Raw genomic sequence first — 106,640 nt, 5'->3', positions numbered from 1 at the left:
AAAAGCAATTCAAATGTTTAAATAATTTTTAAAAAAATATTTTTACAAGAAACAAGCTACTTCAATGGTGTCATAGTGGCCATTTACTAGATCTTCTTTTGTACATATGGGTGGGGCATCAATTGCTTACATATCAATGCTGCATTGATTAAATTTCTCCACAATCACAGAAAATTTGTCCTGTATCCAAGTAGCCCTATTTTATTTCACTATTCTTTTATTTTCCTACTTCACTTTAAGTCTGTAAAGTGATTTCCAAATGGTTCAGCCAGGTCCTGGTGTGTTGTTTTTGTTCTCTATAGATTTAGCCTGGTTTAATATTTAGAGCTTGAAATGTGTTCAGATTTCCCCCCTCAATGTTGTTTGGTGTATTATCTTATTTTATTCATTATTTATTAGCACTTCTTGATGTACTTCTGGAGGGACGATGACAATCAAACAATAGACTTTTTTAGTAGGGGTAGGTTTAAGGCAGCCAGGAATAATCCTACATGATTCATTAAGAGCTACATGCACTGATTTGTTTGGCATGTGCTGATTTATACCATACAGCACCAGCATATTCTGCTGTATATCATAGGGACAAAGCTGTTGTTCTTATTGTTTGTGGATTTATTACCCCCAGTCTGTTCAAGCCAGTTGCTTAAGTATGTGATTTCTTTTTAAAAAATTTAAAACTTTCAAAGCATCACTGATACATTAGCAACTATTTAAAAATGCAAAACGTGTCCCCTGCTCTGAGGTGAGCTCAGTAGAAGTTTCCAATTAAGCAACTTCTCCAAAGGACAATGTTAACAACCTTGAGAAGTCTTTCCTATTAAAGGGAAACAATTTCAGTGAAAGATATTGATCATGCTAAACAGGGTCACTTGAAGTGTGTTACGATTTCCTGATCCGTAAAAATCCAATTTTTGCATATGGGTGCAAGGAGCACACCATACACATCTCTGTCCAATCTTAACCAAAATAAATCGTCCTTATTTAGCTCAATCCTGCTTGCTCCAATTTGCTGGCTAGTGAAGCCGCGAGTAAGATATTTAAGACGTATTTTTTCCCAGTGCTGCCACTCTCCCATGAGTTTCCATGACTGAGTGGAGATTCAGACTAGTTCTAGCCCATCACTCAATCTACTATACCCATGAGGTAGTGAATAAGAGAAATTCTTGAGAAAGATGGAAGAGGAGGGAAAGAGTATGAAGGGTGGAGGAATTATAAAATTAAGGGAGGACTGTCACTCTGTTGATGAATGGGATACCAGATGAGATAAGGAATGTAAATGCAGAATCTGCTTACAGAGAAATGAAAAGAATTGGAAGGATTCAAGTAATTAAAAGAAGGCAAGTAAGGTAGAGAGAGAGGAAACACATGGGGAAATCAACCAATAAATAGTTAAAATATGAAATAATTAATTAATTGAATATCATTCAGGAAGGCTATGTACAGTAATTAAAGGTATGTGGTGAGTGAGCTGAATATTATTGACATGTATTGTCAGGAAAAATAGAAAATCACATTTATTTAATTGAAATAAGGAGTTGGGAAGGAGGACTACATAAAATTGGGAGCAGTGAACTACTTGGAATTTTTTATCAGCAAAAAGTAGAAAAATAAATTTAATTAATTGAAAAGGGAGTTGTGAAGGAGGACTTTGGAAAGGGATGGGAATTGATTATTTTATTAGGAGAGTTTTTATCACAGTTGCTCACCATGGAAAGAAAACGCAGTCTACATGCAAGAAGGCAGCATCCAGAAGAAACTGATTTAAATTGTTTTTTTAATTGTTTATGACATTCCTATTGTAAGCCGCCCAGAGTAAACGTGATCTAAATGGCAGGGATATAAATTTAATAAATTAACAAATAAATAAATAAGAAGAAACAATTTTTAAAAAGCAGCAACTCAGTGTCATAAGTTCTATTTAAATACAACATAGCTAATTGAAGTCGATGTATTTAGAAGCAAGTAAGGGCTTTTGTGTTGCCAGGAATACATACTGCTAATATGAGACAGTGGGATCCTGCAAGAGTGTTTCTTCCCTGGAGATCCCATACTGTCCAGGATGAAACAGTCCCCCTCCCCACATTCCCCATCAGCTCCTCTTCTCTGGTAGGATGCCAGGGGCATGCATATTTTTTTCAGGAGTACAAGGAGATATCCTTCAATATTCCCGTCTCCATGCCTATTTTTAGCTGCCTAGACTCTCTAGTGTTGGCTTCAAACTGTACCGTTGAGTTATGGGCTGTTGAGTTATTGGCAGTTTTAAAGATAGGCATCACAAGGATTTCTTCCCGTTCCTTGATTGTAATATCAAATGCGCTGCTTAGTATTCCTTCATTTGCAGGACAAAGGACACTCATTTGATGACCAAGATGTACTCATTTTGGACAGAGAAGACAGGTGGTTTGAGAGAGGGGTCAGAGAGGCCATACATGTGGATATAGAAAATCCCTCACTCAACAAAGGTGAAGACTTTAGATACAATCTGTTTCCTATTTATGATGCTGCCTTTTCATCCTTTCCCAGAAAGATCAGGGCAGCACCCACCAGAAAGGCCATTGTTAACAACCCATGACAATGGGTGTTGAAAAACTGCAGAAGTGGAATTTTCATTCAGACCAGAGGGCAGTGAAACCAACAGTGAAGGATATATCAGAAGCCTCCTACCAATTCTCCTCAGGCTAAAGAAGCTATGTACTTGGATTAGTAGCGAAACGTTTCAACCTAGTAAGAAAGAAGTCCAAGTTGCCATGACTCATCTTCCAGATAACCCCACCTGGATGACTGAGAATCTTCACAGAAATAGAGATGACCTGTTTATTTTATAATTCTGGGAACTTTTGTTTCTTGTTTACACAGATTCATAATAAGCACACTTTTTGTTTTTACTGATCTAATTTAGATTAGAAACTGATTTAGTTTATATGTATTATAATACAAACCAGGATAGAGGTCAGGAAGAAAGATTACAGACAAAAGGTGTAATTGCTTATATAAAAGATAGAATTAATACAGAAAATAGCATTTTATCAAGTTGAATTTTCACCATATTGTGAAATAATGACTGTATTTTCCTGTAACAGGCAAGAGAGGCAGTAATGAGAGCAAAGCGGTTATATTTTAGAGAGGAGAAGTTGTTGCTGTTGTTATTCTGTATGTGTTTAAATAAAACTTGAACATAACACACCAGACATAGTAGTAATAGAATGAAGAAATGTTCGGATCATTGACATTGCAATTCCAGGGGATGTCAGAGTTGAAAATAAAGAATAAGAAAAACTAACAAAGTATAGAGACCTGGCAATAGAAACATCTCGCCTCTGGAAGAAACACACTTCAGTGGTCCCCATATTCATTGGGGCTTTGGGAACAATATCAAGAAATTTCACACAGTACTATAAGCAGTTGCAGATCTCAAAAATCACACCATCAGAGCTACAAAAACCAGCAATCTTAGGAACAGCATACGTACTGTGTTGATATTTAATAAGGTTCTTGGTTAAAATGTGTATCTGTGATTTAATACCAGTCAATGTTTGTATAATTTTGACTGCCTGGAGTTTTTTAATCATCATCATCATCATCACACAGTACTATAAGCAGTTGCAGATCTCAGAAATCACACCATCAGTGCTACAAAACCCGGCAATTTTAGGAACAGCATACATATTGTGCCAATATTTAACAGATACTTAGGTTGGTTGTTGTGCGTTTTTCGGGCTCTTTGGCCGTGTTCTGAAGGTTTTCGGGCCAAAGAGCCCGAAAAACCCACAACAACCATTAGATCCCGGCCGTGAAAGCCTTCGGGAATACATAGATACTTAGGTTCTTTAACGTGGTTCTCTATGAATCCACACTGATGGGTTAAACAGCGCCTGCGCTGGTTCCTCTCGGAATTTTCCAGAGCTATGAGGGAAAAGATACAATGTTTGAGTTGCCCTGCACTGCGCAAGTGCAGCCCGCCAAAAATCCCCAGTTCCATTTATCCGCCCGCGGAGTTGGAACCTCTCGGTTAGAGCTCTTGAGATTTCATTCTCCTATCGCAGTTTTCGGATTTTTTGGACTTGACCTGGCTTGTCTTTCGTCTATCCGTCTCTCTGTTGCCCTGAATCCGGACCGGCTGACCTTCCTTTGCCTCTGGCGTGCTCGTTGCAAGTACTTTCGCTTCCCGCTTGATCCTAATTGAGGCCTATTACCTCCCGCTGAGGCGCCACGCGCCAGCAGGATTCTTTCAATTACTGACTTTCTCTGCCGCTTGTTAACTGTTGGCTTATGTCAGCGAAAAAGGGACCTTTTCGCCGCTGTTCTGCTTGCTCCGGGAAGCTCCCCTTCCAGGATCATCATTCCCTCTGTCTTTTCTGTCTGGGCGAGACCCATTCGCCCACCTCTTGCAAGCATTGCAAGGAATTCACCAAGGCGACCCTAAAATCTCGTCAGCAACACCTCAAGTATTTTCTGTGGAATCGCACTCTGTCAGCTTCACAACCGTCAGATATGGAATCTGTCCAGTCGGTCTCCACTGTTCGTTCCGAGGTGACTTTGGTCTCCTCTTCCCCTCCTTCGACATCTAAGGAGGTGTCCAAGAAGCCTTCCAAAGGAAAATCCAAGAAATTGCCTGCCGGAAAAAAGTCTTCGTCTGATGTGCCCTCTTCTTCAGCCTCGGCACCAACGAAGAAGGGACCCTCCAAGGCTGCGCCGAAGGCTAAGGCGAAGACCAAGGAGATTACCCTGGTCGTACCACCTGTTTCGGCGTCGGTGCCTTCTCCATTCCTTGAGGAGTCTTCTCGGGACCGGGATTCGGTTTCCGATTTGGGCGCCCCCATTCCACCTCGCCAACCGCCACCGGTGGATTTGGGCAAGTCGCCTACGGTTAGCCAGCTCGACAAGCTCGTTGCCGGCGCCGAGAGCGTACCGCTCAGCCCGATACTTACCGGGCGAACCACCCGATCTCCTTCACTCCTCTCGGAGTCGGGTCGTTCGATATCTCCTCCCCCTCCATGGGGTCGACCTACCAAGCCAGTCGAAGAACCAGTCCCTCGGCGCCCAGCTTCTCATTCCGCCGACGACGAACCACCGCCGAAGAAGCCCCATCACCGACGCAGGCACCGTCGAGGCCACTGACGCCGAAGGGACTCCTCGCCGTCCGACTCAGACTACAGTCGGGGTCGGAAGAGGTCCCACCGGAGACGGCGAAGAAGGGATTCTTCTACCGAGTCCTCTTCGACCTCAAGGGAAAGGAGACATAGGAGAAAGAGATCTAAGTACTCCTACTCGTCATCCTCTCGGTCACATTCTCCGCGTCGAACCCCATCCCCGAATAGACCATCGGAAACGGGCTCCGGTAAACCTACGGCGCCGAAGGATGCCCCGACTGCACCGCCTGTCTTGCCGCCTCGACAACCTGCAGAGGAGTGTCCTCCGGCCCCGAAAAAGACGCCTTCGGGGCCAAAAGTACCTCGTCCTCCATCCTCCCCATACCATTCGGAGGAGGAGCATCCCGGAGAGGAATCTTCCGATGCGGAAGACGACACCGAGTCGGAGGTGTCCTTAGAAGTCCCAATCCCTGGGGAACCTTTGCCTCCAGAGGCAGCTAACTTAAAACCATCCTCTCCTTCGGAAGATTTCTCTTCCTACACTCAAATGGTTGGCCGTATGGCTCAAGCTTTAAAGCTGGCAATTGAGCAGTCCCCAAGGAGAGAAGAGAATCTCATCTTCGGGGATATCGAGGCTGAACGGACACATCCAGTCAGTTTGTCCTTCATACCTGAACTAATGGACCTTATTAAAGAATTCTAGGAGCATCCTGCCAATGCTACCTCGATTTCGAAAAGAACTGAGAATCTCTATAGAATTCATGGCGACAATACCTCTTTCCTAGTCATGCACCCTGCACCCAACTCTTTAATAGTAGAGTCTAGTTCTACTAAGACCCCTACAAAAGGTCACCCTACCCCAACCAACAAGGAGGGAAGGAAGCTCGAGATTTTGGCACGTCGCATGTACTCTATGACCACGTTCACCTTACGTGCAGTGAATTATCTAGTGGCTATGGGTGCCTACCAAAAACAACTTTGGTCCAGGGTTCTTCCAGCCCTTCAAATGGCTCCAGACGATATTAGACAGCTCTGTCTGGATACTCATGCGGAAGCTCTCACAGTATCTAAATATCAACGACTAGCCGCCCGCCATGTAGCAGAGGCCACGTCCAAGAATTTTGCTTCCCTTATCACTCTGAGAAGGCATGCTTGGCTGCGCTCAGCCAACATTGTTGAGGACATTAAGGCTAGAGTAGAAAACCTGCCTTTTGATGCCACAGGCCTCTTCAGCCAGAATACTGATGAGAACCTGGAAAACTTACATAAAAGTAAGAAAACGGCAAAGTCATATTCCGTGCAACCTCCACCTAGACAATCCAAACCTCAGTGGCGTCCAAAGTACACCACCCAGTCTTACCAACAGCCTTCCACCAGTACTTACCGTCCTTATGGGGGCAATTCTTCCCAACGCCCTCCTCAGGCTTCTTCCTCTTCATCTACTGCTTTCAGATCCCAACCGTCCCGTAAGAGGCAGTCTTTCAAAACACCTGGAAGAAAACAAAAACAGTACCTTTGACTCCCTGACTATTCCACTGCCAACCTCCCACACCACCCGCCTCTCTCCTTACCTTCACAACTGGACTCTCATCACCAACGACATCTGGGTTCTCAACATTATCACCTCCGGTTACCGCCTGGAGTTTATAAGGTTGCCTCCTCTAGGACAGGTCAACCCTACATCATTCGATCCGATCCTAGAGGAGGAAATCCTGACTCTCCTTCAGAAAGGGGCTATCCAGAAGGTGCCATCAGAGGATGTCCTCGACGGTTTTTACTCCCGATACTTTCTGGTACCAAAGAAGGACGGGGGCCTTCGTCCCATCCTCGATCTGAGAAGCCTCAACAAGTTTCTCAAGGCACGCAAGTTCAAGATGGTGACTTTAGAGTCCATCATCCATCTTCTGAGGCAAGGAGACTGGTTTGTGGTCCTGGATCTAAAAGACGCATATTTCCATGTCACCATACACAGGAGCCACAGGAAATATCTGCGTCTACTCTTCAACAACACCATCTATCAATTTGTGGCCTTACCCTTCGGCCTTTCCACAGCACCCAGGACTTTCACCAAGTGCATGGCTCCGGTGGCAGCATACCTGCGCCTTCAAGGGATCCAGGTGTTTCCCTACATCGACGACTGGCTGATTGTCTCGACCTCAAGACATCAGGCCTTAAAGGACACTCAGTATGTTCTCCAGACGTTACAATCACTAGGTCTTACCGTCAATCACGAAAAGTCCAAGCTGAATCCTTCTCAAGTGGTGGACTACATCGGAGCGAGGTTAGACTCAGTGCACGCCCGGATGTTCATGCCCCCAGAACACATCCAGAAGCTAGTAGGGGCCATAAAAAAGTTCAAGCCCAGGGCAAGAGTAAAAGCAAGCCTTGCACAACATCTGCTAGGCCTCATGGCTTCTACAACGGCGACCCTGTCCCATGCTCGCCTCAAGATGCGTTCACTTCAAATTTGGATGCTGTCCCTCTTCAATCCACTCCTCGACAGTCCAAACAAGCTTCTTACTGTCACCCCGGAGTTGGCACAGCAGCTGCAATGGTGGACTTTCCGACCTCACCTCTTGGTGGGACGTCCCTTCCGTCCTCTTCATCTGACAACTCAGGTCACTACAGACGCGAGTCCACTCGGATGGGGCGCCCATTGCGAGGGTCATCAGATCAACGCTCTGTGGTCCCCTCAGGAGAAAAACTTGCACATAAACCATCTGGAACTGCTAGCCATCATAAAGGCTTTAAAGTCCTTCCTACCTCTGGTGAGAGGCAGGGCGATTCAGCTCGTCACAGACAACACCACAGCGATGTTTTACGTGAACAAGCAGGGAGGCCCAAGGTCAAAGTCCCTTCTGTTCCTCTCAATACATCTCTGGGAGTGGTGCTACCAGGAGCACATTTACCCGGTAGCCATCCACATAGCCACCACAGACAACATTGTTGCAGACGAACTCAGTCGTCGCTCCACTCAAAATCACGAATGGGAGCTGGACTCAGAGATCTTTCAAGAACTCTGCCACAGGTGGGGAACTCCGACAACCGACATGTTTGCCAAGCACTCCAACAAGAAGTGTCTCCGCTACGCATCCAGGGCAGGACGGGGCCCGGGATCGTTGGGAGATGCTTTCATGATCCCTTGGCACAAGGGCCTTCTCTACATGTTTCCTCCCATTCCATTGGTTCAGAGGTCAGTAGTCAGAGCCCTCCAGCTGCAAGCAGAAGCAATCTTGATTGCACCTTGGTGGCCCAGACAACCTTGGTTCTCTCTACTTCTGCAGACAGCAATCGACAAGGTCAAGCTTCCCCTCATTCCACACCTAATAACTCAGGACTCGGGGTCGATCTTCCACCCAGACCTGGACTCCCTCCAATTGACAGCGTGGAGGATATCCCATCAATAATGGAAGTTCTTGACAAGGCAAGAAAGCCTTCTACCATGCGGCTCTATCAACACAAGTGGCAAGGCTTTCTCAAATTCACTACAGAGCGGGGTTTACAAGCATCTCCCATCTCTTTATCTACATTGCTACTGTATCTCAGACACCTGTTTGATCTTGGTTTAACCAAGTCTACCTTAAAGGTGTACACCTCAGCCATTGTAACTTTCCAACCCAAGGGGTCTCAATCCTCCAGATGGTTTTCCCATCCGACGGTGAAAGCTTTCTTCAGAGGTCTGTCCAACATGAGACCCCCTGTGAGACGGCCATTACCTCAGTGGTCTTTACAGACAGTACTGCACTCACTGGTTCGTCCCCCCTTTGAGCCAATGGCTACCTGTGACCTGAAGTTTTTATCCCTGAAAACTTTGTTCCTTGTGGCAATCACTTCTGCCCGTAGGGCTAGTGAATTGGCGGCTCTCCGGGCTGATTCCCCTTACCTCCAATTTTTCAAGGACAAGGTGGTGTTATACCCGGACGTCTCTTTTCTTCCCAAGGTGGTGTCGGACTTTCACGTCAACCAACCTCTGTTGCTACCTACTCTTTTTTCTGAACCCTCTTCAGATATTGAGCGCACGCTCCACTGTTTGGACGTTCGTCGTGCATTATCCTTTTATATCTCAAGGACCAAGGACTTCAGGAAAGTCCAGAGACTGTTCTTGTGTTATTATGGCCAACGTAAAGGGACTGCTGCTTCGACGTCGACCCTGTCCAGATGGTTGGTTTCCACCATTTCGTTGGCCTATGAGTTGCAGCACAAACCTCTCCCTGAAAACCTGCGTGCTCATTCTACACGAGCTGTTGCCACATCCACGGCCCTGCTGCGTGGGGTAGACATCCCCGATATATGCAGAGCAGCTACCTGGTCCAGTGTATCGACATTCATCAAACACTACAGACTGGACCTCAGGGCCAAGAATGAGACCAGATTCGGGAGGGCTATCCTTACATCACTGCTGCAGTGACGGCCCACCATCCTGTAAGTAGCTTGGTAGTCACCCATCAGTGTGGATTCATAGAGAACCACGTTAAAGAAGAACAGGTTACTTACCTGTAAACATGGTTCTTTAAGTGGATTCTCTATGAATACACACGACCCGCCCAACCTCCCCACGTGTCCGTCACTGCTGACTGAGTTCCAACTCTCTCTATGTGCGGGCACATGGAACTGGGGATTTTTGGCGGGCTGCACTTGCGCAGTGCAGGGCAACTCAAACATTGTATCTTTTCCCTCATAGCTCTGGAAAATTCCGAGAGGAACCAGCGCAGGCGCTGTTTAACCCATCAGTGTGTATTCATAGAGAATCCACTTAAAGAACCATGTTTACAGGTAAGTAACCTGTTCTTTTTGCTTAAAACTTGTATCTGTTATATAATACCAGTCTACGTTTTTATAAAGGGATGTGGTGGTGCTGTGGGTTAAACTACAGAGGCCTCTGTGCTGCAAGGTCAGAATACCAGCAGTTGTAAGATCGAATCCACGTGGCAGAGTGAGCTCCCGTCGCTTGTCCCAGCTCCTGCCAACCCAGCAGTTTGGAAGCATGCAAAAATGTGAGTAGATAAATAGGTACCAACACAGTGAAAAGATAATGGCATTCCATGTCTAGTCGCGCTGGCCACGTAACCACGTAAACTGTCTACAGACAAATGCTGGCTCCATGGCTTGGAAACGGGGATGAACACTGTGCCCTAGAGTTGGACACGACTAGACTAAATGTCAAGGGAAACCTTTACCTATGTTTTTATAATTTTGATTGACTGTGCCTGGTGTTGTTTTTTTTTTTTTGATGATGATGATGATTATGGTGGTGGTGGTGATGATGATGATGTAGGTCAGTTCTGACTTATGACAGCCCATTTCGTTTTCTCAGTAGACCATACACAGAAGTGGTTTGCCTCTTTTGGGGGCACCCTGGAACTATGCAGCTCGCCCATGAAGTTGGCTATTCTCCCAGGAGGGACAGTGGGGAAATTGAACTCCTAACCTCTGGCTCTGCTTCCAGATACCTAAACCACTGAGCTATCCAGCCAGCTAAAATATGTTTGTGTCCTTTCTGCTGTAATATAATCATGTGCTGTCAAGTCAATTCTGACTTATGGCAACTTGAAATGGAGTATGGAATTTATAGTGGAGTCCTGTGTCTTCTATAATATATAGTTATTATTAAAACAAAGTGCAGCATGTAGGATATTAATGGCCAAATGCTGAAAAAGCATTTGTGAATATAACAGGACATTGGCTGAATACTAGATATAAATGGGACAGGGTTTCCAAAGGGGAAAAGGGATGTGTACGTTGAAGAAAAAGTAACAGAAGCACATATGTGATATGAGTTCAGCAAAGCTCTGCAAAACCCTCAGCCAGGATAATGTATACCGTTTTGATAGGCAGACAGTTTGGAAAGGATTCCAAATAAAGTAGGGACAGCAGCAGAATTTAGATTCAAGTTCCACATGAATGGGTCTTGCAGCCTTAAGAAGAAAAGGAAATGTTCTAAAATTTTGTAAAAATATCTAAACAGCTGGAATGGGAACCAAAGGGAGAATCCAACAAGTGTGTTCCACTGATGTAACTGCTATCATCAGCTGAACTAGAAGCGGGATGATTCTCCCTCCTCTCTGAAGCTTCCATGTACCTTCAAAACGCTATGATAGGTTAAGGTCCCATGGCAAGAAATCCTAACAGAGAAAGGAGTACCTTAAAAAGGAAATTCTAAAGGCACAAACTACAAACAAGGAAATTCTAAAGGCACAACTACAAACAACTACAAACAAGGACAACAAGAACAGAATCATTTATTTATTTATTTATTTATTTATTTATTTATTTATTTATTTATTTATTTATTTATTTATTTATTTATTTATTTATTTATTTATTTATTTATATGTACTTACTCTTACCTTAATTGAGTTTTCTGCTACTGTTAAACTGTTTTGTGCTAGGAATGGAGAGGAAGGCTTGCCTACCAGCAGGGGCTTCAAGAACATACAGGTGATTACAGGTAAGGAAAGATATGGCATTAATACAGCTGCTAGTCATTCCAGAAGAACGGTGAACAGATACTTGAAAGCTGTCCATTGTTCTGGCATTGTTACCACCTGCCAGGCTCCAGGTAGCCAGCTCAGTCCTCCCTCCAATCTAACTTTGATGCTGTTGAATGCCAGGTCTGTACCCAATAAAGCCCAGCTAGTACAATATCTTGTTCTGGAAAAGGATGCAGATCTGGCTTGTATAATCGAGGCGTGGATGGGTAGTGAAGGGGGCGTGCCCCTGTCTCTTGCCTGTCTCCCAGTTATGCTGTCCAGCACCAGGGTAGACCGGAGGGTCGGGGGGTTGCCATTGTTTATAAGGACACCCTTGATGTTGTCAGGTTCTCTGCTGTGGCGATGCTGGGCCTAGAGGCCTTCCACATGTCAATTGGGCCAGGATGGTATTGGGATCTTGCTGGCATACCGTGCTCCCCACCTTCCTACTGACTTCATCTCCACAGATTTTTTGGGATCCCTGAGACTGATTGTCTTGGGTGATTTCAACATCCACATGGAGGCGGAGGTTACCAGTCCAGCTCTTGATCTCTTGGAAATCATGGCTTCCTTGGACATGTCCCAACATGTTAATGGCCCCACACACATGGGTGGCCACCCTTTGGACCTGTTTTTCTCCACTGAGCAGAGAGTGTGGCCTGATGGCGACTGACCTTCGGTTGGTCCCCTTGTTGTGGTCAGACCACCACCTGATAAAGTGCAATCTCATGGTGGCCCTCCCTCCCCGTGGGGAGCAGAGACCTATTTTCATGGTCCGCCCTTGAAGGTACTGGATCCTATTGGATTCCAGCATGCCATGCATGGGATTCTGACTGACCTGGCTGGTGCTCCTGTCGAGGCCCTGGTGGATGGCTGGTATGTTGCCCTTGCCAGGGGCACAATCGTTCCTAAACACTCTCTTCACTGCAGAGTCTAATCAGCACCTTAGTTTAACTAGCAGCTGTGGGCTATGAATCGGAATAGGAGAAGGCTAGAGAGTGTCTGGAGGCAGAACCCGACAGAAAATAACTTAAAAGCTGCCAAGGTTGCATCTGATCTCTACCTTGCTGAGGGAGAGCCTGTAAAAAAAACCCTGCTTTGCTGTCCAGATAAGTGAAGCATCCAATCAGCAGGCAGAACTTTTCTGTATAGTACCCAGCCTATCCAGAATTGGCCACAACAATTGGCCTCCATCTAGCATTTCTTGTGGCCAATTTGCAGCATTTTTAAAATCAAAAGTAGAGGCCATCTGCCAGGATCTCGCACCCTATTTGAAAACAGTGGATCGAGCTGAGACATCCAGCGCAGTGCCTTGTCTGTTAAGAATTATTCCGTTTCGACTTCTGGCTTGACGTCGCGACAAGACAGCAGCAGGAGGGCAGAACTCTGTCCCCTGGGCTGAATTCTGACCCGTTTTGGGACACCGTAGGGTGTCGGAACCACCCTGGAGGGGGGTGAATTGGGGGAGAAAGCCTGTTGATCATGGGGGTCGGCGGCCACCCCGGTTCAATCCAGGAAACTCCCTAATCAGCCAGTGAGCAGAAATAAGCAGCTTCGGCTAGCTTCCAAGTCGCTGGCAGCCGTCTGAGAGAAGCAAGGAACAGCACCTGGCATTGCTGTTTTTCCATCAGGTGAGAATCTTTTTACAACTAATTGCCTACGTACCCCTACATATGGAAAAAAAAGAATTGCTATCTTATCTCAGTAACTTTTTAAAGCGGCAGAAAATTGGTGAGAGGGATAGCTGAAGAAAGTAACTTTTTAAAATTATACTTTAAGAATATTTACAACCTGGCATTATAAGCTTACGAGACCTTCTTGCAAATTAAGTGTGGACATTATTTCGACTATCCAGAGCATTTGGAATGATTCCCAGAAGATGTGACCTTGAATATACTGTTGTTGCTTAAGTCTGAAAAACTGTTTATTTCCTCGTGAGCTTCTGGCTGGAATTAACCCTAAAGTGGACTTTTCAAAAACTGTTCCTTGGGTCGAATTTGGTTCAACTTTACATAGCCAAAGCGGAACTCTTGAAATGACTCTGGAAATTTGGAATATCTGTTTATAAGCATCTAGGCAGCAGAAACAGAATGACACAACAAGGACAATTTTGGAATGAAGTAAAATCTATACTTCAAAAAATATTAACAACCGTGAAATCTCATTATCAAGAGACAAAATTATCTAATCAACATCAGAAGGACTATAGTCCCCAAGCAACAGGAAACAACAAGGAAGGAAATGGGAGTATCACAGATGATGTATGCCAAACCAAGCAGCAGCTTGAGAAAGTTAACCTAAGAGAAACATCAGTCTTGGACCAGAGGAGAGTACCAGGGGAAGACAAAAGGAAAAAAACACCAAAATTAACCAAAAAAAGCCTGGAAGACTCATTGAAGATAGACCAAGTACAAAAGGAGTTACTGGACATAAATCAGAACTAAAAAATGGTTTCAGGGGACATGAAAGATGACAGAATGTTTAGGGACATAGCAGGGAATGAAAAAAGAGGAATCAGAGAGGGAATTACCTAGAAAGATGAAAAAAGGGAAAACAAGGAAGGGCCCCTTAATATTGGAAACATGTTTATATCTGGATCTGTAAAAGGGTATATTCTATATATTAAAAGGAGAACTAAATTGAAATAAGGGAGCCCAAATCAGGGTAAAGATGTAATGTGGTGATTTTTTATTTTAGGCAAACTAGATATAAAGCTGGGTCATGGATCTGGAACCACTTTCAATAAGAATGTTATTAGAAGATCCTGAGAACTTTATATAATATGAGAGTAATATTATGATAGTAGTTATATACTAAAATCTGTATATGAATGGTTTGAAAGATGTTTGGAATTGGGGGGGATAATCGGGAAGACACTGAGATGTAAAAAACAAATAATTGCAAGCAAGTATGTAACATGATGTTTGACAAGCACAAACAATGTAGATAGATTGGAAAATTAATAAAAAATGTTTTTAAAAAAAGAATTATTCCGTTTCAACCTGTGATGTCTGCAGAGGTGGACAAGGTCAAGCCACCACCTCCTCCCTTGACCCTTGCCCAGCCTGGCTAACCAGAGCTGCTAGGTAACTGAATGGGCCACTGAAATAATAAATTGATCTCTTCTTGTGGGCAAGGTTCCTCTTGCCCTTAAGGAAATACTCATTAGCCCCATTAGGAAGAAACCAAGCTTGGTGGCAGACAACATTGGCAATTACAGGCCCGTTGCCAATGTTTCTTTCCTTAGCAAGGTAGTTGAGAGGGTGGTGGCCAACCAGCTTAAGGCTCATTGGATGAAACTGATGCCCAGGATCCATTTCAGTCAGGCTTCAGACCGTGCCACGGCACAGAAACGGCATTGGTTGCCCTGCTGGATGACCTACTTAGGGACCCAAGAGGGGCAAAATGTCCTTGCTCATCCTCCTAGACATCTCAGCTGCCTTTGATACCGTCGACCACGGTATCCTCCTGGAGAGGCTCTACTAGTTGGGGATTGTTGGCCTTGGTCTTGCCTGGCTCCAGTCCTTCTTGGAGGGCCATCCCCAGAGAATTCAGCTTGGGGAGAATGTATTGGCCCAGTGGTCCCTCGGTTGTGGGGTTCCGCAGGGTTCGATCATCTCCCCAATGCTGTTTAACATCTATATGAGGCCATGGGGGGGCCTCATCCGGGGATGTGGAGCTTTGTGTCACCAATATGCTGATGACACCCAGCTCTACATCTCCTTTTTTCCATCTGTAGTGGATGCCATTCTGTCCCTTGGGTGCTGCCTTGAGGCCGTTCTGCAATGGATGTAGTCGAATGGACTAAAGTTGAACCTGGACAAGACAGAGGTCCTGAGGGTGGGTGGCCCCGATGTCAGTGGTTTGGGGAACTCCCTCTCTTTTTGGGGGGGGTGATTATCAACACAAAAATATTTATTCACAGTCTGGGGGTCCATCTTGATCTGGCGCTTACCATGGAGACCCAGGTAGCGTCCATGGTTCGGTCTGCCCATTTAGAGCTTCAGCGGCTCGCCCATCTGCGTCCCTATCTAGACGCGAGGGCGCTCACCATGCTGGTCCTTGCACTCATAGTCTCAAGAATAGACTACTGTAACACTTTCTATGTGGGGCTTCCTTTGAGACTGGTGCAGAAGCTCCAGATGGTCCAGAACACGGCGGCCAGGCTATTAATAGAAGTGAAAAGATTTCACCATATTTCCCCCACCTTGGCTGCCTTACACTGGCCAACTATTCACTTCCTCATCGATTTCAAGGTGCTAACTACTACATACAAAGCCCTTAACGGTTTAGGCCCTTGATACCTGGCAGAGCGCCTTCTTCCACCCAGTTCTACCCATATCACCTGCTCCAGTCAGGCCACGTGGCTGAGGACCTAATGCCAAGAGAGGCCCGGTGGGAAAAACTAGAAATTGGGCCTTCTCAGCAGTGGCCCCTCGCCTGTGGAAAAAAATACCTGTAGAGATCCACCTGTCTCCCTCACTGAGGGCCTTCAAGACTAGCTTGAAGAAATGGCTATATAGGCAGGCCTTCCCTACAGCCATTACCTTGCCTATCTTCCTTTTCCTTTTTTCTCTCTTTCTTCTCTTCTTTTTTTCTTTTCCCATCTTGGATTTTGTGATTGTGATTTATTTGGATTTTAACCCAGTTTATTTTCATGTTACAGTATATGTAAGTCACCCAGAGTAGACATGTTCTAGATGGGTGGCAAATAAATAAATAAATAAATAAATAAATAAATAAATAAATAAATAAATAAATAAATAGCTTCTGTTCATGATATTTTAGTGGTAAACGAAAGACCTTCCTGATCTTTTAGTTGAACTGTTCAGATATAACTCAGAAAGACTGGCTCATAAAGCTACATTCTCTACCTGAACTGTACTAAAAGCTTAAAAATAAAGCTTTAAAGGCTTAAAGAGAAAAGTCACAGGCCTTTTTAGTTATGCAAACATCTTCTAAAATCTTTATTTTCTAAACACTGAGGGAAAAGGGAAGTAATTACAAGTGGCAAAGAGTTTCACATTCTGTGCTTCTCTTCAGTCACTCCACAGCTTCCAGCGGGATTTATTCTTCACTTATAATAGTCTTACGGACTTCTCGAGTCTTCACCCGGAGCTTGTTCACCTGGGACTCAGCAATGTCGGCCCGTTCTTCGGCCTCTTCCAGCTCATGCTGAATCTTGCGGAACTTAGAAAGATTTGTATTGGATAGTTCCTCCTGAAAATGGAAGGGAAAGTGAATTCTGTGGACTGGCAAACGGACTAGCATAGATGAGAGATTCAAACAGTACAAGTAATTTTGAAGGGGAAAAGAGGGACAACAAATCTGCACCTTTAAGAAAACCGAGGAGAGAGAACTTTGTGTCTAAAGCATCTTACTCAAATGGCTGCATCTGTGGGAGATGCTGATAGCACTGGAACCCATCTATATGATGTCCCTCAGGTGTCTCAGGGAAAGCGTACTCTCCCCTTTATAGGCTGGGTTCACATTTTCTTCCACCTCCTCTCCTGAATCGTGAGCAACACGAACAGTATGTTTATTTATTTATTTATTTGATTTATACCCCGCCTATCTGGACCGATGGACCACTCTAGGCGGCTTCCAATATAAAATTAAACAATAAAATACAACAGATACATAGCTAATACAAAATAACTAGAATAAACTAAAAAATAGGAAAATAAGAAGAAGAGAATCAAGAATTGGCTGGAGGGAAGGCCTGAATAAATAACCATGTTTTTAATTGGGTTTTGAAGATGCCCAGTGTAGGGGCCGCGCAAATTCCCGGAAGGAGATTGCTCCAAAGGCAAGGAGCCACTGCCGAGAAGGCCCGGTTTCGTGTCTTCTCCTTCCGGGCCTGTTCTCATCAAGACTCTTCCTTCAGCATCTTTTATGTTTTGTCTGGAATGGGCCATATTCTTGTTACTGGCAGTTAGGAAAGATACTGCATCTTCCTGTTTGAACTATTGGAACTACTATTTAGGATGTAGCAAGTTTAGGAACTATGCAGAAAAGGCTCTTATTTTATTTATCCTTCCATGCAATTTATGACTTTATTCTCCTCTAATACAGAGTTTGAATAAAATTTTACTAAATAGGGTTAGGGTGTCTAGACTTGCTTTGTTTTGGCTAGTCATAGGGTTTCATCTTATAACACCAGCTCTCTCTCCTTCCAACCCTCTGCAGAGGATTCCATTCCTCAATGCCTGGCAGAACGCCGCCTCCTGTCAAGATCTGCCCATCCTATATGATCTTTCCAGGCCAGGCAGTTGAGAGTTTTGACCCTGAGAGAGGCCTGGAAAGAGAGGACTAGAAAACGGGACTTCTTGATGGTCGCTCGTCTACTCTTGAACAACCTCCTGCCTGAAATTCACCTGGCCCCTTCACTAGGAACTTTTAAGGATTGCTAAAAACATGGTTTTTTTAGACAGGCCTTTCCTCTATAGCCTTAATATTTTTATGCAAACACAAACAAACTTATATAAAAAGGCTATATGCCTAATCAGTTGATATTCTTTAGTGCCACACTATTACACTGAACTGTAGTGAGAAGTGTTTTATAAGATACTCTTTTCTCTCCTGTACTCTGGATCTGGATCTGCCCCAAATATTTCAAAGGCAACCTTGAGAAAATGAATATGTTGCTACGCCATATGATATTCAGAGTAGACACATTTGGCTAACACACAGCTTCCCTACTATGCCGGTGACTTTGCTGAATCAAGAATAGAGATGGGCACAAACCTCGGTTCAGAGGTTCATATGCATGGCACCTGTGGTGCCACATGTTCCCTTCCTTCACCTCCCCAGCTGGATCCCCCACTCACCAGCCAGAGCACACTCCTTTCCTCCTCTTCAGCTGTTCAACCAGTCTCCGGCAGGAGCATGGGCTTCCCTGTCCCGCCTCCTTGGCTGATCGCCCATTGAGACAAGGAGGCAAGATAGGCAAAACCACGTTCTTGCCAGGGACTGGTCGAACAGCCAAAGGAGAGGCGGAGGACAGGATCATGCACTGGCTGGTGAGTGGGTTATTGGCCAGGGAGGTGGGGGAAGGGCCAAACTGGCACGAACGTCCAAACCAAGGTTTATGTCCATCTCTAATCAGGAGTCACATCTGAAGGCTATGTGTAGATTAGGATCACCAAATCAACATCATCCCATTTGTTGCAATTTCAGGAGCAAGACCTGGGTGCAGGAGCACTGTGATGATGCAGGGGCAGCTTTCTAATGTCACAAAGACAGGACAGAGAAAAGATAAGGGGTCTTTTTCCACTTAAATCACTACTGCCAGGGCTTGTGCAATAAATATATGATGGGCCCAATGAGAGTCTGTCAAAAAGCCAACAGTGAGGGGAGGTGATTGTGGATGGAACCATTGAATGCATACATGTGGACCTACTATGCCCTTTGAAGGAACACACACACAAACCCGTTCAGGGAGCCTTGATGCCACCTGGAATGAATAAAGAGGGATGCCTAGGCTTTAAATCCACTTCACACACCACATGGTCTCCTCCTCCAGCACTGTTCAACCTGAAGCTTGTTTGCCTTCCAGATCCAGTGACCCACAGCAGGTCACAGAGACTTCTGAAAACCTAGCAGTCCACATTCAGATATATACCTGCACTGTACTTTTGGTTGATTATACAGATGAGAATGCACATTTCTGATTATTTTCTCATGATGTGCAGGTGTTACACACAACCATATCTAGATAACTGTCAACAACCCTAGAACCATAAGCATTAGTTGATTTCTACACATTAGAAAAAGGAATCCCAGTTGAGAAATAAACTCCCTTTAACAGCTACAAATGAGAGCCCCATTTGATGTACTAGTGAGGCTGTCTGCTTACCAGTGGGGAATTAGGTTAAAATTCCACAGACCCATGAAGCACACTGGGCTTCTTCAATTTATGCAGCTTAATTATCTTAGGTCTTATATGGATTAATCTGTTTTGCAATTAAGGGTGCAGATAAACCATTGTTCTTTATATAGAACTGGTCTGCATGATTCTAGTTCAAGGTATGCCATTTTGGGGTTAATACGTACAGCTTCTTCAGATTGCCTCTTGTATGCCTTCACTTTCACTTGCAGTTTGTCAACCAAGTCCTGGAGTCTGAGAACATTCTTCCGATCTTCTTCAGACTGAACAGAGTAGATAACAATACAGAATGGAGTGAGTGCCTCTGATGGTAGTGTTTTCACTGGTTCATTCATGTATATTTAAAGTTCCCAAAGATCCAGAAGAACTGCATCCTCACCTGGTAGGTCAGTTCCTTTACTCTCCTCTCATATTTACGAACACCCTTGATAGCATCAGCACTGCGCTTCTGCTCATTTTCAACTTCAGCTTCCAGCTCACGCACCTGAAAAAACAGGAATTAACAATCAGCACTTGGGTTCTTGATCCACTCCAGCAGAATGAGGATGGCATGAATTTGTGAATAACAGATACACACTCTCTGCTCCAGTTTCTGGAGCTGTTTCTTGCCACCCTTCAATGCCAGCTGCTCTGCCTCATCCAGGCGGTGCTGCAGGTCCTTCACAGTCTGGTCCAGGTTCTTCTTCATCCTCTCTAGGTGAGCACTGGTGTCTTGCTCCTTCTTTAATTCCTCTGCCATCATGGCTGCCTGTTAACAGAGAAAATGCCCCAGGTCAGGAAACCATGCATGCCAACCACAAATGGAATTATCATTTAAAGGAAAGGTCTGCAGATCTGATAAGTCATTTCCTGAGAAAGGAAAGTCTCTCCAACTCACATCAGTGATAGCCTTCTTGGCTTTTTCTTCTGCATTGCGTGCTTCCTGGATAGTCTCCTCCATTTCACCTTGGATTTGAGCAATATCTGTTTCTAGCTTCTTCTTGGTGTTGATCAAGCTGGTATTCTATTTAGAGGGGGAAAATATTGTTCATAACTTAATGCAGGCTAGATTTTTCATTTGTGTTCCTTTTGTTTTGTAAAAGCTAATATTAACACAACTGTAGCTGATTGGAGACTGCAATAGAGAAACTAGCTCCATTTGAGTGTGACTACCTGGTAAAATACCGTGGGATTTCCTATGCTTATAAAACAGGTGAACTTGAAGTATTTTGTACGGACTACATGACACATAGGTTGATTCAAATTGGTCTAGTCCTTTTCTGCTTCCAAAGTGGCTTTTCCCCCTTTGCTGCTGGGGGGCTTCTAATGTATTTTAAGCCGAAATTATTTGAACAGCCTTTTTCTATAAGTTAATTGTGATACATTCCTGTAAAGAATGTCTTCAGGTGGTGTTTCAGTGATGTAGGCTGTTGGAGTGTGATGTTCAGCCTGAAGGAGGTGGGGGAGTGCAACAGTAAAACTTTGTGAATTTAATGTGGAGTATTGGGTTTTAGTCTTGAATCCTGTCAGATCATGTGGGAAGGTGCTTTTGTTGTGAAGCAAAAGCTTAGTGCTGTTAATTATTCAATTAAAAAGTCTGGAAGTATAATAAAAATACCTCCCCCTTCCCATCTGTTAATTTTTCTCCCCTCTTACTTTCAAGTAGCACATGCAGGAATTACCTTGTCTATGTTCACAGTTGGTTTTAAACTATTGGCATGATAAATTGTGACAAGGTAATTTCTGCATGTGTTACTTGAAAGTAGGAGAAAAGAGTAATGGGTGGAAAGAAGAAAGTGATGATTCATTTTATTTATTTTTATTTTATTTATTTATTTATTTATTTGATTTATACCCCGCCCATCTGGTCTAAAAGACCACTCTTATGAAAGCATTCTGATGTGTGATGATATATTTAGCAAAATTATTGGTCAGATTTTTGAAACATTTGGAACAATTCAGCTTTCCAACGCAGTTGCACCCTTAGCTGCCTCATTTCCTAAAGTGTCGCCTGGCAATAGCAGTTTTGTTAAGCTACAGTGGAGTGACAGAAAAGGAGCAAATTCTTCTGAACTAAAACGATTCCTGCACCTGTCTTACATAAATTTACTGTATGCTCACCTGTGTGTGGAGGAGTTGCACACGCTCGCTGGCGTCCAGTAACTCCTGTTCAGCCACTTTCCTGCCCCTCTCTGTCTGTTCCAGAGCTGCCCGGAGCTCCTCTATCTCAGCCTGCATCAGGTTAGCTCTGCGCTCCACCATGGCCACCTGTTCCTTCAGGTCTTCTTGACTCCTCAGAGCATCATCCAAATGCAGCTGAGTATCCTGTGAAAAGAAGGGGGAAAATTGATGAGGTCAAAAACCGAATTACCTGGCTGATTTACTGTTCAGACTTAGTGAGACAAAATTGTGATGCATTTTCTCTATGACATGGTGTTGCCTGAAAACATTCTGTATACCTTGAGAAGCCCTTGTGTGTTCCTGAGGTTCTTAGTGGCCTCAGCAGCTTGGCGGTTGGCATGGCTCAGCTGGATTTCCATTTCATTCAGATCCCCCTCCATCTTCTTCTTGAGCCGCAGAGCCTCATTTCTGCTCCTGATCTCAGCATCCAGTGTGCTCTGCATGGTTTCTACCACCCTCAAGTGATTCCTCTTCAGCTGATCAATCTCTTCATCCTTCTCTGCAATTCTTCTGTCAATATCAGCCTTCACCTGATTGAGTTCCAGCTGGATGCGGAGGATCTTCCCTTCCTCATGTTCTAGTGAGGCCTTGAAAGGAAAGAGTTAATAAGAGGACACATTATGAAGCTGGACAACAGATGTTTATAAAACTATGATTTGTGTGGAGTTTTCAGACAGAGACGTGTCTTCCTCCCATATGCCAGTAGCTGGGATCATTCAGAGAACAGGTTAGCAGAGATTTCAGAACAGGTAAAGGGATATACTACTTCAAGGAATAACCACATGATGTGGCAATTGTCATAATTTTTCATGCCTTCTAAGAAGAATTAGAAGAGAACTGCAATTTATTAGTCACAAAAGGGACAAGCAGTTTTCAAGGCAGGAAGATTGTGATTATCAGTTTTTGGAGAGCAATAATCACAATGAGCTGTTGCCTTCATTGCTCTTTTCACAGACTTTCCAAATGTAAACAGATTGTTGGAATAAGTTGGTTGTTTGCTAAATCCAGCAATGTTGCACTTATCATTATTATTCACTTTTCAATTGTCTGTTGGATTCTTTCAGAGTTGGCTTTCAGAAGCTTTCTTTTTCTTCTAATTAATACTGACAGGATTACCTCAGCTTCTTCTAGGGAAGCCTGCAACTCAGATTTCTCTTGCTCGATTTGCTTCTTCACTTTCTCCAGTTCATGGATGGCCTTTCCTCCCTCAGCAATCTGTTCTGTTAGGTCAGCTATCTCCTCTGTTAGGTCCATAAAAGTAAAGGGAAAAGACAAAAAAAATTAATACTGTTTATATAGATGGCAGTGATCCAAATGAGTACAGCTGTTAAATTCTCTTCATTTACTCCATCCCATCAGTTTGAGACTAAATTCTACTACTATAGAATTATATTGTATAAATATAATAATAATAAAAAAATAATATGTACATGCTGCCAAGTCTGTTCTGACTTATGTCAAACCTTTTAATGTTTGTATAAGTATAAAAGGTAAAGGTTCCCCTCGACAATTTTTGTCCAATCATTTTTGACTCTAGGGGGTGGTGCTCATCCCCATTTCTAAGCCATAGAGCCAGCGTTTGTCCAAAGACAATCTTCCGTGGTCACATGGTCAGTGTGACTTAGACACGGAATGTTGTTACCTTCCCACCGAGGTGGTCCCTATTTATCTACTTGCATTTGCATGCTTTTGAACTGCTAGGTTGGTGGGAGCTGGGACAAGCGATGGGCGCTCACTCTGTCATGTGGATTCGATCTTACAGCTGAAGATCTACAGACCTTACAGCACAGAGGCTTCAGCGGTTTAACTTGCAGCGCCACCACGTCCCTTTGTATAGGTATAGAGTACTCCAAAATTGTTTGTTTTTTCCCCTGAGGGCATTCTATGACTGTACAGATTGCCCAAGGCTGCACTGGCTGGGTCTTCTCCCAGGAAACACCGTAGGCAATCAAACTCCAGATATCTAACAAATTGAGCTATCCATCCAGCAATATAGTAATACTACAGTTCTGATTTTAAGCCTGTGGGCCTGATCTATTTAATTTCTAGTTTGTACAATGTATAATAACCTAACAGCCTTATCAGAGCATATAAAAATAAGAAACAAGAATGAATTTGCTGAAAGTCCTACACATTCCAGGTGTAATCTCTGACGCACCTTCAACCTTGGAAAGAAATGCTATGAGGATATCCCATTCAGACTGGATTGGTTTTACATCTTGGGAAAAGACATCCATCTTTTAACTGTATCTCAGTATAGTGTTGTTGTTTACTCGTTAAGTCGTGTTCACTCTTTGTGACCCCATGGACCAGAGCACGCTAGGCCCTCCTGTCTTCCTCTGCCTCCTGGAGTTTGGTCAAAATCTCAGTGTAGTGTAGTGTAGTGTAGTGTATTATAGTATGTCATCTCATCCTGTCATATGTCATGATATCTCATGCCATGTTGCCATAGAAAGGAAGAGAGCCTTGTAAGGATTTCTGCCTCAGGTGCCAAAATACCTTGAACAATTTCACGTACTGGACAGGACAAGGTGGGGATGATGTTTACTGCTCTTCCTCAAGCAATAACATGTTCTTGGTCACTTCTGATACATATGCTTAGTTGCTTTTCTTCTTCTAAGAAATAGCTCCTCAATTCCAGGAGCTTAGAAAAAAAAATGAGGGAACAGACTTACGCTGCAGATTCTTGTTCTCTCGTTTCAGAGTTTCCAGGTGATCCAGGGACTCCTCATAAGCATTTTTCATCTTAAAGAGTTCTGTGCTGAGAGAACGAGTCTCCTTCTGGGAAGCTTCCAGTTCAGATTGAGCTTCCTCAAATTTCTGCTTCCAGTCTGCCAGAATCTACAAAACATCATCAAATACATCTCAATATATTTCTATAAAAGTAGAAAACCTTTTGCAGCCCATTCAGTATCAATTCTTACAATATCTAGAAATACCTTATCAAAGTTCTTCTGCTTCTTGTCTAGAGCTGCGCAGGCTGCATTGGACCTTTCCACGTCAATCATCAGGTCCTCCACTTCATTCTGCAACCTCTGTTTTGTCTTCTCAAGAGAAGCACATTTGGAATTCACAGCTTCAACATGTTCCTCAGCTTCCTGCAGACGCTGGGCAAGCTTTTTCCTGCAAGGATGTAATTGCAGCAGACAATGATAGTTTATCATCCCTAACCAACATTCCAAGATTTTTGACTCTTTGAAGACATTTGTGGAATCTCAGGAACATATCAATCTGCTCCTTTCCTGTTAATGCATATTGCCGTGCAAATAAATCTGTGTGGTTTCTCTGAGCCCCGAATGAAAGCAGTGTGTGACTTTTTCTGTTCTGATACCACTATTTCCCCCAGTGGACCTTCTAGAAAGATGTTCTGCCATCTTCCTAGGCTCTCCTCCTAGTATACCATTAAAACATACACATGTTTGCCGTTATAATTGCTCACCTGCAAATGAATGCTGGCACTTACTTGGCTTCCTCTAACTCTTCTGTCCGTTGAATGGCATCAGTTTCATATTTGGTCCTCCACTGGGCAACTTCACTGTTGGCCTTGGACATGGCACGTTGCAGCTCAGCCTTAGCTTCCTGCTCCTCTTCATATTGCTCTCGGAGCAGGTCACAATCATGACGAGCAGACTGCAAGCCATGGGCCAGCGCATTCTTTGCCTGAAATAAGGGGAAAGGAAGAAATTTCATTCCGGTAGCATTGTTTGTTGTAAAACACATGTCAGTACACATGTATGTGATTAATCTGTCAATTCCCATTACCTTTACTATATCTGTAAATGTATACTTGTGGCCATTATTGCACAACATTAGCTCCAGTTACATGGACTAGAGGCTGTCCACTCAGATACAGTGTTTGACAGCCTCATTGTGGGGCAAATTGTGGGCAGTTATGTATTTGTTCTTAGTAGAAATAATAAACATGCAAAATGATAGAAGCTTAGGGGATTGAAACAAGTGAGCATAGAGCTTCTTTTGTCCAGTTGAATTACAGATTTGTGAAGTCCTCAGTTAAATGCGCAGAGAACTTTTCTGAATGTCCCATAGCTTGTCAAATAAGAATGAAGGGGATTTGAACCATCTCGGTACATCTTGGAAGAAAGATAAGACGTTTGTTTAAACCCATGATAAAGGATCTGCAGTTGCCATTCTTTACAACCATTCTCCAAGTTTTTATCCTATATCAAGGTGTAAATTGTACAGATATTAATTTTCAAAATAAGGATTTAGGTATATGTGTGCTGGACACAATTCATACCTTTATCTCTTCCTCCAGTTGCCTCTTCAGTTCTTCAATTTGCTGTGTGAATGCTTGCTTTCCCCTTGTGAGCTGAGAAATCAGTGCATCTTTTTCCTCTACTTGGCGTGAATATTCACCTGATACAGAAAAAAGTTATCCTTCATCTTTAAAATAATTCATTTCTCCATCATCACAAGTTGTAATAGTGCTTCATTATTATTATTATTATTATTATTATTATTATTATTATTATTATTATTATTATTATTATTATTATTATTATTATTATTATTATTATTATTATTATTATTATTATTATTATAAAACACCGGGCACAGTAAAAATTATAAAAACATTGACTGGTATTATATAACAGATACAATTTTTAACCAAAAACTTAAGTATCTGTTAAATATTGGCACAGTATATATGCTGTTCTTAATATTGCCATTTTTGTAGCTCTGATGATGTGATGTTGTTGGTGGTGATGTTTACTTAAATTTTTATGCCACTTCGCATTAGTGCCAAGTCACTACTGTGGGTGGTTTTCTACAATACAGCGGTGCCCCACATAGCGAGGTTAATCCGTTCCGGATTAACCCTCGCTATGTGAAAACATCGCTGAACGGAACGGGGAAAGCCATTGGAACGCATTAAACTTAGTTTAATGCGTTCCAATAGGCTCCAAAACTCACCGTTCAGCGAAGTTTTCCTATGGCCAGCAGCCATTTTCGCGCCCTCCCCTCGCTTACCGAGGGCACGAAAACGCTGCGCACGGCCATTTCGGGGCTTCCGGCTGCCATTTTGGAGCCGCTGAACTGCTGATCCGCGGGTTGCAAAGCGAAGGTCGGTAAGCGAACCGCTTACCGATCATCACAAAGCGATTTTCGGCCATAGGGGCCATCGGTATGCGATCGCATTTGCGATCGCTAAAACCCCCTCGCTATGCGGATTCGTCATTCTACGGTGCGCTCGTTAAGCGAGGCACCACTGTATACAAAACAAAAACTATTTAAAACCAAAATAAAAGTACGGTAACCAATAAAACCAGATGATGCTAAAACTATAGAACAACAAAATGGTGGGCAAAAGGCAGTTCACTAGGGTTGGAGTGGAAAGCCTTCCTGAAAAGCCACATCTTCAGTTGCCTCCTAAATGTCTACAGGGAGGAGGCAAGGTGAAGCTTCTCTGGAAGCTGGTTCCACAAGGTTCGGGTCACCGTGAAGAAGGCCCACCGTGAAGTAGTTGAGTTACAGGCCTCCCTCATGGTGTCCATCCGATGCAGCCTCATCTGTGATGATCTAGTGCATGGGTCTCCAAACTACAGCCCGCTGGGCACATCTGGCACATCTTGCCATTTTATCCAGCCTGTTATCTTCAGCTTGTGTGCACGCATGGACATGCGTGAGAGCGGGTGGGTATCCGGATGGGTATCCGGGTGGATATCCGGGTGGGCATGTATGTAAGTATGTGTGCATGTGTGCAAGCGTCCAGGCAGGCAGACATCTGTGAGGATGGAAGTGTATGTGTGTGTGCGTGCATGTGTGGAACTGGGCAGGCGGACATCAGGGCGAGCAGGGGTGTGTGTGGGTGTATGGCCATGCGTATGCACATGCACATTCCTCTGGCCCTCAAAGATGGGAAAAATATATGATGTAGCTCTCAAGCTCAAAAGTTTGGAAACCTCTGATCTAATGGATCAGGCAGATGACATGGGGAAATACTCTCTGACAAGTAACTTGGACTCAAAGCAAGGAAAGCTTTGTACGTTAGTATCAAAACCTTGAACCTGATCCAGAACCCAATGGGTAAGCCAGAAGCAGGGTGATACAGTCAATCTTGTTTGCACCACCCACCAGTCTGGCTGCCACATTTTGGACCTGATGTAGTCTCTAAATCAGCCTCAAGGAAGCCCCACATGGACAGCATTGCAGGAGTCGATTCGGGAGATGACCAGTGCCTGCACCAAGGTGCTTAGGGAGCTCTTGTCTAGGTAGGGGTAGAGTCAGGCAATTAGCCAATGTTGGTTAAAGGCTGATCTGGAAATAGCTACAATCTGGGACTTCTCAGAAATAGCCAAGTCCAGGAGAAAGCCCAAATTACTAACCCGAACCCTAAACAGAAGACAATGGCATCCAGCCTAGGGATGGTCCCCCCAAAAAACTTTTGGATGCCCCCTCAGGAGTAAAATCAGGGTTCAGTTTGAGCCTGTTAGCTCTGGTCCATTCCAGTACTGAAGCCAGAGAGTGTTCAGGCATTTGGACAGCATTCACCACAGAGTGGTAACGGAGAAATAGAGAGATAGATCAGCATACTGGTAACACCATTCTCCAAAGCCCCTGATGATCCTCCCTCAGCAGCTTCACATAGAAGTTAAACAGCATTGAGGATAGGGCCAATCCCTGGGAAACCCCACACCCTAGGGTCCAAGGGGCCGACACCTCATCCCCTAGCTGAACTCTCTGGACACAGTCCTCAAGAAATAATCGGAACCAGCTCAATACTAAGTCTTTTAATACCAATCTCTGAGAGCCTGTCCAGGAAGATACTATGGTCGATCATACAAAAAATTGCTGAGAGATACAGGAGTACCAAGAGGGTACATCTGCCCCTGCCAGCTGTCATCCTGCAGTGCGACCAGTGCTATCTCAGCAGCACACTGTGGCCTGAATCCAGACTGGAAGGGATCAAGGGACTCTTGCTCCTCTAGGTATGTCTGGAGCTTATTTGCCACCACCCTCTCAATCACCTTGCCCAGGAATGATATACTGGCAATCAGGTGAAAGTTGTTCGAACTGTCCATCACCAACTGGAGGCACTTAGTAATGGGGCGGATGAGGTTTCTTTAGTACATGAGGGGAGGAGTCCCTCCCTCAATGATGAATTTATGATATTCATGACCCATTTAATCATGGCCCCCTTAGCAGCTTTTATCAGCCACTCTGGGCAAGAGTCAATCAAGGATGTGGTAGGTCTGCAGTTCATCAACATGCTGGAGAATTCCTCCACTGATACAAGAACAAACTGATGCAAACAGACAGAGTTGGTGTGGCAGTGGTCACCCCATGGTCAACTAATCTGTTGGTGGAGTCGGGATCAGCATGGATGGCCTCAATTTTGGATCTAAAAAGGCTGCAAACTCGTTGCTGGTAAAATCAATGTGAAGCCATGAGTGACTGGCACTGGTGAGGTTGTGAACCACCCAGAATAATTTTATTTATCAGTTTGTGGCATGCCCTATAGTCTTGATGTTAAATGCCCTTTTTGCCATTTTAAGGCCTTTGCATACTTTCCAGTCACGACCTTAACAGCAACCTTATTTTGCAACATCTGGTCCCTCCTCCACCTGCTCTCTACCCATATCCTTGCTAGCTTCATAGCTGGGAGCCCCATACCAGGGGGCTGAACAAGCTCTGAAGTGGAAAGGGTGTAAAGGAGCGATCATGTCAGCTGCCCAGGTTGTCTCCAAATACCATCTATCAACCTGAGATTCTACAGAATCATCTACCAGACCAGCCAAGTACCCTCCCAAGGCTTCTTGGAACCATTCTGGGTCAGGAAGCCTCCGAGGGCAGACCATTTTCACAGGTCCATTCCCCATGGAGAGGGTTTGCCATAGACAGGTTAAATCGCATTAGGAAGTTATATTTTTCAATAACAGTGGTTGAACACTCATGTTCTGCACCCTGATATCTCTTTCAGCCTGTGCAGTTGAGAACACCAGGTCGAGAGTCTAAACAAACAAGCACAGGATCCAATTCCATTGTGCAAAGATATTATAAAATTTGGAAAAATTCATTCTCCATTCTCAGCTGGGAAGAGTCAGAAAATATAAATAAAGTGGTTTGGCCATAATTTCAGTAATGGGAATTTAGAATCTCACCTGTTTCTGTCTGTAATCGAGCTCTTTGGGCAGTCAGGTCATTGATAGTACGGTGATGTTCTTCCTCCTTTGCTTTAACCTCACTGAGCTGATCTTCTAATGTACGGCACATCTTCTCAAGATTTGCCTACATGTGAAATATCCAAAGGGGAAAAGTTGAATGAGTACACCAGAATTATTCTGATCTGATAGAGAGCTACTAACTCCCAAATCCATGTAGTTTTTAGAAAACAGATTCACCTCCAGAAAATTAACTAAACCTGATGTTATACTTTCATTTCAACATCAAGCTACTCTTAATAAAAATTTAAAAACTTATTTCTTCCATGGTAGAGTGGATATCAATTTTAAAAAATCATTCCCTATTCTTTGTCAAAATCCAGCATAATCATTTGTAGAATATAATAACATAACAGAAGATGGTAGGGTTGATTGCTAAGGATGGCAGCTGACTCTGAATGCCATGGTGAGCTAGGGAACCCTGGCTTGTCACATAGAGGCCACCAAGCTGTTATATTTATTTATTTATTTATTTTATTTATATCCCGTGATCACTGAACTTATTGTGGAAGATGCCAAATAAATTAGAGATTTGCTGTGTGGTTTGCTTATTGTGTTGTCTGAATATAGTTACCTCCTCCTCATTGCCAGGCTTATATCATCCGCTTCTAGCAAGTGTATAAACCATTTATCTCATTTATTATAACATCCCCGAGGCAGTTATTCTTTGTTTGTTAAAATATTGAGTCAGTGTCTTTGTGAGTGCATCCTACAGACCCTAAAATGCATTTTGCTACTGTCATATTCATGGCACACTATCCTAATATTCATAGAGGAAATATCTAATTAGTGGTTTAATATATGGAGATTTTATTCTTAAATAATATATGAATCAAAAGTATTGTATAGCTCTATAAAAATACTTTTCAGGATAGTATGCACATTTTTAAAACTATCCTGGCAACTGTGTTTATATCAGTCATCTGAAGGAAGTACATAGGTATTTATAAGTCGCTTATGTATCTCTGTTGATAAATAAACTAATAGAGTTACGAATTTTTTTTGTGATCTGTGCTTTTAACTAGTGGTACTAAAACATAACATAAATGGCTATAACATGCCTTAGCTTTGGAGACAGACTCCATGTTGCTAGCAAGGTCATCAATCTCCATCTTCAGCTCACTCTTCTCTTTCTCCAGCTTCTGTTTCACTCGCTGAAGGTTATCTATTTGTTCCCCAAGTTCTGCTACAGTGTCTGCGTGCTTCTTGCGGAGGGCAGAGGCAGTGGCTTCATGCTGCAGAGTTGACTCTTCAAGGTCGCGGCGCATTTTCTGGAATTCAGCCTCTCGCTTCTTGTTCATCTCGATCTGAGCTGCTGTTGCCCCACCAGCTTCCTCCAGACGCTCACTGATTTCCTCAAGTTCCCTGGAGAGGTCAGCGCGCTGCTTCTCTGCTTTGGCCCGAGATGCACGCTCTGCCTCAATCTCTTCCTCCAGTTCCTCTATACGAGCCTAAAAAGAGAAAAGTAGCCGTGGAGTCAAAATGTCTTCCCAGATGAACTGATTCATTGACTCACAAGGGAACTTGACTTGCCTGCAACTCTTTGATCTTCTTCTGAAGCTGGGCACCCAAGGCCTGCTCATCTTCAATTTTGCTTTGGAGCTGGCTGATCTCAAAATCTTTCCTTTATGCAAGAAGATATCAAGTGTTATTTTCCAGGTGAAATGCTAAGAGGGATGTGTATCAGGGTAACTTCCTGAGAGCTCTTCTACAGAACATGCTACTTACTTCTTAAGCTTCTCATCCAGCTGCTGCTTATCATTTTCCAAGTCCATTGTGGATTCCTGGGCTAACTTCAGATCGCCTTCAAGCTTCCTCTTGGCTCTTTCAAGGTCCATACGAAGCTTCTTCTCTTGTTCCAAAGACCCTTCAAGCTGAAGAGAAAGAGATGATAAATATTTTGCTGCTCTAATGCTTTACCTCAGAACTGTACTTCTCTGTGTTGTTTCACTCACATCATCCACTTGCTGCTCCAGCTTGGTCTTTGCTTTGGTCAGAGTATTCACTTTGTCTTCTTCTGCCTGCAAGTCGTCCAAGGTCTGCTGATGGGCCTCTTGAAGGGCTTTCTTTTCCTTGGTCAGTTTGGCAATGTTCTCATCCAAGACGGCCATCTCTTCTGTGAGGTTTTTGACCTTTTAGAATAGAATAAGTAAATCTGACATCCAAGTCCAATTTAACATTAGGCAAGTTTTTGTCAAACTAAGTGTACCTTGTTTTCTGTGGCATGCTTCTCCTTTTCAACCTTGGCCAGGGTCAACTCAAGGTCATCAATGTCTTTCTTCAGTTCTGAGCACTCATCCTCCAGTTTCCTCTTTTTGGCTGTCAGCTCAGCATTGATTTCCTCTTCATCTTCTGCCCGTTCAGTCAGCTCCTTAATTTTAGCTTCCAGCTGAATTTTGGTTTTGATCAGCTGGTCGCATCTCTCCTCAGCATCTGCTGTGGCATCAGCTTCCTATAGAGGGAAAAGTTGTGTTGTTTTCCTATAATTAATTCTGTTTAAAGAACTAGAGAACTGACAGCAATATCCAAGGAAAAGTAACTGGCATAATATTAAGGGCTAGGTGATAAAGGTATTAGCCCAGTATAAATTTTGACATTCATTGTATATACCCATAAATTAAAGATGCAGTCTGATTATCCCAAATAACTATACTGAGTTTTCCTCAGCCACCTTTCAATTCCAGAAAGATAATGATATGAGGCATAATGTCAGTAGAGCAAAAATGATGTGACGAAATATGCTTACAGACTGGACTTGGAGCTGCAAGTCATTCTTCTCTTGCATCAGAGACACCATTTTTTCTTCAATTTCCTTTAATTTGGCCTCTGTCTTGGCAAGACTTTCTTTTGTTTTTTCAAACTCTTCCTTCATGTTGGCCATTTCTTTCTCAGATTCAGCACTCTTCAGCAGAGGCTTTATCTTGAAATACAGCTTCATCCAGGGCCAGTGCTTCACATTCATGAATGAGCGGACATTGTACTGAATAGTAAAGATGGACTCTCTTTGGGGTAAAGAAAACAAAGAAAGCAAAACAAATTGCCTTTCCCATTTCAAAATAAACTCAGTGCCGTTCAGATTTTTTCAGTTTGCTCTATTCTTACGTTTTATTATTTTGAGACTCTAGTAAACTACCCAAGTTCTCTGATTAAGTGATCAACTTTGTTCAGTTGCAAAAATCAGATTTGCCTGTGGGACAGTTCACAAGAACATACAGTATGAGACTCTAAGATACTGTGTTGCATAGGCCTTCAGGTCAAAGTATGACATTGAATAGTGCTTTGTTTCCTAAATTAACAGTAAGGTGTACAGTTATGTGAATTTGGTTTTGATTTTTGCACTATCCTATTTTCGAAGCTACGAACATGAATCTGACCAAACTCTGGGAGCAGTGGAAGACAGGAGGGCCTGGCGTGCTCTAGTCCTTGGGGTCATGACGAGTTGGACACGACTAAACGACTAAACAATAACAACAAATTATTGGTGTAAAAGCTCTACCTCCGTTCCATCATTTTCTGGAACTCTGTTCTTGCCAAGTAGCCACGACAGAGAGCCTGAGTACGCGTTATCAGCTGTGCCAACTTGTCATCTCTCATCTCCTCTAGAGTACCCAGAAGGCCAGCTTTAAAGAACACCTGAAAAAGAAATAAAGAAAGTGTAGTAAAGTATTGCCACCTGTACCAACAAGCTCAGATGGTATAATCATGTGCCAGAGAGTAATTTTACCTTGGTATGACCAAATTTATATTGAGTATGATCGATATCAATGGAGCCAAGAAGCTTCTCAGAAGCCTTCTTGCTATCCATGAACTGTCCCTCTGGGATGGCACTTGCATTTAAAACTCTGTATCTGTTAAAGGAAGCAGTGTTAAAATCTCCTAAGTTTTTTACAATATAGCTGTTAATCAAGTGCAATGATACAATAATAGAAGCTGTATTCTAAGAACTAATGATGTTTCAGGAGAACTCAGAACCACAGTTAACTTGAATACTCTAGTAATATGGGATCTACCAACCTCTGTTTGAAGTCAGCATAAAGGATCCTGCTGGGGAATCCCTTCCTGCAAATTCGGATACCTTCCAGCACACCATTACACCTCAGCTGATGCAGCACAAGCTCATGTTCCATGGCACCTGAGAAAATCAGGGGGAATATGGATAGTCAGTATATTCAATTAATGGGTGAAATTTTTTAAAATCAAAGTATAACTCTGTAGCTCACCAGGGGTTTTAGTTTCATTGGGGATGAGGCAGCGCACAAAATGTGGATGGGTACTCCTAAGATTAGTCATCAGCTTGTTCAAATTCTCCTGTGGTATCAGAAATTAAGATCTGGTTGATACATCCCATTCAGATTCTCTCTCTCCATCTCCTTCCCCCCTTCCCCCTGCTCTCCTAAATGTTTGACACTAGAGATACAGATACACATGTAGATACAGATCTCACAAACATCTAGAAGACAGATAGATACATAAAACTTCTAAATGTTTGTTGATTGTTAAAAAGACTTTGGATAATTATATGAAAATTTCACTGAACCATATTTTTATATGAATTTAAAAAAACCACAATACATGTTGCACCATTGGATTCACATTTTCTCTTAAGAACTAGACTCAAACATGGAGGCTTTCTAGCATTTTCAATCGGCTTTTTGGGCAACTTTGTCTAATTAATAAACTGCACGATTATGATTACAAGGGTCCTTGTAATTGATTCATGCTAGTATTCATGTCTCTATCTGTCTATAGCAAAAGGCATAAGGTGTTATCATATTCCAATTCAGACTAGTGTATTTGTAAATTTTGCTGATTATCTACAGTGAACCAAATAGCAACAGTTTTTTCCAAACCCTAGCAGGAATTAGTACTTGGCTTTTCCATGTACAAAGCATATTCCCAATGAGCTACCTAAAGTTTTGCCCTGTAGCTTATAATGAGCTTGTACTCAGAAGCGTGTTGTTACTCTGTAGTTGTCAAACTGGAAAACTGTTTTTCTCCCTCAGAGATGTGATGACTTAGGTGACGATTTTACTTTACCCTGAAAAGTGCAGAGACCGTCTGGAAGGAAGAACCCTTCTTCTTGCCACCCTTCTTGGCACCCTCTGAATTAAAAAAAAAGTTACAGTTAACCCCAATACACCAAGGATCTTATGACATTATCCCACATAAAGCTGCATATGCCAAGTACTTCTTACACTGTCAATAGCTCACTATTTTCACTCTAACTATCGGAGGTTCATTATTCTTGTGGGAGATCATAAAATGAAATCTGCAGTGGCTGAATATGAAGGAAGGTTCATTTCAAACATAAAGGACAGTCATATGCTAATATTTAGGACACAGTATTTTCCAGAAAAAAAGAGAAGCTGCAAATCCTGACATAATGGGGTTTAATTTTTTTAAAAAATCAAGATGTGAGAAATTTCTGATTTAAACTTTTCAAGGTATGTGGTGACTGAAGATAGGTAGGCTCAAGATCATGAACCACTTTCCGCATATCATTTCTTGAGCCACAACCCGCATTGAATTTTGCTCAGTCAACATATGAAGTACACCCAAAGTCTAAAGTCCCTTTGTTTTGTTCCTAAGTGACTCCTGATTTAGAGAACAAAAAAGAAGTGAAGTTGGCTGCTTTTCAACTAGATAGACCCACCTGAGAAATTAGTCAAAGTACCTTATCATTCTGAATAAAGGACAGTGAGGCTGGTCATAACAGCCGTGGCAGTAGCAGGGATTGCTGCTGAACCTAGGTTCCTCTTCAGGATTGTGTTCATGAATATGTTTAAAATTATGGAAATTACCTTCTGCAGGACGATCAGCAAACAGTAAGGCCAAGGTCTTCATAGAAGACTTTTGGTAGAGCCCCACAACAGTTTCATTCAGGGGATCCTTGTTCTTGTCCAGCCAGCCACTGATGTTGTAGTCCACAGTGCCGGCATAATGCACCAGAGCGAAGTGAGCCTCAGCCTTGCCTTTGGCAGGCTTGGGTTTCTGGAAATTGGCAGATTTGCCAAGATGCTGGTCATAGAGCTTGTTCTTGAAAGAAGTGTCTGTTGCCTTGGGGAACATGCACTCTTCCTCCAGGATGGAGAAAATGCCCATGGGCTGTAGGAAACAGAGGAAAAGAGGGAGCTTATTGCTCATGCGGAAATGGAATATGTTAAATAATTCTAGTATTTGTGACTGATCCATAATATATTGTTTCAAACAACTGGCATATCATTATCATTACTGTATATTTAAAAAGTATCATGTGTATAGATATTACATATGAAGAAATGCTGCTGACTGAAGAAAGAAGTGTCTGGATTGGTTCATTGATTGATTAGAAAATAATTTCTATAACTTTATATATACACAGCAAAACACTTGAGAGACCCAGCTTGAAATGTGGAATATATTTTTGTGAACAAGTAGTATATTTGCTTGTTCAGTACTAAACCATTTGTTTCTCTCTCCAACTTGTACACATATGTATTTTTTATGAACTGGGAAACTTCTTAATTCATCCTGGCATTGCGGGAGACAGAAGTTAAATCCCTCTACATTTGCTGGCGAAATGTGTGTAACCTGATCCTCCAGAGAACATTTTGTGTGTCTCACAGGAATAGTGGCAGCAGACAGGAAGGGAGTATGTTTCACAGACAGATCTGTTGGCAGACGGAAACTGTTGAATGGGACCCAATTTAGATGGACCCAAACACAGCCGTTGAAAAGTATGACAAAATTATCTTTGTCTGGGAGAGAATTCAGAAGAATATACAAATGTCTGATTAAAGTATTTTTAAAGAAATATTATTTAGAATGTTAACTACATATCCTTAGTAATACATTCCAGTGGTTTCAGTAGAGCGTACTTGCATGTATTTGTATGAGTGATTTCTTCCTAAAGTAGTCTTGCCTATCTGTACAGCTTTACTACATTTGTATTTCCCAAGGAATAAAACACAAGAATGTTTCATTGCTATTCAAAGCATGGGTACAACTTTCCCAATTATAAGGAAGATAATAAAATGGCATGCAAGAATAGTCAAACTTATTTTTAGATAAAACCTTCTCAATGAGTTCAATGCAGGCAGCCAAGTCCATTCCAAAGTCAATGAACTCCCATTCAATTCCTTCCTTCTTGTACTCCTCTTGTTCCAGCACAAACATGTGGTGGTTGAAGAACTGTTGCAGTTTCTCATTTGTAAAGTTGATGCAAAGCTGCTCCAGGCTGTTATACTAGAAAAATAAAGTGAGAGTTAAACAAAAACAAAACCCCAGTGTTGTTCACCCTTAATTCTAGTTTGTACATGCTTCATGATAACTGGCCTGTTTTTATCTGTAGGTATAGGTCTGTATAAATCTGATGGCCTGAATGAAAAGAATGTTTACCCATTCCATATACAAATATGTTTTAAAATATGTGAATAATCTTGAAAGAAAAGAAATGAAGCGTTATAAATTATATTAATCCTTGAAGACAGACATTTCAGAAAAAGATAATCTAAGAGATCTGAACTAGGGGAGAAATGGGCAGGGAGCAGCTCCCTTTTCCATTCTATTCTCTTACATCAAAGATCTCGAAGCCAGCAATGTCCAGTACACCAATGAAGTACTGCCTTGGCTGTTTAGTATCCAGTTGCTGGTTGATACGAACAACCATCCACAAGAACATCTTCTCAAAGACAGCTTTAGCCAAAGCACCGACATTATTGTACACCTAGAATAATAGGATACAAAACCTGGAATTAGCATGTCAAGCAGATGAGCAAGCCACCACTAAACTGTCACATTTACTCTGTAAAACAAGTTTTACAGTATTTATTTGATAGTTACCTGCTGGACAGTTTGGCCTTTGGTGACATACTCATTGCCGACCTTGACACGGGGATAGCACAGAGCTTTCAGGAGATCTGCTGAATTGAGGTTCATGAGGTAGGCAGCCTTGTCAGCAACTGAGCAAAGAAATGAGAAAAAAGGCTTAGCAATGCGTATTAGAAAGACCAAGTTGCTCAATTTTATAGATGACCAAAATGATACCTTGCCTGCGTTCAAACAGATCCAACTTATCCAAAACATTAAACTACAAGACTACCCAAATCTCAGGTTCATTTCTAATTCATTCTATATTTTCATAATGACATACCAGATTCTCAGTCAAATGTTGAATAAAATAAACCCTTATGTATTTCTTTAAAAGTATTTAAAATGGAAGATAACAATATCTTGAATATTATTATATCCACATTATTTCCTCTTACGACTTAATATTTTTTTTTAAAATGTCGTCATATGACAGGTTAGTGCATAAAGTTTCCATGCAATATCAAAAGATCCGTAGTGAATTTTGCAAACACCTTCTGTGCCGTCTGGCTCAGCCTGCTCCTCACGCTGCTTCTGCTTGAACTTCATGTTTCCATAGTGCATCACAGCCCCAGTCAACTTGTAAATGGCTGTCTTCTCCTCAGCAGTGAAACCCAGGATGTCAATGGCTTCCTGCAAATCACATTAGTAGTTAAAATTCTCATTCTGATCCATAACTGCATCTTTAAATCTGTTGTTTCACTTGAAGGCAGAGAATGTGAAGGATTCTTTCATCATTAGTGGCCTCTGATTTTCCTCCAAAGGGTCTCTTTGTAATAATAACTTGATTTAGTGCCACTTTGGTGGCGAATGGCAGTCCCCCATTGTCCACCAATGATGCCACTTGTTCCTTGTCAGCACCATTGTTCTGAATTATGCTAGGTGATGTTGTAGGACTGGATGAAACTGTCCATTTTGCATTCTCCCACACTCAGTGTTCTTTTAATCTCAGGTTCTTTCTTTGATGACTGATGGAACAATTGGAAAATTCTCTTTTAATATGGTTCAGTTAAAATTCTTTCCTGCCTCATTATTATACAGGTTTGGGGAAAGAGAATGACATGGCCAAATAGGAGTGTTACTACCAAATGACTTACATCGGTTGCCATCAGCTCTTCTTGATCATTGATGCTAGGAACGGTGATCTCACCCTGACTCACAAAGTGAAAGTCATAGGGGTTGGTGGTGATCAGGAGCATCTCTGAATAAGAAGGATAGATATGCATTTTCTGCTATCAAGCGTGCAGTCACAGTGTTAAGAGAAAATATTAGCAAGCTCAGCAGAATGCAACATTGTCACTGCCCCAGCCACCAGGAGTAAAACAGATGCTAGTTCTTACCAATCAGTTCTGGCCTCTTGTTGGACATGATCTGATAAAAGATGTGGTAGCTTCTTTCAGCTTTTAGCTGGAAAGTGACTCTGGACTTTTCTAGCAGATCTAGCAAAGAAGTGCAATATAATTAGCCAAGGAAGAAAGAAGGAAGACAAGACCATTTGAAATGTTTAAAGAAAAATCCCTTACATGTCTCTATGTCTGCAGAAGCCAGTTTGCCTGTGGCACCAAAATGGATTCTGATGAATTTACCCTTTCAGGAAAGAAAAGACAAATCATCACTTGCACAAGGGAGACGTTCTGTCTGTTTCCAGTGGGTTTGTGGGCATGCCCACCTATGCCTGACACCCCTGGCATATTACTTGGAAAAGACAGAGTGGTCTGAAGCTGGAAAGCAGAAATGGAGCCCCAAGTGGGTGTCCTTAGGTATATGTGCCACACTTAGAGGGTGAGGCTGGAGCCAGGACAGGATAGTAAGAGCCACGTTTACGGAAGCTGACAAGGGAGGCTTGTTGCCTTAGAAGGACATGGAATCAGAGGACTGGGCAGAGGCCTCCAAGAAGGAGCTGATGCTGCTCTAAAAGGTATGCATGGGCAAATGGGTTACCTTCATCCCAGATAGAGGAAGGAGAAGAGGAGCATCAACTATTCCTCCTTCTCGGCCCTAGCAATGCTAGCATAAGCTCCTGGTCAAACACCAACCCTTCAAATATGCCACCACCCAGAAAAATCACTGGTGGATGAAGAGGCACACCCAGCAACTGCTGTGTATCTCTCAGGAGTGGGATGAGCTTCTGGGTCTGGGGGACTTTCATTAGCTCTGCATTACCAGCTACCCCTAAAGGATGGGACTCAGAACTGCAACTCAACCCCAGTCACAGATTGGAGCCTCTGGTTCTACAGTGAGAGGAACTAGTCCACAGCTGAGGATAGTAAGCAACTAGTGAAGTTAACTAAGCCACTTCCAAGCTGCTGGGGCGAGAAGTCCAAGCTAATGGTGTAACCTGTTCTCCTACACCAATAAAGGTGAGTTTCAGAAGCAGTGAGATTCTGGAATCCATGAAGCCTGTGGGCAAGAAGCATTGCCACCCTGGGTAGGGGTGATGGCAGTCACAACATGTTACCACCATCGCAAATCCCAACAGGCAATTGCTGCACATGCTTAGCTGAAATCTTACTAAAGAGAGATTAATGCCCTTGTGATATTGCACAGGACTTACAAAACGTGAAGAGTTGTCATTCCTCACAGTCTTGGCATTTCCAAAGGCCTCCAGCAAGGGGTTGGCACTGATGATTTGATCTTCAAGGGTGCCCTGCAATGAAAATACATAGCCAATTTATCTGCCTTTAATCTTATAGAAAATATGCGAATGTGTACCTTATCCTTTTCTGTCCCAAAGCCTACCTTCATTTTGCCTTGCGCCGTCGGCTCTTCCTTTTTCTTCTCACCAGTAGCTGCAATTGTTGCAAAGTACTGAATGACACGTTTCGTGTTCACAGTCTTTCCAGCACCAGATTCTCCACTATTGATTAAAAGGAGAATTAACATAGGAATTATTGAGCAGAAATACATACATTAAAGTATCAGAAATCATAAAACAGATTTTCAGATAACTCTCCTGAACTGCAATTAGGACTGGGAAATGCTTTTAATAGCTTGCTTCTTTCATGCGGCCTCATGGACCAGAGGCCTACTAAGCCAACAGCTTAAATCTCATTAGACAATTGGCAGCTGTTAAGAAGTCCATAACTGGAAATAAGGAGGAATTTCCTGAAGGTGAGAACCATTAAGCAGTGGAACAGCTTGCCTCTCTATGTTGTGGTCATCCCATCGTGGGAGGTTTTCAAGAAAATATTGGACAGCCTTGGGCGCGGTGTGGGTGTGGGACTAGAAGACCTCCAAGATCTCTTCCAACCTTTCAACAATTATATTTTATTTATTTATTTATTTATTTATTTATTTGATTTTTACCCCGCCCCTCTAGACCATGTTTATATGATTCTATGAACTATACCTATGTCTGGTGCACAAGAAATATTGTACACATGATCAGTGTAAAAGAAATGTTAAGTATTTATTTATTAACTAGTGGCAACTAATAGATTTATGTCATTTGGTTTATGCTGACATAAGTAAAACTATTCTGTCCATAATTTGTATGTCTGTGTATGAACCTCAGCATGTTTCATACGTGTGTGTGGAACCCTAGGGAGCCTTGGAACCTAAAAAGGGGGGTTAGGACGCTTTTAATTAGAGAAATAAAATGCTTCTGACACCTCATTTGTGTTATGCTTGCACAAATGTACACAAGATCTTGCCCACTATATCTTTCTAGCTACTTACTTCCAAGCACTTTATTGTGGCAGTATTAACAGGGCAGAGGCATGCCTTATGGCACAAAAGAATACTTACGTAATCAGAATAGACTGATTCTCACGATCTGAAAAGATTTTTTAAAAAATATGAAAGTTAATTTTAATCCATCCATTATATATATATATATATTTAAAATCGAATTAACCATATGAAAGAATTAAAAATGTCAACTCAGATTGTCTTTCCTGTGCTGGCATAGCACACAGAATGTATCTTTAGAAGGAAAATTGCCCCAAGTAATGACTGCTCTACCGTGGTGCCAAGTCATCATGACGAGGAGGCTTTGCTCTCCTGCCCTGAAAGCGGTGTCATGGTTGAATGATGCCGCTTCCGAGGGAAGGAGGGACAGAGCCTTTAATAAGGCATGATCCCTCACTTTAAGACTCTTTGCCATTTTTCTTGAAAACCCACCCATCTACCCTAAATTAAGAATGAGATTAGCTGGTTGCCTATCGGAGCCAGATGAGAATTTTTGGTTTGTATCCTAGATTGGCCATTGGATGCAGGTGTGTTTTCATCCATCCCATTCTTAACTCTTGGGTGCGGTTAAGAATAAACCTTCTTGTTTTAGTTAAAGTCAATTGATCACAGCTTCGGGTAGTGCGAAGACAAGAGCTGGGGTGAGTTCATGGTTAACACGTTGTCCTAGAATTAGGCCATCTCTCTGTCAGGTGGAGCCAATCAGGCATCTGAGGAGAGGTGGTTTTACATAGGGCAGCCTCCCGTACAGCAGCCCACTGAGGGTCATGAGACTCGGTAGGCTGGGAAGGTGGGTTACCCTTAGCACACAGCATCTGAAGGTGTGCTGTTCAGCGAACAGCACAATTCAGAAACAGGAGCTCAACATGCTCTATTGAATTGTCCTGAGGTATAGGCTACTCCGGTCTGCAAAGGAGATCGTCCTGCAGTCAGGCCCCCTTGTAGTTTGGAGGATTATTTTAAATAGTTAATAAAGTTGTGTTCCTGTTGTTTAGTCGTTAAGTCATGTCCAACTCTTCGTGACCCCATGGACCAGAGCACGCCAGGCCCACCTGTCTTCCACTGCCTCCCGGGGTTTGGTCAAATTCATGTTGGTAGCTTCAATGACACTGTCCAACCATCTTGATCTCTGTCATCCCCTTCTCCTCTTGTCTTCACATTTTCCCAACATCAGGGTATTTTCAAGGGAGTCTTCTCTTCTCATGAGATGGCCAAAGTATAAAGTTGTGGCCCAAGTTCTAACCCAACAACCCGTGTCTCGCCTCTTTATTTCCGGGCTGGGAGGGCAAAGCTTTCAATGTAGACATTATCAATTACATGCAGAGTGGTATGATTCAGCATGCAAGTGATAATGTCCCCAGAGATTTCTTAACTTGCTTAGCTACATAAGATGATTTTCATCATTATGTTATTTAAAAGCCTCAAATCCGTCAAAAGAAATATGGGCGGTAGGGTTCTGTCAATTAAAATAGCAAGTAATCCAAGAAATGCACGAAAGATCCAGGATGAACATGTCAAGCATGTTGATAAATAGCCATTCTTTTTGGAATTTGGTTGAATAAATGCAGCAGCGCTATTAGAACTGAGGTAGCCTGCAAATACTTCTTTGAGGTGACAGTAATGGAATGTGAAACTAAAACTAAAAATTGCCTTTGACAATATGCATTCTATGGTTTTATTTTCAGTTCTACTGAATAGCATGGAATCATGGACTTTAACACAGGCTATCTTGAAAAATAAGAATTTGAAATTTAGATTCATTGCACAATGTTAAGAATTTTGTGGATTTACAAAATGGCAATTGAAAAAGTGATATGGAGAATGAACTATGATTGGGAAGTTGCAAAACACAAAATGGAAAAAAAATTGTGGGGAAAAATGAATAGTACAGATAGTTACAGCTGATCATTTAATGTAAAATAAATGAGAAAAAAGTAAAGGAAGAGAACATCTTAGCTGAAAAACCTGAAAAAGACTAGTAAAGTACTGCACAACATCATTGTTTAGACCTACTGCCCTCAACCTCAGAATAGCCATGATAATGTCCACACTCAGTAGAAAAGAAATGAGAAGACAAAGTAAGGTCCTATAATCAAAATCACAGAAATTTGAGCCCCCAAGTATCCTGTCATACATACTGTATCTATTATGTAATCTCCAGGCTTAAAAGGAAGGTCCTTCAAAATGCCAGATTCAGGGGAGGGGTATCAGGAGACAGGTACATCTAGTTGTCTCCTGGGGCCACTGTGAGATACAGGAAGCTGGACTAGATGGGCCCTTGGCCTGATCCAGCAGGGATCTTTTTACATTCTAATTCATGGTTTAGCTGCAGGCATTTCCATTCAAAAAACAAACAACAAACTGATCTTTTAAAGCCACCTCAGCATCACAACTAATTGGCTATTACTATGTCTTTGGAAGGACATTGAGGTTCTCTGTAGGGAGCAACTGTATTGTTTTTCAAACACCATGCATCTACTCACCAGTTAACATGAACTGATATGCATTATCAGAAATTGAAAAGATGTGAGGAGGAGCCTCTTGACGCTTCTTGCCTCTATAACCACCTACAACTTCTGGGTTGTACACTGGCAGCCACTTGTAAGGATTGACAGTAACACAGAAGAGACCTGAGTAAGTCTGTAAAAACAATGAGAAAGCTAGCTTGATTTGTCCACTGGTATTCACGCATACATAAACAGTGTTATCTTTCTCATTTGCTACTAAAAGATATTTAAGCTCCTATATCTGCATGAGAAAACTAGGGATTTAAAAGAAGATTGGGGGTGGGAAATAAACCAATATTCTAAACATTTTCAGATAAGCATAATCCTTGGCAAACATAAATTACAAATGGCAAGGAATAAAACTGAAATCTTGGAATTCTTAGTTTGGTAGGCTTCCAAAATTTCAGTTGACAATTTGACAAATTTTGGATTCCTCAAAATTGAAGGCATTCCCTCCTTAAAAATTGCAAGTATTAAACAAGTATTTTCAGAGGAGGGACCATGTGAATGTATAATGAAATCTTAACAGCCTTTTTGGAATTTTTGCTGTTTGTCAGATCCTGGTGAGAAATGAGACTGCAGTCCGTTTGAAGAGGAAAGGGCAAATCTGGATATAGAAAAGCCACCCGTTCCTATTCACCAGAGAATATAGGCATGATGTCTGTGTCAAGCATTTTGTCTGCCCCTCAAATATGAATACTTGTAGTTACCATGGTTTTTTAATATGGCAAAATACACATCCCTTATCACCCATAGGCCAAAAAAGAGAGTTCTTGTGCAACTTAATTTTCGGCTGCATGTGAAAAGAGAGGGGAGCCTGCACACTGAGGCAGAGCATCTGGAAGAGAGGACTGGCCAAGGGAAGGAAATACTACAGGAATAGAGAGACTGAAACAAAAGAGCTGAAGTGAAGGAATGTGAATTGGATGCAGTGAATGTGAATTGGGATGCACCCAAGCACTTGATGGGGCAGAAGTTGTGCAGTGTGAATTAAAAGTGTGAGTGGGGTTGGGAGGAACTTGTGTGATGGTAGGGGAGCATTGCAAGGTACTGATGGAAAATGAGAGGAAAAGTAGGGAATGAAAGCAAGAGCTTGAAAAGTTACTTTTTAAAAGCAATTAGTTACCATTAAAATCCCAGCAATTATTGTTAGAGCTGTAATTTCAAAAAAGCAACTCTGTACACTACCTCTTTCTAAGAAATGGCTTTTAAGGTAAAAAAAAGTCTGAATGCTACAAGCCTATGGTTGAAAACAAGGCTCTCCACCCACTCATCTCATTGTCACCTCGATTCCTACTACAAAGCATACAGCAGCAGCAGCAGCATGAAATATAACACGAACCAATGTCATATAATATTCTTCTTCCAACATTTACAGAAGCTACACCCCATAACAAAAAGTGGCAGTTACATAGTAAAAGCAATAAAGTTATATTTCATCATGTTAAAACTAGTACTATCTTTATAATCGAAGATGCTTTGACTGTATTCCTGCGTTGAGCAGGGGGTTTGCTTGATGGCCTTGTAGGCCCCTTCCAACTTCACTTTTCTATGATTTCTAAGGAATTAATTACAAGTACGGTAAGTAGTTAGTCATGTGTAGCTGTTTTTGTGCAAGCCCCTGTGAATGAAATATTGAAGAATGTATATGATGATATAATGGGAGGATATACAGTGGGATTCTTGATCAAACTCTATGTTTCTACCAAACTAAAACTGTATGAGTATAATATTATTTAGATAGATAGATAGATAGATAGATAGATAGATAGATAGATAGATAGATAGATAGATAGATAGATTGATTGATTGATTGATTGATTGATTGATTGATTGATTGATTGATTGATTGATTGATTGATTGATTGATTGATTGATATAGATACAGTGACTTAAGAACGGCTTGAGTTAAGAACATTTTGACTTAAGAACCGCTCTCATAGGAAAATATTGACTTGACTTAAGTACTTAGATTTGAGTTAAGAACTGAAAAAAACTCACGTGGGAGGCAGGGAAAGTGCAAAATTTGAACTTTCATTTAACTGTTGGCCAGTGAAAAGGGTGCCTGTCTGCTTCCTCACTCCTCCCAGTGTCTAGAGAGTGGATTGGGAGACAGTCTTCGGACTGCCTGGTACTGTACTGCCTGGACTGTATTTTCCCTGCCTTCCCTGAACCTTTCTTGACCTAAGAAAAAAAGAAACAAAATATCCCCCTCTAGTGGCCGAAGGTGGAATAGCAGCTTCCCATTAGTTTCTATGGACGGAAAAGAGCAGATACAGATCAAATGGTTTTCAATGCATTCCTATGGGAAATGCAGATTTGACTTGAGAACTTTTTGACTTGAGAACCGCCTTCCAATACGGATTAAGTTCTCAAGTCAAGACCCCACTGTATAGATATAGATATAGATATAGATATAGATATAGATATAGATATAGATATAGATATAATTATTGATTTAGCTCAGGCTATTTGTTGAATCTTTCATAGTGCTATGCATTCCAGTCTATGCAGTTAATGGAGACTAGAACTCCTTGATTATGCTTCATCTAACGCACAATCTAGGGACAGAATGCAGAGTGTCACAAATTCTTCAGAATGTGTTTTATGATTATTGTGTTAGAGAAATGTATTTACTACCTAAATATGTTTATTTAGGGACGGTGTTCATTCACTATTGCCCAAGAAAAATGCAGAAGATGGAACTTCTCCATCATCTTTAAAGTCTACTTATATATAAATCTTTGAGTACTTTCAGAAGTACTTGTAAAAAAGTAGTATCCTTTTTCTTTGTACTGAAGACAAAAGTATCACTTCTTTATATGAAAAGCGTGAAAATGATAAATTCAAATTCTGTGTGTCTGATAATACATATTGAGGACACAGCAAGAGAGCATTATATACTGTTACACAACTCTTGATTAATAAAAATAAAAAATTATAAATTTAATACTATAAGAGTTAATTGGCAGAAAGCAAAAAACAGAAGACAGGTAATGATCTTACATAAATCATCCAGGCTGCATAACGCTCTTTGAGGTTATACAGGACAGCAGGTTCATGGAGATGGGTCAGCATGGCCATGTCCTCAATTTTATCAAATTTAGGAGGGTTCATAGGAAAGGTTTGGTCTTCCTTTACAGTCAGACTCTGGAAAGGAAAGAATAGGCTGGTTGATATAATTATTAATTTTGTTTTCTCCTGTCAAATTGCTTCTGATGCATACCTATACAGTCATACAAGACAATTTTTTTGCAGTTTATTTCTTTTCTTCTACTCACTTCTCCTTTTTCAGTCTTGACTGTGACCTTCCCTCCTTCCCTGCTTTGGACAAGGCCTTTGACATAGGATTCCTTAGCATGCACCACAAAGACCGCGTTCTTGGCATCAAAAGGCTTATTTTGGGCTTCAATCCTTTCCTTTTCTGGCTTTCTGAGAAAAGGGGCAGCTGGCCCAAAGACTGCCATCTCAGCATCTGACGACATGGCTGCAGTTTCTGATAACACTGGTGTAGGGAAAAAGAAGAAGAAATCACACAAAGATCCCAATTTTAAACTGTTACCATGTATAATATCTCAAATTGTATTCTAAACATTTATATATTTATAGGATGCACCACCTCAATGAACCCTAAATGAAGAAAAATGTTTTGAGAGGTTGTTAGATTGATGGAAACTTTTCTTTTGCGACCTTCCACTAGCCTTTTATAATGTCTGGTGATGAGCATAATGATTCTCTGACTTGTATCCATACTTCTCTTCTAATAGAAACTACTTCTGTCCTTTAGAAGAAGATATCCTTTAGAGGACAAAATGCTTCTTAATAGAGAATGATGCCTACTGCATAATTTTGGGTAGTGTGGGCAGCATATAAAATAAATAAATAAATAAATAAATAAATAAATAAATAAATAAATAAATAAATAAATAAATACATACATACATACATACATACATACATACATACATACATAAATAAATAAATAAATAAATAAATAAATCATTTTGAAATATAAGAAACAAAAATTAGCAATAATAAGCCCAGTATATACAGAGATTCACAGTTCAAATTAATGAGAAAAATCTGATTCCATACACAAACAAATCAATAATTAGCAAATCTCTTCACTGGAAAGAATGGGAATAACTTAGGTTGCATCTCTGAAAGCACACTAATCTCTTGTGAGGTGCAGTTTGGATTTCTTCTCCTTGAGCCATGTTCCTTTCAGTTCCCCCTTCTGAATGATGTTTTCTAGTCACTGAAAACCACATATTTTTGGAAATTTGCCTCTTAGAGCAAATTTCTCATGGTAAGTTCTGTAATTTTATTTAATTATATATGTAATTATATAAAATGTAATTTTATCAATATCCTATCACTTCATTTCCATACAATGCACTGGGCACTGATTGTGTAGCTCTGGGAAGAAACAGCAGCTCAGAGGTAGAGCATATCCTTTGTAAGCAAGAAACCACCTCCTATGAAAAGACTAGAGACAGATTATTGGGAGGGCTTCACTTGACACTATAGAGAGCCACTGCCAATCAAAAGATTGTATGATAAATTGTAAGTAAATTGATATTTATATCAGATTAAATTCTGTGAATTTAATCTGATATAAATGTGAATCCATATCCCTGTGAATTCTGTGAGCTTGTAATGAGCTTGTAATCTGCTGTGTTGTTTTACACGTGTAAAAGCGAAGCATCATTTAGAAGGCTTTTGTAGATGTAGCAGTCAATGGCTCCAGGACCAGTTCTTTATTAGGAGTGGCAGGTTCAGCTCTGAAATGCAGTCAGTATTTCTGCTTCTCATAAAGTATTACACTATCAGCTTATTTGCTTATTTATTATTTCATATATCTAATTGGAAATTTCAGCCTTTAAATGTACTTGTTTACTTTCCAATTTTTCCATTTGCTAATTCTATAAATGCTGAAATTCCAGTTTCCAGCTTATTTTTCATATAGATAACAAGTGTTTGTAAGGTGATAATTCCAAGTAAACATTTTCCAAGACGTTAATATAACAGGTTTCAGCTATGATCTGGGAATTAATATAGTTAGATCTTACCTTATAAGAGAAGTTATATGAAGCTTGAGGCTGTCCAGCACTGCTTGAAATAAATGAATGAATGAATGAATAAATAAATAAATACTTTTTCTATTACTTCCGAACCATTCCAAAGAAAATTGAGAAAAAGTGGAAATTATTGTACTTTTCCTAGTTATTAGAATATCTATGTATAAAAGATTATGCATTTATAAATGAGTCTGAATGTCCATGCATGAGTTCCAGTGCTATGAATATCCATGTATAAATATGTTTCAGAGGTTACAGAGTGGCCCAGATGTGTGTAGACTTCCAGGCCTCTGAGTCTTCTCTGTGACTCTGCATGACTTACCTTGAATTTGTGTGCAAACTGCAGGCAGTTCGAAGACAAGGCAAGTCCAAGGAACTCTTTTATAAGGTCTGCTCAGCGTAGCCCAGGACTAACACCTCCTCTGCCACATGTCAAAGATTTCTGGCAAAGCATTGTTTGGCAAAGTTCGTTGATTGCTAGCATAATTCTTACTCATCTCCCTGGATATATTTAGCGCAGAAGAATTCAAGGCACTGCATTCATGTACAGTAGTTGTATCATTTCTAATTTTGTAGAACCCACTGGGTTTTTTATATTTTCAATTAAATTATTCAAATATAAAACTGCTACTAACATTCTTAGATTAAAAACACACATATAGATATTAGTTTTTATCCAAGATTTTTTTTTCATCTACTGCAGATCTAAGGAAAGGTCAAGCGATATCTGCCTACTAACATCACCAAAAAAACAAAGCTCCCTGCATAGAAAATATTTATGAGAAATTTTAACAATGACAAAAAAAATTGTTTACAAGTATGTGTCTTCCAGTAAAAATTACTTTGATAGAAGCAAACAAACAAAAAACCCTAATGTTTGCAGACATGTTTTAATAAAGACATGTGTTGACAGTTGAGGAATAGGAGACAAGATTCTTGGCATATGTTCTATGGTCACCACTTTAGATACCTACTGTGGTCATAAGCCCTTTAGAACATGATTAGAATGCTAGTTATATTGAGCATGTGCTCTGCAACAGTCCACATGAAGAGACTGTGAAGGAATATGTGTGTAAATAGCACGTTCTCAGGGCACTCTAAAAGACTGAAGAGGATATGAGGATGGGAAAATGAAATGACTTTCAGTCAGGTAGAAAGAGCCTGAGGGTGTCAGGCACTCCAGGAAAGATTCCAGGTCTTTTATCATGCTCTTCTCTGCTCACCCAGGCCACACTTCAACTTCTCTTTGCTAGAAACAAACTAAGGCCACATCTCATTCTTATTAGCCTACTCAATCCAGGATATTGAATTCCTTCCCTCCTGCAACACCTTTATCAGTCTGCTGCCTGCCTTTCGACAATCAGTTTTCTGTTGCTGCAAGAATGCCATGAGCTGCTGGCAATATTCTGTCCCTATTTCATTTCTCTTCAGCTGCATAGAGGCCAAATGCTGGTGGTATCTGTTGTTTCGAATTATGGACAGTGTGTTGGCGGTTTGCAAAAACAAGTATCAGAATGATTTGCTTGCCTTCCTTGCCTCTAATATCAACCCAGCATGAAGGTATTTGTCATCCTGCACTCATAATTTGGAATATTTTCCATAATTTATGAAGCATGCTCTTCATAGATTATGAGCTTGTGAGGTGTGTGTCTGTGGGTTGTACAATACACAATTCCTAAACAAAATTCAGCACATAGCAAAAGAGCAACCAAGTACAGAAAAAAGTCACACACTGTAAAAGGACCTAAACTGAATGTAAATATCAGTGGATATTGTTATGTGCTGTGAAATTTCTAGTTTAAGCCATCCTATGAATTAATGGGTCCAAAAGGTGCTATCTATGGGGTACTACTGCCAAAAAAGGGGACAGATAATATGTGTAATTTAAACGAACACTATCAGCAGCACATTTGTGGTTAGTGTGTAACCTTGCACTATAGGCGTAGTCTACAATAGATATGCAAACAGTTTGAAGAAGATTCAAAATCTGGAGAAGATTGAAAAGGGATCAGAGAAGACAACAGAATATTTCAGTTTAAGATCTACCTGGATTAAAACTTTCATGAGTCTAGTCTCCATAACAAAACAAATAGCTGTTCTGCAATATTTAAATAAATACATGCTAAAAAAACCTGGTTGAGGATAAAGAATGGTAAGTGCTTCTGTCAGCAGAACTGGAAGGAGGACAATTTTCCTTCCTGCCTGCTTTCCCCATATGTTTCAAAATGTGGAACAGATAGCTAGAGCAGAGTTTTGGATGACTCCGAGAGATGATGGGGAGCAGGAAAAAGTCCCATCTTAATGATGGACATCTGTTACCATGAAATTGTAGTGAGGTGCACAAATACTTCCAGCCATAGCTTCTATGTGCAAGTACATCATTCATGGGAAAACATCAATGTGTATTGTTTCCACTTTCCCACTGCTTCATCTCTCTCTTTTTTGCAACCAGAAAAAAATCTGTTGAATTAGTACCAGATAGCAAAACAGTGCCTTTGGACTGTTAGCAGTGGGAACCCTTTGTCTGGAAACCTTTCACCTTTATGCATTGACAGATCATAACAGAATAATTAAAATGTTCAATTAATAGGAACAAGGTCCTTTATAAACATTACCTGGATGTATTTTGAAGATAAAATAATGGAATAAATAATGTAATGAACCAGTAATTGATACAGACCATTCTTTGCTGTCAATTGTTTAAGAGTTAGGCATCCTTCAGTCTCGAAAGACTATGGTAGCGTGCTCTGTATGGAGGACTTGGAACAGCGTCTAGTGTGGCTGAGGAGGCCAATTCGAGAGTGACAATCCCTTCCACACTGAAGACAAATCCAATCTGTCCCCTGTCCAGCTCCCTGGTTTTGCTGCTTTAGTGACTTCCTCTTTGCCTCAGCCTGCTGGGCAAGGGTCGCTTCAAATTGGGAGAGCCCGCGATGCAGTGCCTGCCTCCAGGCTGAACGCTCAGATGTCAGGGTTTCCCATCTGTTGAGGTCTGTTCCTAAGGCCTTCAGATCTCGCTTGCAGATGTCCTTGTATCGCAGCTGTGGTCTCCCTCTGGAGCGATTTCCCTGCACTAATTCTCCATACAGGAGGTCCTTTGGAATCCGACCATCAGCCATTCTCACGACGTGCCCAAGCCAACGTAGACGTCGCTGTTTCAGTAATGTATTCATGCTGAAAATTCCAGCTCGTTCTAGGACTACTCTGTTTGGGACTTTGTCCTGCCAGGTGATACCAAAAATCCGTCTGAGGCAATGCATATGGAACGTGTTCAGCTTCCTCTCCTGCCGTGCACAAAGGGTCCAGGACTCGCTGCAGTACAGGAGTGTGCTTAGGACACAGGCTCTATAGACTTGGATCTTTGTATGTGTCGTCAGCTTCTTATTGAGCCATACTCTCTTTGTGAGTCTAGAGAACATGGTGGCTGCTTTGCCAATGCGTTTATCCAGCTCGACATCCAGAGAGAGGGTGTCAGAGATGGTTGAGCCGAGGTACACAAAGTCATGAACAACCTCCAATTCTTGTGTAGAGATGGTAATGGAAGGAGGTGAGTCCACGCCCTGGCCCATGACTTGTGTTTTCTTGAGGCTGATCGTTAGTCCAAAGTCTTGGCAGGCCTTGCTGAAACGATTCATGAGTTGTTGGAGGTCTTCAGCAGAGTGGGCAACGATGGCTGCATCATCTGCGAAGAGGAAGTCCCGCATGCATTTCAGTTGGACTTTGGTCTTCGCTCTCAATCTAGAGAGATTAAAGAGCTTTCCGTCTGATCTAGTCCGGAGATAGACACCCTCGGTTGCAGTTCCAAAGGCATGCTTCAGCATGACAGCAAAAAAGATCCCAAAAAGTGTTGGTGCGAGGACACAGCCCTGTTTCACTCCGCTTCGGATGTCAAAGGGGTCTGATGTTGTGCCGTCAAAAACTACAGTGCCTTTCATTCCCTCATGGAAAGATCTGATGATGTTAAGGAGACGAGGTGGACATCCAATCTTGGGAAGTATTTTAAAGAGGCCATCCCTGCTAACCAGGTCAAATGCTTTTGTAAGGTCTATGAAGGCCACTAAGAGTGGCTGTTGTTGTTCCCTGCATTTCTCTTGCAGCTGTCGGAGGGAGAATACCATGTCAGTGGTGGATCTATTAGCTCGAAATCCGCACTGTGATTCTGGATACACCCTGTCTGCAAGCACCTGGAGCCTCTTCAGAACAACACGGGCAAGCAGCTTCCCTACAACGCTAAGAAGAGAGATGCCACGGTAGTTATTGCAGTCACCCCTGTCTCCTTTGTTCTTGTACAATGTGACAATGTTTGCATCCTTCATGTCCTGTGGTACTCCACCTTCCCTCCAGCAGAGACAAAAGACTTCATACAGTTCGGTGGTGATGATCTCCTTACAGCATTTCAGCACTTCAGCAGGGATGTTATCCTTTCCAGGTGCCTTGCCGGAGGTGAGGGAGTCCAAGGCCGCTTTTATTTCTGCTAGGGTTGGTTCGCTGTCCAGCTCTTCCAAGACAGGTAGGCACTCAATGTTATTTAATGCTTCTTCGGTTACTACATTCTCTCTGGAATATAGCTCAGAGTAGTGCTGTACCCAGCGTTCCATCTGCTGTGCTCGGTCCTGGATGAGCACACCTGTAGCAGACTTCAAGGGAGCAGATTTCTTCTGTATTGGACCTAAGGCTTGCTTGATACCGTCATACATTCCTTTAATGTTACCTGTGTCCGCTGCTAACTGTATATGAGAGCAGAGCTGGAGCCAATAATCGTTGGAGCATCTCCTGGCAGCCTGTTGGACTTGGCTGCGAGCAGCTCGAAGAGCTTGCAAGTTGTACTCGCTAGGACAGGCTTTATATGCTGCTAGAGCTCTTCTCTTAACCTCGATGGCTGGCATTAACTCCTCTGAATGGGCTTCGAACCAGTCAGCCATCTTTTGGGTCTTCTTGCCAAAGGTGGACAAGGCGGTGTTATAGACAGTGTTCTTGAAGTGTTCCCATCGTTCAGGTGCATTTGCATTAGCCGGACCTGGAAGGGCTTCCTCAAGTGCTTGGGCAAATTCTTTCACTTTTCTTTGATCGCGAGTCTTGCTGATGTCAATACGTGGTCTTCCTTCCTTTTTCGTGTGATATACTCTCTTTGTTCGCAGTTTTACTCTACTACACACCAGGGAGTGATCAGTATCACAATCAGCACTCTGGTAACTGCGTGTGATCGTAATACTAGGAAGGCTGGAACGTCTAGTGAGGATTAGATCGAGCTGATGCCAATGCTTGGATCTTGGATGTCTCCAGGAAACTCTGTGTTGCAGCTTCGTGTTAAAGAATGTGTTGCTGACGCAAAGACCATAGTGGCAGCAAAGCTCCAGCACGCGTTGGCCATTTTCATTCATCTTTCCAATGCCAAAACGGCCTAGACAAGTGGGCCAAGAATTATGATCAGCACCAACTCTAGCGTTAAAGTCTCCAAGAATGAACAGTGCCTCTCTTTCAGGGACTTTTTGGATAGTAGCTGCCAGATCGTCATAGAATTTGTCTTTCACTTCTGGAGTGGATGACAGTGTTGGTGCATATGCACTAATGAGGGTTACTGGTCCTGCTGATGAGTGGAGCTGCAGAGACAGGATTCTTTCACTCCCCACAGTAGGTGGAACAATGCATCTCAGAAGAGTATTTCTGACTGCAAAGCCAACACCATATTCCCTGGTCTCATTCGATGGTTTTCCCTGCCAGAAGAATGAGAAGTTTTTTTCTTTGACAGATCCTGAGTCTGGCAATCTTGTCTCTTGCAGGGCAACAATGTCCATCTGCAGTCTACTCAGCTCCATGTCAATGACAGCTGTCTTGCGCACATCGTCTATTTCTTGCAGGTCGTTAGGAAAGCCGTAGTCAGGAAAGCCAGGGGTCATTGTCCGTACATTCCAGGTGCCCAGCTTTAGGGCAGGCGTTTTCTTACGATTGTTGCATGGTGCACAGTTATCGATCTGCTTGTCGGGTTTGACCCTAAACCCCACGCACCCCGTGAAGTTAACAGACCGTGGCGAGGTAGCACCTTACTGGCTGGGGGCTGCCCAGCTTAAGGTGGGCGGTATCTACCTGGTGAGGTGTAATGACCTCTCCCACCATCAGAAGTAGCCCCTGGCGTCATGCTCTACGCCAATTGAGCAAGGACTTATAACCGGTAACTGCTACTTCCCGTGTTGTTTCAACGCTGTATGCGAAGCTGGAGTGTCCTCTCCAGAGCACGAAGCCTGGGTAAAATAATATGGAGGATAGGCTGTTACCCAAGCAGCAAATCCCCCCTCTCCACGTCACTGAAATAGTCCAGTGGAAAGGCAAGAGCCAGTACAATTGGTTCCAGTGACGTCGCAGGAGTTGGCGGAATGATATAAACTGCCTCCGGGAGTTTATATCATTCCGCCAATACCTGTACAGGAAATGTGTGTGTTCTGGGAATATAATAATATGTCTCCAGAGCCTGATGCTATCCACAGACATCTTGTGAACACTTAATATTAACATTGTGAACATTATTTTTTCCGATAAAAACACACATAGTGCTTGTCCTGCACTAGAAATAGCATTCAGATATGAATCAACCACTGAGAAGAGCTGTGATGCATAAATTACATTTACACTTTTAAATCAGCTTTCTCTGTTATATAGATCCAACTTAAAAGAATAATTAAAACCATATAGGCTAATAGTTCAATGGAAAAAGAATGATGGATATACGCTTCATTCTTGTTACATTCTTGTTTCTCTCTTCCAGAAATGCTGTTTACTTATGTATCCTCTTTCTTCTGTGTCTATTTTAGTTTCACTTTTTCCAGTCATGCTGTTCCACCTCAAAAATTTTAAGGCGGTATTTTTAAAGCAAACAATATAAAAAATGGATGTACTTGTTGTAGGGGGCAAACTCATTGGCATTTACTCCACATAAGATTGGGCACAGATGGATTTGAATTAAGAGCAGTGACTACCCAACATAAAGTTCAATGCATGGAAAGGATAATCTCTTTTCAGTGATGAATTGTCTTGTTCTTGCCAGCTGGCAGCAGTTTAAATTTGCTCTGATTGGCTGACATTGCTTTTCTCTGCTTTCTCCTGTGTGTGATTACCAGACTGGAAGGCAAAGGGACACTTGCAGGGCTGTCAACTCCCTTGAAAAGGTTTTCAGGTTATTCCTGGAACAGGGTATTGCTGGGTCACTTTTAAAAAAATTTTTTGAAAAAAGAGAGGTGAATATTGCCAGTTATCTTGTCAGACTGCCAAATAGCACCTTGTCAATGCCAGTTTCTGCTATTGGAGTTCCATTCAGGTACAGCTCTCTGCCTTTGCTCCTGCTGGCTCCTGCAAATTGTTTGTTGTTTGGATAGTTATAGTAATTTCAGCTGCAGAAACTTGATTTGAAAAACAGTGGATCACAGTGGATCAAACTATATTTTCTTGCTGTGTGTTACCATACTCATAATCTTAGAACTCCAGAGCTGGAGGTTACCCTGTTGAGTCAGTCCCTGTCAAGGAAGCACATTGTGGAATTGAACTCCCAAAATTTGGTTCTGCAGCCAGATGCCTAAACCATCAAGCTGCTCAGTATATGAATTGAACCATCAAGCTGAATTGCAGCCTTAGTAGTGGACTCAATCATTTTTATTATTTATTCAAATTTCTATGCCACCTTTTTCACAATTAAAGGATCCAGATATAGCAATTATTTTTTTCTGTCCTTAAGGTTGATTATCCCATTTATATCACCACAGTTTATATGGTTTTTGAGTTGTTCTGTTTTTGCTACAGTTAGTAAAAAAGATCTACTTGGCTGTCCACTGAATAATTTATTTAGATTTTTGCCTCCCAAAATGAAGTTTCCTTTCTGCATATACCCATTTTTAAAAAAGGGATGGAAACCCATAAAAGTCTAGCCTGTCAGTCATATGGAGACTTGGAAGTCACTCCGTAGGTTACAGAATGGAGTTGGCAGAACCAAAGTAAACCTAAGAAAATGGGGTTTTGGGTTGCACCAACACAGTCCTTTGCAAGTGCCGAGAAGAATGGGAAGTTTCACATGTATATTGCTGTACCCTATGCCCCTCAACATGTACTATGGAAGACAATGTAACAGCCTTAAATGCTCTTGATGTTGCTCATTATTGATTTCTTTGAAATGTAAATAAGGCATGAACATAATACTGTTGATAGTTATTTGTTGAAATGTATGTGATTCTTATGGCAATTGGGCAGTGAGCTGTAGCCTTAGGCAGAGTGAGGCAGCAGATTTGTGTACCAAAAAAGCAGCCAAATGTTAATTATAATTGTATTTTTATTGTGATGGATAACTAGTTCTTCCTTATAAGGTGTTCGGTTTCACATGATACGGTAACCTGACTGACTTTGACTATAATGCACTTTATTATGGGTCAGTGTGTATCAAAGATGAAAACATTTATTTGGTCATACCTATTTCTAGATGGATAGCACCCAATAATGACAGTCAGATTACACTGTGCAGCTATATCATATTTCATGTGGAATATACACTGGAAAATGACTGTGTCAGGACCACCTTTGAATTTCAATTTTTTAAAAATGCAGGATGGTGGCATACTATTTCACCTGAAAGCATCCTCAGTTTGCAATCCATTTCAGGTGAATTATCATGTACTTCGTAGTGATTTTTAAAAGACTGTCTTAAAATGTGTATCTAAGATCTATTTGCATTCAATTTTGACATTTTATTACTATTGCATATGCAAAAGGTGTCTTAAGAACAATTCCATTTCTACCCCTTGATTCTTGTATCACTGATATTGGTATAATTCTGTATATGAATTGCAGACTGAAGCATTCCTTTGGATAGCACGATAGCAATAAAGTATAGAATTACATGTGATTAAGCCCCATTGAAGTAAGGATGCTTTTTAAACCACCTCCTTACCCCCACCTGAAGAATAAACCAGAACATAAACTCATCTTTTCACCAAATCTTTCATGGGATTACACTACTTCTGAAATTGTTCTGAAGTATTTAATAAACACCAAAACCCAGAACTATATTATATGAATATATAATACAAATGATTGCCCAAAACATCTGCATATTTCACATGAAAGAGAGCACTTTGTTGCATTGTATATACAGCCCCTGAATTCAGCATTAACCTCAAGAATGCGTTGGATTAAGCATTAATTGTTTCAGTCATTTACATTTAAAACTATCCCCTTTTAAAAAGAGAAGTCCAACATGACAGTGATGTAAACTCAGATCAAATGTTTAGTTTCAGCTAGATGAAGACTCCCATGTCACAGTAACTCACTGTTCATGTAATCCTGAGAGTCTTTGCATGTATAACTTTTCTCAGTGTGTACATAAAATACATGTATCCAAGGAATGGGCCACTATGGCCTTGCAGATGTTTTGAGCTCCAACTCCCGGTAGCCTTAGCCAGCAGAGCTAATGATGAGTAACTGTGGCAGCTGCAGTCCAAAAACCTACAGAGGGCCACAGTTTTTCACCACAACATGATTGAAAACTGCTGAGAGGCAGCCACGTTACTGCACAGTTTATCACCACCAATAGAACCAACAGGTTAAAAAAAAGTCACAACCATTTTCAGTATGCAACGTTCTCTATAGTCTTTATTTTCTAAACACTAAAGAAAAATGGACAGTAGTTACAAGAAGTGACCAAGAGTTTCACATTTTGCGCTTCTCTTGAATCACGTTGCAGTTTCTTGAGGACCTTATTCTTCACTCACAATAACCTTCTTATGCACTTCTCGGGTTTTCACCCGGAGCTTGTTCACTTGGGACTCAGCAATGTCGGCCCGCTCTTCGGCCTCTTCCAGCTCATGCTGAATCTTGCGGAACTTGGAAAGATTTGTATTGGACAGTTCCTCCTGTAAACAGACAAAGATATGAAACCTCTGAAGGTGAAGGACTTTTTCCAGCATTCAACCATCTGGACAGTAGTTCACAATCATTCTTCTCAAATCATTTTAAAATGCATAGAATCAATCTAAAAGCTCACAGACTACAAGTATATGGAGAAACCCATAACATGAAAGAGAAGTAGACGGTCCTTCAGACCCCAGGTATACTTAAAGCATGCTGCCAGTGTCTAAATCTTCTCATGACTAACACTATATATTCTCAGAATTCATTGGTAATGTAAGCACAATAGTGTGATCTGCTTAGAATCAGATTGTGTACTTACAGCCTCCTCAGATTGTCGCTTGTATGCTTTTACTTTGAGTTGTAGTTTATCCACCAGATCCTGGAGCCTCAGAATATTCTTTCGATCTTCCTCAGCCTGAAGGAAGGAAGGAAGAATTTCAAATGCAAGTTACTATTCCATTGTTCAATCACCTAAAGCATGTGAAATTTTTCTGAAAGTACCCATTCTCACCTGATAGGTCATTTCCTTTACTCTTCTCTCATACTTCCGCACACCTTTGATAGCTTCAGCACTCCGCTTTTGCTCATTCTCACACTCAGATTCCAGCTCACGAACCTAAAACAGAATGAAATGTCTGCACTTCATCTGATGTTCTGGTACTAGAGGTGCCTTAAAGTTTGTCAATATATGGGGAAATATACTCATTAAGATTAGATACAGCTGACTGAATAGACAGGTGCCACCCACAACATCTCTTTCCACCTTTCCAAACCATTCTTATCTTTGACTCCTGTTTCGGTAAAAATCCTCTCCTGGTCACTTGGAACTTCCTCAGCTGTCAGCATACTTACAACAGTTTCTTCTCTTCTGTTCATCTGCATCCCATGCTTGGAGTTGTTCTAGTAAAAAATGTGATCTTGCTTCCCCAGATTCTCAACTGTTATCTTTTGGGGACTTTTACTGTTGCTCATCAGTATGTCAACATTCATTATTGACTTTTGAGGTGAAATACCAGAGTAGGTCTGCTGGACCAATGGAATTTACTCAAGTGCTAACATACGAAGTTCTGATTAATCCACTTGGTCTACTCTAAGTGAATTTGTTTCCAAGCCTATTAAGCTGGGCCATCTTTGATCCATTCCCCAGTGTAGCACATGCTGATTACTAAGTGTAATCAGAATGAATGTGAACATTGAAGAAATCAGTGTTTATGTCATTAAAACATTGAAATTTCCTTCATTATTTTCTGTTCTGCAAAAAACAGTCTAATACTATTACATTCTTACGAGACTCCACACCTAACCACATTGACAGAGTGGTTCAAGAGGAGAAGATGGGCACAACATTGGCACAAAATCGGCACATTTTATGGTCAATTATTGTAGAGGATTTGAAATGGATACAGGCTATCCATAGAATAATTTTGTATATACACTATGAGTTTTACTCACCCTGGCCTCCAGTTTCTGGATCTGTTTCTTCCCTCCTTTCAGTGCCAGCTGCTCTGCTTCATCAAGACGGTGTTGCAAGTCCTTCACAGTCTGGTCCAGATTCTTCTTCATCCTCTCTAGGTGAGCACTGGTGTCTTGTTCCTTCTTTAATTCCTCTGCCATCATGGCTGCCTAATGATACAAGGCACCCAATTTAGAAAGCTATACATGTTAGGTGTAAACAGAGTAATCTTTTCTTAGGAAGTTTCTTCCGACTTACATCAGTGATGGCCTTCTTGGCCTTTTCTTCTGCATTGCGCGCTTCCTGAACTATCTCCTCCATTTCACTTTGGATTTGGGCTATATCTGTTTCCAACTTCTTCTTGGTGTTGATCAAGCTGGTATTCTGTTTGAAAATAACACAACCAAGGTTTTTGTATATTGCATTTAGTTGCTACAAGACACTGCAGGCTGAAAAAGATTTCCTACCCTTGGTGTAAATATGAAAGTTCCTCAACACTCCTGCTGAAGTCTTCATAAACCCTTAAGAATCCTATCATATAATGATATTTAACAATAGCATTCCAGTCCTCATTTAACTGTGATATTAAAATCCTAGAAGAACTTGAAATCAGTGTCAGTTGGGAATAGTTGAGTATAACATGAAATTTATTGTCACTAGGACATGAAAATGTAGTTTGTTGCATTCCAAAAAGGACTGAAGACTTGTACATCATTTGTTCTTAAGTAGAATAGATAATCCACAGCAGCTGTTTTTAGAACAAAGAAATAGTTACCTTCCATCTACTTTTTTTTGTGCAGCACAGTAATGGCTTACTCGTATCTTCTTGGGAGATTTCATGAACCCATGAAAAAGCAGATGTTCAGTTACCTGTGTGTGGAGGAGCTGCACACGCTCACTGGCATCCAGCAGTTCCTGTTCAGCCACTTTCCTGCCCCTCTCTGTCTGTTCCAGAGCTGCCCGGAGTTCCTCTATCTCAGCTTGCATCAGGTTAGCCCTGCGCTCCACCATGGCCAACTGCTCTTTTAGATCTTCTTGACCACGGAGGGCATCATCCAAATGTAGTTGTGTGTCCTGGGAAAGTTGATTAAGATGTTATGGTCAGGGAGCCCTTGGCAAAGCAACAGTTGTAATTGTTCCCTGGATTGAGAACTAGATATATATCTACGTACTTTTAACAGTCCTTGTGTGTTCCTGAGGTTCTTCATGGCCTCAGCAGCTTGGCGGTTGGCATGGCTCAGCTGGATTTCCATTTCATTCAGATCCCCCTCCATCTTCTTCTTGAGCCGCATAGCCTCATTTCTGCTCCTGATCTCAGCATCCAGTGTGCTCTGCATGGTTTCTACCACCCTCAAGTGATTCCTCTTCAGCTGATCAATCTCTTCATCCTTCTCTGCAATTCTTCTGTCAATCTCAGCCTTCACCTGGGTGAGCTCTAGCTGGATGCGGAGGATCTTCCCTTCCTCATGTTCTAGTGAGGCCTTGAAAGCAAAGAGTTAATAAGAGGACACATGGTGGAAGTCTGTATATACTCTGTTTTTTTAATCCATTAGGGTAGCTCAGAGAACAGTGTTTAGGATAAATGCTTCCTGATTTATCCCCCAAAATAATTCCGTAATGATATATGTACCTCAGCTTCCTCTAGAGCAGTCTGGAGATCAATTTTCTCTTGTTCAATCTGCTTCTTCACTTTTTCCAGTTCATGGATAGCTTTTCCTCCTTCAGCAACCTGCTCCGTCAGGTCAGCAATCTCCTCTGTTGATTTACATATTAAAAAGTCAAATACAAAGCCATTACAATCTCCTCTGCTTATTTACATATTAAAAAGTCAAATAGAAAGCTGCAATTACAAATATGGACCAGCTCTGCTGAATGCCTGTGTAAAGATGATGGCCTTACGTTGGAGATTCTTGTTCTCTCGCTTCAGAGTTTCCAGGTGGTCCAATGATTCCTCATAAGCATTCTTCATCTTAAAGAGCTCTGTGCTGAGAGAGCGAGACTCCTTCTGGGCAGCTTCCAGTTCAGACTGAGTTTCCTCAAATTTTTGCTTCCAGTCAGCCAGAATCTACAAAACAAAAACAAAAACCCCAGCAAAAGATAGTTAATGAATTAGGGTGCGATCAAATGGCTGCAAAGGTGCATGCCTGATCACACAGAAAGTGATGCTGTGTGCTGGGGAATCATTCCAGCTCAGCCCCCAAATTTAGAAGCACCACAGCACGGATCTTGAACAGAGTGGAGTGTACTGGTTGTTGTAGGTTTTCGGGCTCTTTGGCCGTGTTCTGAAGGTTGTTCTTCTTAATGTTTCCCCAGTCTCTGTGGCTGGCACTGCTGTCCTCTGAAGATGCCAGCCACAGAGACTGGCGAAACGTTAGGAAGAACAACCTTCAGAACACAGCCAAAGAGCCCAAAAAACCCACCACAGCCAGTAGATCCCGGACGTGAAAGCCTTCACAAATACAGAGTGGAGTGTGTTTGTTTGTTTGCTTATTATTTGTATATCCCGCACCATCTGGCAACCAGGCTACTCTGGGCGGCTAACAACAATATAAGGGGAAAATAAAAATAAAACATGATAAAAATAAATTAATACATGACAAATAGGAAAATTAAAACAGATGGTAATGAAGGTGGTAAAAAGGGGTGATGGAGAGGATGGCAAAAAGGATGGTAAAAGGGAGGTTGAGATCTTAATGCTCCAGGAAAGCCTGGTGGAAGAGCTTAGTCTTCAATGCTCTTTTGAATCCATCCAGCGAGGATGCCATGCGGATCTCAGTAGGCAGGTTGTTCCTTAGGCGGAGGCAAACCACCAAGAAGGCCCAGTTTCTTGTTCTTTCCCTCTGGGCCTCCTTCGGGGTCAAGACCCTCAACCGCCCCGCCTCTGAAGAATGGGTATTATGGACAGATCTGGCCGGGAGCAGGCGTTCTCATAGGTACCTAGGTCCTAAACGGTTTAGGGCTTTGAATTGTATCATCATAACCTTGAAGTCGATGCGCAAATGAACCGGTAGCCAACGAAGGGCGATCAGAGTGGGGGAGATGTGCTGGAATTTCTTCACGCCAGTTATTAATCTGGCCACCAAATTCTGGACAAGGTGAAGTCTCTGCATCAGCCTCAAGGGTAGCCCCATGTAGAGAGCACCGCAGTAGTCTATTCTTGAGATTACGAGGGCATGAATCAGTGTTGTGAGTATTCCCACGTCTAGATAGGGATGCAGCTGGGCAGTCCTCCAAAGATGGAAATAGGCTGCCCTGACCACAAATGCCACCTTGGTTTCCATGGTGAGATCCGGGTCCAGGCAGATGCCCAAGCAGCGAACCTCAATCTTCATGGGCAGAGTCACCCCCACAAAGGAGAGGGAGTTTCCCAACCCACAGACACCGAGGCCACCCACGCACAAGATTTCGGTCTTTTCTGGATTCAACCTCAGTCCATTTGCCCTCATCCACCCCAGAACGGACCCCAAGCAGCATTCAAGGGACAGAACACCATCCACTGAAGTAGGAAAAAAAGAGAGGTAGAGCTGGGTGTTCCACAACTCCAGATGACCTCACCCAGCGGCCTCATATAGATATTAAATAGCATTGGTGAGATGATCAACCCCTGTGGAACCCCACAACTGAGGATCCATGGGGTGGAAGTCATCTCCCCAAGCTGAACTCTCTGGGGACGGTCCTCCAAGAAAGAACGAAGCCACGCCAAAGCGAGACCACCAATTCCCAACTCGGAGAGCTGCCCCAGGAGGATACCGTGGTCGACAGTATCAAAGGCCACTGAGATATCGAGGAGGACCAACAAGGATATATTGCCCCTGTTGGCCTCCCTCGGGAGGTCATTCTGCAGAGTGACTGATGCCGTTTCCATACCATGCTGCAGCCTGAAGCCTGATTGGAACAGATCAAGGGCATCAGTTTCCTCCAGGAGGGGCTGGAGCTGATCGGCCACCACCCTCTCAACCACTTTACTCATGAAAGAAACATTGGTGACGGGCCTGTAATTCCCAATTTCGTCTGCCGCCAAATTAGGATCCTTTCTAATGGGCCTGATGAGTGTCTGCTTGAGGGCAGGGGGAACCAGGCTGGGCAAGGGTCTAAAGAGGAGGTGGTGGCACAACAGTGCACAAGCACCCTGTCCACCTCATTGGAAATCACAGGTTGAAAGCAAGTTAACCTCGCCGGGCAAGACGATGCACTGGACATCTCAGCTCGATCTACTGTCTGTAAAGAGGGATCAAGGTCCCGGTGGATGGTCTCTACTTTAGATTCAAAAATGCCACAAATTGGTCACAGGAGATACTAGAGGGAGGCCTATCACTGTGGCCAACTCCGGATAGATCGCGTACTATACGGAAAAGGTCCGCCTGATGATTGTGAGCTTTGTTTATCCAGTCAGTGAAGGTGCATGCCTGCTCACAAAGGAAAGGGTCACTTTTATGGGAGTGATGCCTTGTCTGAGGAATTGCTCAGCCTCCAAATGTAGAAGCCCCACAGCTGGACCAAAAATCCATGTTGGGCATGTACTGTATATGGAACTGACCGGAGTGCATTTCCCTGTGTCATGCGATGGGCATGAAATAGATTGCACCAGACTGCCCCACATACAGTTCAGATTGCAATCTGTTTTGTCATTGAGCACACCCTTAGATATGAACCCTTTGTGCAATGTGCTGCTGTTTACTTATGATCAACAAGACCTTATCAAAGTTCTTCTGCTTCTTGTCTAGAGCTGCGCAGGCTGCATTGGACCTTTCCACATCAATCATCAGGTCCTCCACTTCATTCTGCAACCTCTGTTTTGTCTTCTCAAGAGAAGCACATTTGGAATTCACAGCTTCAACATGTTCTTCAGCTTCCTGGAGACGCTGGGCAAGCTTTTTCCTGAAAAAGTATAAGCACAGCACTCTTTGTTTTATATATTTAAGTGTCCTGTATTCAATTACAACAAATTCTTGAACCTTGACCATGATAAATGGCATGGCCAGCAGTAGCATAAGGCTGAATGACGTAGCCACCCAAGCAGTTTGAACATCTTAATTTACTTATTTACTCTGGATTTCGGGCTAAAATCAGATCCACTGAACTAGACTAGAACTACTGAAAAGAGTAGGATGTGTTTGTCACTACTGATACAAGTCCCATTAATTTCAGTATGTTTATTCTAATTGGGATTAACACTAGAGGTCCTTGTGCTTTTTCTGTAGCAATGGAAGACATCTGCTTGTGGGTCCTTCTGACACATGATCCAATCACTTGGCTAACTTTGCGGATGAATGGTGTGTTCAATACTCAGAAATCTCAGTAGAAAGAAGCATAATGGTCTTCTGCTCAACTAAACCCAGATTCAAAAATAGCCATTCCCATTCTTCCAGCAAGTATGTAGCTGTTCCTGTAAATGAATATATTTTCTAATCTTATCCACACAGCTATTTGCAAATCATTTGCCCACTCCTTGTTCCTTACTTGGCCTCTTCCAGTTCTTCAGTCCTTTGAATGGCATCTGTCTCATACTTGGTTCTCCACTGGGCCACTTCACTGTTGGCCTTGGACATGGCACGTTGCAGCTCAGCCTTGGCTTCCTGCTCTTCCTCATATTGTTCTCGAAGGAGGTCACAGTCATGGCGAGAAGATTGCAAGGCATGGGCCAGGGCATTCTTGGCCTATAGAATTAATATGGTTTTACAGATTGCACCATTTTCAGAGTAGGCTTTAGAAAATGGAATTTGGTCTACATATTCTTAAGCATTCCACTAAGGGTAATCTTGTATGAGAGAGACTTGTTTTAAGGAACTGGTAAAGGTCCCTCACACATGCTTCTGCTATTATGAAAGACCATAAAAGATAGTCTTGATTCAAAGTCCACACCTTTATCTCTTCCTCAAGTTGTCTCTTCAGTTCTTCAACTTGTTGAGTAAAAGCTTGCTTTCCTCTGGAGAGCTGGGAGATCAAACTGTCTTTCTCATCTACCTGTCGTGAGTATTCACCTGAAACAAATGGGATGATGATGGGATTGTGCAGCTTGCCCATGATGACACATTTTGACTCTTATCCCAGGAAGCACAGTGGGAAATCAAATTCCCATCTTCTGGGCCACAGCCAGATACCTTAACTATTAAGCTATGCAGCCAACTAAATATTCAATTAAGTCATGATTAATATCATAAAGAAGGCATATAAAGTAGGAGAAAAGATTGCTGTGTTTTTCAGAATCAGTAATATCCTCACAGAACTTTCAGAGTTCCTATTAGTTACTTGACCCATTTACCTGCTTCAGTCTGTAGGCGACCTCTTTGAGCATTCAGGTCATTAATCGTACGCTGATGCTCTTCATCCTTTGTTTTAAACTCACTAAGCTGGTCTTCCAGGGTGCGGCACATTTTTTCAAGATTGGCCTAAATATATACAGGAATGAAAGAATAATGTGAGTTGATTTGTTCCACATATAGAAGATGATTGGACAAACTGGTGAACCTCACTTCATCATTGCAAATAGAACAATGTCCTCCATCTCATGTGAGGGTAAGGAATGAGATGTGCCGTTTGGATTTTATGGGCTCCACCTCTCAGAATTCTCCAATAATTCCCCAGAAAGAAACACCACTATTTTACTTAACTAGAGAACAGCATACCCTAAAGGTCCATGTAGTTTCCTGTTTAAAAAGAAAGTTGCCCTAATGTTGCCTAGGTGGAGGCACCGACCACAGAGTCTAATGGGCAACAAGACAACATCCATCTAAAATGTCTTTTTTGCAGAGGTATTTTCCATTAAAAGCTCAAACCACAGTCCTGAAATTGAAATATTTCACCATGTTGAATCATTTCAACAATCACAATGGACAGAATCTAATCCGATATAACATTGTATAAATGTCTCTCAGGCATCTTTGTTTCCAATTTTTAAATGGCAGCAACATACCTTTGCTTTGGAGACAGTTTCCATGTTGCTAGCAAGGTCATCAATCTCCATCTTCAGCTCACTCTTCTCTTTCTCCAGCTTCTGTTTCACTCGCTGAAGGTTATCGATTTGTTCCCCAAGTTCAGCTACACTGTCTGCGTGCTTCTTGCGGAGGGCAGAGGCAGTGGCTTCATGCTGCAGAGTGGCCTCTTCAAGGTCGCGGCGCATTTTCTGGAATTCAGCCTCACGCTTCTTGTTCATCTCAATCTGAGCTGCTGTTGCCCCACCAGCTTCCTCCAGACGCTCACTGATTTCCTCCAGTTCCCTGGAGAGGTCAGCCCGCTGCTTCTCTGCTTTGGCCCGAGATGCGCGCTCCGCCTCAATCTCTTCCTCCAGTTCCTCTATACGAGCCTAAAAGGAGAAAAGTAGCCATTTAGAGTCAAAATGTTTTCCGAGATGAACGGATTCATTGACTCACAAGGGAGCTTGACTTGCCTGCAACTCTTTGATCTTCTTCTGAAGCTGGGCACCCAAGGCCTGCTCATCTTCAATTTTACTTTGGAGCTGACTGATTTCAAAATCTTTCCTTTATGCAAGAAGATATCAAGTGTTATTTTCCAGGTGAACTGCTAAGAGGGATGTGTAGCAGGGTAGCTTCCTAAGGGCTCTTCCACAGAACATGTTACTTACTTCTTAAGCTTCTCATCCAGCTGCTGCTTATCATTTTCTAGATCCATTAGGGATTCCTGGGACAGTTTCAAATCTCCTTCCAGCTTCCTCTTGGCTCTTTCTAGATCCATCCTGATCTTCTTCTCTTGTTCCAAAGACCCTTCAAGCTGAAGAGAAAGAGATGATAAATATTTTGCTGCTCTAATACTTTACCTCAGAACTGTACTTCTCTGTGTTGTTTCACTCACATCATCCACTTGCTGCTCCAGCTTGGTCTTTGCTTTGGTCAGAGTATTCACTTTGTCTTCCTCTGCCTGCAAGTCGTCCAAGGTCTGCTGATGGGCCTCTTGGAGGGCTTTCTTTTCCTTGGTCAGTTTGGCAATGTTCTCATCCAAGACGGCCATCTCTTCTGTGAGGTTTTTGACCTTTTAGAAGGGAATAAGTAGAGCCCACATTGTACTGTATTATCCTGTGCAAATGCCTTTTACCATTTAGCAAGTTTCTCTCAAACTGGGTGTACGTACCTTGTTTTCTGTGGCATGCTTCTCCTTTTCAACCTTGGCCAGGGTCAACTCAAGGTCATCAATGTCTTTCTTCAGTTCTGAGCACTCATCCTCCAGTTTCCTCTTTTTGGCTGTCAGCTCAGCGTTCATTTCCTCTTCATCTTCTGCCCGTTCAGTCAGCTCCTTAATTTTAGCTTCCAGCTGGATCTTGGTTTTGATCAGCTGGTCGCATCTCTCCTCAGCATCTGACACAGCATCAGATTCCTGGGGGGAAAAAAATCAGGCTGTTTTCCCCCTTCTATTAGTCTCTTTCTTATCTCTAACAATGAAGAACAGTTTTAATAGTGTCTCTGAAAATAATATTTATTTATTTACTGTATTTGATTTGTATCCCGCCCATCTGGTCTATGTGACCACTCTGAGCGGCTAATGACTATTACATTTTTTTTTTGCCTTTTAATGTCTCACTGCCTTTCCAAAATCCATTTCCTGAGTGGATTTTTGCACAGATAATCTTCAGATTCCAAACCGAAATTTATATAAAATATTTATTCTTCAGTTATATTTAGTAATGTACTTTTATCAGCAAACTCTTTAATAAGAGCAAATAGGCTGTATACTGACTGAGTGAATGACAACCTCCTACACATTCTCTGATGTTTTGGGAAACCAGCTTGGGAAGCTTTTGAATTGATCCTAGCTACTCTTTGTCACACTCAGAATTTAATATTCAAGATTCTTGATTAATTAAACACACTGCTAGGAATGTGTGACAAATATATTTGAGTATTTATTATATTATATGTATTTATTAGAACCTCAAATATTATCCATGAACTTTTCCTATATTGAAAGTAAGGGCATAAAGTCAACAGAACGAGGATGTTCAGTGTCACAAAGTGTGCTTACAGACTGGACTTGGAGCTGCAGATCATTCTTCTCTTGCATCAGAGACACCAGTTTTTCTTCCAGCTGTTTCCGCTTGGCCTCTGACTTTGCAAGTTCCTCCTTTGTTTTTGCAAACTCTTCTTTCATATTGGCCATCTCTTTCTCTGCCTCGGCGCTCTTCAACAAAGGCTTTATCTTAAAGTACAACTTCATCCATGGCCAATGCTTGACATTCATGAAGGAACGGATGTTGTATTGAATACTAAAGATGGCTTCTCTGTCAAGAAGAATAAGATATATATTGAATGCTATGTAGCAGAATAGTCCAGTCGAATGAAACATTTATTATTTATGGCCAAAAGACTTTGCAAACTGTCAGATACACAAAAAATATATGATACCAAAATAACATTTGCAAATATAATTCCAAGAATTGCTCTGACTACAAAACATGGTATGCAAAATTCAAGTTTATAAAAGAAAACCTCAACGAGCAGCAAAAGAAAGAATAGATGAAAATAATGGAATTCTAAAATTGTTATCAAATGTGGGAATCTCTGTGATATGTTAAATATAATTTTTATTGGCACTTTTAGGGAAATCCTTGCATTAGGCAATGCAAAAAGAGACTCCATTGTGGTCATAAAAATAAAATATTAAAGCTCTGGCAATGGCTATATAGTCGTATCTGGGATTCTTCCTAATAGAATCCTAATAGAATTGTATCTAAAAAATTAACATTTTGTCCTAGTAAACAGGACAAAATAAAATGTAGCATGTGAAATCTATCTCGAGTCCACAAAGGCATCTAGGCCAGAAGATAAGTAAAATGAAGGCTGTATAATGGTAATTTATCCATGTCAAAAGCCATACTAAAGAATGCAGAATTTAAGATTACTGTTCTGTCAGAAAATGCAAAAATCCTCCCTCTTCATTTTAAATTCTGTGCAAGAGAGAGTACAAAGAAACAAAATGGGATTTGAAAACTATATGGTTTCCAGAAACCCAGTTTTAAAAATTCAAACACTTAAGGTAACACAGTTTAGACAGATAAGGAAGTCTGTTTTTGATAGTTAAATATACCATTATGAATCCAAGCCACAAATGAAGGACGAGCAGATTCTCCATGAATCAAAGCTCAGAGTAGCAGGAGGCAGAAATAACTGCTTTTCCACACAAGCAGTAAATGAAGACTCAAAACAACATGTCCTCTGACACTGCTTTTCTTCAAGGACATAGAAGGAACCTCCCCCAAAAGTGGGAAAGCATTTTGAGTACACTCGGGCATCCCTTGGCAATGGTGTGCAGTAGACAAATTCTTCAGTTCCGAAAGTGTTGCATTGGGAAACCTGCCCATTTCATGAATGCCAACCCAATGGATAGAAGCTGAAGTTGAGGAAAAGTTTCTGCACACATCTGAAGCTCTGACTGCTTCTGGACAAAAAAATAGTCTGTTTGTGATGACATTTTAATTGGTATTTTAGTTATATTCATTTCATTAGTAAGCTTGGGAGGGTCATACCTTCTTTCCAACATTTTCTGGTATTCTACTCTTGCTAAGAACCCACGACACATAGCCTGTGTACGTGTTATCAGCTGAGCCAACTTGTCATCTCTCATCTCTTCTAGAAGACCCAAAAGACCAGCTTTGAAAAACACCTGCAGAAAAGAAATGTTGTTGAATGTCACACTCAATCTCCACACAAGTTTACAAGTTGCTTGCTTGCTTTGGACATATGTTATACCTTAGTATGTCCAAATTTATACTGGGTGTGGTCAATATCAATGGATGCAAGAAGCTTCTCACTAGCTTTCTTGCTGTCAATGAACTGTCCCTCTGGGATGGCACTGGCATTTAAAACCTTGTACCTGCAGAGGAAATAAAAGATACAGATATCTTGTCACTGAATCACCTGCTTTACAAGGAGCAGTTTGTGAACATTATTCACCTTCAAAACAGTGTGAAGGGATTATTAGTACACAAAAATAAACTGCTTTAAAATAATGGTTTATTTCTGAAAACACATTGGGAATGATTGAGAACATATCGAAAAACCATGAATGCTTGATTCATTAGGGAAATCTTTTCTGCGATTCTCATCAAGACTAACAGTACAATCCTGTACATATTTACCCAGAACCAAATCCACCAATTTTGGTAGTGCTTTCTCCCTGTGAGTGGGTATAAGATCTAGTTAAATTCTGTTAGCTGTTTCTGCAATTAAAGCTTTTAAAAAATAACATATGCCATGTATAGCTCAAAGCATTATAGAAGGGCCAAGCTGACCTCTGTTTGAAATCACCATAAATGATTCTGCTGGGGAATCCTTTTCTGCAAATACGGATGCCTTCCAACACTCCATTACACCTCAGCTGGTGCAGCACAAGCTCGTGATCCATTGCACCTTTCAAACAAGGCAAAACAGGAATTAGCATCAAAGGCTGCAATCTGGAGAGGCAAACAATACCACACCTCTATCTGTCTTTACAACTCAAGGTCCTACCTGGTGTTTTGGTTTCATTGGGAATGATGCAGCGCACAAAATGCGGGTGAGTGCTTCTCAGATTGGTCATCAATTTGTTTAGGTTCTCCTGTAGAACAAGACATCAAATACATCAGTGCAACAAACCAAAGCAGGAATCTGTGCATGCGAAGGTGAAGCGTACACAAATAGGTTGGTGGGGAGGATAGCTCGATCAAACATAAGAGACATAGCATTTAGATTCCACTGAAGTTATTATAGTTCCTAATAGGTGCAGCTAATGCTTTATTAGAAGTTTGGGGTGTACAGTATAGTCTTTTGCACTTTCAGTGAATAAATAAATTACTGGTCAGGTTTATTAGCATCTTATTTCCATGACAACGGGGACATCCATGATAACAATGTGTCCTTTAAGTGAGGCCATGTGTGACACGTAAGGATTCACATTTCTGTGGCTATTCAGTACTTCAGTTTTGATGCTCCCCACCACCATCCAAGAGTACTTCAGGGGCTTGTGTGAATTCTTACTCAGATTTTGCTGACAGGTATGGACATGTTTTCATTTTAAATGAGTGATCAAAAAAGAAACATGATCCATGAATTCAATCTGAATCAGTGTTTCAAGATTATTCAAAATAGCCTTGCATGTAAATACTGAAAAATGAGGGGAACTGGTGTGTGTTTCATGAGGTATGTTTCAATCTTCAAAGAGGAAAAAATATTTGTTTGTTTGTTACCCTGAAAAGAGCAGAGACAGTCTGGAAGGAGGAACCCTTCTTCTTTGCAGCTTTCTTGCCGCCGCCCTCTGAAATTGGAAAAGTTTAATGAGATTTCAATTTACTAAATAATTGATCTGCTTAATTTCATGAGAAACACTCCAAGTGTTGATTTTACAGTGATTACCAGCATCCGCAGGGCGATCGGCAAACAGTACGGCCAAAGTCTTCATAGAAGACTTCTGGTAAAGCCCCACCACTGTATCATTCAGGGGGTCCTTGTTCTTCTCCAGCCAGCCAGTGATGTTATAGTCCACAGTGCCAGCATAATGCACCAGAGCGAAGTGAGCCTCAGCCTTGCCTTTGACAGGTTTGGGCTTCTGGAAATTAGGAGATTTGCCAATATGTTGATCATAGAGCTTGTTCTTGAAAGAAGTGTCTGTTGCCTTGGGGAACATGCACTCTTCTTCCAGGATGGAGAAAATGCCCATGGGCTGGAAAGAACAATAGAAAAAAATAAGACTGCTTAGAAATTAGCTGTTTAGAAATACTCAGCTATGGAAAAGCATGCCCGTTGGTCAATGAACAGTCTTCTGTCAATTGAGAAGCTGAAAAGGAGTGGTATACAATTATATATACATATTTTTCCCATGGAAAACTGGAATGCAGCTTCCAGTTGACACCACACCTGGATTAACAGATATATATGTCAGGATCCTCAAAGGAGGGAAATTCACTCCAATGGTTCAGGGGCACCCAGCCACCTCAATCCTTCCTTCCTTCCTTCCTTCCTTCCTTCCTTCCTTCCTTCCTTCCTTCCTTCCTTCCTTCCTTCCTTCCTTCCTTCTTTATTTATTTATTTATTTATTTATTTATTTATTTATTTATTTATTTATTTATTTATTTATTTATTTATTTATTTATTTATTTATTTATTTTGTATACCACTCCTATTAGTGCTGAAATACTACTCTGGGTAGAGAATGTAATAAAAACAGTGTGACGTTATAGCCAGATAAAAACTAAAGGTGCAAGAGCGATGATGGACCTAAACATTAAATAAAGGCAAAAGTAAAAATATGTCACGACCCTTAGAAAATTGCCTAAGCAAGCAATATTCTGGGCACTGCAACTACAATAAAATGTAACATGCTGTCCATTTCCCTTTGTCTCCTTTGCCTTTTTCTTCTGTCTGTTGTTCCTCTTTTCTCTCTCTCTTTGTCTTTCTTTCTCTGGTCTGGCCAAATAATTACTCCACTTTCAAGAGATGAAATACAACTGTGCAATTGCTGCATGGAAAAATGTATGGTGTGCCTCATGTCATATAAAAGATATGTGTACATTTCGATTAAAATGACATGGCATTTCTTCTAGAAAACAATTTCTTCATCCACCCTATGCTGCTCTCTGTAATAGTGCATTCATTGGAGTTTCCTGTCACCAAGTTCTGTGTTGGCAGTTGTCCTATAAGCAGAGTGGGGCACTTATGGGAGTACTGTGCATAACTAGTGATGATGCATATGTAACAGCAATATGCTCTTTTTCCATGGATAGCTCAGCAACATAAAAAAGTTCAGAGCATACTGAGCACATGTATGCAAAAAAATACCTTCTCAATCAGTTCAATGCAGGCAGCCAAGTCCATTCCAAAGTCAATGAACTCCCATTCAATTCCTTCTTTCTTGTACTCCTCTTGTTCCAGCACAAACATGTGGTGATTGAAGAACTGTTGCAGTTTTTCGTTGGTGAAGTTAATACAGAGCTGCTCTAAGCTGTTGTACTACAGGAAGAAGAGACAGATTTTTATTAATGCTCACACTTATACACCCAAGAATGTTTTAGTACCTCATCATCTGAAAACAGCTTTAACAGCAGCTTCTCTGTTTTTTATAGTATATCTGTAAGCAGATCACTAGACTGTTAATGAAATCTTGTAGGTCTTTTCACATTTATGATTCAGCAGGATCCTCCATATGTTGTCCTAAATTCCAGAGTGGATGCTCCAGAGTTAGGTCTTTATTCTCCAATCACCCTGCCTAGTTCATGGAATGTTTTCAGTGGTCCAGATAGTGTTGACTTTTATTTGCATTTCCTACTGCTTCTTCCTTGTTCTTTTCTTGGAAAAGAAAAACTGATTAATAAAAAAACTATTAATCAGAGGAAAATGAAAAGCTCCACAATGCCTTCAATCACATTTTTAATTAGGTGCTGTTCATACTGAGGAACTCTTGTGTGTTTTCTCTCGTCACACATTGGAACCTATGCTACCATGCTTTTAAGACACCAATATAGAGGATCCTTTCCTTTAAGTATGATTCCAAACTATTGCACATGTTAAGCCATGTTCAAATGTTCTGTGTTTTCAGAAGATGAAACCTAGCATAGTTTTTAGCTTTTAAATGAAAATTAAGCGACCCTGTGGTGTAGGGGATCATGGGCAATAAGAAGGCAATTAGCTTTAGAGAGAAGTTGCAAAGAAGTCAACATGCAGATGTCCACCAGTGGAGCCTCAAGGCAATGCCCTGAGAACTCTTTTTATTAACTAGCAAGCTTACACAGAATGTTGAAAGAATTTAGATAAGATACTAGTTACCTAATCATCACTTAGGGTTGGCCAGAGAAAGGCTTTGAACTTATGATTAACTCTAAGGGAAAAGGCAGAATGAGGGAGTCACCCTGCCCGCTGGCAGCTGCCGCTTCTCTGCCAGGAGTGCTTGCACCTCACTGTTACAGGAATGCAGCTAACAACTAACAGCCTTGGGCAGGATTTTCCCACACTGTGGAGCTTCAGAAATGATACAGTTTTAATATAGTAAAATGTCTGTTGTCCTGCATGCATCCTTACATCGAAAATTTCAAAGCCAGCGATGTCCAGGACACCAATGAAGTATTGTCTGGATTGCTTGGTATCCAGCTGTTGGTTAATACGAACCACCATCCACAAGAACATCTTTTCATAAACCGCTTTTGCAAGAGCACCCACATTATTGTACACCTAGAGAGACAAGATAATGGCAGTATTTACCATACCCAGGAGATGAAAAAGTTTCAGAAAATTGTTACTGCAGTCATTGACTCATTAAATAATCAGTGACTTTTCACTCCTCAGGGTAGTGAGTCACAAATGGTTAAATCAAACCATGTGCTAATATAACATTACCTGTTGGACAGTTTGACCTTTGGTGACATACTCATTGCCGACTTTGACACGAGGAAAGCACAGAGCTTTCAGGAGATCTGCTGAATTGAGGTTCATGAGGTAGGCAGCCTTGTCAGCAACTGAGCACAGATGTAGGAGGGAAAAAATGACTCTTGTGATATACTGATTAAGATCAATGTCAGGTTGGATGTTGAATCAGGGGAAAAATGAGCCTCATACCTAGGATTTGTCTAAAACATATAACAGAGCTTACCCAAATGTGGATGAGACAACATCCAAGAAACAGGATAATGTGCCTGATGCCAATTCATAAGCCTATCCAACAATGGATTTCCACTAACGTATTAAAAATTCTGTATCTAAGAAGTTCCCAGTGTTAATAGATCCTGTAACTGTTCTTGTGCTTCTGTTTATGCAAAAGGGAGTAAAAGCCTTTGTGATAGTGAAAGAACAATTTTGGATATAATACCACTTTGCACACAAAAAATATAAGCAGCCATTCTGTGAATGGAAGAGAATGTAAGTTCCATATGGAGAGTCTTTGACCCAGCACAAGAAGAATACCTTCTCTTGAGCAATAGATTTCTTCTGTCAAAAGCTCTTGGTGGTTCTTTTGCATGTAGAGAAGTGACTATGGCAGGCTATAATCCAGAGATAGGCAAAGTACAGCCTTCAAGCCATGTGTAGGCTCTAAGGCCTTTTGAGGGGTCCCCAGATGGTGCTACAGTTGCTTTTCCCACACCCATGTTTCATTCAAAAGATGAGGGAAAAGAAAAAATTGTTTGTCTACTCCTACAGACTTCCCTTCCCTTTCCCTTTCCCTTCTGGGAAAATCAGGAGTATCCCATGGGTCCCCAAGCCGACCTCTCCAAAAATGATGTAAATGAAAGTAGCCAGCCAGGCATTTCCAGTTTCAAGCCCTGCCCCACCCATTTAAATTGTTTTAAAACTCATTTTAATGGTGGATACTGGGATAAAATTTGGCTCCTAGATCTGTCAAGAGTTGTCCACCTGACTGGGTTGTTTCTAAGAGGTAGGACTTTACATCTCACAAAACAGTATGAAAGCCACCTTTCAACTTAGTGTCCTATTTGTTTTGGAGTTTAAACACACTCTTCTGTGAGATGAAACATTTCTGATGTGTAAGAATTCTACAGCAAATCTTCTGAATACCTTCTGTGCCGTCTGGCTCAGCCTGCTCCTCACGCTGTTTCTGCTTGAACTTCATGTTCCCATAATGCATGACAGCCCCTGTCAGCTTGTAAATGGCTGTTCTTTCTTCAGGAGTAAAGCCCAGAATTTCAATGGCTTCCTGTCAATTGAATCAATAGTCAATTTTTCTGAATGTTTTATCCAAAATTTGATCTGTAAAATAACTACTATATATGCAGAAGTGAACCACTTCCACATGCAGCTTTTGTCAAATTAATGTTCTTTGTGGTCAGTTCTACAGTTTACTTACATCAGTTGCCATCAGCTCTTCCTGATCATTAATGCTGGCAACACTGATCTCACCCTGACTCACAAAGTGATAGTCATAGGGGTTGGTGGTGATCAGGAGCATCTCTGAATAGGAAGCAGAACCATGGTTTCAGTCTCATCCTTTGCCATTAGAATCTTAGCACCTACTGCCCCCTCCGAAAGAGATGCTTCTTACCAATCAGTTCTGGCTTCTTGTTAGACATGATCTGATAAAAGATGTGGTAGCTTCTTTCAGCTTTTAGCTGGAAAGTGACTCTGGACTTTTCTAGCAGATCTAGGAAAGAAGTGCAATGTAATCAGCCTAGGAAGAAAGGAAGGAAGGATGGATGGAAGGGAGGGAGGGAAGACAATTGGATGGACGAGTAAAATCTCTTACATGTCTCAATGTCAGCTGAAGCAAGTTTGCCAGTAGCACCAAAATGGATTCTGATGAATTTACCCTGTAGGGAGAAAGGATGCATAATTACTACAAAATGGATTTTTACTGTAAATCTGCTGCACCGTCCCACAATAACAGCAGCCATAAGAGAATTATTTAGAGAACTTGGCGTGAGGAAGAAGGGACTCATTTTAGCAAGTGGAGAGAACTGTGAGGACACCCATCTCTAACATACAGCTCACAGGAGGATCCCTGTAAAGGAATGTGTGCCTTGGGAAGGAAAATTCCCACTGCTTTAGCAAATGCTCAGATACTGTGTGCCAGCCTGTAGATGTATAGGAACCCTCTCGAACTGCTAAGATCAGCAAGCTGGTCCTTCCCCTGCTCTTCCATACCAGCCAACTACAATTCACTAGCCAATCCCTCTTCTTAAGGACATTTCCTATCTCCCTTGTAAACTAGGACTGGTAGAGAGAGAGACAGAGAGATTCTCTAGCTTTCCTATCTTGATTAAAGAATGTAAATATTCACGCATATGCATCATGTCCCTCTTTCTACATATATCTTCTAACATTTCTGGTACATGTCTTTTCATTTATGGTTCCTAGTCAGAGTGAAGCAGATGTGCTCACTGAAAATCCTTTGGGAATAATCATCTGGCTAAAATTAAACAGGCCTTTCTCCTTTATGGCAGAGGTGGGGAACCTGTTGTCTTCCAAACACTGTGTTCCCAGAAACCTTTGCCATTGGTCAGGTTGGCTGAGATTAACATGAAGCAGATTTCACCAACATAATGAGAACTAAATAATCCTCAGCCTAGCCTTACAAATCTTGCCTAATAACCTAGTTTCTGTCAACTGATTTTTAGGAGATCTATATGCACAGTATTGAGGTTTGTATCCCACTTTTTCTGGACTGGGACAGCAATTACAGCTGTCTACTGGGAATGAGAGAAGATGAGAAAAAAAGATAGAAAAATAGCAAACCAATAAACAGCCGTTCCCAGTCAGGAACCAACTGGGAATGGCAGGAAAGTATGTCAAAGAGATAGGGCTGCATAGGTAGCATGTGACATCTCTGTGGTTTCTGCTGACTAGTCACTCTGCTTCAAACTCTCCCCTATTGAGCACTGGGGGCTTTTCAACAGTAGAGTGATTGTGTTTATCAGCTGTCTGTCTTTGCTGATATCAGCTCTATAACTGTCATGATATGATTTGCTTTAAGGTTATGCCATAGAATGCTTTGATATTCTGCCTTATTGGCTAAATCATAATGGTACTCCCAAATAGCACACACACTGAATCAATTGTTGGATGGTGATTCAACTGTTAAGTAAATCCCACAGATCCCATGGGTCAGTCTACTCTGGTTGGAACTGTCAGTAGGACTTTGGTAGTGAGTTAGCTGCAATGAAAACTTTGGCTCTGGGAGAAAAATCTTACCAGTGGTTAAACTGCTGTACTGCAGCCAAAACTGTGCTCAGGACCTGGGGTTCAATCCCAGGTAGCCAGCTTAAGGTTGACTCAGCCTTCTATCCTTCCAAGGTTGATAAAATGAGTACCCAGATGGTACAGGGGGGGAATATATAGCCTGCATAATTAACTTGTAAACTACCCAAAGAGTGCTTTAAGCACTATGGGGTGGTATATAAGCAGTACACTTTGCTTTTGCTTTGCTTCGCCATAATATTTTTGTAAGAGTTGGCCTTCAGCATGATATGTGATTTTCATGTGATAATATACTTTACTGAGCTGCTTCCAAAAGAGGCCCCTCCACAGATGGCATTCATTCATTTTGTGAAGAATGACAAACAAAATATCCGGGTGTGAGAGTGAAATGTGATCTTCATGTAGTTAGAAGATTATACGGGGGGAGAGGGTGATGATCTTAAGAGGAATAAATCTTGGCAGCTGATGGAGATGATTACTGAAGTTGCTCTTCAGCATACAATATATTTCTAAAATAAATATTGTTCCGGATATATAGATTTTTGTGTGTACAGATGATCCCAAGGGTAACAGATCATTGGCAGTTGTGGGAGATGGGATCTCCTTCTAGATTTTCATGGGATGTGAACTTTATGTGAGGAGCTGGGCTGAGGACATTGTCGCTTCCATGACAAAGGACAGTGGAGGCATGAAGGGATCCAAGCAAATCTCAGGTTTTCTGACGGCAGATGGCACAGCAAGCAGAGGTGAGAAGTCCTGTGAACTTGATCTATGCTCTTGCAATGGTAGCCAAGGGACAGGACCTGTCCCCCTGGTTAAGGAGAATTGCCTTTATGAAGTCAGTGAATAAAGAAAGGGGCAGAGGTTAGCCGGCCTAACTGGACACAGTTGCTTTTCGTCATTGTTAGAGTACCAGGAAAGGTGCCACGGAGTACAAAGGCATTCACGAATGGATGCTCTCTCAAACACATGAAACTCACAAAACGTGAAGAGTTGTCATTCCTCACAGTCTTGGCATTCCCAAAGGCCTCCAGCAAGGGGTTGGCACTGATGATTTGATCCTCAAGGGTGCCCTGCAGTTATATAGTGTATCAAAGAGTTACCAATTTTAAACCAACAGTAATTAGCCCAAAGAAAAGTGTGGTCTTCCTCCAAACAAACAACTCACCTTTAGTTTGCCAGTTTGCTGTGGTTCTTCTTTCTTCTTATCGGAAGCTGCAGCAATTGTTGCAAAATACTGAATGACACGTTTCGTGTTCACAGTCTTTCCGGCACCAGATTCTCCACTTTCAGCAGAAACAGATGAGAAAAATTCGTCAGTCATCCATTGCACTTCACAGCAAAGGTTGCTCTGACTGGAAATTGACCAAAACATACTTACGTGATCAGGATGGACTGATTCTCACGATCTAGGAAAGCAAAGAAACAAGAATGTAACTAATATTGAAATGAAGCATATTCCATTTAAAAGGCACCTGGGAAAACCTGAAAATGTTAAAAGGTAGTTATTTATCATCTGGATGGCCCATTTCTATTTCTCCTTCCGTTAGGAAATACTGGCCAAAATCCTTTTGAGGTTTTATACTAGAGTGATGGAATTGGCATCAATCTCCTTGGTGAATTGCTGAAAGTTAAGGCATTAGCATCGGCATATCCTGTTGCACACCGGATCATAAGACTCAGCAAGCCACATCAGGTGCCTAGGACACTTTCTTAATTTGCCAGTGAGGATGTGGGCCACTGGTTGAACACTTGCTCAGATTATTCTACATCTATGAAAACTCCACACTCACTGGTTTATTACAAGTCATGTGTTCCAGCACACTTACATCTAGCTCACATATCAGAAATCTGATTCTCACTTCTCCTCTCCACAATTCTTTTGGATTTTAAACCTCTTCCTTCCCTGCAAGATGCTGCTGTATGCTGTACCAAACTCTAAACTGATCTGAATGCAAATAGGCTAAAAGGGTCAATTAAGCAATAAAGAACATTCTTAAATATGGTCAAGTGCAATTAGGAGTTAGTATGTTTTATGGGACAACTGAATTGATTTTCCTTTTCTTTGAGCTCTCAGTGTCCTCTAAGGCAATTGGTTATGCATGAAACTTTTTGGAAAGGATATTGAACCTGCCACTGTATAATGGCTTTGATATGGGTTGTGCTGCTCACCAGTTAGCATGAACTGATACGCGTTGTCAGAGATGGAGAAGATGTGGGGAGGGGCCTCTTGACGCTTTTTGCCCCTGTAGGCATTAACAACTTCTGGGTTGTACACTGGCAGCCACTTGTAGGGGTTGACGGTGACACAGAAGAGTCCTGAATAGGTCTGTAAAGAAAGGATTAATTCTATATTGGCTTCCTTGTGAAAGAATTATTCTGCATTATGATAGTCAATGGTAAATCTCAAACTCTTCTCACATAGATCATCCAGGCTGCATAACGCTCTTTGAGGTTATACAGGACAGCAGGTTCATGGAGATGGGTCATCATGGCCATGTCTTCAATCTTATCAAATTTGGGAGGGTTCATAGGAAAGACTTGGTCATCCTTAACTGTCACAGTCTGTAAGAAAACAAGACACCATTCAGCCAACAGCAGAAAGAAGAGAATCAAACGTATTAACTTTTCTTTGTAAGCTACTCACATCTCCACCTTCCTTTTTGACTGTGACCTTCCCCGTTTCCCTGCTTTGAACAGTGCCTTTCACAAAGGACTGCTTAGGATCCACTACAAAGACTGAGTTTTTGGCATCGAATGGCTTATTCTGAGCCTCAATCCTCTCCTTTTCTGACTTTCGGAGATAAGGGGCAGCTGGCCCGAAGGCTGCCATCTCAGCATCTGATGACATGGCTGCAGTTTATCTGATAACACTGGTGTAGGAGGAAGAAGAAGAAGAATTCACACAAGGATCATAACTTTATACTGACACCATGCATAATATCTCAAATTGTATTCTAAGCATTTCTTTGTTTGAAATTATTCTTTTCTTTGGTAACCCTAAATCTTCTATTGGCATATTATTGGCAAGTTATTTCAATCACCCCACAGTATATATATGTATGTCAGTAAAATCAGAGCACACGTTAAACCTTCTTACACAAGTAAATAAATTCAAGAGTGGTCCCTCAAGTAAAATGAATGGGGCAGCCAGCATTTACAAGGAACCTGTCTCTAACTGATCAGGGCATAATTTTGAAAATGTTACATATAATTCAGTATGGCAGAATAAAATCACCTCTTCTAATGGCAGATGTCAATGTTCTATGCCAACAAAACTGGAAGCAAAACAGGACTACCGAGAAACAATGAGTATTGCCATTCTTGTTGAAATCTTGTGGTTAACCAAAATACAGAAATTTGTATTTGGGATTCCCAATAAGGAATGTTTGTATTCAATAGCTATAGAATATTGTGTATCCATTAGAAATAAAGAAGAAGAAGACACTACTGAGGTGGTGAAAGCATGGAATGCCCTACTGAGAACAGAGTACATCATACACGCTGGGTAGCTCAGTTGTTTAGGTCTCAGACTGAATCCAGAGATTGGGAGTTTCATTCTCCACTGTGCCTCCTTGACAACAGCTGGACTCAATGATTCATAAGGTCCCCTCCAGTTCTGCAGTTCTATGATTATTTAGGAATGAGAATTAGAAACTAGATTGGTGGACAGAGTGCTTGAAGAACTTTGGATAGAGGCTCATGACATTGTACAGGAGGCAGCAACAAAAACCATCCCAAAGAAAAGGAAATGCAAGAAAGCAAAGTGGCTGTCCAACGAGGCCTTACAAATAGCTGAGGAGAGACGGGAAACAAAATGCAAGGGGAATAGGGAAAGTTACAGAAAATTGAATGCAGACTTCCAAAGAATAGCAAGGGGAGACAAGAGGGCCTTCTTAAATGAACAGTGCAAAGAAATAGAGGAAAAGAATAGAAAGGGAAAAACCAGAGATCTGTTCAGGAAAATTGGAGATATTAAAGGAACATTTTGTGCAAAGATGGACATGATAAAAGAAAAAAAATGGTAGGAACCTCACAGAAGCAGAAGACATCAAGAAGAGATGGCAAGAATACACAGAAGAATTATACCAGAAAGGTTTGGATATCCTGGACAACCCAGAAAATGTGGTTGCTGACCTTGAACCAGACATCCTGGAGAGTGAATTCAAGTGGGCCTTTGAAAGCATGGCTAACAACAAGGCCAGTGGAGGTGATGGCATTCCAATTGAACTATTTAAAATCTTAAAAGATGACACAGTTAAGGTGCTGCATTCAATATGCCAGCAAGTTTAGAAAACTCAACAGTGGCCAGAGGACTGGAAACGATCAGTCTACATCCCAATCCCAAAGAAGGGCAGTGCTAAAGGATGCTCCAACTACCGTACAATTGCACTCATTTCACATGCTAGCAAGGTTATGCTCAAAATCCTCCAAGGTAGCTCTCAGCAGTATATGTACTGAGAACTCCCAGAAGTACAAGTTGGATTTCAAAGGGGCAAAGGAACTAGAGACCAAATTGCTTACATGCGCTGGATTATGGAGAACGCCAGAGAGTTCCAGAAAAACATCTACTTCTGCTTCATTGACTACGCAAGAGCCTTTGACTGTGTGGACCACAGCAAACTATGGCAAGTCCTTAAAGAAATGGGAGTGCCTGACCACCTTATCTATCTCCTGAGAAACCTATACATGGGACAGGAAGCAACAGTTAGAACTGGATATGGAACAACGGATGGGTTCAAAATTAGGAAAGGAGTGTGACAAGGCTGTATATTGTCCCCTGGCATATTTAACTTATATGCAGAATACATCATGCGAAAGGCCGGACTGGATGAATCCCAATCCAGAATTAAGATTCCGGGAAGACATATCAACAACAACCAATATGCAGATGATACCACTCTGATGGTAGAAAGTGAGGAGGAATTAAAGAACCTTGTAATGAAGATGAAAGAGGAGAGTGCAAAAAATGGTCTGAAGCTCAACATCAAAAAAACTAAGATCCTGACCACTGGTCCCATCACCTCCTGGCAAACAGAAGGGGAAGAAATGGAGGCAGTGACAGATTTTACTTTCTTGGATGCCATGATCACTAAAGATTGGGACAACAGCCACAAAATTAAAAGATGCCTGCTTCTTGGGAGGAAAGCGATGACAAACCTCGACAGCATCTTAAAAAGCAGAGACATCATCTTGCCAACAAAAGTATGCATCGTCAAAGCTATGGTTTTTCCAGTAGCAATGTATGGATGTGAGAGCTGAACCATAAAAAAGGCTGACCACCGAAGAATTGATGCTTTTGAATTGTGGTGCTGGAGGAGACACTTGAGAGTCCCATGGACTGCAAGGAGAACAAACCTATCCATTCTGAAGGAAATCAACCTGAGTGCTCTCGGGAAGGACAGATCCTGAAGCTGAGGCTCCAATACTTTGGCCATCTCATGAGAAGAGAAGACTCCCTGGAAAAGACCCTGATTTTAGGAAAGTGTGAAGGAAAGAGGATAAGGGAACAACAGAGGACGAAATGGATGGACAGTGTCACCGAAGCTACCAACATGAATTTGACCCAACTCCGGGAGGCAGTGGAAGGCAGGAGGACCTGGAGTGCTCTGGTCCATGGGGTCATGAAGAGTTGGACACGACTAAACGACTAAACAACAACAACAGGAATGAGAATGTACTGAGACATGTTGTGGGTCCTGCTTTCCACCTCTTACAGTTTGTTAAGTGCCAACAGAATTGGAACCAAATAAGACCAATAAGAGTGAAGAGGAAGTATCAAAAAAGATCCCTGAACATGCCCCAGGCTTGACTCATAGATTTTAGTATCCTGGAAGAGGACACAGCTGGCTAGAATCCTATACAAGAGCAGTTGCAGGGTGAGAGGATATAACACAACATTTGTTGTGACACCAGCTGGCAAGAGTGTTTAACTTAATTCAAATCCATCTTAAATCAGAAGCAGACTTCCTTAGTAATTTTTTTCATTAGCTTCTTCATGCCCTGTTGATATGCATCTACTTGAAGTGTGATCCTAAGGATATTTACTTATTTAAATAGCTAATCAGTATCCAAGTGGTAATTTATGCTTCCCTAAATGAAATGCCTTAAGACATGGCAGCAAATTGCTACTAATTAACAAAGTGTTCATTGTGTTGGTTGTGTTCAAACATCTCCCAGAAACTTAACCAGAACTGATTAATTAATGACGATTTGCCACTGCTATTTGATATATAAATAGAGAGATAATACATCAGAAGTAAATCCCAATTATGTTAGTAGTCTTGAGTCCTTCTTCAATGTTGTTTAATGAGCATTCTTACAGACCCAGCCTCTCTCTTTTGCCCACTGTATGATAAGTCAACATTTGGAAACTTCCCCTTTTTCCAAAAGATACTAATAAGCTATGAGTTGTTTTCTACTTAGTAAATGTCTTTGCCTTCCCTTCTATTGGATAAGTAGTTATGTCTCACTGCCAAGCACCAGTTAAAAAGCATTTCAGTTGCACTGTGCAAAACTCTTGTGGATTAAAAAGGAATCAATGAGGATCATCCAAGCTCATGATAAATAAGTGTCAAAGACAATCGTTATCGTCTTCAAGATGAGTGGTGACTTCTTCCACTAGTATTTTACATTACTCTACCAAAAGGAAAATGTGAGTGAATCCAACTTTTTTGAAAACAAAGATTCTGCCTCAATTTTCAGATGTTTAGAAAATGAGTTCATACGTTGACATAAATTGTATGAACTAGTTTTACAAAGAATCGAGATTAGTCTCCTCTTTCTTCCTATATTTTTGTTTGTTTCCTACGCTTCCAGCTTTCTCCCTGTCCCTTTCTGCTTACCCCTTACTCATCAGAGGAAGCTGTCTACTGCTACATAAGAAATCCTAACCCTTTCGTTTGACAAAAAGGATTCCAGGCAAGGCCATCTTCAGCCCTTTCCATGGCATTGAGCCCTACAGAAACTGAATGCAGGGAGAATAAAACAGCTCTCTAAAACATCACACAGACTTGGCTTAAAAACTTTAGTCCAATTTGTTATGGTCTGTTGGTGCTAACATTATATAATAATTGGGGGGAAAAACGGGTAAGATTTCAGCCCTCGTTTAAATTACTTACCACAACATTAAATAATAATGGAAATGAAATAAGAAGCAAGTTAGATTTTAGTCATCACTATTTTGACTATATATATATATTTAAAATCATATGATTACTGGTCCAAAATGTATTTCTAAAGAGATTCCATCAGAAATACTCATGAAAGAATTATCAAGATCCTCAGTTCCACCTTTTTCCATTGTGAGTATAGAGAATTTTTGCAGTATGTATTTTGGAGTACAAATAATTGCACAGGCAGCAATTAAAAATTAGAATGCCTGTCAGATGCTTAGATAGGAGGAGGACATGCTTAGAGAGCTTGACACAACAGGACATCAAGATCAGTCACTGTGGACACCATGCAACAGAGAATCTGAATTCAATAAATGCTAAATATGTCATGCAGCACAAAAAACACATAGGATACAACAACTGCCCCCACAGATCAAATCTGACAGAAGGCTTTTTTAAAAATTACCCCATCTCCAAGAATTGGGCAAAATCAATCTTACCTCTTGATAATTGAAATGGGTAGTGTACAGGCACAACGCTGGGCAGTACTGCAAAATAAAAAGGATGAATCTCTTGTTGCTAATGCTTTTCAAAATGCCTTCTAGTGATGAATTACTGGCTGGAATCAAACTGGCATGTTTGAAATCTACACTGACAAAGTCAATCCCCTTGCATTAATGGCAAAGGTACTCCAAATGAACTGGCATGTGAGGAATTCAGGGCGCTGCTCCCATCCAGCCCCCCATAATCCCCCACCACTTACCTACTAACTATCTTAAGAAGGACAAGGCAGATTGGCCCTAGACCGTCTTTTATACTCCTGAGTGAGAAGTACCAGCCTCTGTCCTCCCTCCACCCCAAGCCATTCTTCCCTCAAGGCATTTTTGGCTAACCTTTCCCTGTAAAGCATTGTTTGGCAAAGTTGACTAAAGACATAATTGTCATTTGACATGTCTGGATATAATTAGAAATATTTGATGTCCTTCAGACTATGTGTGTAAATGCCCTATAAATAATTTCACAACAGTCTTAAAGGAGAGAATCTGGACTATTCAAGAAAGCTAGAGCATGGCACATGGGCCTCTTTGAGTTCTATTGCTGGTGTTGTCATTGCTGAATGACCTCCTGAACATTGGCTGCTCTTTAATATCACCATTCCATTTAAGGATGGAGGATGGACAGTAAATTGGTTTAATAACACTGTGATGTGCTTAGAAAAAATATTTGAAAAATTAATCCTAAACCTAAAGACAGATTAATCATCTTATTATCATTCTAATTATGTTTTGAATTGTTTTTACAGAATCTTGAGAGAACTGAATGTTGTCATTTAACTTATGTGGCCACTATGATATAGAAGTGACTGATGGTAGCTCTGGATACATATTCAGTACATCAGAAAATGCAAGTTTTAGCATATGTGGAGCACAACATCAAACAATAAATATATATCTATGTATGTACCTCTGAGGACCATAGGGATGATGATACCAATAGAGGAGTGGGGCCGTTGACATGTATCACAGTGTATGCTGACATTTATAAACCCTCCCTGCCCCACCAACACTCTCTTATGACTTCCCCCCTGGGCCAATGTAAGTCTAAATGGTTAGCTAGAGACCAGATAAGAATATTTGGTCTTGGTCACTTGATTGATATATTGAATAAAAGGCAGTCAGAATTTTTTTGCCTATTCTACCATGACTACCCATGAGGTAGAGCTCTTTTAAGCAGGTCATCAGAGCCAAAGTCTGATGGTGCAAAGAATTCAGGGTAGTGGTGTTGAACTCTGCTGGGCATCCTCCAAAATGGGAGGGCTCCTCGGGTCGGGAGGTGACCAGGGAGGCATGAGTCTTGAGTTGACCAACCTATAGTCCTGTGGTTTGGAAAGGACTTGTGCTTCAGAGGACCTCCCAAGTTGGACTGGCCAGTGTATGGCTGTAGTCATGCTTCAGGACACAAAGGCTTGGTACTGGCCCTTACACCTGAGGTGTCAGAATCTGTTTTCCTACTTACTAGCTTTCTCAGTGGCTTTCTCAGTGGAATGTATGTCATATGACCATCTAGGCAGCCAAATAAATCATCTCACGGTAGCTTCATCACACTGCCTCCGTGTCAAAATGACCAGCAGAACAATGTTCCTGTAATCCAAAATATATAAGGGGAATGCACTGCCATAAAAGTTAGGTAATACTGTAGTGTGTTATCTTGGAAGAGTAAAGAAGAGCAAACCATACAGTTTTATTTCTCTGGGCAAGGATGATCTTCACCACACAACACTGGACAAGTTGAGAGAGAGGTCACAAGAGTAATCAAACTGCTTAGAAGCTCCAGTTTTAGAAGCCACAAGACTTTGCTTGACCTGTTTTAGCCAGGGATGTGGGATTTTCTGACAAGTACTTTGAGGGGCAGTGATAAAACCTAAGTTGGCAGCAAGACAGCTCTTGGTGAAAATATATTATTTGCCTTTAGGAAGACACATTGGTGAAAATATATTATTTCCTTCTAGCAAGACAATGGTAACCATCAATTGGATTAAAATTGCAACACAGATTCAAATTAAGACATACCATGATTTCTTTTTTAAACACTTTAAATTAAAATATGATACACTTAAGATTTGTGCATCTAGTTGGCCTTGATGATGGAGTGTTTGAAATAATTTAATAGTTTCATTTTAAGCAGAAGGCTTAGACAGAATATTCATTAGCATGCCTCCCAATGTTCAACTTCTATGAATAACCTATAAATCTAGCAGCAGAACATGGCAAAGGTTGGTAAGCGGCTAAATGCAATATGTGAATCCAAAATAGGGTTCATTCCTTCTATAACAAGGAGTGTAAAGCAATACCTATATGTAGATTATCCGGATATCCAGCCAAAATCCCCATGAGATTATTTGTAAGATTGACTGCATGGTCTGGGATCTTTTGATACCTTTGCACTGCTCTGTCAATCAGCCCAGCAAGCAGCATGAGATCAATGCCATTTCCAGGATTCTTCTAAGAGTGCTGAGAGTCACTGCACAGTAGCAACTCCAGACTTTCAGGACATTACATAGAGGTTATAACTGCAAAAGAATGGGAAAGTTGGACATCAGATTTCCAGGTCAGTCAAACACACCAGATCAAGAATAGTCAGATAATGCAGAAAAGGAAAGGAAGGAAGAGAAAGAGAGAGAGATCTGACAACTTGTTTCCTATGACAAGGTTTTGAGTCTCAGAATGGGGAAATATGTTAGTCTTGCTTTCTCTTAGATTCAGATTTTTTAAAAACCTCAAGTCCTCTCTGTCCTATCTATGTGATTTGCAAAATTCTACAAAAATAAGGTTTTTCAGCCATATTGGCCAAATTCAGTAAGTACAGCTGTTCTCAGCATGGAGACATGTATCTGCCAGCAAAGATGTGCCGGTTCTTTCTATTCTGAGGATGAAGAAATTTGGGGATTTTAGAATAGAATTGCTTTCCATAGAGCATATACAGCAGTCAAGATGTGATGTCACTAAGGCATGGACGACTGTTGCATTACCCCAGACAGGCCAACTTAGAAAAGTGTGTCACTGGTGCAATTGTGAAAAGGCACTCCTCGTCACCACTGTCAAGCAATAGTGCAGAGTTGAGGAGCACTCCTAGACTACGAACTCTTGGGGCAGTAGAACCCTTTCTAGAACAGGTTGAATTCCAATTCTTGAATCTTACTTTCTACTTAACCACAGCATCTCCTTTCTGTTGCCAAGTGTTAAAAAACGGTAATTTCATCTTTTAACCCTCATCTTGCCCAATATCAAGTTCAGACAACATTCACAGGTCTTGAATACTTCTCTAGTGTACTGTGTGACAAGGGACAGTAGAGCTGGATGTCATCATCATATTGGTGGTCCCTCTCTTCACAGCTCTGAATGACCTCTTCCACCAGCTTCGTATAGATGTTAAATAATATAGGGAATACAGTCTTTTTAGCATGTATACATTACTGAAATAGCGACGTCTACATTGGCTCGGACATGTTGTGAGAATGGCTGATGGTCGGATTCCAAAAGATCTCCTATATGGAGAATTAGTGCAGGGAAATCGCCCCAGAGGGAGACCCCAGCTGCAACACAAGGATATCTGCAAACGGGATCTGAAGTCCTTAGGAATAGACCTCAACAGATGGGAAACCCTGATATCTGAGCGTTCAACCTGGAGGCAGGCAGTGCATATGGCCTCTCCCAATTTGAAGAGACCCTTGTCCAGTAGGCCAAGGCAAAGAGGTAGTCCCGAAAGCAGCAAAACCAGGGAGCTGGACAACGGACAGATTGTATTTGTATTCAGTGTGGAAGGGATTGTCACTCTCGAATTGGCCTTCTCAGCCACACTAGATGCTGTTCCAAGACCTCTATTCAGAGCACATTACCATAGTTTCTCGAGACTGAAGGATGCCTAATCTGAATATAGGGAATAATACCCAGGCTTCCTGATGATATGTAATCATCCCCTAGTGATAGGCTGTCTGAGAGGGGTTTTAAATGGAGTATTGAGCCTTGTTGCTTTAAAAGTGTTTTTGATGTTGATTTTGTTTACCATTTTTAATGTGGAATTGGTTTGATTCTTTTTAAATAAGTGTATAAATACTGTTTTTAATATTTAAATATTATCTTTTAATAATGGAAGCTGCCTTGGATTCTTTTTAAGGAGAAAGAGGGGGTAAAATATTTCAAATAAATAGATAAATAATAATCAGCCTGTGTAATACACCATGGAATGATTTTGTCTCAGTTGCATGGCAATATTTGAGAAACCATGATCTAGTCCACCATGTAATTGGTCCATAGACTTTTAGAAAGTTTATGGCTAGACATGTATTAACTATTTTCCCTGGGTTCATCAGTCTTCAGCTATTGATATCTAATGGGAGTGTGAGCTCCGGGTTTTCCATTATTCTCTGATAATTTGAATTTGTGAGTCGACTATCTACTTAACCCCTTTGACCAGATGGGTCAAAGGTCGAGAAAGGACAAATCAGCTCACCTACCTACAGGAAAGATCTCAACAATCACACTTCTATTTAGCATAGTATAATATCCACCTGTGCTTAATGGAAAATTCTGCCATTTGATGATAAAGCAGATACAGCATCCACTGAGATTATAGACACAGTGTATTTTATTACCAGTCATACATGCCAGTGCAGCAACATTTATTAGTTGAAACTCAGTGTGCAACTGATAATGTGTACAGTGATTTCTTAACTTGTGGCAATTTGCCTCCCAAAGATACATGGTTCATGCTACACCATTTTAACTAGGTAAAATAATTTAACCAATGTATTTTTTTCATTTATCCCCATAGGTGCTTCTCATTCATGTTTGCCCATCTGTATGTATAACCAATCAAAATAATTTCTTGTAGTCACATTTTTCAAAGTGGTGTGAAACTTCAGCTTCCAGAAAACTACTGTAATCAGTGTAGCTGTTGGTTTGGTGCTTTTGTGAGAAAAACAGGCTAAAGTAGTTCAAGTACCCAGAAGAGATTCTAAGAAGCTCCAAACTGCTTTAACTCAACAGCCTTCAAATGTTGTCTCTTCCTTATAAAGAAGCGTAGAGAAGGATAAAGCACCATAAGAAATTGTGGACAGCAACACTTGGAAGATATTTTTTTAAAAGACAAAGCACAGCTCTCAACCACCCCTTGCAGTGAGTTGTTTCAGTGTTTCATGCAACATTGATTTGTATTTGCATGGACACCCAACCAAACTGTTACTGCTGCCAGGCTTTATAAGATAACAAACGCAGTTGCATGCTATTTGACAACACAGAAAAAGGGTGGGGTGGGGGACATACATTGCAGCATCTTAAAGACTACATTTTGTGAGTTTTTGTTTTGTTACTAAAAAGTAACAATATCATTGGTAGGTTTGAGGTGGCTGGTGGTTGGAGTTTTTGTATAGGTACCGGTCCACACGAGAATCAAAGAACAGGAGAAACACTGCAAACTAAAACAACCACAAAATTCGGCAGTAGCTGAACATTCCCTGAAACAAGCTGGACATGAAATTCTATTTCAAAACACAGAAATACTGGACTACACCAGTAATCATTATGCTAAACTATACAGGGGAGCCATTGAAATCCACAAACAGCAGCAGAGCTTCAACAAAAAAGAAGAAAGTCTAAAGCTCAACAAAGCTTGGCTCCCAGTACTGAAAAATACAGCCTGCAAAAGGTCAACGATCTCTACGCAGCCAGTGGTGATCACTGTACACAAAAGACTAGCTAATGACACCCATCAATCACAGTGACAGATCATCTCCCCCCTTATCACAACAATACACCCATAACAAAAAACACCCTGATCACCATAACCACCCAAACCCCCGGAAAAGGACAAAAGAGCTTATCCCACAGCTACAAATACTCAACTACAGTACACCAGAACACAGGCAGAGTTCTAACTCCTGTCCTCTGAAGATGCCAGCCACTGGTGAAACGTTAGAAAGAAAAACCTTCGGAACATGTCCAAACAGCCTGAAAAACCTACAACAACCATTGGATCCTGGCCATGAAAGCCTTCAAGAAAACAGTATCATTGTTGACACAAGTGGCAAACTGTGGGAACCAATGTAGGATTTCACACTTGGTAATGAGTTAGGAACTGTTAAGTGATATTTAATCCTTTTAAGTGGTTATCCATTATCTGCATGTACCTTATCTCAGCTGTTCCTCTTTCAAGTCTAGTTTTGTATTGGTTCGCCTCCCCTCCCCAAGAGTCATTTTCAGGTCACTCAGAAAGCATTCAAGTAGACTGGAATGTTCCAAAACACGTTTTATGGGTTGCCACTTCTTATATCAGATTCATGCCCATTAATTCTTTTGCATAGAGATTGTTCACTAGGCTGGACTATCTAAAGTCAGGTTGGAATAGTTGTAAATCTCTAGGACTCTTGTCATCTTCAGTCAGCTTTGCTTGAAGAGCACTTTGGTAATTACAATATGATGGTGATCTAACACTGCAATCCCACCTATGATACAAAGGTGGGGCTGCACAGGTTGGAGGCAGCATGGGTTCCAACTAAACATTGGGGGGGAGGGGCTGTTGCAGGCAAAATGTTCTTACTTCTGAGGATTGCAGACAGCACAAAACTACATGAGGCACGAGGGTAACAGAACCTCATGCACAATATAATGCCTGGAAAGTACAAAACATCTCCTAGGATTCCAGAAAAATGATAAAAAGATGATAGAATGAAGGCTCTATGTACTGTAGTGGATTGTTTTGGACTAAGACTAAATAGATCTGGGTTAGAATCCCCCGTCAATGGGGGATGGCAGCATTGGTAAAGTTGGTTAGCTATGTGCTGTTAAGTCAATTCTGACTTACAATGACTATTTTCAGGATTTTCTATGTACTGTACAGAGTACTCAGATGTCATTTATCATTGCCTTCTGGCACCACTCCAAGACCTTGAAACCACCAACACTACACAAAACTGTCTCTTCTTCCTGAAAGCATGCTCAGAATTGAACTACCAGCATCTGACTTTGAAGCCAGATGTCTCAGTAAGTTATCCAGTGGGCAACACTGGTAAAATCACCCCTGAAGTATTTCTCATACCTCAGAAACCTATGAGATTTCCTGTAAGACAGAATTGACTTGATGATGTAGAATACATCATACATAGGCTGAAATCCTGTTGCTTAGCTTAGTAAGTTACACATTGAATAAGTAAGGATTTGTGAATCAACTCCTGCTTGAAGTCCATATATTCAAATGGGCCTGCTTTAGGTGCAATTTAGTTAATAAGTTGTACCTAGAATAGGCCCTTTTGAATAAATAGAGGTTACAGAAGAGTTGACACAACACATCCCCACTGATTCAGTGGGTCTTCTCTAATGTGACTTACTATGCTAAGCAACAGAATTTCAGCCCCAAAGTGATGGATTTAAGAGATGAGGAAGTAATTATCAACAGTTCTGGTGGGGAGATTGTTAAAAGAATGATTCTGTTCATGAGGGCCAGAGAAGAGACAAGGGAGTGTAGTTTTGAGATGCTGTTGCTTGGAGATAATGTAAATCGTCAGGATCACACAGCAGATTGTTAAAGGCTGTTTCCAGTTGTGCACTTTCTCTCTATACCTTTTTGTATAGATCAGCAGTTAATTAAACTGGATCTCACATTTGCTCACTTCACTTCTATGCTAGAGACTTCATTGATCACTGAATGTGTGCCCTATTCACATGTAGACTTCATATTGCATTCTTCACACACAGGGAGAGGAGCAGAGGCAGTTTTAGTGTGGAGCGAAAAAGACATAAGGATTTCAGTGCCAGAGAAAGAAAACACACAGTCCTTCTTGTGCCCACCACTTTATTTATAGACCCAATTAGTATAATGGGGTCAATGAACTGAACTCAGAAAAGGTTAACAATTAATAGGTATTAAGTGATCATGGATCAAGGGTGGGTGGGTATCATTCAATTTTAATCACATAACTCACAGTTTCCAATGTATAATCCCCTACACACCAATTCAGCCTCATTCCACTTTGAAATTACAGATTTCCAGGACATATTATTTTATGTTATGTCATATGCCATCAAGTTGGAATTGACACATAAGGACTCCAATAGGGCTTTCAAGGTAAGCAAGCTCTTTAAACAGTAGTTTAACCACTTTCATCGCCCACATGAGCTTTCATGGCTGAGCAGGTTTTTGAACCCAGGTCTCCAGAGTTCTTCAACACTGGTGCAAACTATAGCACGTTAAAATTAAATCTTCCTTCTACAAAGGTATACTTTTGATAGAAAGGTTAAAGAGATGGGGAAATGGATTTATTGTGATTTTCTGGAACAGTCCTCCAAGTGCATGAAAGATTTGCCTCAGTGTTTCATTGCTTCAAAGAATCTACAACATCCACCAGGCCAGTTGGAGGAGGATTATATGAAGCTCAAGGAGCATTCCTCTCTGCTTCTTGCAGTGATGATTCCCCACCCCCACTACTGTAATGTGAGATGCAGTTGTTCTTCCGTAGCCTCAGCCACAAGCATATGTTAGCACAGGGGAAGGGCAATGTCAGACTCACTCTGGAGTGATCAGCTAATTTCCCTTTGATTATTTTTCATCCATCTCCTGCTATAAGTTTCTGCACTGCCACAGAGCCAGCAACACTGTTTCTCTCATCCTGTGAGTTAATTATAAAATGAGAAAGAACAATCAGTCTCAAAAATTCTACATCGTCAGAATAACTGAATTTATTAAACCATTTTCCAAAGAGGAAATGCACATTCTGTCTAACATCTGTTATTGCATCAGAGCCAAATATCTCTTTTCCAGCCACTAAGAAAGGTATTATTTTCAACCACTATCGAACATACATATTGATTCTTTTCATTACTGCAAAATTAAAAGATACAAGAGTCTGCAACACCAAGATATTTTGCTGCCTGATCATGTTTTCCTTCATTCCATGTACAGGAGCCACCAAGGATTGTCCGCCATGCTTGAAGACAGCAAACTAGTTTCAGGAATGGATGGGAGACTGTATGGGACATTTATTTGTTTGTTTGTTTGTTTGTTTATGTGTTTGTTTGTTTGTTTGTTTGTTTATTTGTTTATTTATTTATTTGATATTTACAATATTTTCACCCAAGAGAGGGGAATGATTAAGTAGCTCAGGAAAAAGAGCTGATGGGCTGCTATATCTGCCCCTCAATATCTGCATATTACAGTCAATTAAGTTATCACTTAAATTGGGACATTTGCCAATGTAAATCACAATGTCTTTTAAAAATGAGTGCTCGACTTATGTTTGGCTTATTGAGCGAACATTTCTTCAAAAATACAGTTGATTGACACTAGTGAGGGAAGGGAGGGTACAGGGAAGACAGCCTATTTTCAAGGCAACCAAAATGGCAACAACCGAAGTGGGCTATCAACAAGAAAAAGCAGCTAGCAATGTGAAGAAAGAAACACATACCTGTTCTTCTCAGCAAGTCTTGTGTGAACAAAAGGGGAATGTGGTCAAGGCTGAAACTATGCTACCAAGAAAATTTCAGATTTAATCTGTAGTGACTCTATTTGTAACACACAACAACAAGCCTTATTATTTATTTATTTATTTATTTATATTTGTTTGTTTAAACTTATATGGCTTCCAGGAAATTAATAAACATATATATCAATTTGAAAAATGAACATATAGGAACAAAAACTTCTTTGGTGAACCATGGACAGGCATAAATTCACCACAAAATTAATATTACAAAGGGGTGAGGTTTGTAAAGGCTTGAGTAAAAAGCAAGGTTTTCACTTGCTTTCGAAGCTCAGGAGAGTGGGGGCCAATCGCAACTCCACAGGGAGGGAGTTCCAGAGCACTGGTTCTTAACCTTGGGTTACTCAGGAGTTTTGGACTGCAACTCCCAGAAGCCTTTACCACCAACTGTGCTGGCTGGGGTTTCTGGGAGTTGCAGTTCAAAAACATCCGAGTAACAAAGGTTAAGAACCACTGTTCCAGAGCATCAAGGATTAGGAGATGTGGGTGGGATGGGAGGATGGCCTGATGGAGAGACGCTCTGACAAATAGCGCTGTCCTAAACTATTAAGGGCTTTCTAAGTTAACATCAGTACTTTGAATTTGCCTCAAGGCATACTGGCAACCAGTGCAAGTGGGCCAGGATGGGTGAAATATGGTCACATTTAGATGTACTGTATCAGGGACCAACTTGGCTGCCATATTTTGCACTTGCGGCAGCTTCTGAACTGCCTTCAAGGGCAGCCTGTACAGACTCCCCAATGAAAAGGAAAAAGGAGGTGCGGACCATTGACACCACCTGTGTTTCCATGGTGAACGCCGAGTCCAGATGGATCCCCATACTGCGGACCCCACTCTTTGCGGCAAGGGTCACCTCCCCAAATGAGAGGGAGTCACCCAAGCCACCGATGGTGGGGGCACCCACCCTCAGAATCTCCGTCTTGTCCGGGTCCAGCCTCAACCCATTTTCCTGCATCCAAATTGCTTACATGCGCTGGATTGTGGAGAAAGCCAGAGAGTTCCAGAAAAACATCTACTTCTGCTTCATTGACTATGCAAAAGCCTTTGACTGTGTGGACCACAGCAAACTATGGCAAGTTCTTAAACAGATGGGAGTGTCTGACCATCTTATCTATCTCCTGAGAAATCAATATGTGGGACAGAAAGCAATAGTTAGAACTGGATATGGAACAACTGATTGATCCACAATTGGGAAGGGAGTATGACAAGGCTGTACGTATATTGTCTCCCTGCTTATATATATGCAGAATACATCATGCGAAAGACTGGACTGGATGAATCCCAAACCGGAATTAAGATTGCTGGAAGAAATATCAACAACCTCAGATATGCAGACAATACCACTCTGATGGCAGAAAGTAAGGAGGAATTAAGGAACCTTGTAATGAGGGTGAAAAAAGAGAGTGCAAAAATGGTCTGAAGCTCAACATCAAAAAATTAAGATCATGGCCACTGGCCCCATCACCTACTGGCAAATAGAAGGGGTAGACATGGAGGCAGTGACAGATTTTACTTTCCTGGGCTCCATGATCACTGCAGATGGTGACAGCAGCCACGAAACTAAAAGACACCTGCTTCTTGGGGGGGGGGGGGAAGTGATGAGAAACCTCAACAGCATCTTAAAAAACAGAGACATCACCTTGCTGACGAAGGTCCACATAGTCAAAGCTATGGTTTTTCCAGTAGCAATGTATGGAAGTGAGAGCTGGACCATAAAGAAGGCTGACTGTCAAAGAATTGATGCTTTTGAATTGTGGTGCTGGAGGAGACTCTTGAGAGTCCCCTGGACAAACCTATCCATTCTGAAGGAAATCAACCCTGAGTGCTCACTGGAAGGACAAATCCTGAAGCTGAGGCTGTAATACTTTTGCCATCTCATGAGAAGAGAAGACTCCCTGGAAAAGAACCTGATGTTCAGAAAGTGTGAAGGCAAGAGGAGAAGGGAACGACAGAGGATGAGATGGATGGACAGTGTCATCGAAGCTACCAAATGAATTTGACCCAACTCCGGAGGCAATGGAAGACAGGAGGGCCTGGCGTACTCTGGTCCCTGGGGTCACGAAGAGTCGGACATGACTTAACGATTAAAGAACAATAACTAATTAAAAATAAATAACATTACAAAAAACATACCATGACTGTAAATTTACAGCAATTGTTTTATCATACTAGCAGTGTCAATATTGACACATAAAATTTTGCACCAAGAAATAATTTATAAGGCCATACCAATAGTGTTTTATATAAAGTATTTCAACATTCCTAATGCATTGCTCTAAATGTTCTGGTACGTGTTTGGGACTTTTCTCCTAATGGCTTCCTATAGTTGCATTGGGCTTATAAATGAGTACCAAACCATCTTGAAGACTTTTGTTTCATTTGGTCCCTGGCTTTTTTGAAGTTTTGCATTTACTTTTTAGTAGCTCACTTATACCAGTTTTTCACATAAAGTTTCCTTCTGTCCTACCATCAGTGAGCACCTTCCAGTCTTGCTGGAAGAAGAAAAAATGTGATCCTTATGAGGAGGTGATTGTCTTCCTTGCTTCTCTCCATGTTTTATTTCATATGACAGGTCTTGGTTACATGAGATACTTCAGTTCTCTCTTCATTGTAAATTGTGGCTCAGTCTTTCAGATGGGGGCGGGGAGAAGATTGGACTACAACGTTTTCCTGCAGCCTAAAACCCATGATCCTGGCATCCATTATTTAACAAATCCCAGAGACAATTTACTCCAACGCAGGCAAGTACACATGCCAAAATTATTCAAAATAAATTGTGTCCACAGGCTGTTTAAAGCTTCCCAGCCCAAGAAATACGTGCTCAGCTGTACATTGTGCAAACATATATTTCTTTATCAATTTCAATCATGCTAAACCCAACACAAACCTACAAATATTTCAACATGTAACCACACCATCAAAGACCTATAAAAATCTTGAACTGGAAAAAACTGCACTAGAGCAGAAAATGCAATAAGATGCATAATGTCTTTGAAAAGTTCCTTTAATGTCATTGAAAAGTCCCTCTTGAGAGTACAGTGGACCCTCGACTTACAGACGGCTCGACTTACAGACTTTTCAAGTTACAGACTTCTCTGGCTGCAAAATTTAGGTTCGACTTGCAGCCGGAGAATCGACCTAGAGACCAGAAAAAAAACCAAAACGAAACAAAAACAGCTGGTTACAGATTAATCAGTTTTCAATGCATTGTAGGTCAATGGAGACTCGACCTACAGACTTTTCGACCTACAGCCACCGTTCCAATATGGATTTTATTTATTTATTTATTTATTTATTTATTTATTTGATTTATATCCCGCCCATCTGGTCTGGTCGACCACTCCATAAGTAGAGGGTCCACTGTACCAGCAGCTGGCCTTGCTCCTGTGTTGTTTCCAGATAGGGTGCTCTCCTCAAAGATACAGTTAGCTTCCACTGTTACCGCTTTTAGAAAGGATGTCAAGATGCATTTTGTTTATGTTGGTTTATGATGGTTTTAACTGTTTCTAGACTTAATTTATTTTGATGGTTTGTAGGGTATGTCTGGATTTATTCACTTTTGATCATCCTATGATTGAATTTGTTTTCACTTGTTTTTTGTTATGTTTTATGATGATGTACATTTACATTTATTACACTTTGTGATGTTTGTGAGCTGACTTGACTATTAGGTACTAGAGGAGGGTGGAAATATAATAAAAATAATGCTAAATGTGATTAATAATAACAGTTAACCTAATAAACAATAATACTAATAATCAGTATTCTAATGTTAAAGTTAATAATATTTAAGAAAAAATGGTAAAGGATGATGTACAGCATTTTAGCAGTTTCAGTTTCCTATGACAAGGAAAATACCTTATTCTTCATGAGACAAGCCCTGCTAAATCAAGTCAATAGCTTATCTAGCTAAATATTCTGTTCTCACAGAGTTCAACAAGATGCTTTGAAAGAGTCCATAGACAGGATCTGAGAGTAAGTACCTCTCCCATTATTGATTTCCAGCAACTGGGGCATACCATTCTTTATTTGGGATATAGTATAGAGTCCTCATAAGTAGTAAGTATATAAAGACTTCTCCTCCCTGAATCCTTCTCTGCTTCCAAAGCTGTTCAGGTTGGTGGCTGCCCATTACTACAGTTTGAATAAGCAACTTCAATACCGTAATTTAGTTTTGCACTATGCAATGAAGTACTTCTGTCCAATTGCTGACAGTTTCACTGAATGACTGCAGATTCCAATTCTGTAACAAAAGAAAGGAACTTTCCCCTCTTTTTTAGAGGTAGGAAATAGGGTATTATACCAGATCTGAACTCTGGACAAATAATCTTATCATACAATTGGACACAGAAATATGCTAGTTGTCCAGTTATGAAACCTTAGCCCATGTATCCTTATTAAAATTAATTCTAAATAGCAGAGCTAATTATCAGAATTGTTCCCTTCACTGCCCCAGAAAATGTACATGGAATGTAAGCAGTCAGATGGTCAGAAGTAGTGAAACATCTGTGATTAATCTGAACTCTAATCAGTATTTGGCCGAAGCATTCGGTCCTTTGGATTCAGAACTATGGCACTGGGAAGGGTCTAATGTTTGGGTGCTAATTCCTGTCTCCTTTATGCTGTGGCATTGATCCAAACTGCTTGGGCTAACTTCCAAACCTCTGGAAAGGAAGCCGGTTATACTGAATAATCTCGTTTGAAGAACAAGTTTACAATTGCATTATGGAGGAATGAATTCCTATGTAGCAGCCATCCAATGACTCATTCGTTTTGAATATGTCAGCTAACTCTAGGACCTCTTCGCTTGGTACTCTGTTTCAGTTTCCTCTTCAGATGTGCTACCTCAGGGGAAAAGATTAACAAGCATCTCTTCAACAACTTTTACTAGGAAGTGTAGGCAACTGCAGTCATCCTTCACCTTAGCTGTGAGGGTTCATGATCGCCCCCCCCCAACCACTGTTTATTCCTCAGTAAGGCCATGATTATGTCATTCTCTTGCTTGGAACTTTTAACTTTTATTAATGTTAACCCAACCAGGGTCTGTACAACAGTTTCTGACATCAGCTCACCTTCACTCCCCAAGGGAGGGGACGGAAACAGTTCCATGAATTTTCTCCTAACTTCTCCCCACTTAAGTTATCATCCACACAGATTGTCCTCTCTTGCCACTCTTATTCTTGCAGGAACTCTGATGGCAACAATGCTTGCAGCAATTGGTCTGACTTTTCCTCCCACCACTCATGGCCTCCCTGTGCCTCCCAGCATTCTCCCAGTCTAGTATGTTCTCCTGGTGATTCTGCCCAGTCAAAATGGGACGGTTCCACTTGACTGAGCTTGCTGTTGCTTTCTCCTCTATCCCTCCCTCCATTTTCTCTCTCTCCCCTCCAAGAGGAGGGTTTCTTAAGTGGGTGAAGGTTTCTCCTCCTTTCTGCTTCTTCCCATGGTATTTACAATCTTTCCTATTTCCCCATCGGGGGTGGGTGGGTTGTGATACAGTCCACTCCTGGGAGAAGGGTGGAGGTGACTCTTTTCAAGGTGATATATCTACAGTCTCTGGCTGGAAACTTCCTACTGAAGTATGGGACTGAGTGTTCTATCCCTTCTTTCTCTTTGGCTACAATGGCCCACAACCCATTTCTGATGCATCCATCAACACTACGAAAGGATGGTTAAAGTCCGGAGTGTGCCAGATGGGACTACTGCATAGAACATATTTTAGTGACGAAAATGCCATTTCCTCATTCCTTCTCCATCTGACCCTCTGAGGGGCCCTCGTATGAGTAAAGTCAGTGAGGGGAGTTGCTCTTTCCACAAAGTTTGGGAGGAATTGTTGTGGGTATCCTGTTGATCCTAAGAATTGCTGCATTTCCCTTTTTTGGTCTTGGTTTGAGGCCTGTTAGAAATCTTGGTTACATTGTCCTCTTGAGGTTTGATCAGCACACTCTCTACCTCAAAACCCAAGTATTTAAGCTTTGCTCCTCAAAGGTTGTTAACATCCTCCTTAGGTATTTAAGATGATCCTCCCAATTATCACTAAATACAATGATGTCATCAATGTAGGCTCCCTTGCAATCACTAATAGGGAGTAAAACCTGATCCATCAACCTTTGGAAAGTAGCTGCTATGCCATGTAAACCAAAATGAATGTTCATACACTCGTAATCCTCAAGGGGTAGAGGAGTCTGTTTTCTGTTCATCGTCCTTTAAGAGGGTCTGTCAATATCGTTTGGTCAAATCTAAGGATGATAGGTAGCAGGATGCCCCTAGCTTCTATAAAAGGTCATCTATTCTTGGCGTGGAATAGACATCAAACTTTGACGTAGTATTCACTTTCCAGTAACTGATACAAAAATGCATGCTTCTATCCAGTTTAGAAACAACTACTGAGTAGCTGCCCTAGGGTAGTTTATGCATCCATAAATCACCAGCAGGTTTCTGGCTTATAAATATCAGCCATTATTAAAAGATTGCCAAGTAGGGATGGGAGATTCATATCTCCTGGGGAAGGCAAATATGAATATTGCCACCATAGAACTAGCTGGTCCACTTACTGCTTGCAGTACACATAGTCTCCATCATCGTTCATGCTGCACCAATCATGGAAGTAGCCCAGCCAGGGTTTCCCCGCCGCCCTGTGCTGTTGACATCTCTGGCAAGGATGCGGGATGACAAGTCTCTCTGCTCAGCTGCTCGGTGGTCAGCAGCACAGGGAGGCGGGGAAGCCCTAGCTGGGCTACTTCCGTGATTGACACATCAAGAACTATGATGGCCGCAGGTGCTGCATCTCAAGCATTAAATAGACCAACTAGTTCTTGGGGGTGGATCCAAAGGGCCCAGCCACCTGAAGTGGTGATAACCATGTTCCTCTCCCCCAGGAGATGAATACAAATATCCCATCTCTATTGCCAAGAGGCAGGAGAGCACAGACCTTTGATTTCTGCAGGGAACAAAACAGGACATAAATATTAGGTGACTACAGCCCCTGTAAAATACAGCTGTAGCCTTGGTTCATTCCTAGGACAGTGTGACAAGCCAATCAGTGTTTTAGTTTCCTTGACATCAATCAGGTCATTGCCTTTTATATATCATCTGATTAGATGACTGTAGCTAGTTCTGAGGTGACAAAAACACTTTAAATCCCTCAGGCCATTCTGCAGTGAACACACCCTGGAGTAACAGAAGCTTTTAACATTTCCATCCTAGTTTGTATCTTCTCTTTGGCAAGCACAAGATATCAGGGTAGGGAGGGAGAGCATTTGGATAGGGAGGGAGCTGTGATAAAGGAAGTTTACATAAGCAGTGGTGTTACTTGCTCTCACATTTTCACCTCAGAGGTGCACAAATCTTAGATTACTGCTAAAGGCCTCATTTGGGACTGATAAGAAGGGTGTCTATCCTTGCATCAGCTCAATATCAGAGAAACTGATACCCTACTAAGATCTTTCTTTCTTTCTTTGAATAACAGAGTCCCACAAAGCAAATTATCATGTAGATCAGTAGGTTTATCTGCTATTTTACAGGTACTGAGACATCCACTACAAAACAATTATCAAATTATTCTGCATATACTATGCCAAGTGTTTCAGTATTGTGCAAGATAACTATGAGGTCTTAACAGCCTTGCAGGGAACACATTTTTCCAGGTATAAGTTGCTTCAAAGTTAGAAATACTGCCACTGCAACATAAACCATATTAAAAAAAACTGCTTTAGAATTATTCAAATCACAGGAAAATCTGGATTCCATATCAGTTTTATACTAAGCACCAGGGTATGGGCCTGAAATAATAGTAAGTACTAAACAGACTGATCTGTCTGGCTTATGTTCAGTGATTTTGTTGATCTAATTTCCAGCTGGATATCTTCTTGAATAGGTGTTAATAAATAAATGGCCTCATTTTGGTTGCTATATATCTCTGATCATCCATAATATCAAGAAATAATACTCATATTGTTGGGAAGTGTTTTGTAAAAGGGCAAAGAGGATGGACACCATGTCTGACATCATGTGTAAAACTGTGGAGCACCACTTCAATTGAATTCACCACTTCAATTAAATTGACTCAGTTCAGCAAATATATGGCAGGCATTTCCTCTGGGCTATTTTGGCTTTGTGTTGTTGTATAATAGTATCATGAATGCAATTGTACAGCCTGCTATATGTTTAAAATTCTGACTTGATAAAGGTTATTTAATAATCACATAAAACATGAAATGTGTGCCTTTTGAATTTTTCTTAAACAGAGCTTCCTGCGCCTCTTTAGGCCATCTGTTCCTTCAATGGTTCTCTGCAATAAAATTTGATTGTAGGAATTGTGAATGATAAAGAGGCATGTTGTTCTGTCTGAGAGAACATCATTCAGAACAGCATAATAGAGAGCACTAGCTGGTTTATTCTGAGACAAGCAGAAGCAAAAGATGGACCTGTAGCTGGAGGGGGTTCCTCTAGCAGCTGTGGGCCACATTACACTTGGACATGCACCAGGAAGCTTTGGCTAATCACAAGTTCTCCACCCATCCACATCCTCAAGGTGTTAATAGCACATGTGTCCTGGCACACTTTGCATATTTACTCGGGAAATTATAGGAGTTCTACTTGTGTAGCCCAGTACTTGAAGCTGGTTTGAGTTGCTGTTTATAGGATACCTTCTTATATTCAGAATGACTTCCCTGCTGCAGGCCAAAGTATTTATTTGCAAGACATGAGCTCTGTTTTATTTCAGTTTCTTTGTAGCATTTACTCAGTTCTTCCAGCATTTGACTTAGTCTGCTCAGTTTTTCAGTCCTCAAGTAATGTAAATGCCCAGATAAGCTGTTACACTTTGGAGTTGCAGTGTCGTGAGATGAAAGATTGTCAGGTCAGAGTGAGGTTTGGGAAGGTAGAGCAGTCACATCCGAGGCAGACTGGTGACCTAGAGAAGCACAGCAGAAATGTTTCCACTTGAAGCAGAGTTTCACAACTTCATCTCCTAACAGAAGAAACCCAGATTCGCTCCATACTCTTTTGTGACATCAGGGAAGAGATCCCAAGACTCCATTTGTACTTGTAGATTCCTTTCCATTCTATTTTAGATGTGTATTGTTTGCCTTAGCAGTAGAACCCTATACGTCTGAATTATGAAATTAGCTTCCAAATTAGTTTTGTAATGGCCACCGATGCTGCCCTCCTTATTGAGACTGGGGACCCAAATGCTTTGCATCTCCTTTAGCTTCTTGCACATATATAGATGCTTTCCAAAGGGTGAGCAATTCAGGAACCTGATACAGAGAGGCTGTAATCTCCACTGTGCAGCAAGCTTCTGTGCTAGTTAGACTGTAGCTAGAGACTCTAGAAAGCTCAGCTTCACTTCAAGAACTGAAATCACAGCTAGGAAGAATTTAATCATTCTCACCAGCTTCTGTTAAAGATAAGGATTTCATACTCTCATCTTGGCTAATCTAACCAACACAGTGGGGTCTCTCACTTTTTTTAGTACCCAGTATTCAGATTGCCACCCCCCACACACACACAACTGGCCTCCTATATGCCTTTCCCTTTTCTCACCTCACAGTGCAGTGATGGAAATAGTTTTATCTATTGGATCTCTCCTTTTCTGCAGCTGTTAAAGGTGGAGGATAGGGCCTCCCTGAAAAGAGCCATGGTCCCATATTCCAGCACATACTGTATTTTGCATGTGGAATCCCCTGGGTGCAATCTGTGGCATCTCCAAGAAAGGCTGAGAAAGGCTCTCTCTTAGACAGAGAGATCAATGGTCTGACTCAGGATGCAATCAGACGGCACTTTATCTCATGCTTTGGACCACCTTTGGCAATCAGGTTTGATCTCTTTTTTTCTAGCAACTACACAATGTACAGGCAATTACAACCCAGCCCAACCCTCTTCCAAGGCAATCCACACCTTTTTGTATCGCTGGTGGGGGCTACTGTTTTTACAGCACTGGTAGGACCACTCCATTTGAGTTCTGTTTCTGGCATGTGAGATCGCTGGAATCGATTCAAAGCAGAAGAGGTGGATGTTTCATGTCATTTGAGTGGCCTGCCAATAAAGCAATATGCCAGTTCCCAAGTGGACAAAAAATATACATCCTGCTTCCTCCTGCTTCCCCACTGAGGGGGAAGCAGGAGAGGACATAAGTGATGTCTCTTTTTTTCTTGGAGTCCAGCATTATGTCAGTTGAGTGTCAGGCCTCTTCAGTGGTATGCCACCTACCAATATATTTTTAAGGGCATGGAGGTGGAGAAGGAGGAGCAGGCTTCATAGGATTGCATTGACGTGTGATGAGCTTTCTTAGCCCTAAAAAAAAAAAAAAAGACAGTCCTTTTCTGTGGATAGAATGATCATTCTAAATTGCATACTGTACCTTGACCATATTTAGCCTGATCCCGCCAAGGATAACTTTATTGTCTAGTTTTAACTCACTAAAGTCATGGAGCTTCCAATGCTAGTGCACTAGCTTCCTATGCTTACACAGCTACATCTTGGATGTGGGTCTATAAGAAACACTTGCCTGCCAAATAGAGAGTTCTCTGTGGTTTTGTATTTTCTTTTTGCAGACGTTCCTGAGCTTCACAAGGAGCAACATGTTGAGTTGACCATAAATGATATATGGTTCTTTTC

At 41.4% G+C, this 106,640-nt stretch overlaps 2 protein-coding genes across 2 annotated transcripts; both read right to left on the bottom strand.

The window, feature by feature from the left end:
- Positions 1-16,496: 16,496 nt before the first annotated feature.
- Positions 16,497-49,300, bottom strand: LOC110075058 (myosin-4). The gene is made up of 40 exons (XM_078385940.1): positions 49,240-49,300; positions 48,909-48,948; positions 47,118-47,341; positions 46,843-46,986; positions 43,813-43,969; positions 41,387-41,414; positions 40,379-40,496; positions 40,194-40,286; positions 39,163-39,226; positions 38,980-39,078; positions 38,737-38,840; positions 38,134-38,272; positions 37,613-37,731; positions 37,347-37,496; positions 36,845-37,015; positions 35,593-35,896; positions 34,829-34,893; positions 34,012-34,099; positions 33,806-33,923; positions 33,516-33,639; positions 33,288-33,424; positions 32,538-32,793; positions 32,001-32,243; positions 31,747-31,923; positions 31,520-31,665; positions 31,325-31,415; positions 30,853-31,242; positions 29,732-29,858; positions 25,867-25,985; positions 25,072-25,268; positions 24,548-24,731; positions 24,284-24,449; positions 22,725-22,849; positions 21,887-22,195; positions 21,549-21,752; positions 20,326-20,451; positions 20,026-20,196; positions 19,828-19,932; positions 19,616-19,711; positions 16,497-16,780 (listed from the first exon to the last, which is right to left on the bottom strand). The coding sequence occupies exons 3-40, from the start codon at positions 47,319-47,321 to the stop codon at positions 16,628-16,630; spliced, it is 5,811 nt and encodes a 1,936-aa protein (XP_078242066.1). The 5' UTR covers positions 47,322-47,341; positions 48,909-48,948; positions 49,240-49,300; the 3' UTR covers positions 16,497-16,627.
- A 9,215-nt stretch (positions 49,301-58,515) lies between these two features.
- On the bottom strand, positions 58,516-86,841 carry LOC110075078 (myosin-4). The gene is made up of 40 exons (XM_020785978.3): positions 86,754-86,841; positions 86,491-86,538; positions 81,523-81,748; positions 81,297-81,440; positions 81,048-81,204; positions 80,257-80,284; positions 80,044-80,161; positions 79,856-79,948; positions 77,425-77,488; positions 77,224-77,322; positions 77,029-77,132; positions 76,740-76,878; positions 75,567-75,685; positions 75,252-75,401; positions 74,016-74,186; positions 72,594-72,900; positions 72,428-72,495; positions 71,712-71,799; positions 71,495-71,612; positions 70,953-71,076; positions 70,730-70,866; positions 69,229-69,484; positions 68,341-68,583; positions 68,065-68,241; positions 67,838-67,983; positions 67,643-67,733; positions 67,169-67,558; positions 66,518-66,644; positions 66,118-66,236; positions 65,716-65,912; positions 64,950-65,133; positions 62,155-62,320; positions 61,886-62,010; positions 61,428-61,736; positions 61,126-61,329; positions 60,514-60,639; positions 60,255-60,425; positions 59,314-59,418; positions 59,122-59,217; positions 58,516-58,804 (listed from the first exon to the last, which is right to left on the bottom strand). Exons 3-40 carry the CDS (start codon positions 81,724-81,726, stop codon positions 58,649-58,651), a joined length of 5,820 nt encoding a protein of 1,939 aa, XP_020641637.3. The 5' UTR covers positions 81,727-81,748; positions 86,491-86,538; positions 86,754-86,841; the 3' UTR covers positions 58,516-58,648.
- Between the last annotated feature and the right edge of the window lie 19,799 nt (positions 86,842-106,640).

Source organism: Pogona vitticeps, chromosome 2, assembly GCF_051106095.1.
Source record: "Pogona vitticeps strain Pit_001003342236 chromosome 2, PviZW2.1, whole genome shotgun sequence".
Classification (NCBI taxonomy): Eukaryota; Metazoa; Chordata; class Lepidosauria; order Squamata; family Agamidae; genus Pogona; species Pogona vitticeps.
Note: the sequence above shows the minus strand (reverse complement) of the source record. Positions and strands in the feature narration are given on the sequence as shown.

Bases quoted from the DNA above. Each gene is read 5' to 3' on its own strand.
- LOC110075078 (XM_020785978.3), bottom strand. From the start codon at position 81,726: ATGTCATCAGATGCTGAGATGGCAGCCTTCGGGCCAGCTGCCCCTTAT. The intron at 69,485-70,729 runs GTATGACCCTCC...TCTTCTTGACAG, and splicing joins CAGAAAATGTTGGAAAGAAG to AGAAGCCATCTTTAGTATTC. The intron at 60,640-61,125 runs GTAACTGAACAT...ATTTTCAAACAG, and splicing joins TGCAGCTCCTCCACACACAG to AATACCAGCTTGATCAACAC.
- LOC110075058 (XM_078385940.1), bottom strand. From the start codon at position 47,321: ATGTCGTCAGATGCTGAGATGGCAGTCTTTGGGCCAGCTGCCCCTTTT. The intron at 38,273-38,736 runs GTAAGTCATTTG...TGTGATTTGCAG, and splicing joins AAGAGCTGATGGCAACCGAT to GAAGCCATTGACATCCTGGG. The intron at 31,666-31,746 runs GTGAGTGAAACA...CTTTCTCTTCAG, and splicing joins TGGAGCAGCAAGTGGATGAT to CTTGAAGGGTCTTTGGAACA.